Source organism: Gadus macrocephalus, chromosome 12 (genome assembly GCF_031168955.1).
Source record: "Gadus macrocephalus chromosome 12, ASM3116895v1".
NCBI classification, from domain to species: domain Eukaryota; kingdom Metazoa; phylum Chordata; class Actinopteri; order Gadiformes; family Gadidae; genus Gadus; species Gadus macrocephalus.
In genome coordinates, this window is record NC_082393.1 from 16,577,667 (window position 1) to 16,721,223 (window position 143,557).

General features: G+C 43.9%; 6 protein-coding genes and 4 long non-coding RNA genes across 14 annotated transcripts; 5 read left to right on the forward strand and 5 right to left on the reverse strand.

Annotated features, from left to right (window-relative positions):
* Nucleotides 1-28,647: 28,647 nt before the first annotated feature.
* Nucleotides 28,648-29,136, reverse strand: LOC132469062 (uncharacterized). The gene is made up of 2 exons (XR_009528322.1): nt 29,041-29,136; nt 28,648-28,763 (listed from the first exon to the last, which is right to left on the reverse strand). It is a non-coding gene; the product is annotated as an uncharacterized LOC132469062 (long non-coding RNA).
* A 1,623-nt stretch (nt 29,137-30,759) lies between these two features.
* LOC132469064 (uncharacterized) lies at nt 30,760-34,451 on the forward strand. The gene is made up of 3 exons (XR_009528325.1): nt 30,760-32,615; nt 33,481-33,661; nt 33,956-34,451. It is a non-coding gene; the product is annotated as an uncharacterized LOC132469064 (long non-coding RNA).
* Nucleotides 34,452-35,354: 903 nt separating this feature from the next.
* Nucleotides 35,355-39,220, forward strand: LOC132469060 (uncharacterized). 2 transcript variants are annotated; one of them, XR_009528321.1, is made up of 4 exons: nt 35,355-35,521; nt 35,851-35,918; nt 36,976-37,019; nt 38,369-39,219. It is a non-coding gene; the product is annotated as an uncharacterized LOC132469060 (long non-coding RNA). The 2 variants fall into 2 exon arrangements; XR_009528320.1 differs by lacking the exon at nt 35,355-35,521 and having other exon boundaries at nt 35,529-35,918; nt 38,369-39,220.
* A 15,665-nt stretch (nt 39,221-54,885) lies between these two features.
* On the forward strand, nt 54,886-61,524 carry rad54l (RAD54 like). Of its 2 annotated transcripts, none has more exons than XR_009528302.1 (18): nt 54,886-55,161; nt 55,255-55,338; nt 55,427-55,537; nt 55,639-55,699; nt 55,778-55,913; nt 55,996-56,065; nt 56,354-56,642; nt 56,846-56,970; nt 57,063-57,213; nt 57,323-57,449; nt 57,827-57,901; nt 57,982-58,112; nt 58,481-58,591; nt 59,740-59,863; nt 59,954-60,032; nt 60,122-60,263; nt 60,697-60,860; nt 61,192-61,331. XR_009528302.1 is itself a non-coding variant. In XM_060066857.1 (18 exons), the coding sequence occupies exons 1-18, from the start codon at nt 55,159-55,161 to the stop codon at nt 61,391-61,393; spliced, it is 2,223 nt and encodes a 740-aa protein (XP_059922840.1). In that variant the 5' UTR covers nt 54,886-55,158; the 3' UTR covers nt 61,394-61,524. The 2 variants fall into 2 exon arrangements, 1 of the variants encoding a protein (XP_059922840.1); XM_060066857.1 differs by having other exon boundaries at nt 60,122-60,301; nt 61,192-61,524.
* Nucleotides 61,525-62,564: 1,040 nt separating this feature from the next.
* lrrc41 (leucine rich repeat containing 41) lies at nt 62,565-72,381 on the reverse strand. Of its 3 annotated transcripts, none has more exons than XM_060066867.1 (10): nt 71,491-72,376; nt 69,390-69,476; nt 68,886-68,944; nt 68,032-68,803; nt 67,500-67,736; nt 67,091-67,255; nt 65,311-65,409; nt 64,843-64,971; nt 63,819-63,891; nt 62,565-63,284 (listed from the first exon to the last, which is right to left on the reverse strand). In XM_060066867.1, the coding sequence occupies exons 1-10, from the start codon at nt 71,627-71,629 to the stop codon at nt 63,065-63,067; spliced, it is 1,980 nt and encodes a 659-aa protein (XP_059922850.1). In that variant the 5' UTR covers nt 71,630-72,376; the 3' UTR covers nt 62,565-63,064. The 3 variants fall into 3 exon arrangements, with proteins under 3 accessions (XP_059922850.1, XP_059922852.1, XP_059922851.1); XM_060066869.1 differs by having other exon boundaries at nt 68,776-68,803; nt 71,491-72,374; XM_060066868.1 differs by lacking the exon at nt 64,843-64,971 and having other exon boundaries at nt 71,491-72,381.
* Nucleotides 72,382-84,438: 12,057 nt separating this feature from the next.
* On the reverse strand, nt 84,439-87,579 carry ttr (transthyretin (prealbumin, amyloidosis type I)). The gene is made up of 4 exons (XM_060066974.1): nt 87,422-87,579; nt 86,248-86,387; nt 85,427-85,562; nt 84,439-84,668 (listed from the first exon to the last, which is right to left on the reverse strand). The coding sequence occupies exons 1-4, from the start codon at nt 87,485-87,487 to the stop codon at nt 84,564-84,566; spliced, it is 447 nt and encodes a 148-aa protein (XP_059922957.1). The 5' UTR covers nt 87,488-87,579; the 3' UTR covers nt 84,439-84,563.
* Nucleotides 87,580-88,953: 1,374 nt separating this feature from the next.
* LOC132468954 (desmoglein-2.1-like) lies at nt 88,954-116,660 on the reverse strand. Its single transcript, XM_060066800.1, has 15 exons — nt 116,410-116,660; nt 111,734-111,850; nt 111,437-111,592; nt 111,034-111,172; nt 110,716-110,885; nt 110,051-110,185; nt 109,290-109,475; nt 108,495-109,135; nt 105,322-105,464; nt 104,739-104,960; nt 94,044-94,289; nt 93,501-93,634; nt 92,617-92,937; nt 90,338-92,461; nt 88,954-90,301 (listed from the first exon to the last, which is right to left on the reverse strand). Exons 1-15 carry the CDS (start codon nt 116,467-116,469, stop codon nt 89,663-89,665), a joined length of 5,433 nt encoding a protein of 1,810 aa, XP_059922783.1. The 5' UTR covers nt 116,470-116,660; the 3' UTR covers nt 88,954-89,662.
* Nucleotides 116,661-123,442: 6,782 nt separating this feature from the next.
* On the reverse strand, nt 123,443-139,207 carry LOC132468677 (desmoglein-2-like protein). Its single transcript, XM_060066435.1, has 3 exons — nt 138,965-139,207; nt 125,246-125,364; nt 123,443-124,934 (listed from the first exon to the last, which is right to left on the reverse strand). The coding sequence occupies exon 3, from the start codon at nt 124,459-124,461 to the stop codon at nt 123,577-123,579; it is 885 nt and encodes a 294-aa protein (XP_059922418.1). The 5' UTR covers nt 124,462-124,934; nt 125,246-125,364; nt 138,965-139,207; the 3' UTR covers nt 123,443-123,576.
* On the forward strand, nt 133,260-136,055 carry LOC132468538 (uncharacterized). The gene is made up of 3 exons (XM_060066270.1): nt 133,260-135,332; nt 135,441-135,590; nt 135,837-136,055. The coding sequence occupies exons 1-3, from the start codon at nt 134,556-134,558 to the stop codon at nt 136,053-136,055; spliced, it is 1,146 nt and encodes a 381-aa protein (XP_059922253.1). The 5' UTR covers nt 133,260-134,555.
* LOC132468679 (uncharacterized) lies at nt 136,073-137,404 on the forward strand. The gene is made up of 2 exons (XR_009528251.1): nt 136,073-136,176; nt 136,549-137,404. It is a non-coding gene; the product is annotated as an uncharacterized LOC132468679 (long non-coding RNA).
* Nucleotides 139,208-143,557: the final 4,350 nt, after the last annotated feature.

Sequence of the window (143,557 nt, forward strand, 5' to 3'; positions counted from 1 at the left end):
GACCCTGATGCGCCCACTGGGATCAGGTTTATACGGTTTTAGGGTCGATGTAGAGCGGCGACCAATGTTTCTAGTTTTTTTACCCTCCTGAATAGTTGTTCGTTCTACAAGAGTCGCTTCAAGAGACATGGATGTTGATGTAAGGATCCCTGTCGCCATAGTTTCTGAATTTGCCATTGTTATTGCAGTTGCCAGTGTTTCTATATTATTCTCTTTAGACATTTCCATTGTGGTCACCTCTACTTTTGATAGTACTGTTGTCTGTATTACTTCACCCTGAGCGGTCGCTGCTGTACCATTCGTTGTTAGTTTTATTATTAGATTACCCATGACTGTTGTCATTTCTCTAACTGGAGTTACATTAGTGATTACTAATATTGTTGTTTCCTCTCTAATAGAAGTTACATTAGTGACTGAAGGTTGGGCTAAACCTCTGATATCAGAAGTTTCATTAGTTTTACTTGCATCTCGAGTTGAATTTAAACTCTTAGCGATTACCAACAAATTTATCCCATTATCTTTAACCGGCGGTTGATCTACTTTATCGGTGGCAGTGGTTATATTTACTTTATCATTATCTGAAGATTTTAGTGGATTGCTTTGATCAATCTCAACTACCTTACCCGGTTGATTTTTGATTACACAAGGATCTTCTGCTTCTAATGTAAAATTAAACGTTCTGTCTGACACTGCTTTAAAAAATATGAATTCTCTCACGTTCAATTGATAATTTCCGTTGTAGTCCCATGTTCTTCCTGACGTTACTTTTAGACACCATTTCATTTAATCAAATTGGATATGTAATTTACACCGATCTTTCCTATGTGCATGTTCATAATTCTGGCGGAGGGTTAATGCACATAGGTGTTCATCATCCGACATAACAGTATACACAAAGTCATTGATTTGATCTTGCGGTGGTATCTGAGCATACAAGACTATTTTCCCTTTGTTGTCAACCAGTCCTGAATGATTTTGGGCCGGATTATCCTGTGTTCCTCTCGGGCTTTCTTCAGTTGGCCTATCACCCCCTAAATCCTGGCCCTTCCAGGTTTGTGTTTCCCCAATGGTTTCATCCTTCCTCGGGGTCTGTGCTTGTACCAGCTGAATCTGGCACAACCCGTAAAGGATCAGAAACAGGCTCCCCGTTTTCAGCATCACCATGCTGCTGTATCTCTTGGCTCGACTCGATCTGGTCCTGGGGCAGCTGGTCAGCCCCACGTGTGTCTGCGTCTGGCTCCTCCTCCTCACTCCTCACGTGCAGTGGTTGAGATGATACCACGTGGCACTTCCTTCCACTTGGATGGCTGTTGGTGTTGCGTTGGTGACTTTGTATGGTCCTTCTCTCCTGGGTTCGTTTGTTCCACTTTCTCCTGAAGACTCTGAGATACACGTGGTCACCTGGCTCCACCCCCCTTGGTGGCTCCTTCTCCAACTCTGGAACTCTGTCTTTCTCCTGTTAGTAAATAAGCCTGTGTATGCCAGTTAGTTGTCCCATATAGCGTCTTAATTCAGTTTCCAATTGTTCAAATGGAGGTCCTTTGTGAGGCCCTCGAATGACAGGCGAAGGCATGGGTCGACCCGTAAGCATTTCATGCGGGGTTAGATGCGTCGTTCTGTTAGTTTTCATGCGATAACTCATTAGTGTCAGTCGTAGTGCATTAGTCCTTTAAGTTAGTACTCTAATTTAATTTTGTTAATCTTTGTCTTAAGCGTCCGATTCCTCTCTCCACCATACCTTGTGGTTTGAGGAATGTAGACACAGCCTAATCTTTGTTTGACATGCAGATGTTAAATCACTTGTTTGAGTGTTTTCTGAATAAACGCTGCCCTATTGCCTGAGCTAATTTGTGACGGAATTCCAAACCTTGGCATGACTTCTCTAGTCAGAACCTTAATTACCGTAACCGCACTTTGGTCTTCTGATGGGACTGCTTCTACCCATCTGTTGAACACTGTTTTTTCAAATATTTCACACTTATTTAGCTGGATGTTAATCATTGTTTGCAAGTATGGTGAAGAAAAACCTTGTTTTCTAATTCTTCTCAAAACCTCCCCCCTTGCGCAATGGTCAAAACCGTGCGCATTAGTGATGAGTAAATCTAATAACGCCGTTGGTGCAACCAACGTCGAAACGTGTAACCTTAAGCATCAGCAAACTGAAACCAATCTTTTGGGAAGGGAAATCGAAACCTGTATGTTCAAATCCAAAGCCCAATATGGGTGGGTTTACCATCAGCCGCCTGAAACCACGCTGTTCCAAAGTCATGCACTAAACCGAAAAAACGTACATGCATTAGTGGCCTTCTATACCACAAAGGAAAAATTAAATAAAATAAAAACGCGACATGCCCCGTTCCAAGACCACTTCTGCTGCCATAGCTGACATATCTGACTCCTGTTCCCCCTCCACCTTTCATCAGCCGGCTTTTCCTATGATGGTTGCAGTCCGTCACTCCATGATCAAGTGAGCCAGTGCTCACAGTGACTCTGCCAAGTAATCGTGACTGTGCCTGACTTAGGTTGTCCCGGGCTTCAAGGTGGGATCTTACCCGTCGTTGGCTAACCAGCCTTCCATACTGGCTTATTGCAGGATGCCGTACCTGGGATACGATCAATCCCCACCTATATGGTGGTATAGATCGCAAAGTGGAGGGATGGAGACAGAGTCATCAGCCACATCTGCCTTATGCAACCATATGTGTGCGTAATGAATACAAATCAGGGCGACTATAAAACAAAAGATAATTTATCAGAGTTAAAATTATTAAAGTGTTGCAGCAGTATTAGTGGCATTTGAAGGTAAACCCACTACTTCCGAATCCAATTTGACAACATAGCACGTATGACTCCTTCCCAGCAGATGTGGCGTCAACCCACCTACTGTCCTTTACTAGGGAGATGTGAAAGAAAACAAAAATCACAATATTAAAACTCGCATTTTTCAATATTGGGCGACTCACTTTTGTCTTCACAATTCTCTTCATAATCCCACCCGATTGCCCTACACTATCTATTTAAATTGGACGACCTAATTAAACCTTTTATTCTACCTATTGCTTGCATTTAATGTTTTCCATATTTTGATTCACTACTATACCAAACCCAAACCCTCTATGTTGATCTTAACTAGTTTATTTCAACACTGAATTGATACACTGTTTCTATTTACTAATTAACCATATTGTTTTATCTGAAGTGTGCTTGTGTATCCCCTTGTGTACTCCATCACTCGGAGTAGGAGAGGATTCTCCCCTACCTTGGCAGCCCTGACACACACACGAGAACAGACTCACATACGCATCCTTTCTTATTTCATTTTACTTATTTAGTTTGAATGACATGTCATTGTGGATAACCTAAATTAGAAATTTGGATAACGTTTTATCATACTTATTCGGTCTAATTTTTAAGTATTGCCGATTGTTTTTTCTAAATTATAAGATCACTTTTAATAAATTGTCTATTACTTATCATAATCTCGAGGGAAATATTTTATTTGTGTTGTTATCTTGGCACCTAGACCTCGTCAGGTCCAAGCACCAAAATAACATCCACCTATCCACGCAGAGTCCATGGGTTGGGTCTGCTCCTCCTTTGATGAGTCACATTACCCTGGCGCCATTGAACCCATTGACTCCTGTGGAGTGTGGTGTGCAGACAATTTTTAACGCTAATTGCTCATGTTTTGGAGTCTAGATAATTATTCCTAAATCCTGTGATCACCATGTAACTTACTCAGGGACACATCAACACTCAGCTAGGAGAGATGGGGATCGAACCAGCAACCCTTTGGTTACTAGACAACTGCTCTACCTCCTAAGCTAAACGACCCCAGCCACCTCTCCACTGATTTATTACCTCCGGGTCGGTCCGCATCCGCCCTTTTTGCTCTCTATATATTCCACTCCCTTCTCCAAACACCTTCTCCCTCTGATCCAACCTGTTGTCTCACCAGTGCTCTGTGTACCAAGATGTAATGATATATACCACATGATATTCCAATGCGATGGAGAGTCTCCAAGAGCCACAGAATCACCAATCCCAGCGGTGGTTCTAGGTTTTTTCTAAAACAGTGGACATGGGTTACATACAGGAACCAATTACAGAGTACATCCAAACGCATAAATCATGTATTAGGCACAATGCAAATTCAATCTCTTTCTCTCTGTTGTCTCTCTGTCCAGCCCCCACCTGCGGGTTTTTTCATTACTTACGTTCCTTCTCTCTAACTTTCTTTACCTCTCTTTATCTACTTCCTTTGCTTTCACAAATCTCCATAACCATTTTCACTTTCAGTAATCCTTTCCTTTCCTTTCTGGTTTATTCGTTTTTTGGACACTCTCCAAAACTAGATTTATTAATCTTAAAAAAGGCCATCGAAAGATATGAATCTCTCCAAAGAAAATTCCAACCGGAAAGCCTTCTCCAATCTCATCGTCACTTCTCGTTGCCAATCTACACACTCATCCTCTTCTCTGTCTCACTCTTCACAAATCACTTCATCTGTCCCCTCTAACTTAACTCAATGCTAACTCTTTCTCACTCACTCACTCACTCACTCACTCACTCACTCACTCACTCACTCACTCACTCACTCACTCACTCACTCACTCACTCACTCACTCACTCATACAACTTAAAATAGGAATTCACAGATTCTCATCCTTGGAGCTGTCATAGGCATTAACTGCGTGTGTTCCGAGAATCCTAAAGTTTTGGTGAATTTTCCTGCCATGGGGAGGTGAGAGGCATAATTTGGACCTACGCAAGTGTAAGTGGCTCCAGTGTAGTGTGGGCCATCATTGGCGTGCCTCTATAATTTATCAGAACCTGCAGTACTGGTTCCTCATCAGCTTGTTTTGTGATTGCTACAAGCTGACCCTCCCCCTGTGGATTCTCTGGGCACCCCTAGTATCCCTGACCTAAAAAGGGACCCGCCTGTCCCTGGTCGCTGTTACCCTGTCCTTGCTGGGATGGAAGAGGGTTAGTCAAACAATTTCTCTTCATATGTCCTTCCATGTTGCACCCATAACATATTAAAGGACCTCTGCGTTGTCCTTGGGATCCTGGTTGTTGATTGTTTCTAAACTGTCCTCGGGGCCCCTGATTCTGTCTATTTTTATTTGTGGGGTTCCCATAATTATGGATGTGTACATGTGTAACAGGTGGAGTAGGTGACAGTTGGCTCTGAGGCTGTTGTACTGGGAGAGAAAATGCCAATCGTGGATATTGGTTTTGAAGTGCGCCCTGCTGGGCGGCTTGCGAAATTACAGCAGCTGGTTCTAAAACACCTGCCTGTCTCTCCTTATCTCTTTCCTTCCTTGTGAGATCTTCCAGCTGAAGCTGATATAGCTTCCTCTGGACCTCTTTGCTTTGTTCCTGTATTCTTTGTTTATTCTGACGATATTCATCCACTGCATGAACTAAATGGCCATTAAAATTTCTATGGGATCCTGATGTAGACAGTCCAACCACATCCTCTAGTTTGGCTTTGATTTGGCTGGGAAGTGTCTCTATCACAGAGTTTCTAAACATGACAGAGAACACCGGATGGATCTCAGGATCCTCATTCGTCTCCAAGCGCCATCTGTCCACTTGGGCCTGGAGGTAGGATGCAGGATTCTCTGTGTCATTGATGGGGAGGCCCCTCATGTTTTTATGATCGATATGGGTAGGGAACTCCGTTCTGAGTGTGTTCCACATCGCCACTCTGTAGCGATCAAGTGTAGTCCCATCATACATTCCATCCATTATGTCCAACCCTCCATTCCTCAGTACAGACTCCATTTTAGATAACCCCAATACTCTTGCCAACAGAGCTTTCAGGTCACCCACTGCAATTAGCTTTCCCACTGTGAGCTCCTCAAATGTTCTAATCCATTTAGACGCCCCGTTAATTATGTTAGGGAGTTTAGAAATGACTCCCTTTAAGTCCTGTGAACCCCACGGTTGATAATGGGCCTGTTGTCCGTTGACTAGAGTAGGATAATTTCCCGGAGAAGTTTCGGGTGCTTTTCCTTCTCTCTGTGATCTCCTTAGTTTCTCATCTAACTCGAGTGGTGTGGGGCTTACTGATGTACTGCAGCCAGGCTCCTCTGCCCCTTGTGTCCCACTAGACCACTCCTCCTTTCTTTTGTTCCGCTTCTTTAATTTCCTTTTAGCATTCTTAGTAATGTGTTTTACACATGGTTGTGATGACCCTTCACCAACATGTTCAATGTCATCCTCCTCCTCTCCTTCATTCTCGTTTTCACCCTCACTACAACAAATGTCAGCATTGTTACACTCTTCCCTTGTGATTATTTTTCTGGCCACTCGTTGTATTGCGCGCCACCTCTCTCCCTCCTTTTCGAACAAAGCTAGCACTAACCTTTCCCTGTCTTTCTTCGCTAAGGCCGTTTTTCCACTTCTGTTATCTATGTAATTCCTTATTACTACCTCCATGTCTCGATACATTATTGAATCAAAAGTCCCTCCCATGGGCCATATAGTACCTGCTGCTTCTGTCCTTTCTTCCCAGTTCTCAGAGATCTTTTTCATCTCACCTTTGAGCAATAGACGGTCTCTACTCAAAATCTCTACCGCTGTTGGTGCCATTTTTAATTATTACTTTATTACTTTACTTATCTATTTTTTCTGAAATACACTATTTATTAATACAATTTATTTGAGTTTATTCTACTAGTTAGTTTAAATACTTTACTATCTCTAAGCTACAAACGTGAACTCCCCCCAAGCGCTCGTCTCTCTCCCAAAGATTGGAATGTAGCCCCCACCCTTTACTGCTACCAATTACCAACTCTGCCTTGCAGGCTCCTGCTCGACCCCTGTGTGTTTGCTCGTGCACGTGCAGTTAGTCAGCGCGGTGATGTCAAAGAGGATTTACACATTTATTCAGTACTTCAACAAATTAACTATTCTCTATCCGTCTAATTTATTTATGATTATCAACTAATTTAAACAAATTAACTATTCTCTGTCCACCTAATTTATTTATGACAGAATCAACAACAACAAAAAATGAACCGGGTCGTAAAAACCTCCGAGGACTTAATCCTAACACGACTTAAATACAGACAATACGCCGGTTCATACAATTTCTTTATCTTATAAAATGTCCGAATTGTTTGTAATTAATTACAAATAAAAAGTTGACCGAGTGTATAAACTGGCCTTTTGGTTAACACATGACCAGTCGGATGAATTATGAATCAACCAGAATTTCAAACAAGAACCTATCGCCACACAGCACCAAGATCAGAGTTACAGACTGGCCCTTTCTTTAGATTCAACACTGCAGCGTGATTGGAAGATTAGCGGGTCAAACTCATTCAAACGGAACGTCAAGCGACAAGCCCATTCTTTTAAAATAATGGCTGAATACATAACCACTCGAACAGATCAAGAACAAACAAGAAACTTCTCAAAACACCAAGATCAGGATTAGCTAATCACCTGAAGCGGTATCCCAACCAAGAGACTTATCTATTCAAAAAGTGCGAGAAGCCTGTTTCCTCAAAATAGCAAGATCGGAATCAGAAATTCACCATCATTGGTGCAGGATCTGCAGGTCAACTGCACCAAGATGAGCATTTAAAATTCACTAGTCAGCATCCCAAGAAAGCTCCTCAAATAAAAACGACTGAATTCATTCCCAACTGACAACTCAACTCCAAATAGGATACTGTCAGAAAAAATCCTACAGGTCTGTTTCTTTCGACCTGCGAGCCTGCTGGCCCTGTCCTTGTTAGAACTTTCCACTAATTCGTTCCTCCACAAGACGGTCACAGGACTTACAGTAAGCCTATTTAACCAAAACACCAAAACACCAAATAACAACAACTCGTTTACTCGTTTCAAAATAGGGAATCACAATGCGTCTTGGTCATTTAGAACCACAGCGCCTAGGGCATATGTGCGCGCACACGTCAATCTCTTCCGGAGCTCCCGTCTCTCACTCGCTCGTTTATCTATAATTTTAGTTCGTTTGATCAAAGAGACACTTTACCTGCTGCTCGGCGTTCAGACGGGGCAAGAACAGATCAAACGACTCTATCCTATATATGGCAAGACAACTTACCCTTGAGCTCTGGTCGTATGATCCGTTCGCGTCCCGTCCTCTGGCCCGGCAGCTGACGAGTCCCTATTTCCTCCTGGTCGTGACGCCAATATAATGAAGATTAACTGAGATTTAAAACACTTAGACTAATTCAAGAGAGAGAGTGCAAAAGAAATCGAGGGGTCCGGAGCAAGAATTGACAAAAGACTTTATCGTGCAGAAAAACAACAACGATAACAGCCTGAGTAGGTTTGCAAAGTCACTGGCTGGACTTCGGTCCCAGCCCTCCTTTATACACATACAGGAACTTCTTTAATACAATGGAGGTTCCCTTTGTCCCTAATGAGGTTTTCCGCCTTGTCTCTTCGTCTCAGCATGTTATCAACCGTGCCCCGGTCTGAGGTACGCAGGGATTAGCCTGGTCAGTCAAAATGACCCACGCCTGAAAGGTGGAGGTCAACATGACTTGACCCAGCAGTTCCCAGGGCATTTCTGCGTACCTACCATCTGGTGTGAACCCAGACTCAGGCGTCATGTGCTTTCCACTATTTAAAATATTAAGCCTATTAATAATCATGGTTTACTATAGAATATACTCACTAATTTCTACCACAATGGTTGTTCCTTTCTATTCCTTTGTCGGATTGTAATAAAGCACAATAATTACAATCCCAATCCACCGGGTTGTGTGTGTTACTTCCCTTTCCCCCCCTAACGAGTAGGGGTCGTAACATATGTGGGGGCTCGTTAAAGGGGTCCCGGGATTGTGTATTTATTATATTTCCCTTGGCGTAGTGGGTATGATTATTTGATTATTGGTTGCGTGAATGGGGACGGGGTTTGATTTGCCTGGGTTTTTGGCCAACCCGTCGTATGAAAGCTTCAGTAGCTGTAGGATGCATGATCTCGTCCAAATCGCAGCCCATTTCAGCTTGGGGCATTCCCGGCAGATCCTTAAAAGGGATCTTCAATGATTGGTACTTGGCGAGTTACTGGAACGGGAGCTTGTCTTGCTGCCGGCGCCGGCAGTGCCGACTGAGCGGACGGGCGCTCGTGGAGAAAAGGACAGCCGCGAGAGCGTGCAAGGGGTACTGGCAGGGGAGCCACCAAAAACTCCCGTCACGATGCCCAGGTACGATCCTCTCTAGTCAGCGAGCACAGGGTCTATACACGAGGCCAGACTGAAGGTCCGCCTCGCCCGCCTCCGGATTGAGGCCGAGGAAAGAGCTCAGAACTGAGAGGTTCAGCTCAAGCTGGACATTAAGCGGCTGAAAATAGAGGCATAGACGGCTGTGCGCCTCCGCAAGCTGAAACTGGCGTCTCAGAGAGAGACGAAAAGGGGTGTGGTGGTCGATGCAGATCCTTCCGCCTCCTTACCATCGGTATCTTCTCCTGCATTTGATATGAATAAACATTAATATCGACTCGTATTTTTCGGCGTTTGAACCAATCGCCTCGGCTATGCGATGGCCCAGCGGGGTTTGGCCGTTGATGTTGCAGTGCAAAATACATGGCAAAGCTCAAGATGCTTTGGCTGCGCTCCCGGTAGAGGAAAGCCTAAATTATTAGTTTCGTACTTATAGAAAACCGTCGGACCGGGCATATGTTGAGTTCGCCAGGGAAAAGGGAACTTTGTTTGATAAATGGTGTTTGTCGTGTAAGGTGGCCATAGGCGTCGATGACGCCGGGGACGCGTCCCCACCAGATTTCGTCATGAATAATTTTGTACCCACCACTTAAAAAAAAAAAAAAAGAATAAAAATAAAATCGAGTTTAATTATTATGGATTATTACACGGGTCTTCTCAATGCCGTGGAACGCTCCATTCACTTGCATGGGTTCTTCACAACTTCGCGGTGAATGCTAGATATAAATTGACCGCTGTCAAGGAAAACAAAGGACTTTTTGCCTATAATGACGTCTTTGGTATCACTCCTCAAGAGGTCCGGTAACTTTTCAACCCCAGCGTCTTCGGTTGCTAAGCGACGTCAACGTCTTTGGCGGACTATTTCTCTGCTGATAAACAGTACGAATGATGGTAACAAATAAATTGTAACAAGCCACACCATGTGAAGTCATTTTTTCGTTTTGGCAAGTAGCCGTGTAATAAGCGGGATAATATATAGAACGTCGCCGGTCGAATTTAAGCCCCTTCAGTGGGAAGCAATTACCCTCGCTGCACGTTGGTGTCCTGTTCGCCCTGTCGGGGCTTATTTTCCCGATAATGACCGGCATTCTAAACATTATCCCTTACTTATTAAACGGCTCATCTCAATGCTGTAGACTACATTCGTATTCGGTTGCTGAGCGACGTCAACGACTTTGGCGAATTATTTCTCTGCTGATCAACGCTACGAATGATCACAAATACATTGGAAAAAGACACACTGTGTGAAGTTATTTTTTCGATTTGGTTAGTAGCCATTACTAATAATACCAATACTCGTTGGCTGGGATGATGAGGCATCAGACAATCAAGTCATTTTAGCCTGAATATATAGGTAAGAAGCACCAGAGCAGGTTGCTAGTACCATGGACAGTATCAGAACGATAACCTGTTGAACTAAATGGATGTGGTAGGTTACACCACGGGATGCATCTGCAGACCACTGCCACATAAATAAAGGTAAGACGCGATATTTATTTCTTAAGATTTGCTGGTGCTGTGGCGAGGTCTTTTGTGTTTTTTGCACTCAAGTGGTCGGCTGTTTTAACTTGCAATTGATAGTCGGTGGAGGCAGTCTCTTGTTGACACAAAGTGACTTTTGGTCATTCTTGAATTCTGGAATAATTGAGGGGGGGAGTTCATGAGTTTTGGTCAGAATGCCTGATGTAGGCTAGTTTTGATGGAATTCGTGTTGTGAATTGAGAACAGCCAGCTCCTGATGTGATACAGCGTTCAGCTGTGCAACAAATATTTTTTTCTTTTTCAATCTTGACGACTTTTGTAGTGCTGTGTGTAGCCACACCTTTGGCCCTTCTGAACTTAAACACGCAGTTAAATTCCTTTCCTAGCTCCTCTTGTTTATGTTGTTAGTTTAGCCATATCATGTCACGTTGTCAACATTGGATACATGGAGCAGAACATAGTGGGTCATATGTCCGATGCTTTTTGAAAACGTTTTCTTCATAAAACGTGCCAGGCAGATTTTGTATACATTTTATTCCTTAGTAATTAGCTACATGGTTATGCCGTCTTTCAGAACCTTTCATTACCGGCACTAAATAGAGAAAAAGGAGTGCATCCTCATTGTACCCAGCACTTCTAAAAATGCACTTCCAAATGCGTCTCTGTCCCCAGCACATTTCAAACCAAACTGACGCCAATGAAGGTGGCCGACTACAAATCTCTACGAGAGATGGTGTTAGTGGAGGAGTTTAAGAGGTGTCTGCCCGATCGTATTGTGGTCTATTTAAATGAACAAAAGGTTTCTTCTCTCTCCTGAGTATGTGCTCACGCACAAAGCTGCATTTGGCCCCAAAACTGGCAGCGTTTCTGATGGGAGGAAGAGTTCTGTCTCAGGACAGACAAGTAACAACGTCCAGAAGGATGATAGAGTGTTTTTATTGTCACAAAACTGGTCATGTTATAGCAAACTTTTTAACACGTAAAAACAAGGAAAATGTGAGAAACAAACAGTTTGCTCCTCCTAAAGGGATAGGAATAATAAAGGCAGAACAAAATTCCCCTCAAATATTCAGTCACAGCGACACCCTCGACGAGTGTTTCAAACCTTTCACTTTTGATGGTTTGGTGTCCCTGGCTTGTGATCCTGCTGACAAGCGTCCGGTGCATATTCTGCGAGACACAGCTTGTTCGCAGTCTGTAATCCTCTCCTCCGTCCTGCCGTTTTCTGACCAGTCTGCATGTGGTTATGGTTTATGGTGTTGTGGGGGGTGGAAATGGGGTATGTGCTCCGATCCGTCCACAGTGTTTATGTCCAGTCTGAGCTAATCACCGGCTATTTCCCCGTGTCTGTTTGTCCAGAATTGCCTATTGAGGGTATTAGTTTCCTGATGGGTAACGACATAGCGGGAGGAAAGGTGACTCCTTCGCTGGAGGTGTTAAACGCACCCCAGCGTTTAACAGTGACAGTGCTGCGGGGCCTGGGGACCGATGCACCGGTCGGTGACCGTCCGTCTCTCCCAATGCGTCGGGCTCATCTAAGTGAGCCGCAAAAGGCTGACCTGTCATTGAAAAAGTGTTTCTCAAAGATGGTGTGTAACAGCAACACAACTGACGAATGGATAGCCTATTACATGGAGGAGGATCTCCTGATGCGCAAATGGTCCCCCTCTGTAGCCGCTGATGCCGAGTGGAGCGTTGTATGCCAGGTTGTTGTGCCTGCGGAGTATACAACGGTATATGTATTATCGGTGGCGCACGAAAGTGACTGGTCCGGACATTTGGGCATTAACAAAACGTACCAGCTACTGTTAAAAAATTTCTTTTGGCCCGGAATTAAAGGTAATGTTGTGAAATATTGCCGCAGCTGTCACGTGTGCCAACTCGTTGGTAAACAAAACCAGGTTGTGCCACCGGCTCCCCTGCATCCAATCCCGGAGATAGGTGAGCCGTTTGATCGAGCGATAGTGGACTGTGTTGGTCCGTTGCCGCAGACAAAAAGCGGTAACGAATATTTGTTAACGATAATGTGTGCTGTTACCCGGTTTCCCGAAGCCATCCCTATGCGTAAGATTACTGCTAGCTCGGTGGCGAAGGGTCTTACAAAGTTCTTCTCCACATTTGTATCCCTTGCACGGTTCCAACGGACCGGGACTCATTTTCAGTCCAAACTATTTAAACAAGTGCTCCAAACGTTAAACGTGCGGCACGCTGTTTCTAGTGCGTACCACCCGGAGTCGCAGGGCGCCCTAGAACGGTGGCATCAAACTTCAAAATCGATGCTGAGTAAATATTGCATAGAAAGAGAAAAACTGGGATGAAGGAGTCCCGTTCAAATTATTTGCGGCCCGTGAAGCCGTTCAGGAATCTTAAGGATTCAGTCCTGCCCAGCTTGTCTTCGGTCATACACCGCCTGGCCCATTGCAAGTACTGCAGGAGAAGTTTTTGTCCACAGAAACTGGGACAAACGTGTTGGATTACGTCAGTAAATTTCGTGAGCGCCTGCACGGGGCTAACGCCATTGCTCGGAAAATGTTGGCTGCCTCGCAAAGTGCCATGAAACAGAGGTTTGATCTGCACGCCATGCAGCGGGATTTTCATCGCAGAGATAAAGTTCTGGCGTTGTTACCAGTTCCCGGCTCATCGTTGTCTGCCAAATTCTCCGGTCCGTACGTGATCCGAGATCGCATAAGTGACACTGATTATGTTATCAGCACCCCAGAACGGCATAAGAAAATGCGAATGTGTCACGTGAATATGCTAAAAGCTTATTTCACCCATGAACCCGTTACTCCAGGCACAGCATTAATGGTGACCTCCTCAGCTGCACCTGCTCCTAAGGATAATTTTGTTCACCGTTCGGCTGATCCACAAACTGCTCGCCTATCTAATTCCAAGATGCTGCAGGAGCTGCCGTCTCGCTTAGATTATCTCTCCCCCGGCCAACAACAGAAACTACTTTCATTAGTGGCTAGGTTCCCGGAACTTTTTGGTGATGTTCCTTCCCAGACCTCGGTTTTGTCCCACGATGTCAATGTTAAGAACGCACGGCCCATTAAGCAGCATGCGTACCGCGTCAACTCTGTCAAGCGCGCACTAATGAAACAAGAAGCAGAGTATTTATTACGACACCGTTTCGCCCGCCCCAGCTCTAGTCCATGGAGTTCCCAATGACTGGTCGGCACTAAACCAGATGGTTCCCCGCGCTTTATCACCGATTTCCGCAAGGTGAACAATGTCACTGTCCCCGACTCCTATACGTTGCCGCGGATGGAGGATTGTGTTGACATCCTAGGCACCGCCAAATTTGTCAGTAAACTGGACCTGTTAAAAGGATACTGGCAAGTTCCATTAACAGAGAGAGCGTCCAAAATATCCACTTTTGTCAGCCCCGGATCACTTCCTCGGGTACACGGTCATGGCGTTTGGCATGTGTAATGCGCCTGCTACGTTTCAGCGTCTAGTAAATGTTGTGTTATCGGGTGTATCAAACTGTAATGCTTACCTGGATGACCTCAGTGTGTACACTCGCTCATGGGAGGAGCATGTACAGGTCCTCTAACAAGTGTTCACCCGTCTCAGGGGCGCCAAGCTCACCCTCAACCTGGCCAAATGTGACTTTGGTGAGGACACTGTCACTTATCTTGGTCGACGGGTGGGACAAGGTCAGGTGCGGCCTGTCGAAGCCAAGGTCTCGGCCATCTCAGCGTGTCCCGTTCCCACTGACAGGAAGGCCCTGCGTAGTTTCCTCGGCATGGCCGGTTATTACCGCAGCTTTTGCCGAAACTTTTCCTAAGTGATCCATTCGCTAACCAATCTGCTTAGTCCAAAAGTTGAGTTTGTCTGGACAGCAGAGTGTAAAAACGCATTTGAGAGTGTAAAGTCTCTCCTCACTCATGCCCCTGTCTTCACAACACCCTTTAAACTGGAGGTGGATGCCATTGCGGTGGGTGCGGGAGCCGTCCTTCTGCAGGAGGATGCAGGGGGGGTTGACCATCCAGTGAGTTACTTCTCCAAAAAGTTTGACATCCATCAGGCCAACTACTCCACCATTGAGAAGGAAACACTTGCCTTGCTGTTAGCTCTCCAACATTTTGAAGTATACCTCGGGTCTAGTTCGTGACCAATAGTGGTTTATACAGACCATAATCTGCTTGTGTTCCTCACGCGCATGTACAACCAGAACCAGCGCCTCATGCGCTGGGCGCTGGCTATGCAGGATTACAGCCTTGAAATTCGGCACAAAAAGGGGAGTGAAAATGTGGTAGCTGATGCCCTTTCCAGGTTATAGAAAGCAAAAAAAAGAAAAAAGGGTAACGTGGTATTATTTGTAATTTAGAAAATGTATTTTGATAGGCGTTGCCCGCCATTTTAAGTGGGGGAATGTTACGGCCTTGTGCCGACCGCATTGTCTCCCCTCCCTTTGCATGCGCTACCCCTCCTGTTTTCCCCCAAAGCAGCTCAAGTGGGCAGGTCCTTCCGTCCCCGGACAGCCCTGGCGGCTGAGTGGTGCGGGGCCCAGCCAACCAGAGAGCGACAGCGCCGTGGAGGCGTTTAAAATCCCGATGCGCCTTACAAGCGGCGGCAGACACCTGTAGGGAACGAAGGCGTGTAATCGCAGTCTGTTGAGTGCAAGAGTTTGCATTTGTGTGTTCCCAGATTTGGGCCAGGGTAAGAGGAATCTTTTCAATACTGATTTTGTTCCCTTGCACTCCCATTTAGGTTTTCCCTGTTTAGACACACTAGGTTTAGGGGGTGCTAATCATTTGTATTTCTGTTTCGTTATGCTAGAGTAGCCAGTTAGGTTTTGTTTTAGGACTATTCGAAAGCCTTCATCTTTCTTCTTCACAACAACATCATACCATAACTTTTGTAATATGCTATGCCTCACTTGCCATAACCTATCAATTGTAGTTATAGTATTGATTAATTAAATTATTGTATATATTTATAACTCAAGTAAACTTTCCCAATAAAGATTATTTAGCTAATTAGGATGTATTTGCTCTTTGTTTAGTTATCCTCCGTAAGTAGGCCAATACTAAACCATGATTATGTTTGGTTTATATTATACCTCACAAATGTCCATTTAAGGTATTATTAAAGGTATTATTAAAGGTACTTATTTGTTTTTTATGATATCAATGATGATAATATAATCCGATATAGACCTATGTGGGAAATCTGGGAAATTTAAGTGCTGTATGACATACAAAGATTTCCTCTAGTAATTCAAATTCCGAAAGAGATTGTGGGAAAGATATTCTAATTATTATGATATGTCACATGAACGATGCATATAATCACAACATTTATTTATTTATCTTAACCTACGCATAAATCCATAGCCTATCTCTCTAAATTGCACCCAATACCATAGTCCAGTGGTTATCAAACTATGGTACGATGCGCTATCAAGTGGTACGCAGAGGAATTAGAAAAAAAATAATTGTTGGGTTAAAAACAATAGGCTACTATCAAAATACTAGTATGAATGCAGTGGAGGCTTCTCCAGTGAGGAGAGGAAGGAAGATCTTCCTTAACATTGTTGAGCATAAAAAATGTAGATTGCCCAGACTATGAATTAATGCTCTTAAATATGACTACTTTAACTGTACGCTCACACTAAAAGCTGTAAAAGATGCAAAATGGCAGAATAGCTCAAAACGCAAAATATTTACAGCTCCTATCGCTCTTGCGATTTTGCTTTTCCATTTAAAGGAGCCACGCTTTTTGCCTGCACGCTCGTAGTTGAGGAAAGTGCTGCTGCTGATGCCGAGCCACAAAAACACAAGATAGTCATACGTTTGGTCAATAGAAAAATAATAATAAGCATAAATACATGAAACACTGAATAACTAATTAATGGAGCGATTGCTTACATGCTGGATTATAGTTTAGTTGATCGCTATCTTGTCTGTGTGTGTGTGTGTGTGTGTGTGTGTGTGTGTGTGTGTGTGTGTGTGTGTGTGTGTGTGTGTGTGTGTGTGTGTGTGTGTGTGTGTGTGTGTGTGTGTCCATTAAGGCTATTTATGGCCCACAGAGGAAGAACATAACCCCGGTCAGATCAGCAGATGGTACCATCCTGTACAAGGACAAACAAAAGATCCTGGACAGATGGGCTGAGCATTTCAACACCCTGCTGAACACCTCATATCCAACTAGGATGGACACACTTGCCGACCTCCCATGCCTGCCAACCGTCACTGATCTGGACTCCTCCCCCAGCTTTGCTGAGGTACGAAAAGCCATCGCTGGCCTGAAGAACAACAAGAGCCCAGGCCTTGATGGAGTCCCGGCAGAAATCCTGAAGCATGGCGGATACCTCCTCACCCGCGGATTACACCAACTGATCATTAACATTTGGTCATCTGAAGTCATCCCGCAAGATTGGAAGGATGCCAACATCATCACAATCTTTAAGCGCAAAGGAGACAAAGCAGACTGCGGTAATAGCAGAGGCATTTCCCTCTTGTCAGTTGCCGGTAAGGTGCTCGCACGGATCATGCTACTTCGACTAGCATCTCATGCTACCAATAACATCCTACCGGAGACCCAGTGCGGCTTTAGGCAACAGCGAAGTACCGCAGACATGATCTTTGCTGCTAGACAGATACAGGAAAAATGCAGAGAACACTGCAAAGACCTGTACCTAGCTTTCATTGATCTGTCGAAGGCCTTCGACACGGTAAACCGGGAACTGCTGTGGGAAGTGCTGGGGAACCTGGGGGTTCCACCAAAGTTCAGAAACATCTTGCGGCAGTTTCATGATGGGATGCAAGCCTGTGTGAGTGTTGGTGGCCAACAATCTCCATTCTTCATTGTGGATGTGGGGGTCAAGCAAGGGTGTGTCCTAGCCCCAACCATCTTCAACATATTCCTCTCCACAGTCACCCTCCTCTCCCACAAACTCCTGGACCCTTCTGATGGGGTACAGATACAGTACAGACTGGATGGCAACCTCTTCAACATTAGGCGCCTCCAAGCCTTCACCAAAACCACCACCCAACACATCTTAGAGCTACAGTATGCAGATGACTGTGCTCTCCTCGCCCACTCACCAGAATCTCTACAGCGTGCGCTGAATGTGGTCGCATCCATCTACAGCGCCATTGGTCTCCAAATAAACATCAAGAAAACACAAATAGTTGCTCAGGAGTTCACCCCCCAAACGTGTGTGCCCACCTTCACCCTCGATGGTCATCCCCTTGCTATCGTCCCACACTTCACCTACCTAGGCAGTATTCTGTCCCCCTCCTGCAACATCGATGATGACATCCAGGTCCGCATCGGTCTGGCCTCCGCTGCCTTTGGCAGGCTTAGCGCCAGGGTTTTCCATAACAGGAACCTCACCACCTCCACCAAAGCAGCTGTGTACAGGGCAGTCTGTCTTTCCACACTGCTGTATGGTTCGGAAACCTGGACACCCTACCAGAGGCACTTTCGAACCCTAGAGGCCTTCCACATCCGTTGCCTGCAAAGGATCCTGGGTGTGTCCTGGGAAGACAGGGTGCCCTATGCCGAGGTCTTTGACCGGACCCACACACAAAGCATCGCCCTGCTCCTTGCGCAGAAACACCTACGCTGGGTTGGGCATGTGATCCGTATGCCTGCCCACCGCCTGCCCAGGCAAATCCTCTATGGCCAACTTCTGGATGGCCAGAGATCTGCTGGGGGTCCAAAAAGGCGTTATAAGGATCACCTCAAAACCCTCCTGAAGCAGTGCAACATTCCAACTACTGCACTCGAGTCCCTGGCTGCTGATCGCAACACCTGGAGCTCCTCCTGCAACCAGGGAACTACTCACCTTCAGGAGCAAGCCACAGAGAGGAGGATACAGCGACGTGCACTGAGGCATCAGCGTGCTGCAGTGCCCACACCCTCCAGTGCCACATACCCTTGTCTTTCTTGTGGCAAAATCTGCGGATCCCGCATAGGCCTGCACAGCCACTTGGCTATGCATCGCCGCAACACACCCCAATAATTGTCCTTCCTTTCTATTTGGAGCAACGTCATCATCGTAATCGATGGACTGCCATAACGTGTGTGCGCGTGTGTGTGTGTTGTTTATTATGGAAAAGATCCGCTCAACGGGAGCATTTGTGCCACTCCCAAGCAGACACATGGCAAACTGACAAATTAGAAATATTGTTTTGTGCGGTATCTCCCTGCTTCGCACAACTCCACCCACCACTCGTCCGCTGGTCACCATCCCTTTTGCGTAATGCGGATTGCGTATGCCCTCATACATTGTTGAAATCATATTCTGGATTCTTTACTCGTTCTAAGTGTTTTTTAGTTAATGATCAGGCTATAATAAGACCACGTTGACTATGCAATCACGGACAAATACGATGCCCTGCAGTAGCCGCAATTATTCGCTCACGCACCATGATGAAGGAACAAATGTGTGGTAGGAACTGTAGTGTTTGCGACACTGCCGTATATGGTATTTGTCTTGACGTATGTACATGAACGAGTCTGACATGTATTGCTATCCCGGAGATAAGGCATCAGTACTGATAAACGGTTGTCCGCTCGTCTCATTCATATGGTAACCTACAACATCACATTGGCGACGAGGGTAAATATGGAAGCATAAAGTCCGGAAGAGTAGAGGAATATAAAACATCTCGTAGACTGCGGTAGTTTAGCTAGCTTCATAGTTAGCACAGCCAGCATTCCGAGGACTGAGTGGCCAACGCTACACGCGGCACTCGTCATGTCGCTCGCGCACACTTCTGCACTCAATGCATTTGACTCAAACGGATCCAAGCTCGGTGGGACCGCGATGGACCAAATGGGTGCAGAGGTTTGAAAACCTCACTACTACTGTCAACAACACCGGCGATGCTAGGCTAAAGGCACTGCTGCTGCACCTAGCAGGAGAGCGCGTGTATGATATCTACGACACGCTCGCAGAACAGGGAGACAAGTATGCGGACGTAAAGGCAAGGCTCGGAACGTACTTCACCCCCAAGAAGAACACCCAATATCAAGTTTACATGTTCAGAAAGGCAGTGCAACTGCCAGGAGAAAATCTGGACACATACTGCACTAGACTACGCATGCTTGCAAAGAACTGTGAGTTTGCAGACACTGACAAAAAGATCCAAGCACAGCTGATTCAAAGCTGCACTTCAAGCCCAAAAATAATTGCAGGAACTGTGGAGGACAATATCCACATGAAGGAGACTGCCCAGCACGGGGCAAGGACTGCAAAGCATGTGGTAAAATGAATCACTTTGCTCGACAATGCAGATCTAAGCAACAAGGATCAACCAAAGGGCTTGAACCGAAAGACGCAGACAGAGAGAAAGGTAAACAACACAGACGCAAAGTGTACAATGTGACCAGCACAGAGCAAAATGATGATTATAACTCGTCTAGCAGCGATGAGAAATATGTGTTTGTAATAAACAGCAACAGTGACAATATGCAGCCACAGACACGCATCAAGCTCAACAATACCAGGATATCAGCACTCATAGACTCTGGAGCTGCAGTGAATATTATCAGTGAGTCTGTTTTCAACACAATGACTCCGCGCCCGCAGCTCACCACAGTCAGCGTGAAAATATATCCTTATGGCTGCACCAACCCGCCCATAGCTGGAGCATTCAACTGCAAAATAGAGGCAGGGAACAAAAAGACTAAGGGCATGTTCTACGTGCTGGAGGGCGATGGCTGCTCGCTGATGAGCTTGGCCTGATTAAAATAGTCAACAGGGTCTCCTCCACAAACGACCGAACAGTTGCAGACGAGCTGGTGGACAGTTATCCAGAGCTCTTCCAGGGAATAGGCAAACTGAAAGACTTTCAAATCAAGCTACACATCAACAAAGACGTGCAGCCTGCCTGTCAGCCACACAGACGGTTGCCATTTCACATCCGAAAAAAAGTTGAAGACGAACTGATGAAACTCGAGAATGATGACATCATAGACAGTCAGAGGCCCCACGCCATGGGTCTCCCCAATTGTGACGCCTCCCAAACCAAAAGACCCAGATAAAGTGAGGATCTGCGTTGACATGAGACAAGCCAACACCGCCATACAGCGCGAACGCCACATCACACCCACCATGGACGACGTCATCCATGAGCTCAACGGAGCTACAGTCTTCTCCAAGCTGGACCTGACTGCCGGGTATCATCAGTTAGAGCTCCACCCGGCCAGCAGATACATCACGACCTTCACCACACACCAAGGTCCAAGATACAAACGCCCTAACTTTGGAATATCGTCTGCAGCGGAAGTGTTCCAGAACGCAATATGCCAGACATTACAAGGGATCAGCGGTGTCAAAAATCTGAGTGACGACATCATCATCCACGGCAAGACACAGGCTGAACACGAGGACACCCTCAGAGCGGTGTTCCAGAGACTGAGAGAGAGAGGTCTCACACTCAATCGCAAAAAGTATGAGTTCAACAAATCCAGCCTTGAATTCTTCGGGTTCATCTTCTCAGCAGACGGGATCTCAGCAGACCCCAAAAAGATCACCTCCATCAAGCGGGCAAACGACCCACAGGACCCGTCGGAGGTCAGAAGCCTTCTTGGCATTGCAAACTGCTGCGCACGATTCACACCAGACTTTGCCACCGTCTCTGCACCACTACGCAAGCTCACAAAAAAAGACACGCAATGGAGCTGGGGACCGGAGCACACTACTGCGCTACAGACAATCAAGGACAGCCTGACCAGTGACACAGTCATGGCGTACTTTGATCCAGCTAAGGGCACAGAGCTGATCGTGGACGCCAGCCCGGTAGGCCTAGGCGCCATTCTTTATCAAATGGACAAAAAAGGGGTGTGGCACACCATAGCATATGACAGTCGTGCTCTGAGTGACGTGGAAAGACGTTACTCACAGACTGAACGGGAAGCATTGGCCATCGTGTGGAGTTGTGAACATTTCCACTTATATATCTACGGAAACCCCTTCACCTTGGTCACAGACCACAAGGCCCTCGAAGTGATCTGGAATAACCCAAAATAAAAACCCCTGGCTAGAATCGATGGGGACTGAGACTCCAGCCCTACAACTTCCGCGTGGAGTACCGGAAAGGCGCAGAGAACCCCGCCGACTACATGTCACGTCACCCCATCCGGACACCAACGGGAGAATCTACAAGAGCAGGGAAGGTAGCAGAAGAATATGTGAACTTCATCACCCACCATGCTACACCCAAACCAATGACCCTCGCCGAGATCAGAGAAGAAACACTCAAGGACCCGATACTACAGGAGGTCGCTTCCTACATCAGACACAACACGTGGCACAGGATCACTGACAACACACAGCATGCTGCTACTCTGAAGTAGTTCATCCGAGTCAGCGAAGAGCTGAGCATGCTGCCCAGCAACGACATCATCCTCCGAGGCACAAGGATCATCATCCCAGCATCCCTTGAACACAGAGTGTTACAGTTAGCCCATGAAGGATATCAGGGCATTGTTAAAACAAAGACACTTCTCAGGTCAAAGGTATGGTTCCCCGACATCGACCAGAAAGCAGAACAGACTGTGAAGAACTGTTTAGCATGTCAAGCAAACACCCATAGCCCAGTCAGAGCCCCTGAGAATGTCAGATCTACCAGAAGCCCCTTGGCCTAATGTCAGTGCAGATTTCTATGGCCCCCTCCCTACGGGAGAGTATCTCTTAGTTATTATAGACGAGTACTCGCGCTACCCTGTAGTTGAGATAATAAGGTCTACTTCAGCTAACACAGTTATCCCAGTGCTTGACAAAGAGTTTTCCATGTTTGGTATACCCCAAGTGGTCAAAACTGATAATGGTCCACCATTCAACAGTGAACAGTTTTCCAAGTTTGCTGACTGCCTAGGTTTCCATCATCGGAAGATAACACCCCTCTGGCCTCAGGCCAACGCGACAGCAGAGCGTTTCATGCGCACACTCGGGAAAGCCATCCGAGTGTCGGAGACTCTGAACATCCCGTGGAAGCAGACACTCAACACATTCCTCCGTGAGTATCGCTCTACGCCTCACAGCACCACTGAAGTTGTACTACAGTACAAGATGCACACAGGTCCCCACACTGACCTCAACCATCAAAAAGAACATTGACCACACGATCAGAGACAGAGACAACACAGCTAAGGCCAAGATGAAGCGCGCCTCAGACGCACGCCGTCACGCGAAACCACACCCCCTCATTCCTGGCGACACAGTGCTTCACAAACAACCCAAGCACAACAAGCTTACTACACCCTACAACGGTGAGCCACATACTGTTTCAAAAGTGAAGGGCTCAATGGTCACTGCGACCAGAGATGGACATTCCATTACGCGCAATTCATCTTTCTTCAAAAGGGTGAATCCAGAGATACAGGACATTCCATCAGATCCCGACGAAGAGGATGATGGGGACACTGTCACTGGTGCCTCACCAAGGCCACAAAGGTACCCCTCCAGAACCATACGACAGCGCCCTCCGTACCTAAGGGACTATGTGTGAGATGTTTGTCAAAGGCAATATGCCAACATAATTCATATTGTCCTCTCCTGGAACCGTCACCTTATCGTGGTCGAGAGGTTTGCGTGTCCCTGTGAACCTGAGGGCTGTGTTGTCTGGAGCCTTGTGCTCCTGGTAGGGTCTCTCATGGCAGAGTGGTCTCAGGTGAGGGGCCAGACTAAGGATGGTTCAAAAACCTCAATGAATAACGTAAGAAGAGGAGATGTGACCCGGCCCGGAGGAAGCCCGGGACCCCCGTCTGGAGCCAGGCCCAGACGGAGGGCTCGATGGCGAGCGCCTGGTGGCCGGGTTTGCCACGGAGCCCGGTCGGGCCCAGCCCGAACAAACTACGTGGCACCCCCCCCTCTCTTCATCCCATGGGCCCACCACCTGTGGGAAGACCCGTTGGGGTCGGGTGCACAGCCACATGCGTGGCAGCGAAGGTCAGGGGTCTCGACGGACCAGACCCGGGCGGCAGAAGCTGGCTCTGGGGACGTGGAACGTCACCTCGCTGTGGGGAAAGGAACCGGAGCTTGTGAGGGAAGTGGAGCGCTATCAGTTCGATCTGGTGGGGCTTACCTCCACGCACAGTCTCAGCTCTGGTACCGTACTCCTGGATTTGGGACAGCAGTTTAGAGTACTCGGCCTTCTTGGAGACCCTGAATGGAGTCCTGTATGGGGCTCCAGTAGGGGACTCCGTAGTTCTGCTGGGAGACTTCAACGCCCACGTGGGAAACGATGGAGACACCTGGAGAGGCGTGGTGGGGAGGAACGGCCTCCCTGATCTAAACCCGAGCGGTCGTTTGTTATTGGACTTCTGTGCTAGTCATGGATTATCCATAACAAACAACATAAGGGTGCTCATAAGTGTACCTGGTACCAGAGTACCCTAGGCCGAAGATCGATGATCGATTTCGTGATCGTGTCATCTGATCTGAGGCCGCATGTTTTGGACACTCGGGTTAAGAGAGGGGCGGAACTGTCAACCGACCACCATCTGGTGGTGAGTTGGATCAGGGAATGGGGGACATTTTCGGATAGACCTGGTAAGCCCAAACGAGTAGTGCGGGTGAATTGGGAACGTCTGGAGGAGGCCCCCGTCCTAGGTATCTTCAACTCACACCTCCGGCTGAGTTTTTCTGGCATTCCTGTGGAGGTTGGGGGCATTGAGCCGGAGTGGGCGGTGTTCAAAGCCTCCATTGCTGAAACTGCGGTGGCTAGCTGTGGCCTCAGGGTCTTAGGCTCCTCAAGGGACGGTAACCCTCGGACACCATGGTGGACACCGGTGGTCAGGGAAGCCGTCCGATTGAAGAAGGAGGCCTTCCGGGATATGATATCCTGGAGGACTCCTGACTCGGTTGCAGGGTACCGACAGGCTCGAAGGGCTGCAGCTGCTGCCATGTCGGAGGCTAAGCAGCGGGTGTCGGAGAAGTTCGGAGAGGCCATGGAGGACTTTTTCGGTCGGCACCAAAGTGTTTCTGGAAGACTGTCCGGCACCTCAGGAGGGGGAAACAGGGAACCATCCAACCTGTGTACAGTAAGGATGGGACTCTGTTGACCTCAACTGAGGAGGTTGTCGGACGTTGGAAGGAACACTTTGAGGAACTCCTGAATCCGAATAACACGCCCTCTATGTTGGAGGCAGAGCTCGAGGTTGATGGTGTTTCGTCGTCAATTTCCCTGGTGGAGGTCACTGAGATAGTCAAACATCTCCGCAGTGGCAAAGCCCCAGGGATTGATGAGATCCAGCCAGAAATGCTAAAGGCTCTGGGTGTTGAGGGGCTGTCATGGTTGACACTTCTATTCAACATCGCGTGGGAGTCGGGTACAGTGCCAAAGGAGTGGCAAACCGGGGTGGTGGTTCCCCTGTTCAAAAAGGGGGACCAGAGAGTGTGTGCCAATTACCGGGGTATCACACTTCTCAGCCTCCCTGGTAAAGTCTACTCCAAGGTGCTGGAAAGGAGGGTTCGGCCGATCGTCGAACCTCAGATTGAAGAGGAACAATGAGGTTTTCGCCCCGGACGTGGAACTACGGACCAGCTCTTCACTCTCGCAAGGATCCTGGAGGGGGCCTGGGAGTATGCCCATCCGGTCTACATGTGTTTTGCGGATCTGGAGAAAGGCGTATGACCGGGTCCCCCGGGAGAAACTGGGAGGTGCTGCGGGAGTATGGGGTAAGGGGGACTCTCCTCAGGGCCATCCAATCTCTGTAGAGCTGTGTTCGAGAGCTGTGTTCGCGTCCTCTGCAGTTTCGTTCTCAGTGGGTGCTGGTCTCCGCCAGGGCTGCGCCTTGTCACCAATCCTGTTTGTGATATACATGGACAGGATATCGAGGCGTAGTCGTGGTGGGGAGGGGTTGCAGTTCGGTGGTCTGAGGATCTCGTCACTGCTTTTTGCAGATGATGTGGTCCTCATTGGATCATCGGCCTGTGACCTTCAGCACTCACTGGATCGGCTGGCGGCCGAGTGTGAAGCGGCTGGGATGAGGATCAGCACCGCTAAATCTGAGGCCATGACTCTTAGCAGGAAACCGGTGGATTGCTTACTCCGGGTAGGAAATGAGTCCTTAGCCCAAGTGAAGGAGTTACCCAAGTACCTCTGGGTCTTGTTCGCGAGTGAGGGTACTATGGAGCGTTAGATTGGCCGGAGAATCGGAGCAGCGGGGGCGGTATTGCGTTCGCTTTACCGCACCGTTGTTACGAAAAGAGAGCTGAGCCGCAAGGCAAAGCTCTCGATCTACCGGTCGATCTTCGTTCCTATCCTCACCTATGGTCATGAGCGTTGGGTGATGACCGAAAGGACGAGATCGCGGGTACAAGCGGCCGAGATGAGTTTTCTCAGAAGGGTGGCAGGCGTCTCCCTTAGGGATAGGGTGAGAAGCTCAGCCATCCGTGAGGAACTCGGATTAGAGCCGCTGCTCCTTTACTTAGAAAGGAGTCAGCTGAGGTGGTTCGGGCATCTGGCAAGGATGCCCACTGGGCGCCTCCCTTGGGAGGTGTTTCAGGCACGTCCAGTGGGGAGGAGACCTCGGGGAAGACCCAGGACTAGGTGGAGAGATTATATCTCAACACTGGCCTGGGAACGCCTCGGGATCCCCCCGTCAGAGCTGGTCAATGTGGCCCGGGAAAGGGAAGTCTGGGGCCCCCTGCTTGAGCTGCTCCCCCCGCGACCCGACCCCGGATAAGGGGACGAAGATGAGATGATGATGAGTTCATATTGTTGTCAGTAGACATGACGGCTTGTTCTAATGCCTGTTCATACCGAATACACTTGCACTTATAATGCAGATTGTTATGCAAATTACTGGGAATGTTATAGCACTGGTTTAATACAGGTATTTGAATCATGTTGAATACCAGAGTATATGAGATATTTGAAACCAGAAATATGTGTACTGTTTGGTGCTGTTCGAAATGTTATTTTGTTTACTAGAAGCCACAAGTAAATGGTAGCCTCATCTGTTAACAATGCATAAGTTCATGTATGCCCATTCAGAAATGTTGTGACGTTAGGCATCTAAAAAAAAAGGGAGTGATGTAGTGTTTGCGACACTGCCGTATATGGTATTGGTCATGACGTATGTACATGAACGAGTCTGACATGTATTGCTATCCCGGAGATAAAGCATCAGTACTAATCATTGACATATTATAAAATGGACAACGGATTCCAAAATGGCGCCTATTCATTCCTATGTAAAATGCTCAATGGCGCAGGGCAACATCAAGGAGAGATATGCTTCCGCATCATGGGTCTCTAGCCACACCCTACTACATGACGTACGTTTGGCGTCAGTTTGGTTTGAAATGTGGTGGGGACAGAGACGCAATCTGGAATGCATCTTTAGAAGTGCTGGGGATGCACCTTATTTTTCTTTAGCGCAGGTCATGAAAGGTTCTGAAGACGGGATACCTGTGTAGCTTACTAATTAATAAGATTTTTACAAAAAAAATTATGTCTGACACGTTTTATGAAGAAAGCGTTTTCAAAAAGCATTGGACATGAATGACCCACAATGTTCTGCTCCATGATGCACTCAATGTTGACGTGACATGACATGAGCTATACCAAAATAAACAAAGAGGGGCTTATTACCTACGTGTTTAAGTTCAGAAGGGGCAAACGTATACACACAGCACTACAAATGTCAAGATCGAAAAAGCTAAAAATAATTATAGCTGAACGCTTTATATCACATCATGAGCTGGCTGTTCTCAATTCACAACACACATCCATCCAATCTACATGGCATTCTGACCAAAACCCATGCACTCCCTCCCCCACACACACACAATTATTCCATAATTCAAGCAAAGCGAATGACCAAAAGTGACTTTGAGTCAACAAGAGACTGACTCCACCGACTCCACTATCGTAATCTCCACCAGGCTATACCCAACACCGTAAGAACGCTAACACTGGATAATTTAAATTAGGCTACTTGGAGGCTATGGCTAGTAGTACTATTTCAAGTTCAAACAGCTGACCACATGAGGGCAAAAAACACAAAAGATCTCGCCAAAGTACCAGCAAATCTTAAGCAATAAATATCGCATCTTACCTTTATAAATGTGCCAGTGGTCTGCAGATGTATCCCGCTGTGTAGCCTGCGTGCCTGCTGCCTAACCACATCCATTTAGTTCAACAGGTTTTCGCTCTGACACTGTTCATCCATGGTAGGCCTACTAGCGGTCTGGTGCTTTTTACCTATGTATTCAGGCTAAAATTAATTGACTGTCTGATGCCTCATCATTGCATACCAGCCATAGAGTATTAGTATTAATATCTCATTCATTGTCCAAGTCAGGCTGGCACCTCATTCAAAAATAATCCACTACGGTGCCGCAGAGGGGACATCTAGTCACGACTGAAAAAAGGCGAGATAGCGATACAACCAGAGCCCGACATTCTCTGATCCTACCTAGTTAATTATACAGCAAAATGTCAAAAAGGAGTGGACAGGACATCAGAGCTTTTTTTAAAGCCAAGCAATTGAAGCCGACATGCACAGTAAGTGTGCTAGTGTCTTATGAGCTCAGCTAAATTAATATTTATTCTAGAAATATATTGTAATTATTGAGTTTTCTTTAGCTAGCTAGCCTCTACCAGCGCGACACACTGTTGGCTAGCATGCCTGGTGCTACTGGAGTGTTTTGCCCTATGTGCTTTAACGTTTAGCTTTCCTATTTAAATTAATTTTGAATTTACAACAGTACGAATGATTTATTTTATTTTCACTTCAATGACGTTTCGTTAGCAGTTTTCAGACTCCCCACTAGATGGTCGTAAATCATCCATATTATTAACAACCATGGTACCAGGCAACCGCACACTCCAAACCTATATTTTGTCAAAAACCAATTACAATATTGATAACATATACCACAACCAACATACCGTCATAGTGGTCATATCATTACAATAAAGGTTACAAGACTTGTTTGCACACCACATAAATCTCATAAAATAGAGGGCATAATCAATTGAGTTAACACATTTTTATTTATTTATAAGGAACAGGAACCAAGTGCATCAGAGCTTAATGAAAGGCAGGAACTGGTAGATGGCAATGAAGAGGTGAGTTGGCAGAAACAAGTTCCTAAAGGGAGAAAACACTGCATTTTAAAATAAATAAATAAGACAGAGCTAAATCAATTAAGTTATCAATCTTCTGTCTTTGTTTACATTTGATCAGGGAGAGGAACTAAGTCAATCAGAACTTAGTGAAGCTAATGTTGGCTATAGCTTCAACGTCAATGATAGAACTTAGAAACTATCAAGATAAATCGTTCGCTGCCCTCGGTCAAACTACGACAAAGGAGTTTGTACAGATTGTCATCATCATGAATAAATATAGATACGTTACGTTACGTTACCTCCTCCGGACCTCCTCTCCTCAAATGCATGAGGCTGCAACCGCAGCAGATTGTCCATGGAAGTGCGCAGCAAGCTGTCAGGTTCAGATTACACAGAAAGGAGCCGCCTACCGTACCACCCACCCCTCCCCCATTCTAGAACTACTCATCCAAATGTTATAATTGTTGCAAATTGTTGACGGCTGTGTGCCGTATCCAGATGGATTGGTTTGCATCTGTCTTGCATTAGAGAGATGCATTACATTATTTTTTTTTTTCTGGTGGGGACAAAATGAGTCTTTACGGAAACTGGTGGGGACGCGTCCCCGGCGTCCCCGGCGTAATCGACGCCTGTCACGTACCGGATGCCGAAATATTCTTGTTTTTTAGCATTGTTAGCATTGTAGCTTCATAAGCGAGAGGTCTGAGCGATAGCAGTCGCATTGTTTACCGACCAGGGAAGTAATCCCCCGATGATTCTCTATATGTTTAACAATTATTATTTTAGATTAGTTTTCCCCTTTTTGACTTTATAAGAAAAGCACCTTGTATATACCTTTTTGAATGTTAAAACAGAAATAATAATTACCACTCGTTTAATATATTTCTGTTTCTGAAACGAGAATCAAACGCCCAATATATACACAGACCCATCAGCTGGTGTACCCAGGGAACTCACAAGGCAAAGGAGTCTGAAATGACCCCACATGGTATCATGGACCTATTATGTGTGGGTGCAATAAATAAGACAGATATGATGGTGGCGGTGCCAGCTCCATGTCAGCTTTCAAAAACAAGTAATACTGAAACTGAATCTCAAACTTGATCCTGAAATGTATTTAACATGAAATATTGAACAGGGAGAGGGCTGTGGCCGCAATCGATGGAGGCAGTCAGGTGTGCAGGAAGACAACAACAGGAGTATGATGGACAGGGATCTGACATTGACAGGGAATTTTTTTATTTAAACATTCAGAGGAAATCAGGCCTACTGTAGGCCTATGTAAATAAGATTAAAGATGTCTAGGATAGTATAAATGACTTTGCTTTTGATGGAGGCATAATGTTATATTAATAAAAAGCATTTTATAGATGGGCACCTTTCAGGCCACTTAAGCACACCTTACATGCATAATTAATAAAATTAAAAACACTTGGGTGGAGCATGTTTGTCACTTATGTGAAAGAGCTGGAAAGAGCTGGAGTAACGGAATAAGATGCAGCAGGGCAGGGCGCTGAGAGGTGATGCATGAGGCATGATGGTGGCACGGCAGACAAGTACAGGAGCATGATGGACTGGTATCTGATGAGGAAACAAAGATTTTCTAACTTAAGATAAAACATACTCTGAAGTTTCCAGTTTCTGCAAACAGAAGAGAAGGGGTTTAGTTAAGGCTTTGTATCATTAATAAGATAGACTGTGACAAACAATCAATAACAAACAAAAAGATAAAACTAAGTCTTAGTTTAAAGTAGGGCCCGACCGATTTATCGGCCTGCCGATTTAATCGGCCGATTATAGCCTTTTTGAAAATAATCGGCATCGGCCAAAAAGACGCCGATTACAACCGATTTATTTATTTATTTATTTATTTATTTTTTATTATAAATGTTATTGCGATTAGTATCCTGCATATTGCGCTCCTACTCGCCTTGCTAACTAACAACTTTAGCTGGAGTAAAAAAGAGGAGATTGAATTTTACCGTACAACATGAAAGCACGCTCGCTCAGGCCAACACAGTCTCACTCCGAGAACGTCAAATACCGACTGTTGGCAAAGGCCCTTTAGCGTCGGTGACTGACGTGAAAGGGACCCTTTTTATTCGCTCTGTGACGTTAAAGGTACCCTTCGGCGTCTTCTGCATACGGAATGGGGGGTGCCTCACTACGTCTCTAATAGACGATGTGAGCATCTTTCCTATTGGATAGTTTTTTAGGATATTCTTCTGTGAAAATGGCGGACATACTTTTTATCCTGGGTGGAAAATATGATATTTTAGAATAGTTACACCATTAAAAGTGTTTATGTAAACATTTTTACCGAGAAATGTGCCTTTTACTTTCATAATCGTCGTTCGGCGAATGTGAAGGATGTTTGGTTTGATAGATATGACGAAGAATATTTCATCGGGCGATAATGGCCGGCGTACAGGCATCCCGGGCTCACGAAAATAGGTGACACTGTCACGTTATTTAATCTATTGAAACGTGATCAGGTACACGTATTTTCTAAATGTTCGTGTCAAAAAGCACAATTTTCAAACTCATGCATATCAATTGGAAGTATTTGTCGTGATTTGTCACTAAGCACGACTTCCATCTAAGGTTCTGTCCGGGAGCTTTCTCCCTATTGTCCCTTAAGGAGCTCCGTACAGAACATTTATTGTTAAAAATTGTCTGTGATAACTAAGAATATGACAGCTTTTGGCCACCCGTTTCTACTTAAAATTGTCTGTGATAATATGACAGCGTTTGGCCACCCGTTTCTACTTTCACCTTTGATTCTGAGATATGTGATAATTCACGGATATATTAAATGCAGGTGCGCTGCTCTGTAGGCAAACCGCGATGGAAAAAAGGGTAGATGCTTCATCGGAAAATATGGTATTTTAGCATAGTTACGCCATTAAAAGTGTTTATGTAAACATTTTTTTGCGAGAAATGTGCATTTTACGAATGTGCGAATATGAAGGATGTTTTGTTTGATAGTTATGGCGAAGAATATTTCAGTCGTCTCCACATAATGATTACAACATGGTTGCTATGATGGTTGCTACGGACGCTGAAACCAGCAGCTCGCAAGCCGTTTAAATCATGGGTATAAAACCATTGTCTTTGCTGGTTATGTAAGGGATAATGTATAGAACAATTATTGCCTTCAGGCGATAACGGCTTATTTTAGATAATGACCGGCGACGCTCATTACACGGATACTTGCCTAAACGAAATACTAACTTCACATGGTGTGTCTTTTTACTATTAATTTGTTACCAGCATTCGTAGTATCCAAACAAATCCTTCGTTTACCTTGACAGCGGTCAATTATACTTGGCAACGATGAATTATCAAATATAATTCACGCCGGAAGTTGTGAAGGGTGAACCGAGCGTTCCACGGCATTGAAAAGACCCGTGTAATAAGATATTTTATGTAACCTTATAATAATGTTCTCCTATTGAACAACATTATGGCGTCTTCTTTCTTGGGATTTCCTGTGAGCACCTGCTCCGGTCACACATGTATTAACCCGACATCGGCTCTAATAGACGCTATCTGTCCTACTTGATAGTTATAAGAACGATGTTTATGGCTAGACAGATGTTTCAATGACGTCAGGTTGCTAGGGACGGGCTGAAAGACGCCGTGGGCACCTGTCCCATTGGAAGTCAGAGGACCTGTCCCGGTAGTAGTGTAATGTCCGTTTTTAGGTTTTTACCCTAACGATGATTTAAAAAAAATATCTGTGACGCTTCTTGCCCTTAACACAGCATTGTATCCTTGTTAATTACACAAGCCAATGTTACGTACATCTTTTTCCGGATTTTCCGACCGTCGTCCTTGGCGGAAGTTGCAGTTTTCGCGCTACCAACCTCAGGTAAGAACTCGCATTGAATGGTTAAGAGACTAAAAATAAGAAGTAGGACTAAAAACGACGCCACAAAGGTTGATAGTATCAGCCCAAATGAAGTGGATAGCCCGTTTAGAACTGTACAGTAGCAATTTTATTTGACAGATTTATTTAAGACACTACACTGTCATAAATGTGCACAGACGTATTTTAGCCAGCTAGTAGCCTATCCGAGCCCTACAGCCAGCTAGTAGGGCTACAGGATGAAAAAGGCTGCGTCTTTAAATGTAATCTTTATTTTGGTGTACATTTATTTGAAGAGCCTTGCATAAACTATATTGACCGTTGCTATGAACAAGAAACATGTTTCCTAAATGTTTAAATCATGTCACGATGTAATCTTGAATGTGGTGTGTGATGGTTACCTTGCATCAATGACTGAGATGTGCTTTGATTTCCTATGCATCAAAATAGACATTGCATACACAACTGGATTTGTTTTGTTATATTTGCAATTTCATTTTAATAAAATAAAAAGTCCATAGGGTAATCCTGTTTGCCATTTGGCTAATTATATGGTCAGCAATATGTTATGATGGTATTGATACCATTGTTGCCTTTTCCCACTGGCAGCCCTTACAGTAGCCTACATCCAGATGGGATACTTAACCTAATTGCCATTTGTCTTTGAATGTATATTTACAATGTGCATCAATAAATTAAAAACATTTTAACTGGTGAATACTTTATACTATGACAAGTATTGACTGCATATTATAGCTTCTATCACTCCAATTGCAATAGGACCAATATATATGAATGAAACAACGTACCACTTGTAGTATTTTATACTGTAATGAACTGACAGCAAACATTTCACCATCATTTGCAGAATGACAAAGCCAAAAACGAGGCTGTGCCCTTCCTGCCAGACCCCAAATATGCTGAGGAGGAAGACCTGTGCAAATTGTGTCTGCCCTCTTCAGCAGAGTGGCAAAGATTTGCAAAGTTGGGCAAAGTCTGTGAAGGCCAACAAAAACGCACACAGGACCTTGGAGTCGGCCCATGTATCGGTGAGTTTTAATCCCTTCAATGTAACAAGGGGTTTGCCCTCTTAAACATTTACATAATGATAATTCTTTGATCAAAAACTACCTTTAGCGTTGTAACAAATCATGGTTATTTCTTTATCATTGATTCATATGCTACTAAAAATAATGTTCATAATATCTAAATATTTTGTGACTGAATGCATAAAGCTTCGCTGCTAAGAGCTGAGCATGAAGTTGACGCTTTTGTTTTGGTGTTATACTTATTAGTCAAGTCACTGTGTAATTCCATATACTTCTTCATCCTATACCTTGCAGGTGAATAAACTAAATGCTCTTGGGTTCTGCCCTTTGTTATTTGTGGGACGACATGGCCGAAAAGGAGAATTCAACGGGGACATGCTTCACCATATCCCGGTCAATGATGAGGTGGTGCGGGAAATCCTGAAAAAAATGGGCAAGCTTTATGAGCACCTGCTGAAGAGTAAGATCATCTTAGTTCAAAATGATTACATTATACTTTTTTATCCCATAGTGTATTGTTTAATAGGTGCTGTTTCATTACATTCATCTAATATAAATATACTCCAGTACATACTGTCTATACATCTTTATATAGGGATGGGCGCGAGTAATCGATTCGAGGACAAACAAGGAAAAAAATGGTACTCTGTAGACTGTAAAGGTGCAACATGTTTTTTTCCATGTGTATAATACAGCTCAAATGTCTGTCCACTAGCCTCACATGTTGTTTTAATTTAAAAAAAAATACCTGTCTAGACGTTAAGCGTAGTGGTTTTTCCTCGCCTGTCTCACCAACAGAAACACTCTCACTCTTTCCTTTTATATTTTACTTTCTAAAAATTCTATTTGCACTGATCACTTGAGTCTTGGAATACACTAAACGTGCCCATCCCTAAAATATAAGTGTTACATCTAGCCCATTGCAGCATTGAAACCTCATATACCACCTCATCTATTTGAGCTTTTAAGAGTAAATCCGCTGCTGTAGGATGTCTTCAAACTACTTACTATTATTTTTCCTTGGAAGTGATTTATTTATTTATCTAAATATTGTATTGGCAGAGCTGCATCTCCGCCAGGGCACATCAACAGCTGTGCCTGGGCCAATGGCGGACAGTGCTCGGTCTGGAGCAGGGCCAGGACCAGGACCATCCTTCACCCCCTCTCAGCCTCCTCCCCCTCCACCCTTCACCCCCTCTCAGCCTCCTCCCCCTCCAACCTTCACCCCCTCTCAGCCTCCTCCCCCTCCACCCTTCACCCCCTCTCAGCCTCCTCCCCCTCCAACCTTCACCCCCTCTCAGCCTCCTCCCCCTCCAACCTTCACCCCCTCTCAGCCTTCTTTTCCTCCACCCTTCACCCCCTCTCAGCCACCTCCACCCTTCACCCCCTCTCAGCCTCCTCCACCCTTCACCCCCTCTCAGCCTTCTCCCCCTCCACCCTTCACCCCCTCTCAGCCTTCTCCCCCTCCACCCTTCACCCCCTCTCAGCCTCCTCCCCCTCCAACCTTCACCCCCTCTCAGCCTTATTTTCCTCCACCCTTCACCCCCTCTCAGCCACCTCCAGCCTTCACCCCCTCTCAGCCTCCTCCAACCTTCACCCCCTCTCAGCCTCCTCCCCCTCCAACCTTCACCCCCTCTCAGCCTCCTCCCCCTCCAACCTTCACCCCCTCTCAGCCTCCTCCCCCTCCACCCTTCACCCCCTCTCAGCCTCCTCCCCCTCCACCCTTCACCCCCTCTCAGCCTTCTCCCCCTCCACCCTTCAACCCCTCTCAGCCTCCTCCCCCTCTATCCTTCACCCCTTCTCAGCCTTCTCCCCCTCCACCCTTCAACCCCTCTCAGCCTTCTCTCCCACTGGTGAAAGGTTTGATTCACTCTCTTCTTCATGTCTAATAACCTAGCTATAACAAATGCACACACAAAAAAAAAAAATGAAATTGAATATTGTCAAGATGCTTGAAATGTTTTAATATTCATGTATGTATATGATTATGTATGTATATATATATATATATGTATATGTATGTATATATATGTATATGTATATATATATAACATAGTATAGTATTATTTTAAACCGTTTAACCGGTAGAAGTCAACTACCCAAAAATGAAATTGTTAGAGCTGCTGCTTTAGAACTCTTAATACTTGGGTGTCTAATTCGTTTTGTACTTTTTTCTTTTTTTTCTTTAGAATGCCGCAAACACAGGACACAGAAGGTGTTCCTGTATGATAGGATTTTAAGAAAAAGAGTTGCAAATGTAAGTATGTTCTGCTTTCTTCCTCTGGGTGTTCTAGTAAAATACAATGGGAAAACATTTAAGGTTCACAATCGATTTATTTTTCATTCTACAACACAGTGTTATCTGAGGATTATATAAGAAAACGCAAATTGTAGTCCTTTGATGTTTCAAAACACAAAGAATAATTGTGCAGTGAAGGGCTACCCGACTAAGAATTTAACTCGTCGGATCTGATTCGTCATGTCTTTCCTATCGTCAACTGAGTTTCAAATCATGACGATTTTTTTATCACTCAATCAAGGCCTCTACTCATGATCAACGGTAATACTTCTGATAAAGCACTGGCTGTCCAATTGTTTTTATATGGAGAGGGCAGCCTTCAGCAGGCTTTCAGGCTGAAAGGATAATGAGGCAGCCCAACAATCAGTTGATTCTTTCAGTTTCCCCAATATTAATTTTACATTGGGGCTGCCCCTCTGTGATTTTTGCACCCAAGCTGATTGATTGGATTGGTTTGTAAGAGAAAATTGGTTTGTAAGGAGAGGAGCAGTGCAGAGTTCTCTTTTATCTATGTGCGCTGTAGTCGCCTCTACATATTTACACGATCAACACACCTAAAAGGCAAAGATACGACAAAATAGATGAGTCGTCACCAGCACTTGCAACATGTAAGCTACAGCTGTTGATTACACTTCCATTAAATGCTAGTGAACCTCTCTAAAATAAAGTCACTGAAATGGTGAACATAAGCATAAGCAGAGTGCAGGGCTTGTCCTATTGTAGTTTTAGCTCTTAATATTTATCACTAGGCTGGATGGCTTATCTGATGTGTTTTTTTTTACTTGTGCGTGTCGCAGAACACAAACACTCTCATGTTAATCTATGCAGCTGTCTACCAACACCATCGGGCGTGTTTTTTCAGCTTTGCTCTCATAGGTGGTTTTTGGAAATGGATGAATTATAAAATACATTAAGCAATTTCATACTACAGATATATTTGACAAATGCTTCTTTCCCTCATAACTACTGCATGTTATTTCTTAATTATAATTTGTTCTAATGTCATTCCTTTTAGGGAAGAGCAGAAGTGAAAGTGAGGTGGCAATCATGCACAAAATGGTAAGTTCTTCCTAAATTACAACAAACAACTTAAGTTGCATCCATGGCACTGAGCATCACATCACAATGCAGTTATGGACAGCATGCAACATATACAGATAATGACAGGACAAACACAACAAGATAGCATGCAGACGAAGTGAATTATCTGGGTGTTTTGTTAAGGGCTGTTATGGCTGCAGGTACCAGGCTGTTGCCATAGTGAGCCCTCCTGTGGGCGGCTATTGACCGGTGACCATCCGTCAAGTCTCTCAGCCCCGATGGCCCGATTCCATTGCTCTATAATCGTTTCACACAGTGACCATCGGAACACACAAAATGATTGCCTAGTTTGACACCGGCATAATTGCACACAAACACTTGAATTGCTTTTAAGATGCACTATAGCATGATAAACTAACATGCAAAACATGTTTTATAAGCAAATTGGAGACAAAAAGTGTTATGTCTGAATCAAGCTCTTCCGTTAAAGGGGACTAAAGGCGCGTTCACTCTCCTGGTGATAACGAGACGGCTCGCCAGTGATGACGCTCACGCTTACGCGTGTTCCCGACAGCGACAGTTCATGTGCACTTGGGAAACAGCCGGTTGGGAATCTAAAAGTTCTTCACAGAAGGTTTTTTTTATCCGATAAAGAGACAGTCAGAACTGAACAGAACTTAGTAGGATCAGTTTCAAGTTTGCATTTTTATTATTATTATTATTATTATGCTTTGTTTCCTTGATGTCTATCACCTACTATCCTTTTGCTTTTATTTATGAGAAGCACATACAGTATTGCCACTGTATGGAACACCTCCCCTTATCCTAGAGCTGGTTTACCAGTACACAACATTTAAAACTGAGCAAATTCATGCCAACAGACGTTACAACGTCAATCAATAGTAAAGTATTGGATATGAAGGTTGATTCTTTTATATTGAGTAAAACGTTCAAGTTCCGCCATTTTTATGCGCGTCACTTATCAACCATATGTCACCAACTGGGCAACTCTGTTAACAAAACTTGGCCCCAGTGATTTGAACACACCAATATCATACCACCAGGTGTGAGTGTGATTAGCCATTACAATCATTTTTCGAAAATGTGACGCTTCTGACATCACAGGTGGGCGTGTCCACCTAGATGTGTGCTGGATAGATCAGTCTACCAGCCTACCAAGTGGACTGTAGCAAACGTTGCTCATCTATCCGTCACACAGCTAGGTGGACACGCCCACCTGTTATGTCAGAAGACGCAGATTTTCAAAACGGCTTGTAACGGCTAATCACACTCACACCTGGTGGTATGAAATATCCCCTTTAAACTTTCATTCCTGTAAATGTGTTTGCTCTTTCATTTTCTGGCAGTGGCAAGGCCTGGAAGGACACGTGGGAGCCAGCTGAGCAGTATCAACAGAAATAAAGTCCTGTTTAGTTCTCACCTGTATATGTTTCAATATGTTATATGTTAATTCTGCCGTTGGAATAACACACACACACACACACACACACACACACACACACACCAAAATAATGTTCAATAAAATATGTTTTATGGTATGTTTGTTGTCTTTTTAAATAATTTTTGGATTTTTTTCTTTGATAATGGCGGACAGTTTTTATTCTTGGTGGAAAATATGATATTGTAGTGCCAGAGGAAAGGCAGAACGTAGGCAACGTAATAAGAACCGTTTTAATCCAGAAAACAAAGCAGAACAGTGGGTCTGTTCGAAACCACCTACTTGCTTCATACTCTTACTAACTATGACGTCAAATTGAGTAAGTAGAACGTAGTAAGCGAGTTTTAGGTAAGCGAGTAGTATCCGAATGTCTTCTACTTCCGGAAAGATTTTGTGTAAGCATCGCTAGCTTACTAGACGTACTCAACCGCCCCAGAAGGCACTGCGTCTATTCAGAAGAACAATGGAAGCAATGGCGCTAAACGGGGAGCCGCAGCAGCAGAGCCCACAGCTATACATTCTATATTAACTGGCAATCTAGCATTAGGACAAAGAAGAGGAAACGCGGGAAAATCTGACAATAGACAAGAAAAAATAATAATAATTAATCATAATTAATAAATGTTTTTTTTAATAATTGTTTTTAACATATCACCGCAAATCCTTAGGTTGAAGATGTACTGTGACGTGTAAATGTGACGTTTATATATTTATTCATAATATTTATTAACGGCGCCCGGCCGGTAGGTTATTGACACGTCATTTGACACGTCATTTGACACGTCATTTGATTCACGTCATCTGAGGTGGTTAAGTAAGAACGGTCTTCCGAACGTCGATTACTCAAATGGATTACTCAATCATTATTTAAGGATTCGAGTAGTAAGCCAAGTATTGAGTAGATAGTAAGTAGTAATTAGTAAGTCATTTCGAACAGACCCAATCACTCTCGGTACATGGCCAGAAGAACAAGTGCAACCGTATAAACCTTCCCCCTAGACCCCGTGACCAACACATTCTCACTCCGAGCGCGTCGATTTTTGACGAACGGTCAGTGATTTTGGCTTCAGCTTCTTACGCATTGAAAATATCGCAAATACGAATTCGTTCTCAGCCTATGTTTTGCCATTTATTTACCGTGTTAATATGGCAGAATAAAGAAAAAATTCATGCATTATCATTCAACTTGAACATGTGTTTTTACAGTATGGAGTAGTGGAGGGATGACGTGTGTTGGCCAACCCGGAAGTGAGCGTCGCCCGGGGTTCCCTTGACAAAAAGCCAACGGGTTTTTCCATTGGATTTTGGAAGATTGCAGACAATTTTGCATATTTGAAGCACCTCCTCAAAAACTAGAAAATAAATAAATAAATACATAAGAATAACGGTGCTCAAAATATTGAAATGTAAACCAATGCATTCTGAGTGGGAGTGTTTCTCCGATTTTTCCATGCTACACAGAACGAAATGTAAACCCATGCAAATAAAGGCTCCATGGTCATAATAATTTAATTATAATTAATCTCCTGAGTGTGTAAGGTATGTATTCTATTTTTTTCCAATGGGGCTGCGTTCACGTCACTTAATTGTCATGGTTGCTATGGTGGTTGCTCGCCCCCTCCCCCCCTGATTACGTTTTATTGAACATATTGTAATGACCTCGCCGGTGACATAACGATGTCGAGTCATTAGTAATTGAAGGAACTTTTAATGAACCAAAACCAGGTCACTGAAACCCGTAACCAACGGCAGAAATCCCACCCAAAACAAACCCCGGTTACCCCGGCAACCCCCAACACGGTCTCACTCATGTGCAGGCCCCCACCCTCGTGTTCTTCCAAGGCCCTCCCCCAGCTGACCTAATGATTCGCCCCCACACTGATTGACAAGAAGAACATTACAATGAATACATGCACACAGAACAACTGGCATAACGGACAACGAAATACAATGCAACACATAACACACAAACTATTTAACTGTCCCAGGGTCGCTACAATATCGTAAATACGAATTCGTTCTCAGCCTATTTTTGCCATTTATTTACCGTGTTACTATGGCAGAATAAAGAATAAATTAATGCATTATCATTCATCTTGAACATGTGTTTTTACAGTATAGAGTGGTGGAGAGGGATGACGTATGTTGGCAAACCCGGAAGTGAGCGTCGCCCTCGGTTCCCTTGACAAAAAGCCAACGGGTTTTCCATTGGATTTTGGATTATTGCAGAAAAATCCTCAACTCCTCAAAAACGGAAAATAAATAAATAAATAAAAATAACCGTGCTCCAAAGAACGAAGTGTAAACCAATGCATTCTGAATGGGAGTGTTTCTCCGATTTTTCCATGCTACACAACGAAATGTAAACCCATGCAAATAAAGACTTCATGGTCATAATAATTTAAATATCATTAATCTACTACTGAGTGTGTAGGGAGGTAGGCTATTCTATTTTTTTCAACGGGGCTGAATCCAGTCACTTGACCGTCATGGTTGCTATGGTGGTTGCTATCGACACCGCCCCCTCTAATACTCGTGGCTCACGCGGCAAAGGAGCTGCCGTAAATTGGGTTGTTTTTGTCGTAAACTAGGGTCCGATGGTTGAAAAATAGACAGATATTCCAAGGTATCCTTAAAAGGCCGCTTGGATGTATTTATTTTCTGCAGTTTAGACTTTTTCTATAACAAATTTTTGAAAGCAAAACACAAAGCTCATTGATTTAACGAGGGAGGGTTATTTGAAACAATTTATTCAATAAATATTTGTGAGAGGTCATTCCTTCTCCTGATTTTACTTCCTATTTATGTCTAGGGTAAACCCCTACTGTCCACAAGCATCCCCCCCTCCCCATATGGATTTGGAGAATTGTTGCCACGTCCCAGTGGTGGAGGTATCATATATATATGAAAGAGGGCATTCAATTATAGCCTACAATGATCAATTAGGAGGCCGAAGCCTTAAAGGAAGTGATGCAATAGGTGACTGAGTCGACAACATTTAAGTAAGCTGCATATGTATAGGGTCTCTTATATATCAAAGAGGGTCTCAAAGGACGCATACGCTTCAACCTGTGGCTCCAGCACTACAGGAAATTACTCAGCAAGTGCTCCATCTCGTTGCAACTCACCCAGCGGCTCGCTTGCAAGATTTTGGCCTGAAGTTCTTCCCAGACCTACACCCTAGCCATCCAACATGCATATCTGAGAATCAGGCCTCTCTTTAATAATGACAAAAAGTTATGAGAGAAACACACATTAACTTTTTGTTATCTCATAAGCGGCGTGGTGCCGGCTCCTTTTGACCTTTTGACCCCCGACTTCAAAAACGTGGCCACAGGCCAGCTGTGTCTACACACCTTTAGCCACAAATGTACACCTCCATCCCACAAAAAATGGGGACTAGAAACTAACCTCTGTCTTATGTATATTTACTGTACTGTTGGAGGTCACGCCGCTTTGCCGACCTTTTCGAGATAGCTAGGGATGCTAAAATGTTTACACACATTTCCCGGGGCCCCGTGAACGACATATCCGAGATTTGGAGTTCTAGCCCTTAGAGAAAAAAAGTTTTCCCAAATGGAGTATCATTTGGACAAAGCCCCTCAGAAGTGTAGCCTGCAAGACCTAATGGTTCAGAATGTGGTGGAAAAACAGTTTTTGAGATAGGAAGGTCCTACCGCCCTGAAATTTTAATACCTTATTCTAGGGCCTAACTGGGACCTCCGCACCGAAACTTGGCCCGTTCGGACCCCGAGGGCAGGAAGGGGGGGGCCTGCCCTCGGGGTCTGACCGGGCCAAGTTTCGGGCAGGAAAGGCCCCCCCTTCCTGCCCTCGGGGTCCGACCGACCACCAATACCATATTTTCCGATGAAGCATCTACCCTTTTTTCCATCGCGGTTTGCCTACAGAGCAGCGCACCTGCATTTAATATATCCGTGAATTATCACATATCTCAGAATCAAAGGTGAAAGTAGAAACGGGTGGCCAAACGCTGTCATATTATCACAGACAATTTTAAGTAGAAACGGGTGGCCAAAAGCTGTCATATTCTTAGTTATCACAGACAATTTTTAACAATAAATGTTCTGTACGGAGCTCCTTAAGGGACAATAGGGAGAAAGCTCCCGGACAGAACCTTAGATGGAAGTCGTGCTTAGTGACAAATCACGACAAATACTTCCAATTGATATGCATGAGTTTGAAAATTGTGCTTTTTGACACGAACATTTAGAAAATACGTGTACCTGATCACGTTTCAATAGATTAAATAACGTGACAGTGTCACCTATTTTCGTGAGCCCGGGATGCCTGTACGCCGGCCATTATCGCCCGATGAAATATTCTTCGTCATATCTATCAAACCAAACATCCTTCACATTCGCCGAACGACGATTATGAAAGTAAAAGGCACATTTCTCGGTAAAAATGTTTACATAAACACTTTTAATGGTGTAACTATTCTAAAATATCATATTTTCCACCCAGGATAAAAAGTATGTCCGCCATTTTCACAGAAGAATATCCTAAAAAACTATCCAATAGGAAAGATGCTCACATCGTCTATTAGAGACGTAGTGAGGCACCCCCCATTCCGTATGCAGAAGACGCCGAAGGGTACCTTTAACGTCACAGAGCGAATAAAAAGGGTCCCTTTCACGTCAGTCACCGACGCTAAAGGGCCTTTGCCAACAGTCGGTATTTGACGTTCTCGGAGTGAGACTGTGTTGCTCAGGCAGCTGCGCGCTCACCTCACCAATGTACACAAGACGCGTTGTTTGAGCATGTTGTGCCTGTTTTTCTTTAGGTCCCAGGCCATGTTAATGTTATACTGTAGACTCTAACGGTGAGACCATACTGCTCAGCACGCACGTGTTAGTCACTGCTCACGAGCGCAGCACATTGGGAGTTAGTTATTTATTTTACATTTTACTTTACACTCATTTTTGACTGTAAATGTATTCTAAAACACTCAAAGGTTCTGCATTCAATTCACATATTCGTCAAAAGTGTTTAAAGTATATTTAAGGTATCAAAAACTACGTTTTATATATTGTTGTTTTTTTTTTGTTTGTTTTTTTAAATCGGCCGATTAAATCGTAATCGTAATTTTTCTCTGAAAATAATCGGCATCGGCACTCAAAAATCAATATCGGTCGGGCCCTAGTTTAAAGCCCACTCACCACGTCAAGGTGCAGGTCAAGAGTGGGAACATAGAACAAAGACTCACATCACAAACTCAGACAGTCACAACATGAAAAAAACACAAATACATGAAACATGTACAAAACTACGAGACCATAGACCCACATCACAAACTCAGACAGTCACAACATGTAAAAAACATATAAATACATGAAACATTTACATAAATACGAGACCATAAGATATGTTTGGGTTTCTCTTGTTAAAAAAACATTAAGACACAAAACATTAAGAAAAGAAGGGAAGAAAATGAAAGTAATAATAGATAAAGCTAAACTCAGTTAGTGATGGGCATACATTTAAATGTACAAAAATTATAGAGGTCATTGATCGGATGTGCTGTTCAAAAAGAAATGCACTATTAAACTATGCCTTGTGCTCCGTTATGCAAGTGTAGCCGGCGCGGTCTGCATGTCGCCGACTCGACTACTGCGTTGTGTTCCGGTGCACTGAAGACAGGACGCTGACGTTCTTTTATGGCGCTTTATTCTGTACAATTTCAACGGAAAAAAAAGATTCAGGACTCTATCTTCATGACTTGAACAATCCAGTGGAACGCAAACTGAGAACTAATAGTTTTTCAAAACCCGAAAATAAAATACAAGAAAACATTTCAATAAACACATTCGAAACCTGGTATTGGGAGTAGGTTACATACCTGTACAATTTCAACGGCTTGAACAAGCCTAACACAAGAAAAAGGACAACTGAAACATTTGGGCTATACTACACGAAGATAGAGTGGCTAGCGCAAACCACGAGGTTAGCTACGTTAACAATGTAAAGCTCACAAAACATAAATGTTCTCGACAAAACATGAAAAAATTTAAGTGCACTCATCCTAAAATACATATGCAAGTTACCATATGCACTAAAACTAAAGTTAGAACAGGTATATATATAAAGTTTGCATTGCAGTGCTGTCGACACGTAGGCTACCTCTCTCAATCCAGTGGAACGCTAACTTCGAAAGGAACGCAAAAATCCAGCATATAGCCACCACTATCCAATAGAGGGCGCAGTTACACAACAAATAAATCTCCCAATGCCTAAAAACTATCATGAACAATACAAGATTTTGGTGAAATAAAACTCACCTAACCACAACATATAAACTGAAAGGATACAAAAATATTTGTCATTCTTTAATCTGTTACACAAGCTCCAAGTCTACAATTGAACAATGTATTTTTTCAGTTTTGAGTGCTTTGTTCCAACTTGTGTGCATGCGTCATGCATGCTCCAAGTGTCACACTGCTTAAGAAACAGATTCCTTCCAACTAACTATTTACGAAAAATGCAATCAATAACTTATGTACAAATAAATGGTTACATTTCAACCAGCAACGAAGTTGGAGTGGCCTACACACATAAATAATTAATACACTGTGGTGGTTAACATAATTCACCCACGGAACTATGGGTGGGGGGCGTGTTTAGCACGGACCCTTTTAGCGGACGGAACGACCGTCCAGTTCAGTCCGGTTTGACTTTACGAATGTACGTTTTATTGTGTTGTGTTCATTAAAACTTTATGCTACACTGGTGACCCCGACGTAGGTCTCGCTGAAGCTTCAGGGGCCAAGACGAACATGGCGAATAATGCTTTTATTAAGTTGCCGGAGTCCTGGGAGTTTTCACCGACGGCGTGGTTCGTGCAGACGGAGGCGCAGTTCGCCATCCGTGACGTCACGGACGACACCACACGCTACTACCACGTCGTGTCGGCGCTGGGGAGATCCACTGCGACCCGGGCGGCGAATTTCATAGCGAATCCCCCGGACCACGGCAAGTACAGGGACCTCAAAGCCTTCCTCTTGAAGACTTTTGGCTGTCGCAGTCGGAGCGGGCCCAACACTTGTTGGCTATTCGGGGCCTCGGGGACAGCAAACCCTCTGAGCATATGGAGATGATGCTCAACCTGCTGGGTGCGGAAGAACCTAACTTCCTCTTCATGGAGCTGTTCCTCCAACACATGCCACCGCAGGTCCGGACGGCGCTCGCGGGCACGAGGATTACTGAGCCACGCGCGTTGGCGGAGGAAGCTGACCGTTTTTTCCTGGCTGCTCAGAGTTTCGCACACGAAGTTCTAGCCCCACACACCCATCCGCACGTATGGTACAAAGACCGCAGACCTGTGCTTTGGAGGCCAGCGATTCAGGTGGGATTTTGTCACGGCCGACATCTCCTTTCCCCTCCTCGGCGCGGATTTCCTTTGTGCGCACAGTCTGCTTGTAGGCGTGAAAAACAACCGCCTGGTGGACACACAGACGTTCTCCTCGTTTGAATGTGCCCGCGGTCGAGTGGCTTACGGCGGGCTCTCCAGCTCCCTCTCCGAGGGGGACGAATATCAACGCCTGCTCAGGGAGTTCCCCGGTATAACCCGACCTACCTTTTCCGCGGTCACGGCGAAACATGGTGTAGAGCATCATATAGACACCAAGGGCCCACCCGTCTACGCTAGGGCCCGACGACTTAACCCCGACAGGCTGAAAGTCGCTAGGTCGGAGTTCGCCAACATGGAGCGCCTGGGCATCATCCGCCGCTCGGACAGCCCCTGGGCCTCACCACTCCACATCGTTCCCAAGCCAGACGGCGGGTGGCGACCTTGTGGGGATTACCGCCGCCTGAACGACGCTACCACGCCCGACCGCTACCCAATCCCGCACATCCAGGACTTCTCAGCACACCTGGTGGGCAAGCGGGTCTTCTCGAAGGTGGACCTGGTACGCGGTTACCACCAGGTGCCGGTGCATCCCTCGGACATCGCCAAGACAGCGGTGGTGACGCCGTTCGGGTTATTCGAGTTCCTGCGTATGCCGTTCGGGCTCGAGAACGCGGCTCAGACCTTCCAGCGGTTAATGGACTCGGCGCTCAGGGAGATGCCCTTCGTTTTCGTTTATTTGGACGACATCCTGGTCGCCAGCTCCTCCGAAAAGGAGCACCAGGGTCACCTACGCAACCTCTTCATGAGGCTCGACCAGCACGGGCTAATCATCAACCCGGCGAAGTGCCTGTTCGGGTTGTCCTCCATCCACTTCCTGGGGCATCTCATCAACAAAGAGGGGGCCGCCCCTCATCCGTCGAAGGTGGAGGAAATTTCTGCTTTCCCCCGCCCACACACGGCTCGGGCGCTCCGGGAATTCCTGGGGATGGTGACGTTTTACCACCGGTTCATCCGGCAGGCGGCTCACGTCATGCGCCCGCTGTACGGGGCTCTCAAGGACAAGTCCCCTAGCCAGGCTGTCGACTGGACCGCGGAGAGGGAGAAGGCATTCAAGGCCACGAAGGCCGCCTTGGGCAAAGCCGCCATGTTGGCCCATCCGTTGCATGATACCCCCATCGCCATCACCACTGACGCGTCTGACTACGCCGTCGGCGCAGTGCACGAGCAATGGGTCGATGGTGCCTGGCAGCCGCTCGCCTTTTTCAGTCGCCAGTTGACCCCCAGGGAGCGCAAATACAGCGCGTTCGACAGGGAACTCGTGGCTTTCGTGGATCACAAGCCTCTGACATTCTGCATGTCCAAGGTTGCGGAGCCGTGGTCTGCCCGCCAGCAGCGTCAGCTTGCGTACATCTCTGAGTACACCACGGACATCCGACACATTGCTGGCAAGTCTAACGTGGTCGCAGACTGCCTCTCGAGAACGGTCATCGGGGCCATCCAACTGGGTCTGGATTACGTCCGCATGCGCGTGGACCAGGCCTCCGACCATGGGGTCCAGGCCCTGAGGGATTCGGACACGGGATTGCGCCTGGAGGAGGTCGCGGTTGGCGGCTCGGATGTGAGGCTATGGTGTGACGTCTCCACAGGCCAGCCTCGACCGCTGGTCCCGGTGTCCTGGCGCCGGCCCGTTTTTGAGGCGTTGCATGGCCTTTCCCACCCCGGCAGGAAGCCGTCGGTGAAATTGGTTTCCCAGAGGTTTGTTTGGCAGGGGCTTAGAAAGGACGTTATTGCTTGGGTCAGCTCATGCGTTGACTGTCAACGGTCCAAGGTACACCGCCATATTAAGGCCCCCCTTGGAGAGTTTACTGTTCCCGAAAGGAGGTTCAACCACGTCAACGTTGACCTGGTGGGACCGCTTCCCTCCTCTCACGGGTTCACCTACCTCTTCACCATGGTCGACAGGACGACCCGCTGGCCTGAAGCTGTTCCCCTCTCCTCGGCGTCGGCTTCTGACGTGGCGCGCGCGTTCATCGGCACATGGGTCGCGCGCTTTGGGACTCCTTCAGACCTCTCCTCGGACCGGGGCTCGCAGTTCACCTCGGAACTCTGGAACGCGGTGGCTGAGGGGTTGGGGGTCAAGCTGCACCGCACTACCGCCTATCATCCCCAGGCGAACGGCTTGTGCAAACGTTTCTACCGTTCCATGAAGGCAGCCCTACGGGCCAGCTTGAAGGACAGCGACTGGGTAGATAGGCTGCCATGGGTGATGCTCGGCCTCAGGTGCGCCCCTAAGGAGGACCTGCAGTCCTCTTCGGCGGAGCTGGTCTACGGGCAGGCCCCTACGAGTGCCAGGCGATTTTATTCCTGACGCCTCGGTTCCCTGGTCGGCGGCCAGACAATGTTCCTCCCTGCTGGAAACCTGTTCCCACGTCGCAACACGGCACTCCCACTTTCCGCATGCCCCCCGATCTGCGCACGGTGGACTATGTTTTCATTCGCCACGACGCCCACCGTGGTCCCCTACGCCCTCCTTATGATGGCCCGTTCAGGGTTTTGAGCCACGGAGACAAGTGCCTGGTGGTGGACGTCGGGGGTAGGCCTGAGACCGTTTCCTGGGATAGGGTTAAGCCGGCTAACGTGGACATTTCCAGACCGGTGGAGGTGGCGCAACCCCCTCGCCGGGGACGTCCGCCCCGCGCTGGCCGTTGAGACTCCAGCGACCTCGTTGACCCCTGGGACCTCCGGGGTGGTGGACGGCACTGACGTGCCTGCTGCTTCCTCTTCCTCGGCCCCTGTCATCCGCTCGAGACGGGGTCGGGTCGTCGCCCCTTCCCGTCACGAGGACTTTGACTATGGGTGAATTCTGGGGGGGGCTTGTGTGGTGGTTGACATAATTCACCCACGGAACTATGGGTGGGGGGCGTGTTCAGCACGGACCCTTTTGGCGGACGGAACGACCGTCCAGTTCAGTCCGGTTTGACTTTGCGAATGTATGTTTTATTGTGTTGTGTTCATTAAAACTTTGTGCTTGATACTCCGCCTCCGACTCCCGTCTCTCAGCACTACAACACCAACATTGCTTGTTTGGCTACCTGACAGTTAACAAATGAAAAATTAAATACCAACGCTGAAATGTTAGACTATTAACAATAATATAAAATGATACCGTAATGCACCTGTTCTTTGTCTTTGGATCTTTTGAATAAATGGATCAATATATGGTGATTCACAATGATCGCAAGCAGAGGACCGTGAGAGTTATTGAGCAGCAGCTGAACCAGTCTAAAAATCGGACACGTTAACGGAGCACTGAACTAGGCCCTCTCGGATGCTAGGTCCAAACAACATTTGTTTCGCTACGACTCCTTTCAGTTGCACACCTCTCCTTCTCCAGAAAAAAAGAATTAGAGAGAACGGCTAAGAAAACGCTTGAGGTGGCGTTTTGAAAAGAAAAAACATAATTTTTTTAGGACATGGCATAAAGATGAGCCTTTGATTGATACCCAGACATTTTTTGCGGAGACACATTCCTGTTCCCCACTTGTATTGGAGTGAACGGAGATATCTACTTTTGGGTCCCTTGAATCGAGGGACCCGTCCACAGACTGCTTAAACAGCTGCAATACCAGGCTTGGTCGCTGAGCACTGGTCGATTGCGGAAGTATGCACTGTTCCTGGGGGCTTGGTACTGATAAACGGTTGTCCGCTCGTCTCATTCATATGGTAACTAGGAACTAAAGTTCTCGCGTATGTTTACTGGGACCCACGCCGGCGAGGGACATCTACATTCCGATTGGCTGGTGCCGGTCATTTACAGCCGAAACCTACTAGCTCATTTGCATAGAGTTCAGCTTTTTTCAACTCTCATTTAAAGCTTTACAGCTTTAAAGCTATCCTCAAGTGTTTTATCGCTCCTATCGCTTATGTCTAATAGAAAGTGAATGGGCGTTTATCGCTCAAAACGCTTTGCAGCTTTTGGTGTGAACGCACAGTAATATACAAATTTCTTTGTATATGTAATGTTAGGTTCCCTCGGTAAAGGGACAATTGCACCCCCTATCGCCTATTGACAATTACTTCAGGGGGGACGTTCCTCCCTCAGCTCAGCCTCCCTTCATTGACTCCCATTCATTTCCCCTAAAGTGTTGGCGGCCGGTGTATAACATGGGGTTCAATCATGGACCTATGGAGAGAAGAGGAAAGTCCTCCTCTGAGTGGGTTTGACTAGCTAAGGGATCTGGATCCCGCCTACGTCTGTTCATGGCGCATGGCTGCGCTATGAACCAATAAGCAGGAGCCCTGGCTGTGGAGTAGCCTCGAGGGAGGGGTTATCCATCAAGTCTAGGCTACGAGAACCAACAAACCCGCTCAGTCGTATGCCTCGTTTCCACCGAGCGGTGCGTCACTGTTCGTTGCGGCACAGTGCGGCCAGGAGTATAGGGGGGACAGGCACTTCATTATCAACGGGGGGGGGGGGGGCTATTTTAAGTGCAATATTTATTCATAATGTCGAAATATAACACTCTGAATAAGAAAAATAAGTCAAAGCTAGATCAAACTAATAGTGCATTTATTTCAGCTTTCTTTAGACTGTTTCTGTTCGGCCGGAGCGCAAACCAGCCTGTGGGCCTTGTACCTGCCCAGATTCCCCTAGATCTGGCGCCGGTAAAGGCCCATTCACGGTAAAGGTCCCGGAGGTGATTCGTCCGTAAATGGGTCCGTCGCCTCTGAGCTTACGAATCCGGAGTGCTCCGGGAGAACCGGAGCAATACCACCGGAAATCGAGGCGGCAGGATAGAGTCAAAAGTCAGACCATTCGCGAAAACAGATAGAGTAGTATAATATCTGAAATATTGTATTTAACGTTTCATACTTATATTATACTATAAACCTGACCTTTTTATTAAATTTTCCCCCTGCTTTGGCAATGAGTTGTAACTGGTCATTTAACAACATTTTGAGGAGATAATCTGCGGGTTGGTGAGGGTTGTCACATATGCCACCGCACACTTTTTGCACTTTTTTTTGCCGATTTCGGATGACGCAAAGCAAAATCATCTCTACAGATGTCATGTTTGCGATTGTCGATGCCGTTAATTTGTGAAACGACAGTCACTGCCCTCTAGAGGATTTATTGCGTAACATCCATAACAACGCTGAAACCAGACGGAGGTATGAAGGGTAGTTCTGGGGGCAACGTTTGGGGCGACGGACGAATTTCGTCCGGATCCGGAGGTATGGATTGGCCTTAACACTAGCCCTGCAGCTAAGCTCCGGGAGTACAATCCCTTTCTCTGGCGCCGAGCTCACCCCGCCGGAGCTGCCCCCGAAGGGAAGTCGGGAAGAGGAGACACATGGAGTAGGAAGGGATTTTACTCCCGGAGCTGAGCTGCCAGACTGCCGCCGAGCTACCCCAGCCGGAGCTGCTCGTCCGCCAGAGCCGCTAGTCCGCTGGAGCTGCCACCTAGCTTCGGCACCAGTTCAGCTCCCGGAGTAAACCGCCCGAGCTGCCGGACTGCGGCCGGACGGCTTCGACGGCGGCCGGTGTAGCACCCGATTTGGTTCCCCCCCAGTTCCTGTTCCCCCTTACGCTGATTTACTGATGAGCCGTGCGTAGTTGCTATGTTACCGTACGTACTTGAGAAAGAAACGCAAATCGAAAACAGCTGGATGTACGGAAAGTGAAATGGGACAAACCTCACACCAGGCTGTAGGCTACGGCAGTAGTCGTCTACTAGTCTGCTACGTTGATTTTAACGTCACAACACAACTATAACACGTTATTCATGAAGGTATTTGTTAGACCATTCATTGTCAATCTTTGCAAAGGAATACGATTAAAGGACAAAAATAGGGGAAACCATCTCCATCAATAATGTAGCCTATTCATTACGGCTGGACAAAGATTGCAAGTTTTAATCGCATTGTTTGGTGAGACAACTCGCGATTAATCACACTTTTATCCACTCAAAATTAAGTTGAATGAGATATCAAATTGAATGACATATTATCATTTATACCAAATGTACTTATCAATAACTTGGCCAAGTGATCTTGAGGGAGTTTTATTGACTCACCCAGTGTGGTTTGAATATGACATTTACGGAACACCACAGATTTGGGAATTGTAAACAGGCTGTCCCTTACTGCAATTGTAAACCAACAGTAACTACAAGTGGAGGTAAATTCAAATAAGTAGCGCCACAGATTTGGGAATTGTAAACAGGCTGTCACTTACTGCAATTGTTATTGAATGTAGCCTACAGTAAGCGGAATTAAAAACAAAAAAGAATGTTGACATTCTGTGGGCAAAACCTTTTCACAATCAAAGGAGGCCTAAAAAATAAAATAAAAAATAACGCGCTTTAATGCGTCCATTTGTAAAAAAACAAACAAGATTGCGTTAACGCTTAATTAGGCGTCAACTTGCCCAGCCCTGGTACCAGGGCTGGGCAAGTTATAAATAGGCTACGTAGCCTATTTATTGGACGCAGGCATGAAGGCATGCATAACAGGCATAATTGCTCTCCATGGCTGGATTTCCTACACACCCTGTGTGAAACCACCTCAGACAGGCATCACACGCAATCTGAAAAAAAAAGAAGGCAGCATTAGACTGACTTATAAATATGTGCAGGTTCATAGGGGCTGCGCGCCAATATTACAGTAGGCCTATAATGCTACTTACCCAAGTAACGTTTTCCGTTTTATCAAAGGTGTCTTCCTCCCCACAGAAATGACACAAGTCACTCAAGTCATCTACGATAACTTTTTTAAATAATTTGACAGACACGGGAAGGGATGCAAAGTCTACAATAATAGGGTTAGGTTATATTATCCCTAATGCAGCCACTTGGTGTAGCGGTAGCACTCGCGACCAAGACGCTGATGAGACGGGTTCAATCCTCTTATGAGGAATGCGCGTCGATTTAAAGATTTGAAGTGCTTGCCTCGATCGGACAAAACAGACAAGAGCAGAGTCCAACCAAGATTTCAGAGTCATTTCTTTATTAGTTCCAAAGAAATGCATGATTTATAAGATTTATTTATTTATTTTATAAGAAAAAACTAAGCAGCACAGAATGCCTTCATTCATGATTTCACACAAATCAATGATCCGATGATATTCACCGAACACATTCAACAACAAATGCAACAAATGCAATTGACTAATTGACATTAAAAAGAATGACTAACAACACTGAATTAAAGAACAGAAGATCGAAACAATAGGGAAATCGCGTTTTCGCGTTCCATCTCACGCAAATCGTCAATCATTTTGTACCACTTGGCTTTCCGTGGATCCAGTTGGTCTGCCTTGGTCCTGTGGGCGGAGTCATTTAACATGGCGTTTCGAGGGGGAACAGCATTTCCAATGGGGAACCAAATCGGGTGCTACACCTGCAGCTCCGGCGCGGGGAGCTCGGAGACAGTCCGGCAGCTCAACTCCCGGAGTACAATCCTTTTCTTCTCCATGTCGCGGTTCATGGACTTCAGAGAGTCAATGCCAAAGTTCCTTCCCCCCAATTCTTCTCAACCATGGCCGAGATATCCCCTACTTCGAGTCTTTATTTGTGGAAGTACCAGAGACGTCAGACACAGTCTTTATTATTCATAATATCATCCGAGGCGCACATAGCTTTTGGTCGTGATATTAGATAGATTATATAAATACCCGTATATAATATATATAATATAACATAATTATTATATTAGCCCATAATATAGATATAGAGCTCCAGGAGTCAGCAACAACCCCTTCTCCTCCATGCTATGGTTCCGTCTGACAGCTCATTGGTCAATGGGCAGCAGCTAATTTGCATCAATGCTACAGACATCAGAAACAGTGCATTCTGAAGGGACTGAAACAGAGGGGAATAGAGTGGCGAAGTCACGCCCCTTCCGGTAGGGCTCATGGGACCTATGAGATCGAAAAATATGAATGGGTGTCAATGGAGAGAAAATAATTATTTTCTGGTCCCGGTCTTTATATGCCCTGGATTACACATATGTTGTTTGTGGATTTAAAGGATACTTTTTCATGCAAAGAGTTCGACCGTTTATTGTGCAATTGTTCAGATAAAGGCTGTAGAGAAAACACAACGAGAAAGACTACACGGCTCGTATGTGACGTCACGCTCCCTGCGACTGGCGTGGAGAAGACCAACAATATTTCCATTGGCATAACTGAAACTCTGCACGTGCCCCGACTTATAATGGTTTTCACCTCTTTCGATGCTTTTATCCTCCCCTTGGAAAAAGCGGTGAAGTGGGGCAGAGAGATCGCCATCTCTGTGCCGAGTTCCAAGGGCGGGTGTGGTGACGTATATCATATGCGTCGAGAGCAGCGAAGAGCTGTAGTTCACAAAGCGGCCTCACATAAAACCTAAAATTATCAAACTTCTTCACGAACATTTTTAGTTTTCTTTGCATGAAAAATTATCATTTAAATCCACAAACAACATATGTGTAATCCAGGGCATATAAAGACTGGGACCAGAAAATAATTATTTTCTCTCCATTGACACCCATTCATATTTTTCAATCTCATAGGTCCCATGAGACACTCTATAGCGGTAGACAATATTATTTTTCCTAAAAGCTATTTCCAGCAAACAGCTTCAAGAACACGTTTTCTGGAATTCAAATACTATGTTTACTTGTTGGGAAAACACCATAATATGTCTCCTTAAAACCACCAACGGACAATACATTTATCATGAGATGATGTTCTCACTTGCTGTGTGTGTATGTGTTTCCGTGTCTCTCTTCTTGTGCTACCACTTTGTACAGCTGACAACAGCCAACAATAAATAATATTATTTTTAAGATTAAATGTGTCTCCTGCATGAGATGTGCGTAACCGAATGGGGCCGTAGGCCTACGCTACTGTATGTTGTTACATTTTATGACATCTGTCATAATGGTTGTACTTGGGGAGACAAATATTTTCTGTGGTGGTACGCGAACCACTGCCATAGTCCATAGATAATTAGAGTAATTAATAAACTTTTAGCCACGGGTATGGGAAAAGAAAAGCGAAAGATCGCCGTTGTCCTTCAAGGCTTTCCGTAGAGATGTGCAAACACTGCGCGCGATTTGTGAATTGTCCGTGGCGTTTCCTAGTAGTTGTGGTTATTACGGTAGTAAGTTAAAAAGGTAGTTTAGTTCAGATGTAAACGTTAGCATTCAATTGAATCCCAACATAAGGGTAGCCAACAAGCCATGACAACAATGTCTGTTACCAGGAATATAGACAGTAGATTGGAGATGCTAACAAATGCAGTGTTGTTTTAGTCCTCATTGAGTTACTGAAAGACGAAACAAAAATGGTGAGGAAGCGGGTGACAATTTAGCTCTATTTGTATGTCAATGGTCACGTTGACGACGATAAATAATCGACCTTTTAAAATATCTGCTCCCAGAGAAGGAGTCGTGCTCCCAGCCAGGTGGCCAAACGGAAACAAGCTGATGATTCATCCGAGGAGGAAGAGTGGAGCCCTTCCCAGGTGGGATTGGACAAGTATATGACGATTATAACAACATCAATTATCGTTTTATATTTTAATGATGTAATTGTGTTTTGGTTTTCCGCAGGACAAACAAACGAAAGGGGATAGCAATTCCAGAGAGAGTTATGTCGCCCCTTTCAGAAAGCCTCTAGCGCAGCTGACCAACCCTCCTCTGTGTGTAGACAGCAACCAGCATGTGAGGATTGGTGTCTCTCTATCACGTCCTGTTCTACAGTTCAGTGATTGCTGACCTATAATCATCAGACAACTTAACTGACTTTCATAATATTTGTTTAGGAAGCGTTCATCCGAAGTATCCTTTCCAAACCATTTAAGATCCCCATTCAAAACTACACAGGTAAGGATCCTTAAACTCTCATTTTATGCTCTATATTGTACTTCTATCATAGCTACTTATGCTGGCTTGTACCTGTAGGTCCACTGGGAATCAGGGCACTCGGTTTGAAGCGTGCTGGAGTGAGGCGTGCACTTCATGACCCATTTGCAGAGGGTGCGTTGGTTCTGTATGAGCCCCCTACGCTGAATACTCAGGACATGCTTAAAGCAGACAAGTGAGTGAAATACACAGCTGATTACAGGTACTTAATGTAATCTACACCATAACCTTATATTAATTGTGTCTTTAACCTCTAGGGAGAAAATGCCAGTGCATGTAGTTGTGGATCCAGTCTTGGGAATTGTACTCAGACCTCACCAGAGAGAGGTAAAGCCATTCGTACACTGTCACAACGATATAATAATGTATATGTCATGTATAATAATATAATGATGGTTATTTTAACAATTTTAAACCAATAATCTGTCACATAATCAAATGGTGCTTACTGAAGGCCAATAGGAGAAATATGTTTTTCTTTATATTTCACTGTACCGTACATCCCTTTGTCCGGTTGTTTGCTCTTTAAATAATTTGAGATGAATTTGACAAAAAATGTCACTGCCAAGTCTAAGTATTTTCATTGTAAAAGTATGGAATCTAAACTGTGTTCAGGGGGTGAAGTTTCTGTGGGATTGCGTGACGGGGAGACGCATCCCGGACTCTTATGGCTGTATCATGGCTGATGAGATGGGGCTGGGCAAGACGCTGCAGTGCATCGCCCTCCTGTGGACACTGCTCCGCCAGAGCCCTGATTGCAAGCCAGAAATAGACAAGGCCATTGTGGTCTCCCCTTCCAGCCTGGTCCGCAACTGGTGCAACGAGGTGGGCAAGTGGCTGGGGGGGCGGGTCACTCCAGTGGCCATTGATGGAGGTTCAAAGGAAGAAATAGACCGAAAGCTAGGTAAGCATTTCTCATGCGTCATATAAATGTAGGCCAAATATATTATGCACTCAGTATTTAAGACAAATCATAAATGTGCTGTGAAAAGGCTTTTGTCAAAAGCAAATAATATATATACAGTTAGCATGGACATGGATGCGGTGTCAGTACAAGTACCTGTGATGTTCCTCTTTTCACACTGGTTTGATGTTTGTGGTTTCAAGTGAGCTTCATGTGCCAGCATGGCCTGAGAGTGCCGACACCAATACTCATAATTTCATATGAAACCTTCCGACTTCACGCTGAGGTCCTACACAAGGGAAAGGTTGGACTGATCATTTGCGATGAGGTAACTTGTTCAGCGCCTTCTTCAAATATCCACAGTAACGGCTCGAATGATTCCGTTGTTTAGGAGATTATCTTTGCCATTGCAAACTATAGGGTCATCGGCTTAAAAACTCTGACAACCAGACGTACCAGGCTCTCAATGCTATGAGCTCCCAGCGTAGAGTGCTAATATCAGGCACCCCTATCCAGAACGACCTGCTCGAATACTTCAGTCTGGTGCACTTTGTCAGTGCTGGCATCCTTGGTAAGTGGCATCGTGCACTTGATTGAAATGCATACCAGGGTATTTTAATTTTTTCCTGATATCTGTCAATTCCATATTTTTTGTCTTTACCTTGCCCTCCCTCATACAGGTACAGCCCAAGAGTTTAAAAAGCGGTTTGAGCTTCCCATTTTGAAGGGTAGAGATGCTGATGCCAGTGATAAAGACAGACAAGCTGGAGAGGAGAAACTCAAAGAGTTGATCAGCGTAGTCAACAGGTGAGCTTAAAAAGTTAAATCACATGAAACCACAAAGCCCATTTTAGCAACCTTTCGCAATGACTTTACAGTTCAATTTTCATTTTTTTGGCAATGAACTGATCCAGCTACTAATAGTGGAATATATGAAATGATTCATTATTTAATCATCCTGCTATTGTATCATTAGTTGTCAGGTTTAAAAAGCAGGAATTAGATGGTTGACCAGCACTCTGACATGTCCATCTGCTTCCACTGGACTTCCCTTGCAAATATAACAATCTGCAATTATACTTGTTTGAGGGGAGACACTGACGTTTTTTTTTATCTTATCAACCCTTGTAGAATTGGTTATACAGCAAATACATCTGTTAACTACAATACTTTTTTCACAACAGATGCCTGATAAGGAGAACGTCAGATATTCTCTCCAAGTATCTCCCTGTGAAGATCGAGCAAGTTGTTTGCTGCAGGTATTGTGTGTGTTTTTGTGCGGGGGCGTGTGCGTGTGTGTGTCTGTGTTGTAACCAGTCTCTATTTTGGTTTATTCCAGGCTGACCCCACTTCAGTCAGAGCTTTACAAGCGTTTTCTGATGCAGGCCAAGCCAGTCGAAACTCTCCAGGAAGGCAAAATAAGTGTGTCCTCATTGTCTTCCATCACAACACTCAAGAAACTGTGCAATCGTAAGTTTTTGCAATTTATCATAGTAACACTACCGTTTGTATTCTCTATTACACCAGTGTCAGATATATGACACATGGAATACATGTTACTATTCCATTCAAAAGTCTGCCTAATCAACATTTATGTCCATGAGATACATATACACCATAGGCATTTATATATTGGATCAATACATAGAATATTGCATAGCTTACCCTTTTGACAAAGTAAAACTGGACAAAGCTGTAACTGCCACCAAAACCTACCAAGCAACCTTCTTCTGATGGCCTTTCATTCCTTTACTCATCTAAATACAAAATAGAAGGTTCCATTAAGATGACAAATATAAAGGAGGAACAAGGTAAGAAGCGTTTTTTTTTTGTTCCAGACCCGGCTTTAATCTACGAGAAGTGCATGGAGGGTGCGGAGGGCTTTGAAGGAGCGTTGGATATCTTCCCTGCCGGATACAGTTTGAAATCTGTGGAACCTCAACTTTCTGGTAAGAATTATTAGCACCACGATGCTGTTCTAATTAGTTGTCTGAAGTTTGGTGTTCACTTTATTTGGTGATAGATGTTCATATTTTTATCCCTAACCCCTTTAATAGCCAATTTGGCATGTCCTATTATAGTGTTAACTGTGGGGAATGTGGGGATATGTGAATACATATTCAATTTTAGTTACAAAAAAAGCCAATGAAGGAGAAAAAGTAACGGGTGTTATTCATATGGTCTAATGTGCACTAGGGATGGGCAAAATGATTCTTTTCCGGGAACTAGTTCTTTCAGTTCAGTTCACTATAACGATTCGTTTATTTGATTCGGTCGTTTTGATTCGTTCGTTACGTCAGATTACATCTTAAAAAAATAAAAAATAAAAAAACATTTTTATAATTTTTTATTTTTTTATTAATTGGTCATGGGTCCGGATAGGACCGTTAAGACCGCAGTCCGCCGTTTGGAGATGCCTGCTATATAGTATATCAAACGTCCCACCAATATTTATACCACTTGCTTACTCTCTATATTTCATTCATGGTTTTACATTTATAAATTTATTTTACTTTACATTAAATTCTTCATTGTTCAGGCATTACAGAACTTGCATGGTCATAAATAAAAAATACGAACTGCAGTTTAATTTCTTTGTTTGTTCTTAAATTGACGTAGAATGGAGCAAAGACTCCTGGGATTGGGAAATGCGTTTATCCAATAAACAGATGGAGGTCAAGTCTATTGTCGAATGGTATGACCCAAGATACGTCAGACAGAGAAAGCGCGCATATTCGACGGTACCGCCTTGTCATTGGTTTACCCAGGTGCCATTCCAACACCATTGCTACCTCTCATTGGCTGAATCTTTGAGCACGTTGTAGACTCAATCAATATAAGTCGCGGGGAGACGGAGCTCTGTTCATTTGTATATTTTATTTTCGTGACCATATGTTTGGTTTATGTTAAAAAAAAAAGAATCAAAGAACCAGTTCTTCTTGTTTTGGGGAACCAGTTCTTGTCGTTCACGTTCGGGATTCGTTCGTTGTAACGAATCAGTCGCGACCGACACATCCCCAATGTGCACACAGCTGATGAGGATTGGACATCATCAGCCTTGATGATGTGTTCATAACATTTCAATGCCTTATTTCAGGTAAAATGTTGGTCCTTGACTACATTCTGGCAATGACGAGGTCCACAACAAGCGACAAAGTGGTGCTAGTCTCCAACTACACTCAAACCCTGGATCTGTTTGAAAAGCTGTGCAGATGTCGTAGGTAACCCAAACCCATGAAGATGCCTTTTTAATAGTTATATGAAGTAAATGTCAAGGTTAATACTTGTGTTTCATTTGTTATTGTTTGTAGTTATCTTTATGTTCGACTAGACGGCACAATGTCCATTAAGAAAAGGGCCAAAATTGTGGAACGATTCAACACTCCATCCGTGAGTTACACCCATACATGCTCTAGCTTCATTCACAATAAATCTCTGTAATTAAGTGTGACTCCCGTAACTCCTCTCCTCGTCATTAGAACCCAGAGTTTATTTTCATGCTGAGCAGCAAGGCTGGCGGATGTGGCCTGAATCTGATTGGTGCCAACCGCTTAGTGATGTTCGATCCCGACTGGAATCCAGCCAATGATGAGCAGGCTATGGCACGTGTGTGGAGAGACGGTCAGTTGAAGACCTGCTACATCTACAGACTGCTATCTGTGAGAAGAACCACGTACACACACAAACACACTTTTATATTGTCGGGTCTCGTGACCTGACAGTATGTAGCAAAATTGACCTTTTCCAAATGTAGCAAAATTGCTGTTCTTCTTCATCTGCTCAAACCAGCACCTATTTTACATACCGTCCGAGAAAGAGGTCCTATAATGTGTCCCTTTTCAGCATGTTTTCGTATTTCCACTTGGTTTCATTGGGAATTATAAAGTGTCCTTTATATGAGCAGCACACACACAAATACTTGACACCGATTTTTTTTTTTATAAAGTAAAATAAAAAGATACTTGAAAAAAATCTGAAACAAAATTTAAGGAAATGAAACTGAATCGATGGTGTGTTGTTGCTATAATCTCATTTGACTGTATGTGCGTGCCAGACGGGAACAATAGAGGAGAAGATTCTGCAGAGGCAAGCCCATAAAAAGGCCCTGAGCAGCTGTGTGGTGGATGAGGAGCAGGACGTAGAGCGCCACTTCTCCCTGGGCGAGCTGCGTGAACTGTTCTTGCTCAATGAGGAGACGACCAGCGATACCCATGACAAGTAAAACACTGATACTCTATTCCTAATTAAAATGATAAATTTTATTTATAAGATAAATGCACATGGATTCCAAAAGGCCAAAGTGCTCTGTTGCTACTGTTTACATTTGAAGCGGGTCGCTCACGCTAAATGCTCTTCGGCAGAATCAGTAGAAGTAGTTGATTTTGACAAATTATATTGCTTATGGATGATTTAGTGAAGCAAGGCGAGACCATCAACCAGACCAGCGTTGTCTTTTTTTAAATGGGTGTTTGTGTACGGTGTGATACATGTTCCGTAAAGACCTGTAACAGTGTAATATCATCTCCCCTTCCTTTCTCCCTCTCGCCAGGTTCAAGTGTCGGCGCTGCGTCAACGGCAGGCAGGTTCGGGCGCCCCCAGAGGACTCGGACTGCACCGGCGACCTGTCCCAGTGGCACCACTGCTCCGACAAGAGGGGGCTCCGGGACCGGGTGCTGCAGGCCTCCTGGGACGCTGCCGTGTCCTTCGTCTTCCATCAGCGCTCTCACGACGACCAGAAAGGGTTGGTGTGAGGGCAGACTGCTCCTAGGTTTTCTTTTACAGAGTTGGACACTTTAGGATGCAAAAGCTAAGATCGAATCTTTGCCTAGTTATTTTATCTAAAACCTTGAAGAAAATGCCCAAATAAAAGCGAGGCATCATGTTTGTCATTTTATGTAAATATTGAAAAAAGAAATTCTGTGACGGATTTGTTGCCCTTGTCTATAGTATATCTTAATAAAAAAAACGTATAGATCCTCATTTTACATGTTGTGACATATGACAATCTAATAATATGCGAAGGTTCAGCATGGAAAATAACAATTGACCTCAAACTTGACTGATCTATTTACATTTTCAAAATTATATCAGATAAATATATATCATTGTTGGCTACTTTGCATACATGTAGTCTATACATTGCCTACCACAACTGATATTTTGCCCAAAAGATTGTAAACGTAGGTTAAATTATGTCGTATTTGAAATTGGCCTCACCACACTTCAATGTATTTATTACAAACGCACTGTATAAAATTAACTAGGCGTGTGGAAATTTAGAGAAAAAAAGATAGCGGAAGGGGAGTTCTACGATTCCGATAAGTTACATTGCAACTAATCTGGGATCCAGCAGTCCTGTTAGAACAGAACCGCTGGGGGCAGATGGCATGGAGCCGGGGCTGGAAACCAGAAACGGCAAGAGGCGGAGTTATGCCTTGCTTCCTGTTTCGCTACTGAGATATTTTACAGGGGAAAGCCAGTCTACACGTTGTTGGTTTAAAACTGGACGAACACCTTTTCTGCTGGCCGAGATTGTGCTGCGCAATATGTGCCTACAGATCCCAGGCCATTGATCAAAACAACTATGGAGAGAAATAAAGTCTAATGCCACATTCTTTCAGATTTGTGTTGGTCTGCTATGAGATCCGAGTTATTAATCTTGTCTGATTTGTGAAAGTACAATGCAACTGAAACCCTATTTACTGGAATGATTCCAAAAATCATCCCAACATCTAGTTTAATTCTACAATTGTAACCGTTCAAATTGTATTTTTCAATTCTGTTACAAATGTGTGCCATCAGCAAAGACCTTAGGCACATTGACACTGCATTTGTCTTAAGGCTGTGACCTCAACAAATTCATTAAAATTAACTTATTAAACATTCATATAACAGATTAATGCTAAGGTTCCATGTCGTCAATATGTCAACATTCATGTTTTATTGCTGAGTACCATTCCATTACAGAAAAACGAGTGAGCAATTAATTGCATTTTTACCCCTTGTGTGGTGTGATTAGCCGTTACAAGCAGTTTAGGAAATCTGCCCCTTATGACATCACAGGTGGGCGTGTCCACCTAGATGTGTGCTTGATAGATCAGTCTACCAGCCTACCCAGTGGACTGTAGCAAACGTTGCTCATCTATCTGTCACATCTAGGTGGACACGCCCACCTGTGATGTCATAAGGGGCAGCTTTCCAAAACGACTTGTAACGGCTAATCACACCACACCTGGTGGCATGTCATGGGACACTTTAAGAAAAGGGGCAAGGGGTGGATGTGAGAGCTACAGATTCTTAGCTCCTCACATTCTCATTGAAATATCTCCAAAAAAACTGAAACCATTTTGATTGGTCTTTCTACAAAACAGGTCTTTCCAAAAAGTTTTTTGGGGAGTACATATTTGGCCACCAGTTTTGTTTCACATATTGCTTATGTGGTCAGCCATTGTGTTTCTGGATTTCCATCCATCAGTCTGAAAGTCACAGAGTGGGCGAAGTGTCTGCAGTGCATCATGCCAGGTCTCTCGGTCACGGTCCCAAGGGTTCTTCCTGAGGTCAAGGGTCAGTCGCTGCTGTGGGGGATGCATCTGCAGCCGCTGTCCCAACTCCAACAGCTCAGCTGGCTGTATAAAGTTCGAGCTGTCCAGGGTCAAAAGACAAGTTAAGGAAGAAAATGGCTGGTTACAATCAGGTTCTAGCGTGAAGACGAACTTGGAACATGCAAATGAGCTCCACCCCTGAATTTCACTGGAAGTAGGCTGCTACCATCCTATCCTAGCCTCGTGTTTGAGTTTGCATTACACAATGGGCAGCAATTGATTCCCAAATATGGGCATTACTTTGTTCAAAAAACTCCAGCCAATCGGGTTAAAATAATTAAGTGATGCTCTTGAACTCTTCAAAAAATCTGGTTGGACTCTGAGTAAAGCAAAAATATATTCTCTAAAAAAGCCCTTGTTTATCCGTTCACTATAAGGCTTCCCTTACTTGAAAACTAAACATATCCTATCGCCACATGCCACAGCTCCTTGAGCTTCCACTTTTGTGGTTTCGATTGTACCAGTCATGAAATCTCTATCAAGGCTACAGACTCTCAGTCCCTGCTCAGCAGTCTTGAACATGGAATTATTATTTTATAAAGCCTTTCTAAAGGATCATAATTCCAACACTTGCCTTATGTCCAGCCTTTTCACCGCACTGGCAGGCGATCCCGTGAAGAGCTCTGCAAGCGTTGGGGCGCTCTTTGCTGTCGGTGCAAGCAGACATGAGGATTGTTTAATTTACCAGGCCCTTAAAGAATTACATTGGGATCTGTCCCCCATCATGTTCAATCTAATTGACAAATGCAGACAGTATTGAGCAAGAGCGCTTCAGCCATTGCAGCTGCAAGCGGGCAGCAATGTAACGCTATGGGGCAGCAGCAACCTGTCAATGCACCTCCTCTAAAATCGCTTGTTTTTGCCAGTGATCGGCTCAGATTGTTGTGACAACTTTGTGAAAGGTACCCCTTCCATCAAAATAACATCTTTCCTTTCGCTTGATCTGGTTTGTTTGTTATTCTGTCTAACCTTGCTCAGGGAGAAGTCTCTCTGAAATCTCGCAAAAGTTAAGTTGTTGCAAGAAGAGAACGGTGGAAAGGAGAGTTAGTGGGGGAGGCCTGGCAAGAGATGTTGTGTTGGACTACAGAAAGAAGCGCTTAGTGTTATCAAAAATATAGATTTAGGGTAGAAGGGTTGAGTGTGTGACAGGGAAATGTCCTGCAACAACTTAACTTAAATTTCCTTCAACAGGCTGTTTCAAGCCTGAGGTAAAGAAAGGTTAAATTAGGCAGTAAGGATCCTTTCGGAATGTTGTCAGACACATTAATGATCTGAGCCTGTCAGTGGCAAAAACCAGCACTTTAAGAGGACATGCATTGAAATAGCGCTATTAACCCGTTGGGTTCTAGGCTGAAACGGTTGAAGCGCCATCAGTTCTTGCTGGATTTTCATAAAATTGTCATTGTCACATTATTTAATAAGACTCCAAATGAATGCAAAATAGGGTCAAGGTTGAAAAACACTGAAGTAATCCTTTAACAAGATGTATAGGGATTCATGCAGGGAAGGAAAGTAATATTTGTATTGGTAGGTTGTTGCAGATGCCCTTGTATTATTAAAGAAATCAACAAAAAAAAAAAAATTCAAATTGTGATTACCGAGGCGATTCTGCGACAGGTCGAGGGACCGAAGGGAACGCACTTGCTTCAGGGAATCTATAAATTGTTGTAAATAGGACTCTCTGTCACTGCACCTTTCGAGCAGCCTGCAATCCTTCAACGACAGCTCTGGATTGAAGAGGGAACAGGCTGATGTCAATGTATTGTATCCTTCTTACTTTGTTGTTTAGTTTGAGTTTGTCATGGATACCGTGCAAAAGCCTTTAGTCTCAACAAGAGGAAGTTCGTTGTACCTGATAATATCATCTTGCTAATTTCATCACATATCTGGTGAACCCCGATCAGGGATCAAGATTCAGAAAGAGTTAAGGATAATTGACTGGTAATCACTGGACTGCTGTACCTTCAGTATAATTGAAAACCTTTTTTGAAGCAACCTCTAGATTTAAACGTGATTGTACAAATGCATATCAATAATGTATCTTCTTGAAGTGAGCGATCCATTACCTTCCAACATGCAGTTTCGCAGAAGATTCAAGATGTCTTGGTGGCAATCAGCTAGGTTAAGGTCCTCCAAGTGGAGAGTTCGCAGGCGATGGTTGGACTCTAAAAACAGATAGACACAGCAGTATTGCATTGTTGACCTTGTCAAAGACGTTGGATACTTTAATCAATGCATCTTGGAAAGCGATGGATTCTGCTGTTGTAGGTTCTTTGGAAATAGAGAAATATTGGCTAAAATAAAGAGAGCAACATCGCTTTTGAGATTGAAAGGTAAAGGTCCCATGATTGGTTAAAGGTCCCATCCCATGTATTCTTTAATATAGGTATTAGTGGGCAACTAACACAGTATTCAAAGTCGTTCCCGAAATTCAGCCGTGGTCCAGAGTTACAGCCACTCCGAGCCAGTCGCACATAAAGCTTCCCCCAAATGCGCTGTTTTGGTGTCTGTAGCTATAATTCAAATGAGGAGGAGCGAGGCGGGTCAAGGAGGAGGGTGGGGGTGTGGCCCTGAGCAGCTTGCAGCCACGGTACCATGCGCTCTGTTTACAGTGGATATATCGCAACGGCGAGGCGCCGTTGCGAGGAGAAAGGGATTGTTGCCGGGCAGCGCTCGGCAGCGGGAAGCGGGGCTCAAGCGGGAGACATTCGCCGCCAACAATCCCTTTCTCCTCCATGTCGTGGTTCATGTTCTTGAGGGAGTCAAAGCCAAAGTTCCTTCCCCCAAATTCATTCTCAACCTTGGCTGAGATAGCCCCCACTAAGAGTCTCGTTGTAGAAATACCAGAGACGAGAGTCCGACGTGTTATGCGCAATAACACCAAAAGCAGAACGGTTATCCAAATAACAAGGAAGTGTACAACACTTGCGTTACAGTCCTGGAGCTCTATATCTAAAAAATAATATCATATAATACATAGATATCTATATCATATAATACATATTATCACGGCCAAAAGCTGTGTGCGCCTCCAGACGATATTATGAATCACAAACAACTTTGTCTGGTTCTGCGACGTCTCTGGTTCTTCCACTTTCACATCAATCTGAAGTAGACTGAACCGCGCGCTACCTGCTGCCCGCTGCCGGGCGGTGGTGCTTCGCGGCGATGGTGCCTCGCGGCAACCGGCGGCATGTCGCAGTTCATGTACTTCAGCGAGTCAAAGCCAAAGTTCCTTTCCCCCAATTCCTTCTCAACCATGGCTGAGATAACCCCCACTACAGTCTCGTTGTGGAAATACAAGAGACATCAAAGAACCGACAAGAAACACTTGCGTTGCAGTGTGTGTTCACACACACATGTGGCGCTCGCACGGTCGTGTCTCATTGGCGGGCCAACGTCTCTGGGCGGGCCAGGCAGAGTAAGGGGAGGAGCTTAGATGCTTTGTGACGACATACCTAAAGACATTCCAAATCAGCGCGCTTGAGCCTCCATTTTTTCAAAGGCGAGCAGAACAGCTAGTGCTCGTTTTACACCAAACGCAAGTTTTAGCCACTGGGGGACCATAGGCAGGCTAGGGGAACTCATATTTATGTTAGAAAACCTCATAAATTGAGATTTTCATGTCATGGGACCTTTAAGCCTTCTGAAAAAGGTCCCTGACAACGGTTCACAAGGAAGCAACTTCAGACTAAACAATTGAGGTTGATTGTCTGGCTACTGTTTTTCTTTTTAAGGATTAAACCAGATTTCCCTTTCACAAAGATGTATCGGGGGGGTACAGTGTTCCGCATAATGAACAACAAATGCATAAATGCAGTCACCCTACACAAGGTCAAACAATACCTGAGATGCTAGTTAGGAGATCCCGGTGGGAAGAGGAATTGGGCAGCCTGATCCCGGAGATGTGAAGCGACGTGAGATGGGGAGAGTGCTTCAACACTGCTGTAATGCTGTGTATGTCTGCCATCACTTGGGGGACTTTCACAGACAGTTTCCTTAGAGACAACTCTGTTCAAATGGTTCGAAAAATGTCAGTTAGTTTTACTTGATAGGACAGGCTAATTCCTTTTCCTATGTTGACCAAAAATCATAGGCTGAATTTGATAAACAGTGACACCCCAATAATAAGGTTCTCTGTTTTCGGTTCATCATAAAAGCTAAGCAAAGACTGCTATTTTATTTTCTCAAACATTTTACCTGAACTTCCTGCCTGGGATCCACTAAATAAATATCTTGTTTATACTCTGATCACCTTTGGGGTAAGTGGGCTCATGGGTCATCCCAGATCCATGTGGTCCGGGATCCACATCCAGCGGATGGATCTCCAGGGACAGTGAATGCAGGCCAGGGCAGGCGTCCAGCAGCAGCGCCATGAGGGCGCTCTGGGGCAGGACAGCCATGCCCAGATCCACCAGGGAGCTCCTGGATGTCTGCCACAGCTGTTTGAGAGATTTGGCCAACGACTTCACCTCAGACACCCTGAAGATCCCTGTGCATGAACATAAAAGCAGCATACATAATTTTTTTTTCTTCATGAATTACATTCATCTCATATACATGAGAATTATAATAGCAGTTAAATTAGGGTTCAGAAGTGTTCAGATGTTCCCTGACCATACTTCCACTGTTCAAGTAGAAGTTTAAACTAACAGTTGGATTCACTCTTGGTATCAACTGATAGATTGTGTCCACATTGTAGCCTAACGACAGCATAGTAAGAGACGAGTTTTATCTGTGCATTCAGTCCAGTCCACACAAACAATATTTATTTCCTGTGTACTTACAGCAGCTTTGTATAGTCAGAGAACGGAGGCAGAGCCATGTGGGTAGAAAAGGAACAAGCACACCGAGTGTGCTCCTTCCACACTCCCGTATCTGCAATGAACAGATCTGTCCACGGGGACACGAGCCGGTCAGACAGCTGCCGTAGAGAGCGAAGGCTTGACAAAGCAGCTCTGGCTCCACAGGGGACTGCAGTGTTTCCGCCCCCCGTTCCCGGAATGTGTCATCCAACTTTGGGCGTTTGCACGGCGAAACGTCTTCCTCGTTTTCCAGATCAACATATGTGCATGTTGCAATATTGTCAGCTGCTGCTGTTGGGTTTGCAACTAAGCTTGACCTGGGAACAGAGGTCAGCTGCTGATCTGCATGCCGAGATCCCCTGTCCTGAAGAATCCAGTTAAGCATGGCTGGATCTAGGCCATATATGATAAGCTCTTTGGCCTGCCCGTGGTCGAGGAGCCTATGCAGCACATATAATGCAAACTGCGATTCAGTTTTCAACAAATCTTTGTGGTGTTTAACATCTACAATGTCTACACTACCCTCTAAAATGGTCAACAGAGCTCTCTGCTCTTTGGCAAATGTTTGAAGGAATTGGGAGGGTCTAAGGTAGAATCGTTTGATGTACTTGGCCATGACCAAGAACAAGGTGGTGATATTGACATTAAAAATTTGTTTGGCAACCCCTTTGTATTTGAAGCCATAAAACATTAACTGAAAACATGTATCCATTGCTTCCTGCTTACTTCCATCTTCTGAATGCAAGTCTAGAACCTGGAAAGCAAAAGATGACAGATTAAGATAAATGTAGGATTGGCTAGGTCCTACTTTATATTTTTTAATGATTTAGACTTACACGGTGGGCACCTTTAATGTCTTGTAGTATCAGAACCCAGGCTGATTGAGTAGATATTCCTACAATTCACACAAATTCAGAACACTTTACAGATACGGACAGTTATTTAGTCAGTAAACACAAATGCATTGGGCCTTATAAAAAATTACAATGGAATTAAAATATTAGTCACATACATATTTATATTATAATATACTTAGTATACATTTGTACACGATTTAATGCAAATAGTATATTAATCTGCCATGTAGAATCTCCTTTAAATTAGATCTTGCAGTTACACAGGTAGGTTAAAGACGACTGTTTTTAATTAAAAGAAAAAGTGTAATGTAAAAAACATTTTAATCAGGAACATCGGTTATCTCAATCTACATGAAGATCCACGCGTAAGAGACTTTCCGGTGATCTGTGAGACGAGACTTCAGGGCATGTCTGGGACTAGTGTTGAGGTAAGGTTGTGCCAATGTGTGTAACAGCCAGATCAAGCTCATCAGAAGCACGTACCTCTTTGATTCAGGGCTGGCTGGAGCCTTATGAGGTCATATATACTCAGCTGAGGCAGAAGGTCCTTTATCAGAGACACAGGGAGCCCTGTGATGGACGAGTCGATCCCCCATCAATTTGGTAGAGACAATTTTATACTTTTTGTTATTAAACTATTGATTTCAGCAGGGTTTGTATCTTCGCACATCATGGCATGTAAATAGAAATTGACCACTGATTGTACATGACTAATGCAATCCCGGCTCAAAATCTACTGTCAGCTCTGCCCATCCTGCTTTTTGATCCCAAATTACTTAATCAACAAAGTATCCTTCAATATGAAAATAAACATTAATATCATAATTGAGTAAGATGCGCAGCTACTTCTTGTATTATGGGTGTATTATCTGATGTAAACATTGCAGAAATTCAAATTTTATTTCCATTATTCTCTCATAAGGTTATGCAATTCATATACAAGTCATTTTTAAAAGGTCCAATTTGTCCACAATTTCACTTAATGAGGTTTTCTAACATTAATATTAGTTCCCCTAGCCTGCATACGGTCCCCCAGTGGCTAGAAAAGACATTAGGTGTAAAATGCGCACTAGGTATCCTGCTCTGCCTTTGAAAAATTAAAGCTCAGACGCTCCGATTTCAAATTTGGCCCCAACTGTCTTCATAAGGTGCCAAGTTGCCTCCCCTTTCTCTGCCTTGCCCGCCCAGTTCTGCTGTTGGTGTAATGGCGCATAACACGCATTTGGTGAAAAGACTAGACTGCGGTTCTCTTACGTCTCTTGTCGTTGTGGGGGTTACCTCGGCCATGGTTGAGAAGGAATTGGGTGTAAGGAACATTGGCTTTAATTCCCTGAAGTCCAGATTGAACCGTGACATGGAGGAGAAAGGAATCGTTGCTCGCGTTTGTCTCCCACCTGAGCCCCACTGCCGGGGCTCCCTTTCTCCTCAATGTCGGCCGCCGAGATAACCCCCACCAAGAGGCTCGTTTTAGAACACGGCCAAAAGCTGTGTGCACCTCCGGATGATATTATGAATCCGAGCCATTGCGATACATCCACTAGCGCATGGTATCGCGGCCGCAAGCTACTCAGGGCCACATCCCCACCCTCCACCTTGACCCGCCATGGCACGTTTGTGGAACTCATTGTGGGACTGGCTCGTAGTGGCTGTAATTCTGAACTGTTTTTCGTATCCGTGCTTCCGTAAATTTACGGAAGGAGTCGCTAGTGTTTTACGTACGGACATGAATTTATTTACGGACAAAAGATGGGGGAGCGTATGATAATGGCCGTTTTTAGGAGACCGGTACTTTGGAACATGAGGATCGACATATACAGAGATAAAAACAAAACCAACCAGGCTTGGAAAGAGATCGGCGAGGAGTTTGGCCTGCCAGGTACTTGCATGTTTTGTGAAAAACATAAAAACTTGCATACGGTATCTCCGTAAAACGACGGCGAAAGTTACATTTTTTGAACGTATATTACGGACATACCGGACAGAAATTTTACGGAGGGGCGGAGTCTCGGAGGAAAAACAGACATTACGGAGAATCACATAGGAATGAATGGACTTTCGGTCCTTTCGGAGACGGTTGGATCGCATACGAGAATGTACGTATGTGGAAACGAGGCGGGAATTTCTTGAACGTATTCAAGTACTGTATTAGGGGCCCACTAACTCCCATATAAAAGCATCCATAAATTAGCATGCCATGGGACCTTTAACGTCCCATGTTTGCAGTGGAACACTGTTACCGTAATACCTGTTAAAAAGGAACGCCAAACAATTTGAGAGTTAGCGTGTCTATTGTTTACTGTCTGGCTGGCACCGGTAAAATCCCAAGACTCATTAGAGTTGTCATTAACCACGACCACCCCATTCAATGTGTTCCGGAGACACCACTTCAGTGTATTTGTATCGTAGCGTCTTTTAAAAACGAGTAATCGACTTCCACTCCGTCTAGCTCTGTGTTGACGTTTACTGGTATGATCACCACCAGGACCTCGTGTTTCAAAAATTCGTCCCAGTGCTCATCTGTACACGGATTAATGATGCAAAGGAATGATATCGACGATGACAGAGTCAGTGACAAATAGCCTACCTATGAGAGCGTCCACGTCAATGTCAGCTACATGTCGACTAGCCACACGGATGCAGATCAGCTTCAGACTGGAGAGAGGTCTCGGGGGCTCAGTCTTCGCTGCTAACTGCAGGACTTCTTCGGCATAGGCTTCATGCATTCTTCACAAAGGCATCACAATCATCAGTAACGGTGTCCTTCGTGGATGCGTGATTATGATGCTACTGACGCTTGGCAATTATGCTCCCTTCAAGTGCAATCGGAAGTATCGTATAAATACTATTTCATAATTTCTCAGTAGTCTGCGTTGTATTCAATTCACAGATCAGATATCTATTAGATTATAAGTTAACTTAGCAAACAAAAAAACAATGTTTGCTACCCCAAATTATTTCAAACGACCAACCTAGAGATAAACGTTTTGGTACAACCATGGGACTGGTGCGTTCAGGTACAAATGGAAGGTCTGCACTAGAAGCTGTATAATTCCATGTTGGGGTGCAATACTGATTGTATAATATTGAAGAAATACATGTGCAGGCTTCCACTCATAACATGGCTGCCAGGAACATGAGATGTTTCTCAATTCGCGTTATTTTCTGTACTTGTGTATTTGCTTTCTTGTGAAACGCCATCAGTAGCCCAAGTAGGCCTACTGTACCAATTCAAAGTACGCATCAAGTCAAGTACTGTCGTAAAACCCGGAAGTGTTCTCGACGCGTTCTTCAATTGGCCGTTTCATCCATAGATATATATATATATCTATGGTTTCATCATTCTTTGATAGGTCCATGGTTTCATCGAGGATGCATCGGATGGTTTTGTTTTCTTCGAGTAGGTATTGTAACAGTCAGGTCTATAACATATAGTGCCACTAGGTGGCGCCTTCCTTTTGTTTGTTGTGCAATTTTAACATTGAACCTGAAAAACTGCGCGTGCTCCTCCGCTCTGCTACGAGTAACGATAGTTATGTTATTATAACTCTAGTTCTATGATGGTAGGCGTAGCCGTCTAGGCTTCGCCTTATGGGCTTGTCCCGTGCACGCGCCTGCGCGCGCTGAAAATTCAAACTATGCACCTATCAGCGTGGGCACCGCCCACATTTCCCACGGTATCGTGTCTATATAACGCGGTGTATACCGTCGCTCATCCTCCACGCTTTTCTTTCAGCATTTGGAGGGTACAGCAGCAGGTGGGAAACTAGACGGCTACGCCTACAATCATAGAACTAGAGTTATAATAACATAACTATCGTTCTATTTCATGTAGGCTACGCCGTCTAGGCTTCGCCTTATGGGCTAAGGTGAAGCTGCGAGCGGAGCCCGATCATTGTACTCCTGCTGGACCCCAGTCAAAACGACCTAAGTCACCAGAGCACATTAATGCCGCGTTTCCACTGCAGGGTGCGGAACGGATCGGATCGCAAAGGTGCGGTAGGGAGGGGGCGGTATAGCCCAGCTCAGTTCCGAGGTCGCGTTTCCACTGCCGATGTAATGGGTATAAATATGTGTTGTAGTAAAAAGGTTTAAAATGTTTAATGCAGTAGATGAGTGCTTCAAAATGCAAAAACTGACTTTTCTCACTATTTTTATCTATTACCCATTTGCTCTGCCCTTTAAAGTTATAAAGTGATGCTGGTAAAATATGTTGTTTATTTCCATGTTTATCTAAAAAATGCATTATTCTTTATTTGCTACAAAATTATTCTAAAGAGCTAAATTAGGAAAGTTGTTGCAGAGTTTCTTTATTCCACCTCATTTTGTGTTCAATCTTTCGATGGTCGGTGTTCGATTGCTTTTGTTTTGCCTGGGTCAGCCTGTAGGGGGAATAGCGTGCTTGCCGTTTTTGCGGCCATTACAACTTTGGACTTGACCAGAACACTGCGTCCTCGTTGTTCATTCTATACCCCCCTCACAGGTAGGAACGGTGGTTGTGTAATTGCTTTTATATTTATATTTTAATGCTAGGGAACATGCCGAGAGGATTATAGCCAGGCATGGATTGTTTGAAGGGGTAGTTGGGTTAAACACGGGCGAGTCGCTCTGCCGTAGCGTGCTTGTTAGCATCCCACGGGCAGGCGCGTGGTAGGAAAGTGTCCGCCATTCCCTGACAATGCGTGTTGGCGCTGTGTTAATTTAATGTGTAAAATATAATATAAGTGTGAATAAGCTGGCACAGTATTCAGGTTAAGTGTCGTTAGACATTATTGTTAGTGTGTTTTAGCTGAAATAATACTTATTGAAGAAGGTGTTAAAGTTAAAAATACTTTTGAGAGGTTTATCATTTTTTTTAGTGAATAGCTATGGAAAGATGTCTTATGGTGGAAAGCTTTAAATGTAGTACTTAGTACTCAAACAATGCACACTTTAATATGCTGTTTATTTGAATGTTGTTTTGAAAGTGGTTTGGTTTTGCATGCTGTGAAAATGCCATTTTATGAATACTTTACAGATATATCTGGTATTTGGAATTGCATAAGATATGTACTGTTTGTTGAGAACACCATTACAACTTTGGACTTGACCACAACACTGCGTCCTCGTTGTTCATTCTATACCCCCCTCACAGGGGCGTAACACCGACAGTACCCTTTGTGGTAGGCCGGATGTCGATCGCCGCGGCAGCTACATAAACATCGTAAAAAACGTCTTCCTCCCCAAGAATGCAGACGAACGTCTCCACCTCCTTGTTCGCCCAAGCAAGCGTTTTACGCGACAAGTTAATTGTAAAGAATAATACCTCGAGGCTACTGTTCGTTTGTTTTTATCCCCGCGTCACCCGGAAGTGACGATTCTGTCGACCAATCAACAGAGGGGGGGTGTAGCTAGAATTTCACGGGACCCTTTCAGGCGTCTCGTCTCGTTTGCGGTACCCCAACGGAGCAGTCCCGAGAACGGGGCCGGAACGGGTACGGCAAAGTCCGGGTCACGCCCACTTTTGGCGGTGGAAACGTGACCCGACCCGCACCTTTGCGATCCGATCCGTTCCGCACCCTGCAGTGGAAACGCGCCATAAGACTCAAAAAGCCAAGGAAGTGTAAAACACAACAGCTTGATAAAAAACGAATTCCTCCTAGATCAAGCAAGGCAATGATCAAGGGAGAAAAAAGTGAGTCTGTAAAGACTCCGGCTCTAATCCGTGCTTAAGACTTGCCCCAACTCTGAGCACCTTTAAAACAAGACTGAAGACTTTTATGTTTGCTATAGCTTTCTGCTAAATCTTAAATACATTTAACTTTGCCTTTATTTTCTATTTTAATACTAAAATGCCTTTTTCTATTTTATGTTTGCTTTAGCTTTCAGCTAAATATCTATTATTTTATTTTATTGTATGACAATGTTTATATGTGAAGCACTTTGAGTCTGCCTTGTGTATGAAAAGTGCTATATAAATAAAGTTGCCTTGCCTTGCCTTGCCTTCATGGAACCCATGAAAAGGAAAAGAAAAACCAGAGCAACACGGTTTCCATTAGGTCCGCTACCACCGGGGGCTACCACCGGGGGCGGAGCTACGGAATCCGGCTCTCCAATAATGGGACTCTCTTGGCCGTTTCTCGGCGGGAGTGCCACACTGGTAAACAAAACCACCAGACAATTGGCGAGCCAATAGAAAACCCCCTAGCCTGTTTTTAATTTGAAAAAAGGTGGAAGAGTAAGACTGGTAATCAAGTCCAACTCGCCAGCCGGCGAGAGGAAATCCAACCACGCCGCTTTAAAGAACATGTCTATATTCCTAAGCCGTAAAAGGGGTCCCGGACTCCAGCACAGAGTTGCCGAGTGAGCCCCTGGACATGTCTAACATGTAAAAACTGACAAAGGGGCCGGGGGAAGACCATGACGCAGCCGCGCAGATGTCTTCCACCGAAACGCCCTTGAGTAGAGCCGTTGAAGCGGCCACGCTCAGTGTGGAGTGAGCTTTAACGCCCAACGGTGGCGCCAAGCCCTGCCGAGAGTAGGCTAAGCAAACACCCTCACATACCCAGCGAGAAAACCGCTGCTTAGAGAGAGCGCGGCCCCTGCTAGCGTCGCTATAACACACAAACAACTGTTGTGTGGAGCGGAACGCGGCAGAGCGATTCACGTACATAGCCAACGCCCGAACCGGGCACAGGAGATGCGCCTCCGCCTCACTAGAATGAGGCGGGAGGTTAAAAGCCTTAAGCACAATATCCCTCGACCGAAAAAAAACTATTAATGTTCTTCGGGAGGAACGCAGGATTAGGTCTGAGCAACGCGAAGGAGCTGTCCTCGTTTAGCAACAAGCAACTCGGGCTGACAGACAGAGCGGTTAGCTCACCGGCCCGCTTGGCAGAAACCAAGGCCAACAAGAGCGCCGTCTTAAATGACAGGTCATCCAAAGGGGCCTGAGAAAGAGGCTCGAAAGGATCCCTGGACAATCCGCGCAACACGGTGGGGAGATCCCAGCGTGGTGTAAGCACGCGTGAAACAGGCCTAACCCGTCTAGCCCCACGCAAGAATCTCTTGACCAGTGGATGGCTGAAGATCGGTCCACCATCACAGCCTGCATGGCCAGCCGAAACGGCTGCCGCATAGACCGTGATAGTGGAGAAGGCCAAACCTTTTTCCAATAAGTTTTGCAGAAAACGAAAGCACGCTTCCCACCTCGCATTGAGATGGGACAGCGTGGTTCGTCTCACACCAATTAGAGAAGGCGCACCACTTCGCCGCATAGAGAGAAGAAGTAGAAGGCGCACGAGCACTCTGAATAGTGTTGATAACCGTCTCAGGCAAACCTTTGCCCTGCAGGATCAACCTCTCAGGAGCCAAACCAACAGCCGTCCCGAGACATCGGGCGGGTGGTGCACCGTCCCGTGGGCCTGTGAAAGCGCATCCGGCCTGAACGGTACTGGCCAAGGCGCCGACCGCGAGAGCGCGGCCAGCTCTGGAAACGTCTGTGCCAACGCATCTACCCCCAACGGGGGAAGATCCCGAGGGCTGAGGGAGAACCACCACCTGCAGTGCGTGTTCTCCCTGGACGCGAAGAGGTCCACCTGCGCTGTCCCGAACCTCTGCCAGATCAGTCTGACAATGTCGGGATGTAACCGCCACTCGTCTCGGCGGGGACCGCCTTGAGACATGAGGTCCGCCCCAAAGTTCTGGGCGCCCGCGATATGCAGGGCTCTCAGACTGAGGAGATACTGATGAGCCCAAAGCCAGAGCTCGACCGCCTTTCGGTGGAGAGCAGGGGAGCGGACTCCCCCCTGTCTGTTGATGTACGCCGCCGCCGACACGCTGTCTGTCCTGATCAGAATGTGGCGGCTGCGCACCAGGTGAAAGAAATGCAACAGCACTTTCCTCACAGCGTTGAGCTCCAACACATTTATGTGTGCTGTAGGGGGCGTGCGACACTTGTCTCCGATCGAGTGAGAGAGGCACGTTCCTCCCCAACCCGTCAACGAGGCGTCCGTGAAGACCACTACGTAGGACGCCACCCTGCCCAGGGGAACACCCCTGAGAAGGGCGGAGGGTCCTTTCCAATATTCCAGGTCTGGCGACACCGAACGGGGAACGAGGAGCACCCTGAGCTTGTGTCGCCTGGGGTCCAACCGTTGGCGAGCAAACCACCGCTGGAGTCTGCGCATAAAAAGCAGACCCAGGGGGACCACGGGGTGGGCAGCTGCCATCAGCCCTAACAGGCGCATGGTGGACAGTGCGGTCACGTTTCTGCGAACGTGAAAACGGGAGAGCGCCGACAGGATGGCGTCTCGCCGAGGAGGCGAAAGCATCGCAGTCATGGTGGCCGAACAGGGACGTGGAAGTAAGCATCCTTGAGATCCAGGGATGTGAACCAATCGCCCTCTCTCACACACCGGAACAACGCTCCGACAGTGAGCATTCTGAACTTCCTTGTGGCAACGAATCTGTTGAACACGCGAAGATCCAGAATAGGTCTCTTTTCCCCTGACTTCTTGGAAACCAGGAAGTAGAGGGAATAAAACCCTAGGTGAGACTCGTAGGGGGGAACGACAGTGATGGCCCCCTTTACCAAGAGACATGCCACCTCTGCTGCTAGAGCCGTGCTCGCAGCCGGGTCCCGTAGCGTGGTCTCCACCAACCCCATAAAGGGTGGGGGACGACGCTTGAACTGTATGGGATGGCCCCATCTCAACGTGGTGTCCAACCACGATGGCAGAACGCACCGCTCTTGCCAACACGCATAGCGGTCGGAGAGAGGGCGAGCCGACAGCTGAGGAAGACCGTCCAGGAATAACCCGTATTCCTCTGCCCCTACCGTCTCCACACTGCGTGAGAACCAAGGGGGGCTTCCCATGAAGGGGAGGAGGCTCAGCGAGCGTAGGAGACGTAACAGAACTAGCCGCTGTAAAAACAACGAGCTGTCTAGACGTCGCGCTCGTGCCCGCTGAACAGGGAGCGAGCCGTCCAGCCGCAGCACCTGTGCGCATGCGCTGTCCGCAGGCTGTAGCCACAGCGCGCGGACCAGTCTCCTCACCTATAATGTGGGGAACCAGGAGACCGGTACAAGCGGCCGTATCCACGGGCTCGTGCAACGAGTCTCTGATCCGTCCACGAGGCTCCAAGGGACGCCGCTTCTTAGAAGCAGGTGAACCAGAGGCCATGTGAACACGCCGTCCGACCGCCACCCTACAGCCACCGGGCTGAGGGGGGGAAAGAGGCAACATGGAGGAGCGCACCACAAGCGTAGGACGCAGGTGGCCTGAGGAATATCGCTCTTTAGGTACCATGTACTGCCGTTCGGCCGAACGGTCTTTACTTTTTTCTTTAAAGGTCCCATGACATGAAAATCTCACTTTATGAGGTTTTCTAACATAAATATGAGTTCCCCTAGCCTGCCTATGGTCCCCCAATGGCTAAAACTTGCGTTTGGTGTAAAACGAGCACTAGCTGTTCTGCTCGCCTTTGAAAAAACGGAGGCTCAAGTCCGCTGATTTGGAATGTCTGTATTCATGACGTCATCAGGAATCTCAGCTCCTCCCCTTACTCTGCCTGGCCCGCCCAGAGACGTTGGCCCGCCAATGAGACTCGACCGTGCGAGCGCCACATGTGTGTGTGTGTGTGTGTGTGTGTGTGTGTGTGAATACACACACTGTAACGCAAGTGTTTCTTGTCGGTTCTTTGACGTGTCTTGTATTTCCACAACGAGACTGTTGTGGGGGTTATCTGAGCCATGGTTGAGAAGGAATTGGGGGAAAGGAACTTTGGCTTTGACTGGCTGAAGTACATGAACTGCGACATGCCGCCGGTTGCCGCGAGGCACCATCGCCCGGCAGCGGGCAGCCGGCAGCAGGCAGCGCCCGGTTCAGTCGACTTCAGGTTGATGTGAAAGTGGAAGAACCAGAGACGTTGCAGAACCCGACAAAGTCGTTTGTGATTCATAATATCGTCTGGAGGCGCACACAGCTTTTGGCCGTGATAATATGTATTAAATGATATAGATTTCTATGTATTATATGATATTATTTAGATATAGAGCTCCAGGACTGTAACGCAAGTGTTGTACACTTCCTTATTATTTGGATAACCGTTCTGCTTTTGGCGTTATGGCGCATAACACGTCGGACTCTCGTCTCTGGTATTTCTACAACGAGACTCGTATTGGGGGTTATCTCAGCCATGGTTGAGAAGGAATTGGGGGAAAGGAACTTTGGCTTTGACTGGCTGAAGTACATGAACTGCGTCATGCCGCCGGTTGTCGCAAGGCACCATCGCCCGGCAGCGGGCAGCCGGCAGCAGGCAGCGCGCGGTTCAGTCGACTTCAGGTTGATGTGAAAGTGGAAGAACCAGAGACGTCGCAGAACCCGACAAAGTCGTTTGTGATTCATTATATCGTCTGGAGGCGCACACAGCTTTTGGCCGTGATAATATGTATTAAATTATATAGATTTCTATGTATTATATGATATTATTTAGATACAGAGCTCCAGGACTGTAACGCAAGTGTTGTACACTTCCTTGTTATTTGGATAACCGTTCTGTCGGACTCTCGTCTCTGGTATTTCTACAACGAGACTCGTATTGGGGGTTATCTCAGCCAAGGTTGAGAATGAATTGGGGGGAAGTAACTTTGGCTTTGACTCCCTCAAGAACTTGAACCACGACATGGAGGAGAAAGGGATTGTTGGCGGCGAATGTCTCCAGCTTGAGACCCGCTGAGGGACCACCGCCGGAGGCGGAGGTGCCTGAGCGCTGCCCGGCAACGATCCCTTTCTCCTCCTTGTCGCGGTTCAGTCTACTTCACATTGATGAGGACGTTGAAGAACCAGGAACGTCGGAGAACCCAACGCGGTCGTTTGAGATTCATAATATCGGCTCACACAGCTTTTGGCCGTTATAATATATATTATATGATATAGATATCTATGTAGGCTATATGATAATATTTAGATATAGAGCTCCAGGACTCCCGTGTGTTCTAGAATATTTACAGAACACGGCTAAAGGCTGTGTGCGCCTCGCCATTGTGATACATCCACTGTAAACAGAGCGCATGGTACCGTGGCTGCAAGCTGCTCAGGGCCACACCCCCACCCTCCTCCTTGACCCGCCTCGCTCCTCCTCATTTGCATTATAGCTACAGACACCAAAACAGCGCATTTGGGGGAAGCTCAATGTGCGACTGGCTCGGAGTGGCTGTAACTCTGCACCACGGCTGAATTTCGGGAACGTCTTTGAATACTGTGTTAGTTGCCCACTAATACCTATTTTAAAGAATACATAAAATAGCATGTCATGGGACCTTTAATAGGGAAAGAAAAAGTGGCCGCCGCCTCACCCATGATCTCCCGGAAGAGATCGGTCATCCGGCGCGGACCCTCGTGTTGTATGACGGTGGCGGTTGTAACCCGAGAGCGGGAAAAACCGGACGCTGAGTCGCCGAAGACGTCGTCCAGGGAGGCGTCGATGATGCCATCGTCGACGAAAGGGCCGGCCCTGAACAGGTCGATGGCGTCAGCCAGTTCCACCGCAGGGGAAAAGAAGAGATGCCTGGAGAGGATCCCCTCTTCAGGCAGCTCCCGGCAGGCGACACAGGAGACGGGGGCCGCCATAGCAGCCGCGGCGTGGTCGGCGCCGAGGCACCGAAAGCACGCCAAGTGCCCGTCACCCGGTGCCAGGGAGGCGGGACAGGAGGCGCATAGGAGTCCTGAAAAGGACCTAGCTCCAGGAGCGCTCTCAGGTGGTCCTGAAAAGGGCTGTTTGTCCGCGGCCTCGCCCGAGCCGCTGCCACCGGCTTGGGAGATCCGTGTTGAAGTTCTCATTTTCTTAATAGTAGTTCTCAATTTCTCGCTGATAAGCACAAGTGCTGAAAGAAAAGGGAGGATGAGCGACGGTATACACCGCGTTATATAGACACGATACCGTGGGAAATGTGGGCGGTGCCCACGCTGATAGGTGCATAGTTTGAATTTTCTGCGCGCGCTCCCGCGCACGGGACAAGCCCATAAGGCGAAGCCTAGACGGCGTAGCCTACATGAAATTGAACTGCCGGTGTTACACCGAATTCTGCGACCCACCGAAATGTGTGACCCCAGGGGGCGCTGTTGCAAACTTTCTGAAACATGCAAGTGTGTATTATAACAAAAACATAAATAAAACATAAGATCTCCGGTGGGTCTTTCTTTTCTTGATGCTAACATTAATTCTAAACAGCATTTTACACAGCAGCCTATAATAGGAAATGCTCATCAGCGTAATGTAACACTGACTGTAGCTTTTTATGGGTAAAGAAGCAACGGTGAAGGACCATACTAAACGCCCTTTCCATTGTTGTATGGGTCTGTAAAATGCTAACCAAATCAATCAATTGTGTTTATTTAGCACCTTTAATAAAATGGCAAATGGTTTGGGGGAGATCTTATGTTTAATGTATGTTTTTGTCATGCCTGTCTACGCTTCAAACGCATGCATATTGCAGAAAATATGCAACAGCGCCCCCTGGGGTCACACTTTTCAGTGGGTCGCAGAATTCGGTGTAACACCGCCGTCTGCCAGTGAAGTCTCCCCTTTTCATATCTATTTAGTTTGTAATGAGTTGGTGTAGGCAGGGATCTCGGAACTATGTATTTGAACGCATGTATGCTTGAATATAATTGGTGCCGTTGAGACCTGGCTTGATATGGTCAATGTATATAATAAAAGTACCGTGAGGATAATCCTACCTGTTGCCAGAGAATGTCTAATATGAGGAGAATGGGCACTCGCGGGTTAGTTCCGGTTTTCTGGACTGGTTGCAGTAATAATCTCTGACCACGCGGGGCGCTCGTAGGCGAGTCCAGAATGAATGGGAGCCAACGGGGTTTTATCCTCAGAATCCACTTTTCTCACGATGTAATTTTTTGTCAAGTAATTTGAAAGTTGCTATCAAACGGTGGGGCTAAGATAATAAACTCAGCTGGATATTGCATTTTTTAAGGTCACGTATCTGTTCTAAAAAGGTGTTAAAAACATGCGATGACGTCACACATTGTCATACTGTCAGAGGTACTGCTTTACGGCAGTTTCTAAAGCACTTCCCTTTTCCCGCAACGATAACACCAGCTGTTGGAGGTAAGGCTTTTTTATGCTTAATACCCTAGTTACAGAGTTTTAGTGAGCTAATGTAAAAAAAAGAAATGCGCGAATGTTTTACATATGTATGTTACTTACAGAGAGTGTTTTTTCTAATCCTCACTAGTGCCGATGATAAAGCTTTTATTTTTAGTAACGATTAGGCCTATGAGCCATTTCTTTCTCCTAAAATAGAAACCTGGATTAGAATCATAATTTTAAGACTGCATCAATTTAGTTTACATCAGTAAACAATCTGCTAGAGAGCAGTGTTCTGTTGTACTCCTCATGCCTCTTCCTTTCTTGATCTCTACAGTTGGACCTTGATGCTGTGACAACGGACAAGTCTTCTTCCTCTGTCCTTTTCCCCTGCCTCTGTTCAGTGTTGTTAAATCATTTCTCTTTTTTTTTTATTAGTTACTGTTCTTATTGTGTTCTTGTTAGTGTGATGTTTGAATAAACTTGCCTGTTGCAATGTTGGTATAATGTTTGTATAATTACTGTTATATAACTGTTACTGTTTCAATGTGACCCAGACCATATTTTTCATTTAACAAACATGTGTAGCTTATAATGTGTTGCAGGGCAGAGCAATTATATTCAATGGCTTAAAACAAACCCATCTGTAAAGATCAGTGAATGCATAGAAATCAATGACAAGTGGTGTAGTTGGTTTTCCCTCTGTGCAAGGTCATTAGCCCAAGTCCTACAAAAAAATAACGACTGTAATAGCAGATGTTGAAGTGGTTAAATAGTTGACTAACCATTTGTATGGAACAATCGGTTAAGGTAAGTTAAGTGCTTGAGTCTCGACACTTTAGAGAATGTCTAGCGCGCAACTTGAATAAGCCATGTGCGATATTACCCGGGCTCCAGCGCAACTTTCCTTACCAGGTGAAGCCTCGGGTAGCCTAGGACCATTCATACAGGAGCAAGCAAGAACGTTACCTTTTTCTGTTCTTGGGAAACGAAAAGACGGACAATCCGTTTCCACTGCAGTTTGTCATTGCACATTTACGAGGCATTTCTTTTTTAAACTATCTTTATTTTCGAAAAATAGACAATGACAGATGAAATGATATTGAGCGGGACATTGACTGTATTATTTAAGGTGGTCATACCGTACCTACCATGTATATAACACTGAACATTGAACACAAGAAATGGAAGAAATTCCATTTATGCCCATGTATACTTTCACCATACATACTATCTAAAAAATAAAAGGGCCTGCAGGAAAATATAAATACAGTACGCAAAAATTGAGTTCGACGGAAAGTCGAAGTTAACACGTTTCTGATTGCTCTTCAGCTTCAGATAATAATAATAATAATAATATCTTTATTTTATATTGCGCTTTTCAGATACCCAAAGTCGCAAATTACAAAGTCATAGAGGGGGGGGGGGGGGGTATTACAGACAGGGGGACAGTACAAGCAGGACACATTTACATTTACAGGCAAAGAAGGGGGGGGGGGTATTACAGACAGGGGGGGACAACACAAGCATACACAGCACAGGCAGAAAAAACAGATGCCGTCAAGAGGGGTCTCTGGTCGTAATCAGTCGCAAGTCCGTCCCTGACCAATCAGCATTCATTGGCAGAATGCTAGCGTGTATGGCCAACAACGGCCCAAACTAAGAAATCGAAAGGACTTAGGTACTCACTCATTTGACTTTTGAACCATAATCTATATTGAACTTGCGGAATCTACAATAAAATTTGCGTTATTTCAACGACAAGCAGGTGAAAGAGGCATAATTATCCGTCTAGCCCCATAGACTCCCATTCAATCTGGACTCGCCCGCGATCACCCCCAGTGGATGTCTCATGGAACTACAACCAAAATCGGTACAATGGGGCGTATAGGGAGTGCCCAGGCTCTTCGTAGACGGGCTCTGCTGTTGCCTACCGTGACTTCATGCTGACCAGAGCTATTGTTAAACGACCATAACCTTAACCTGCACCATCCCACGGTACAACCTAAATATATATAATATCGAGGTAGCTCATTGAACCTATTTGAACTCTCTTACCTTGCTGGAGTAGCCATCGTTGTTTGTTTTAATTCAGCCCTGGTGCATTTCAATAAGCATTTCATTATTTAACCAATGCATGTTTGATTTGATTATAGTTCTTATGTGTTAACTTTTATAACTGGAATGAATCTATTCCACATTTTAGTTTAGCGCGGTACATTACCAACACAGAAAGACTATTCTATTGTAGGACAATCACAATTTATTGGCTATTTATTTTAAAATGGAATTTGTTTACATTATTACTTATTTACAAGTAGAAGGCAATGTATAATGTTTCTGTAAACTGACATTGATATTTGATTTGTAGCTTAATAACAAATTAAGTTAAGTCATTGTAATCAACAATGTATATCTTTGAGAATTCATTTCAAATGATTGCTGCTTAATTTTGGCTTGTGAAGTTTTATTTAGACAATCAACACACTTTACAGCTTTCATTTCAAGCTCCATAAAGGTGTCCCAAACCGCTTTCAAACATTACTAGCACTCATTTTTTTCTGTAAGTGATCATTGATGTGTGCTGACGACGGCAGTGGTCGTGAAGGAGTATGGACTCAGTAGCAGGGCCAAAGTGTAGTGGAGATGACCCTCCCCATGGGCCTCAAAAACCACCTAAACACAGAGAAACAAAGACAGATAAAAAAAGCCCAATACTTGTCAGTTAGGGAACATGAACCCATCAATTAAATCTGTAGTTCAGAGTCCTATGAATCCAGCAAGTGACTTTTGGCCTGCTGTTCTGAGAACTTTTTTCCCATTCTGCTGGGGGACAACGGTTAGTATTGTCAACAAAGTTGTACTGCAAACATGTTTCTTCTGATAGTTCACTGACCTCCAGCCTGCCTTATTTATGCATCAATTGTGTAATCTATAGATTGCCCTCTCTCAATTTCCATTACCTTTAACAAAGCTTTCGTCACATCACATTTTCGATCACTCGCACTAGAACAGTTAGATTATCTGTGCAGATACTTTTGTTTTCCCAAATTTCCAATGCATGTGGGTATGAGAGTATTCTTTGTTGTGAATTGATGCATAAATCACAAGTCTGTCATCCCAATTATTCTTTGAACCTTTCCAGTTCGGCTTTCCCCCTTCAGTAAAAAATGCTCAGGGTAATAAACTCCAGGCCAGTGAACAAACAGGCTCTGGTCAAAGACCAAAAGATCAAGCCAGATGCAGTTTGTAAAAATTCAGTGAGCATGTGAGTCTTCAGTGAGTGCAACTGGTTTATTGAGCAATATGTTGCAAACGTATACAATAAATTAGAATATTTGCCATATGAGGGGAATTTAAAGATTTGTTCATTGATACAGATTTTTTTTTATATTGTTGAATATCCTGTTAAATCCTTAAATAGTCATACTCACTTCTGCCATTTCATGAAAGGGCGTTGAGCCCTGCGACTTCCAGTAGGCTTTGGTGTCAAAGTCAACACGATAAACACCGGCAGGGAACTGCTGATCCGTGATGAGATTATGAACCTCCCCGGTTTCATCTGTCACTCTTCAAAAACATGTCTCGATCAAAATCTTGTATTTTAAAACCTTGCATATGATTGTTCATTATTTTTCTTCCATACTTAGCAAGAATCTATCAGGGGGAAAAAAACTCAATGTTTGCTATCATCTACAAGTTAATAATAATCAAGGCACTTAATCATCAATGTTAATTGTGGACGGCAAATCTGTGAATCATACTTTATACATAAAAGCTACATTAATTACTTTCTAATGACTATAAGCCAAATAAATGCAATCTAAACTAAATAAACTCTTAAAATGTACTTTTAACCTCCATTCAATTAAAACGTGGAATTAAAATACAAAATGACCACACGGCTCTAAACAAAAAAATAAAACAGAACAGCAGATGACAACATTGAACTCAATAAAGAGATCGACATGACACCTGTTACACGCACACAACTATGTATTAAGTGCAGTGCATATATTTTTAAGTGGGATATTCGAGTGGATATGGACTTTTATCCTCATCTCCTGTATAAATTGTAAATTTAGGTTTAAAAAACAAAATACTAATGGTGGCCTTTATTGTTTCATTGATGCAAATGTAGTTCTTCCTCTCACATATTCTTACAGTACATATAAATCTGCCTAAATGTATAAAGCCATTCTGTGTAACCGACAGCAACAGACTAAAGTGGGACAATCAGTATTTTAAAGCCTACCCATTGGCAACATGTGTCCACTCGCCATCTGTGCCTTTCTTTGACAACTTAAGTGCCACAGAGGCCGCTGGAAGGCCTTTGACTGCATCCAGAATCTTCACCATGAGAGGGCAATTGGTATCTGACTCTCCATGCTTCTCCTGGTGCACCGAACAAAACAACTCATACAGTACCTTTGGAAAGCATTTACACCCATTTATCTTCTTTTTTTAACTAAACATAACATAATTGCATTGCCCATTGACAATCCATTGATCACAATTTGGTTAAGCACACAATTCTTTACTGCAGTGGTTCTCAAACTTGTACACAATGTGCTATTTAGTGGTACACAAAACATTTTAGGAACCGATCCAACTTTATGTGGAAAGCCTTTTATTATTGTAATCTGAGAGATCGTTAAATCTATTTATTGAATAATTTATTATTGACAGATTATTTGTGTTGGATGCGTCATGTGATGTGCAATAACAAGCAAAAGCCTTCAGGCTTGTGCTAAAATCAAAACGAGTTCCTCAGCAATGATCGAAACCACAAAAACGGTGAGTAGCAATGCTCTCAATAAGGGTTAAGGACTCTGTGATACCAGGGTTACATTTATTAAGACATGTTAAGCCAACCTTTTTACCTGTTGCCCTGATCTAAATTCATTGTCTGGAAGAAGATACATGATACATATTAAAGAGAATTAAAGATATATGCTCAAAATAACTGACACTTAACATCAACATTAAACCTTCAAGTGCATAGATCTTGACTGCCTCACATTATATGATGTTGCACTCATCAAGAAGACGCATTCTACACCGCTTTTTTTTTAATGTTGGTATGTCAACACCAACTGCATGTTTGTGTTGAACAACGGGCTATGATTCCAAAACACTTCCTATCTTGCTTGAGAGTGGATCAGGTCAACATTTTGATAGATACACACCATCAGATGATATTATATTATACGTTTTACATGGTTTATACGTATTTAGTCCACTGTGATGACCGACTTTGTTTGAATCATGTTGGAAAATGACTGAAATACAAAATGGTAGTAAATTAAACAAAAATAAACATGTGTAATACCGCACAAAGCATATATATTAGAGTATATTATAATAATACAATTTGTTTTAATTATAGTAATGAACCCTTTTTTCTAACAAAAAATACACACTCTTACCACAGGGGCCGTGTCACAGGGAAGGGAAATAGAGGCTAGAAGCAGCCAGAGCAGTGGCCTCATCATCTCACAGCTTCTGAAGTCCACAGATGAAAACCCACACGCTCCAACACCACCGCTTTCTAACTAGGTACCCAATCTCTACCCCCGCCTACCCAGTTACCCAGTAACTGTAGAAATCAGTGAGAAATACCCTACCCAGATACCCACACAGGGATTACACAGACTAGTAGGTCTCTTTATAAATCTCCTCTTGTATATTTTAGGGTTTACATTTTAGAACATAAATATATAAATATAGGGGGCTCATCATTGCTTAGCATATACCATTAGCACATTATATTGGATACTTAAACTAATACAAAGAAAAGCAAGTAAGCATATAAATGACAAGCAGTCTAGAGCTAAATCTTATAATATAACGTCATATATTTAACAATCTGCATTTATCATTACCTAAATATGTTATTGATTGTTTGAAATTTGCTTTATTTTATTGAACAACAAAATTTAACAGCATTTTAGTGTCTGTGTATTATCATATAAAAGCGTAATAATGCTTTGGTTATGGGGGGACTAGCTGGCAATAGACCCACTGGGCACTACACACCTACCTCAACCGGTGCCCTTGACCTCCATTCCTCACCAATTTATCACTTATCCTGCAGTGTTTATTTCAGTATTTGACATCATACATCATAAAAAATTAAGCCGAGGCTGTCTGTCGTGTTTTAATGGTTGTGTTCCAGCTACTTCCAGTGCCTTGCTAACAAACGATTTATGGCCTTGGTTTGACAAGGGTATAGTTACCCATTAAGAAACTGCAGCTGCTACATTATGAATGATGACCGCAATGATTTTTTTACGATAAGTTGTGTTTCATCGATTGTTACTTCGGGTTAAAAAGTGTTTTTGTGTGACCTAGATTGCGGTACAATTCAGTTGAAGTCAGCAATGATTTACTTAAGCCTGGACCTTTCCATTTGGTTCATGCATGCGAGTTATGAAATATGGGAAAGGTATGAAATTTGAGAAGGTTGCACATGTCTATTGCCATATAATTGACTGAAAGCTATACAGTTAAGTTACTACTGTTGTGAGTTTATTATTACTATAAAAGGTATAGACAAAAAAAATGAAAATAATATAAATAAATATGTCTACTTGTAACTGGTTTTCTTTAACATTTCTTTGCAACTTTTAAAATTAATTCATTGGTTTTATCCACTGACTGAAGAAGTTACCACAAAAGCAGACACTGCTACTGCCAAATTAACTTATGCATGCATTATTGTGATGGTTGGGTGACGTCTGGATGTCTCTACCACGCCGAAAAACCAGTTCTGAAGACAGAATCCTTTGTTTTTCACCACTCCCCTTGGCGTACTTTGAACTTTGTTGGAGCAGGTAGTTATGCGTAACAGATCTGAACCTAAGATAACAACATGTCACAGCCCTCAGGGAAAAACGATCTTCAGTGGCTGTGAGGATAGCTAGAGGTGTTGTCAACACAATGAAAAAAGCACAGGCACTTTGTGATTTACTTTGAGTCGTTTAGTCTTTAATAAATTTTGCACTGACGAGAACACAAATAGTTAAATGCATAATAACCAGAATCTCGATGCAGTAAAGATTTGCACAGAGGTGTGACAAAGTTATGTTTTATTAAAAGCACTTGTTTCAAAACAAAGTTAAAATTCTTCACAAAAGAAACATCAAGCACACATATGTTTACCAAATGATATACAAAAACAAAGATGGAAAAAATCCCTTAAAGTACATCTGAATAAATTTGAAATTACTGAAAAAAAATATGCTCTGGCACTCAATACACTTCACACTTGACCAGCAAATAATTGATTATATGAATGCAGAATAAAGTCAATACACCCACACCACCTTCTCCAACTCCACATTGTAATTGCCTTGTATATTGCAAGAGAAAGGGAAAGTACTAAATAGTTGATTATACATTTTGTCCATCCTTAAAGCTAATCAACTAAGTCAAAGTCTAAATCTGTCCTCGTGTCTGTTGGCAATCTTTCGAAATGTCAGCAATGTGTCAACTATAGCTGGCCTTTGGATTATTTCGCAAATTATCTCTTGTCCCTCAGAATAATTTGCAGATACCAAACCATGATTGGGTTCACCTCTTTCTGCTTCATCTTCCAAACATCTGACGTCCTCACCTCCTACCTGATTCAAATTCATCAATGCCTGACAACCTGGTGATTGAGATAATTATTTTGGTAATTCCTGGTATTCAACGGCATCACTATCAAGTTTTTCTGCCAGCATGTTGTACTCTTCTACCGGAACATTAATTTTAGTGTCATTCTCTATGATATCTGAGCATGTTTGGGGAACTGGGGAGTCAAGCTTCGATGTCAGACTGCCTTCTTTCACCTCATCAATTGATAAGTGCATGTCGGGTTTCATTGCCACATTTTGTGCTATATTCAACTCTAAACTAGTCTTCTCTGAGCAACTACCAGTAATGTCCACAGTGTGCTGATATTGTTCTAACATTGTCATGTCATTGAGGGATCCCTTCACTTCTTCCTCAATGCTTTCATCAGCTATTAATTGAGCTGATTCTAACATGCAATCACTCTCACAATCTTCTCTTTGATCATCTGAGACAGTATTCAACTGAGTCCGATTTTGCAGTGATGTTGCCTTTGCATTTACCTCATCAAAATACTCTATTGCATGACCTTTGCACATATTGTCTTCTAAACGTTGATCCAACTGCAATTCAGGCATTGCTTTCTCCTCACTGTCGCTAGCCTCCTGTGAATCCTTTTCGGTATCTGTGTCTATCTGGTTTAAGGGAGGCGCAATGATTGCTTTGTCTTCAATGTTTACCCCCTCATCTGTGTAAAGAACAGGTTCCTGTTTGTCATTTGTTGTAAGAGCTGAAGCTTGGATTTCGTTAATATTCTCAACAATTTGTCTGCTCTTCGGGTCATTCTCAAATCCTTCTGATTCATCATCTGCACATTCAATGGCACATCTAAAGGCTGTGGAATCATTTGAATTTGGAGGGATGCAAGGTTTACTCTGCACTTTCTCAAGTATAAGCTCATTAGCTTCACTAGTTACTACATGTTCATCAGCTTCTTGATACTGCAATATTTCTTGGTACTTTACAGGCAAACCTAATTCATCTTCTGGAGTAAGCAATAATGTGCTATCTGCCATATCAGCCAAATCCGAGGAACCTTCTATTGGGGACACTTCTGCAACAATCGGTGCATCTTCTGAGAGACTCGGAGAGGGTAATAAGAGCTCTGGTTCTTCTTTGGGGATCCCCATCAACGCTTCTTCGGTAATTGGACTTTGTATAATTGTTAATTGATCACATGGCTCCTCCTCTGAAGACTCAAAAGTTTGCGCTGATTCTTCTGTATCCACTGGCCTGGGAGTGAGCTCATTTTGGGAAGAAATTAACGTTTCTGGTACTGAATGGCTAATGTCAGCTGGACAAACTTCAGCCTCTGCAATCTGCAACTCCCGAGCCCAAAAATTCCCTTCCCCTGACTGCTTAGCACAAGGCACAACTTCCCTACATGACTCCAACATTATCTCTCCTGTATTCCCAACCAAATCAACCCCTACATTATTTTTAACATTAACTTGCCCCGCTGTACTAATGGTATGTTCTGGCAGAATGCCATTTACACCGACCTTGGCTGCTTTGCTTAATGCCCACTGAGGGGGAGCAGCCTCTTTTACCAAGTTGCCACCTCCTGGCAAATTACCCTGAGATGACACTTGAGATGAACCTGGTGCAATCAGATTCAAGCTTGGACTGCCCTGCATCAGCGTTGTAGGGCTGACAAATTCACCTCTGGTTAAAGTACCCTGGGCTGACACAAGGCTTAACCCTTGTGCCTCACTTGAACTGAGCTTAGTCTCCACAAGTGTATAGGCCCCACCAGCCCCTGGTGCCATTAGATTCAAGCTTGGGCTGCCCTGCATCAGAATTGTAGGGCTGACTAATTCACCTCTGGGTAAAGTACCCTGGGATGACACAGAGCTTAACCCTTGTGCCTCCCTTGAACTGAGCTTAGTCTCTACAAGTGTATAGGCCCCACCAGCCCCTGGTGCCATTAGATTCCAGTTTGGATTGCCCTGCATCACCATTGTAGGGCCAACTAATTCACCACTGGGTAAAGTACCATGAGCTGACACAGGGCTTAACCCTTGTGCCCCACTTGAACTGATCTTAGCCTCCACAAATGTATAGGCCCCACCAGCCCCTGGTGCGATCATATTCCAGCTTGGACTTCCAGGGCTCCCTGGTAGTCCAAACACTGTGGGGCTGACTGCACTTGATGAGACTACTGAAGAGCCTGCAGAGCCTTTGACATCATTCATCACCATTCCAGGGAGTGGGTTCTGAGATCCATTGACTACAAATACACTCTGTGCCCCAACGGACCCTGTAGCGGACCCAGCAAATAGCATATTCTGAAGCTGGGGTTGGCCCATAGGAATGTATTGCAAAGGCTGCATCATAGGCATGGTCGCATAGTATATAGGTTGCTGTTGGTACATAACCATCTGACCGGGAGGGGAAAGGGTGGCAGACTGAATGTTTTTAACGTTGGTGACTTGAGAGCTAGTGCTAATTGAGGGTGATTGCTTTTGGGACTGCCGGGAAGTATTTAAGGTGTTCCTTGATGATTTGGAAATATTAACATTACTGGCGGAGGAGATTTTGTTTACTGTAGTCATTTTTACATCGATGGTCTTGTTCCCATGCTCTATTTTTGGCTTTACAATAGGTGTCTCAATGGTACGATTAACCGTTTGTTTGAAAACATGTTCAACTTTGGATGCAGGTGGCTCGGGCATTTTAGGAATGCAGATTTCAGAAAGGGTCTTGAATTTTGCTCCAAGGTCATCAAGGAATTGCAGGTCATCATCAGATTCCACAAGGCTGCCACTGCCCACAGACCCGGCAGGGGATCCCTGGCCCTCATAGTCAAATACCAACAGACTGTCCTTCATTGGGAGAGCACATTGCGCTTTCTGTAATGGAACAAAAGGAAAATATGGTGAGGTTAATCCTTTTTTCAATATCACTCTCACTATGCTGAGCTCTATTATGTAGCAATATAAAATGTGCCTCTTTTTTTATAACAATATTACAATATCTCCATTGTATGAACAACAATTGTAAGTACCTGGGAGTAGTAGTCATCAAGGAAAATGTCAGGAAGGGCTATTTCCTCATACATGTCTGAGGCATGCATTTGTGACCTTGTCATTGTGTGTCCGCTGAATGATGCACTGGCATATCGAAGGTCGAATGGATCACTTGAGGTACCAAAAGCATTGTCCACGTCCATCAAACTCTGGTTTGCATTGTGAGTTCTTGATTCGTTGTAATTTGTTTCATGAGATGCCGTTATTGTTGAGGAGACCATATTGAATTCTTTTGCCTGTATGGCTCCTTTGGTCTTCTGTGACCCCATCATGATTGGGATACTTTGAAGGGGAACCTCCTGTAGATATCATAACAGACCGGTGTCAGTAGATAGATAGGTATAAAGTCAAATCAGAGGGAAATTGAGGGAAACAATTTATTCTCAGAAATCTAACAGATTGATAATGATTGGGTGCCTGGTAACCTAACAATCTCAAACCCATTCCACAGATTAATTTAAGGTTGTATATTATTAATCTAAGTACTATTATGCTGCCATATATATTTGTTATCAATTAACAGGAAGAGATATAATGAATTAAAAAATGCTTCTTCCTTCTGCCGAATTGTCTGGAATTTCAAGCTGTCATAAAGCAACTAGTGTAAACTATATTTATGTATTTACATGCATTTACCCGTGGCTGAGTTGTGAAACTATTTTCTATACAGGATAAGGTTCAGTTTAACCGGGTTTCGCTCTGGGTAGAAACCGGGTTACCACACTTCTGTGTTTACAAGTCAGATAAGAAACCTGTTTAGGCCAGTAATGGGTTTTCATGTCCTTTCCTGTATGCATTGAAATGCACTGTATGTATTTAAAGTATTCCTTGGCCGGATCGTACAATCAAAGTACATGCTCACCTTGTCATCGCCTTTTCCCTCTGTATGATATGATATGAGGTGCTCTTTTGCGTCAAATGGTAGGTCGGCAAATTGTTCGGGGAAGATATAGTTTGCGCCACCACACTGGCAGAACAGGAGCAATAAAGGGATGACTGCAAAGAAGACAATTTAATGAGATAATGTTCCAGCAATGAAATTAATTTTAGTTATCTCCAGCTATAAGGACTGTTTTTTTCTAAAGAGCTAACTTTTTAAAGCGCTAACTCTAATAAATATTAATGTTTTTAATGTCTAATAAATCTGTATAAATTTAACTTATGTGGTTTCGGTTTGAGAGAATCATTCAAGAGAAGCTCTCGCTCTCTCTCTCTCGCTCTCTCTCGCTCTCTAAGGTTCGCTTGAATTGTGAAAAAGATATCCCCTCCCTACAGCACACTATTGTCTTTCATCGATCAATGTTCCATTTTTCCAGCGGATGTTAAAACAAGCCTCAAATCTCTTTCTGTGTATTGAAAGTTATTCTCCCATGATAAATAGGACAAATGCACTTGGTTCACTCACACAGAAGCAGACACATAACAGAAAGAAGTAGTCCGAGTGCTGGGGCAGAGAGCTGTGTGGATGTGGTCTGGCCAATTCTTTCTGCTGTTTTTGGCACACAATGCTGTGATGGTCCACAGGTGCAGACCTCCAGCTCAAATTCCTCATTGTCAGGGCAGGATAGGCCCTGCTCATCTGCTACCTCCACCTCTAGCTTGTAGACCCCGGGCCAAAGCCACTCATGGGAGTGGAGTGCTGCGGTGGTCTCTGCAGAGAAGGAGAGAACCGACATGAACGATTCAGTAAAGAGCAAAGAGAGTGTAGGCGCCTAAATGCCTATTCGCTTTATTTAAGTTCATATTTTACAATGACAGTTGGATTTTCATAAGTGAAATAATAGTAAATATAATAATAGTTAATTGTGTTAATTTCGAATGCATAGCATTTTATTTTGTAATTCACTTGCAATGTTTTCGGTGTACGCGCACATTTAATCACTTTATTTTGAAGTGTGACAGTTGGTGTGTGTGTGACAGTTGGTTTTTAACTACCGGTCTTACGGTCAGGATAATAAGCTTGGAGCCACACAGTTTTTTGACCTCTCAATTTCTCTCTCGTTCTCGTACCTTTAATTAGAACCTCATTGTGGAAAAGGATTGTTTTATGTATTTTGCGTTGGACAAGTAAACCCTTTAAAACATCACGTCGTGGTCCGGTGGATTATTATCGTGGATATTGGATGAGGTATGCGTCGAAGGGAAAACGGAGCGTCAAGCTGAAGCTTCACATTAGAAATATTATTGATTTTACATTAGTCAAAAAACTAGCTCTTCATACGGAATAATGGATCTTGGAACGGCCTGACTGAGAAAGGATATTGGACAAAGGAAACGCGGCGCTGAGAGCTCGGTGTTTTACGGAAGAAAATAAAATCCAAGAAGATCCCTTTCGAAGGTCCAACCGTCAAAAACCAACTGTAAGTTTTTGCTCCTTTAATTAAGATAGCGCACGATGACGGCACGGACGCTCCCCACGCGCGCGTGTGTATGAGCTCGCCCCGACATCAGTCTGCGGACGTCCAAATAAGGAACAGCTTTTAATGCAAGGCTTATTCAGAGGCGCTTGAACATTATCAGCCTACTACTTGTAAAAAATAATAATACCGACACTCGCAATGGATGAACAGGAACTTAAAAAACGACCTGTAAATAGGACTGAGAAGGCTTTGGAAGAAAATAAAGTTAAAGCAGTAAATGCACGAAGGCACAAGCTGTCACAGCTCACTAGCATGAAGAATCAAATCCGGCAATTAATGGAAGATGATGCAAATGTCGACACTGTTAAAAATAAATTGCGCGTTGATTTTAATCATCTGCATCAAGATTTTTGCAACCAAAATTCTTATTTGAAACAACTCATGGCTGAGGATGAGTTTCTGGATGATCAAAAGACTTGGTTTGATCCTAAAAATGAAGCTAATAACACCTTCTTCTGGGAAAGTGAGGAATGGATGAAGGACGTTATGAAACGCTCTGAGCAGGCTGTAGAGTGTGTCATGGAAGAGATGCAATCTGATATTAGATCTAGATCATCAAACCGCTCGACCACTAAACGCAGACAAATTGGAACTGGATCCCAATGTGGAAGCGTCTCATCCTCATCTTCCACAATCAGGATAAAGGCCGAAATGGAACGTGCATCATTGTTGGCAAAGGCTGCAGCTTTAACAGACCAGTTGGCATTAGAAAAGGAAGAAGCGGTTTGGCGTGCGGAAAAAAGATGCAGGGAAGCAGAAGAAAAGTGTCGAGAGGCTGAGTTTGAGGCTGCTATGAAGGCTAGAAAGGAAATGCATGAAATGCAGACAGCGCTCGCTGAATCAGATGCAAAAATCGAAGTTTTGCAAAAATATGAAAACACACAAGTGGAAATGAGCAGCGCTGAAATTGAACAAAAAGGAGAAACTAATGTGAAAACCAGCTTTCAACCACCATTGCAGTTGGTCTCATCACCACCCAAGGTTAAGCACAACATTCTGCCTGCACCACTGGAAAATGCCCCGCCTTCGCCGAACATGGATTGCAACAACGAACGTGTTTTCGATGGCTTCTGCAAAGCCATGTCTCAGCAAGCCAATGTCACAGAATACCTTGTGAAGAATCACAAAGCAGCTTTACTCCCCGATCTCACCATTTCAACATTCCAGGGTGACCCGCTTGAGTATAACACCTTCATCAGATCTATTGAACATGGAATTGAAAGCCGCACTGATGACAACCGTGATCGGCTACAATTTCTGCTGCAGTACACAAGTGGACCACCACATGAGTTGGTTAAGAGCTGCATTCACATGGAACCATCAGCAGGTTATGATAGAGCCAAGAAAATGCTAAAAGAGTTTTTTGGTGACGACTACAAGATAGCTGAGGCCTACATAAATCAAGCTTTGGATTGGCAGACAATCAAGCCAGAGGATGGCAATGCACTACAGTCCTTCGCGTTATTCCTCACAGGCTGCTCCAACACAATGGCAGATATTAGCTACATGGAAGACTTGGACAACACAGCTAACATAAAAGCACTGGCCAACAAGCTTCCATACAGGCTCAAGGAAGCATGGAGAAAGTCTGCCTGCGACCTACAAGAAAAAACAAAGAAACGAGTCAAGTTTAAGGATTTTGTAGACTTTGTCAACAAGCAGGTTAGATATATATTACACCCGCTTTACGGAAACATTCAAGACCCCAACGCAGGCACGAGAAACCCAGTGCGACAGAAGCCAAACCCACAATATACAGAGACACTCAAACCAAGGAAGGTGTTTACAACAACAGTTGTTTCCCCAGAAACCCGAAGAGAAGAGATGGAGAACGACAAACAAGCGACACCAAATGCCCAAATCGTTTCAGTGAACTCCTATGGCAAGCCTTGTCTTTATTGCAAAGAAGAGCAACACAGTCTAACAGTCTGCAGAAAATTAAAGAGCAAGCCACACAAGGAGAAGATTGACTTTTTGAGAAGCAAAGGTTTGTGTTTTGCGTGTTTGAAACATGGTCACATGAGCAGCGGCTGTAAGGAGAAGGCTCAATGCCGAGAATGCTCCCGACCGCATCCTACCCTGCTGCACATGAACGCTAAATCCTCCAGAGACGAAACAACGAAGGAAAGCTGCGATCAACAATCCATATCAAGCGCCCTTGTACAGATGACGGAAACTTTTGGTGTCACAGGGGCCGGTAAGGAAGATTGCTTTCTCTCAATCATTCCGGTGTACGTTAAGGCACAAAAGGGATCCAAGGCAGTGGCGACCTACGCGTTTATGGATCCAGGTAGCTCAGCGACCTTTGCTACAGAGTCACTGATTAACCAACTGAACATGAGTGGACGCAATACAAGCATCTCATTGAGAACAATGGGTAACGAATCTATCGTCAACACCCGCATCGTAACCGGACTGGAAATCAGTAGCCTGGATTGCAACCAGTTTATTGAGCTTGCTGAGGTCTTCTCACAAAAAAACATCCCTGTAACCAAGGATAATATTCCCCGCCAAGAGGACGTTAACTGTTGGCCCTACCTTAAAGAGGTGAATCTCCCAACTATTCAAGCAGAGGTTGGGTTACTCATCGGAGCTAACGTTCCCAAGGCAATGGAGCCGTTACAGGTGATCAGCAGTGTGGATGATGGACCATACGCCGTCAGGACAGTATTAGGCTGGACGGTAAACGGACCACTCAGAGGTGGAAGTGATGACACAGAAGCAAACAAAGTGACAGAAATCACAGCAAATCGCATCTCCGTAGCTAAGCTAGAACAGCTTTGGCAGCTGCAGTTCAAGCAGGACTTTCCTGATGCAGGACAAGACGAAGACATCGAAATGTCCAAGGACGATCACCAGTTTATCAACATGGTGTCAGAATCTTCAAAACTTGTGGATGGTCATTACAGCGTCTGTCTTCCAGTGAGGAGCAAGTCCCTGTGCATGCCCAACAACAGAGCGGTCGCGGAGCAACGGGCTTTGAACCTAAAGAAAAGATTCTCTCGAGATGTCAAGTTTTATAAGGAATATGTTGCATTCATGGATGACATTCTCAAGAGGGGCTATGCAGTGAAACTCAACGGTGCCGAGCATAAGCCAACGGAAGGAAGAACCTGGTACCTGCCTCATCACGGAGTCAGACATCCAGTCAAACAAAAGCTACGTGTTGTCTTCGACTGCGGTGCAAGCTTTCAGGGAACATCGCTGAACCAGCAACTCCTGCAGGGACCAGACCTAACGAGCTCGCTACTGGGGGTCCTTACGAGGTTTCGACAAGAGAGTGTGGCTGTTATGGCTGATGTGGAGGCCATGTTCCACCAGATCAGAGTCAGCAATGAAGACACGGATCTCTTCAGGTTCCTCTGGTGGCCCGATGGGAACTACGAGCAAGAGCTGGTTGAACACAAGATGTTGGTCCACATCTTCGGTGCAACATCGTCGCCAAGTGTTGCTAACTTCGCACTGCAGAAATGTGCTACAGATTTTGAGGATGACTTCGGTCACGAAACTGCCAAAACAGTCAAGAGAAATTTCTACGTAGACGACTGTCTTAAGTCAACAACTGATGAAGATACGGCAATTAAGCTTTGTGCCGACCTGAGGAGCATGCTGGCAAGAGGTGGATTTCGACTGACGAAATGGTCGAGCAACAGCCGTAAGTTTCTCAGTTCAATTCCCGAAGAAGAAAAGGCAAAGGGTTTTCAGGATCTGGACTTTGATGAAGATAACCTTCCAATGGAGAGAGCATTGGGAATCCAGTGGTGTGCCGAATCAGATCAGTTCAAGTTCAAGATAAACCTCAAAGATCGACCACACACTAGGAGAGGCCTGCTTTCCCTCGTCAGTTCCATCTTTGATCCGCTTGGCTTTGTCGCTCCAGTGATACTGCCCGCCAAGAAGATCCTTCAGGAATTATGCAGGCAGAAGTTTGGCTGGGATGAAGATCTGCCAGACGAAGTCATCAAGAGCTGTAAAAGATGGATCTCAAGTTTGCAACAGCTCGAGAATTTTGGAGTTGACAGATGCATTAAAACTAAGCAGCTTGGTCCACCTGTCTTCGCACAGCTGCATCACTTCGCGGATGCAAGTGAGGATGCTTATGGAACAACAAGCTATCTCCTACTGCGTACTGCATCTGGAGAAGCTCAATCCACCCTGATGATGGCAAAGGCCAGGGTCGCACCTTTAAAGTCTCCAACCATACCAAGAATGGAGCTAACTGCAGCTACAGTTGCAGTCAAGATGGACAAGATTCTGAAAAAAGAGCTTGAACTGGAACTTCATGAATCAATCTTTTGGACAGATAGCACGGCCGTGCTTAAATACTTGAACAGCGAGCGTACAAGATTCAAGACCTTCGTTGCAAACAGAATATCAGAAATCCTGGAGCACTCACAGACTTCACAGTGGAGATACGTCAATACCACTCTGAATCCCGCTGACCATGTCTCAAGAGGACAGACTGCTGAAGCATTTTTGAAGTTGGGATGCTGGCTTTCAGGACCAGATTTCTTGCTCCATACAGAAGATCAGTGGCCAAATAATCCAGATCCTGGAATGGTTGATATCGACGACTCTGAGGTCAAAAGAGTAGCTCAAGTGCACGTCATTCAGGTGCAAGACTCAACAGATCCAGTGGACCAGTTGATGAGCCACTTCTCATCCTGGACAAAGCTCAAACGTGCTGTTGCCTGGCTTCTGAAGCTGAAAGGGTTGCTTAAAGAGCTGAAAGCAAAGAGAAAGGAACCTAACACATTATGTGGAGAAAGCAAAGTGGAGCAGTTCAAGAAGGCTTACAAAGGAACAAACCTTACATGTGACGATTTGTTAGAAGCTGAAACAGAAATCCTTAAGTACTGTCAGAAGCAAAGATTTGAGGACGACTTGACAATGCTGAAGGAACATCACAGAGTGAAGAAAGGTAGCTCACTTTATAAGCTGAATCCAGTTCTTCAAGAAGGAGTCATGAGGGTTGGAGGAAGGTTGAGCAGAGCGGCGATGCCAGATCATTCAAAACAGCCAGCCATCCTGCCAAAGCATTCACACATCACAAGGCTTGTGTTGAGACACATTCATGACATTACAGCTCACGCCGGAAGGAACCACATGTTGGCCCAACTACGTCAACGGTTCTGGATACCTGGAGCTAATGGAGCCATCAGAACTTTCCTGTCCAAGTGCGTAATCTGTAAGAAGTTACATGGATCAGCTGGAAAACAACTCATGGCAGATCTACCAACATGCAGAGTTCTGCCTGATGAGCCTCCATTCACACGAGTTGGCGTTGATTATTTCGGCCCGTTCCTGGTGAAGAGAGGTAGGGTGCAAGTAAAGAAGTACGGTGTCATCTTTACCTGTCTCGCCATACGAGCTGTGCATCTAGAAGTTGCCACTTCTCTTGACACTGATGCATGCCTCAACGCAATTAGGAGGTTCATTGCCAGAAGCAGGCCCGGTTCCAGAACAGAATGCCTTGGGGTGCATTTGAGATTATAGGGGGTGCACCGGTACTATACTAAAACCAGCTACCCAGCTTCAGTTCAGACTTCGCTTCTTTACATACAGGCCTTTCCTACCATAGACAAGCACTTCTGCGTAATTCTACTGACATGTTGGGACATGTAACAAACAAATACTGTGCTTAAAAGATGGTACTATATCATGTCTTGTGATGTGGAGAACATTTCAGCTGCAACATTAGCTTATTGATATCTTAGATAGCTTTGAATATGAGATAGGTTTTTGATATGTGTGATGTGTGAGGTGTAAAAAAGAACAGAATTCTACACTCAAAAAAAAACATGTGACTGCAATTCAAAATTAAGGTTTATTTTTTATAAATTGTGGCAGGATATTTGACGTAACAAATAATTGTACATTGCCACTTAAAAATAAAACAGATTTTAGCTGAACAAGGAACGAACACTTTCAGACTTTGAACTTTGAACAAAAAGTAATCAGTATAATAAATACAATAAAAAGAAATATGGGTTCTTATGAACATAATACATTTAATACATGTATTGGATATCCAACGGATATATAACTTGCTGCCGAAGAAGTTCAACGTCACTACCGTGCGCAGTGCGCACCATAGATATACTGATATGGGTGCGTGCATTTTGCACGCGACGCCGGCATGACGCACGATGCCGGCCGGCGGCCAATCACAGCAGCGCTGATATAGAGCGACAACATTGCGACCTCGAGTGTGATATTGCTTTATACAACAGTTATACTAGTAAAATGTACTGTTAATAATAATAATCGAAGATAGATTGTGATTTGTTTGTTTATTTAATCATATAAACGAATGAAATTGCTTCCGGCAACAAAAATAGATCCCCACTGAGCGGACTGTTGCCAAGCAACATATAAACAAAACACCATGCATAAATGCGGAGTGATTTTGTCAGTTTGGTGAACAGTCAGAGTGATGTTGGATGCTCATATCTCAACGGTTATTATATTTATCATATTTATAAAAAAAAAAAAAATTGAATTTTTTTTTTTTTCAATTGAGGGTGCAAGCATTTTTTTTGGGGGTGCAATGCATGCTTATGCACCCCCGTAGAACCGGGCCTGGCCAGAAGAGGACAAGTCAGAGAGATGTACTCGGATAACGGAACCAACTTTCGGTCGGCTGACAGTGAGTTGAAGAAATCAATCAAAGAATGGAATACCAGCCAGATCGTAAACAAAATGCAACACCAAGGTGTTCAGTGGCACTTCAATCCTCCAGCAGGGTCGCACCATGGAGGAAGCTGGGAGCGGTTGATCCGTTCAGTGAGAAAGATTCTGAACGTCACCGTGAAGGAACAACTTTTGGATGAAGAAGGTCTCCATACGTTGCTGTGTGAGGCTGAGGCTGTCATAAACAGCAGGCCCATCACAAAGCCATCTTCAGACCTCAACGATTTAGAGGCCTTAACACCCAATCACCTGTTGTTACTCAAGGTCAAGCCCGAGTTACCTCCAGGAGTATTCAACAAGGACGATCAATATGCTAACCGCAGATGGAGACAGGTCCAGTATCTTTCGGACGTCTTCTGGAAACGTTGGTGCAAGGAGTACCTGACACAGCTTCAAGAACGCCAACGGTGGTCCACTCCTGGAAGAAACTTCTGCGTCGGCGATGTGGTGCTGATCAGTGTTGTTTTCGTCAGGCAAGACGAAAACGAAAATGACGTCGTCAGACCCCTTTTTTCCATGACGAAAATGAGACTAAGACGAACGTCACCAAAGCCATATAAAGACTAAAATGTGACGAAAAATGTAGACATTTTCGTCAGACGAGAACTAGACGAGACTAAATTGTTAGTGAGTGGACGAACAAAGTTTCAAAACATGCTTTTTTCCCGCCAACTATAATATGCGGAAAAGAAATGGAGAAATGGAGCCAGCTGCTTGTCCTAACAGTCACGCCCCCATCACACACTAAAAGCCTCGCTCGCGCGCAGCTGCGCCTGCACGCACACGGCACACACGAGTGTGCCGTGTGCGACGAGTGCGACAGTCCGACGAGTTTTCGTCGGACTAAAACTAGACTAAAACCTTTTGAGTTTTCGTCAGACTAAAACTAGACTAAAACTTTCAAAGATAGAAATGACTAAAATGGGACTAAAACTAAGAAGCATTTCGTCAAAAAGACTAAGACTAAAACTAAATCTAAAATGCCTGCCAAAAACAACACTGGTGCTGATTGTGGACGACACATCTCCCAGAAATTCATGGCCTCTTGGGAGGATCCTGGAGACTTGTCAGGTTAAAGTCAAGACCAAGACCAATGAGCTTTGTCGCCCGATAACAAAGCTATGTTTGCTCCAAGAGTCGGATGACAATAATGGACTGTTCTAAAGACTGTTCTGAAGTCAAGTCCTCATGCCATGGAGTGAAGAACAAGATGATATCCTTTGATGTTCGTGTTCAATATAATATGTATCATACCATGCAGGCTCCTTTAATTTAATCTGAGTTATTTGGGTAATTGTTTCAAAGAGATTGATAACAATTAGGGGCCGGTAATGTAGGCGCCTAAATGCCTATTCGCTTTATTTAAGTTCATATTTTACAATGACAGTTGGATTTTCATAAGTGAAATAATAGTAAATATAATAATAGTTAATTGTGTTAATTTCGAATGCATAGCATTTTATTTTGTAATTCACTTGCAATGTTTTCGGTGTACGCGCACATTTAATCACTTTATTTTGAAGTGTGACAGTTGGTGTGTGTGTGACAGTTGGTTTTTAACTACCGGTCTTACGGTCAGGATAATAAGCTTGGAGCCACACAGTTTTTTGACCTCTCAATTTCTCTCTCGTTCTCGTACCTTTAATTAGAACCTCATTGTGGAAAAGGATTGTTTTATGTATTTTGCATTGGACAAGTAAACCCTTTAAAACATCACGTCGTGGTCCGGTGGATTATTATCGTGGATATTGGATGAGGTATGCGTCGAAGGGAAAACGGAGCGTCAAGCTGAAGCTTCACATTAGAAATATTATTGATTTTACAGAGAGGTTTGGGCGTCTTACCTCTTGCGGAAATATCGATCCCAAGAAGGCCCTTTCAATTAGCCTTGTGCCTAGAGATAGTTTTTCTTCTCTTTCCAACTTAAAGGCGTTACGTTAGTAAACATTTGCATTGCCACTGTAACCTCAAATTTAAGCAGCCTTGAACTATTTAATTTTGTTGATTCTTGTCTGGCTGGTTTTCTGGCATATTTGCAGAAATGTCCTCTTCCCCTATGGAAGCTAATCCTTAACTATCCATGATGGTCACTTCCCTCACCTTTTTGTAGCTAGAATAAAATCCAACCTCAAATCCTTTGCTGTTACTGCTCCCAAAGGGAATGTTTTTTTCTAATCCTCCTCATTGTCTATTTGAAGATGCTTGGCCAATGGTCCCAGTGTGTCCTCCCACGATCATGCACTATTAAACACTTTGCCGTCAAGAAGGGTCCTACAATATATTATGATTCATGATTACTCATGACTACAGCTGTACTGTGCACTTTGGAAATCAGACCCTTAACATTTGTCTTGTAGTCAAACATCTTAGCCAGTGCCTCTAAAGTACTGTATCCTTCCCCCTATAGTAAGAACACACATGATCTATTTGTGCTTATTTACGTCATATCTTTTGAAATGTCCATGCATGCTGTGTATTGACATAGCATGTCAGAGACTAATTAAACATTTTTTTGCTCTAGGCCAATGTGATATTTAACCGATCTATAAACATTGTCAATGTGAGACAGCCACGCAATCAACTAGTCTTATCTATAAGCCTGATTTCCCACGATAAATTGGTAACATACTGAGACCTGTCCGAACATGTTTTGGCGCCATTCCATTTTCACTTAAAGCATACACTTAAGTGTAGGCTCTGATACCTATGCTGGGTTTCTAGTATAGGTCTTGGTCAGGCTTCTGAGTCACAAATGATTTCATTTACTAATCATATTCAACCATAAGTTGAATATCCAACCATCAGTGTCTAACTTTATGGAAACTATACAAATATGGTTTTGTAGTATAACATGCAGGGCAAGGGAGTTTTTCTTTGCTCTTCGGAGGAACATGATTAGGGGAGTGCATTGTAAAGCCAATTGAGACCACAACCATGGTTAAAGTGGCAGGACATCATTTACTTGACTTGACTTGAAGTGTACTTACCGTTGATTATTTCAATGTCCCAATCGCCACGTGTTCCTTCAGGGACAATTCTAAAGCTCAGAGGAGCCCCATTGGGCTTCACGTCCTCATCAAAGCCGGTGATGTATACCGTCTTTTCATCAGAGCACACAGAATCTTTTCTGGTTGTCAGCGTAGGGCAGTGGTCATTTGAATCGAACACATGAATAGCTATCGTTCCGGTTGATGTCTTAGATGGGTTGTCTGTAGAATCACAGTTATTATAGTTAATAGTTTTTATGCATTACTTTTAATATGACATACAACATTTTTGCACAATTGATTTTAATCCTAAATCCAAGTTTATGTAACACTGAAAGTACAACTGGTTGAATCTAACAGTCTTTTTGATGTTAGAGGTAGTTAACTATTTTGGCAAGTAAACACCATCTGACCTCTAATATAATGAGTTGTCTATATATATGTTAGTTTGCAGGAAATGTTCACACATTTACTGCAACTATTATAAATCTTGGTATTTGAAACATGATAGTGATACGAGAAATATCATAGAATTAGTTTAGCCTAGCAAATCTTTATTTGAATTAGATGGAAAACACGTTACCTTGGGTCATGCAGAGTATCTTGGCAACGTAGCTTCCATTGACTATAAACTTTGACTCTCTGTCTGGGACTTTGTTGAGTCTGATCTCAGCAGTTTCTCCATCAATTGACACCCAATTGTCTGGATCATAGATTTTGGCATATCTAAAGGAAAGAGTTTTACAGTTGAGCAATAAAGGACATTTATTTATTTTTTGTATGTTATGTTTTGTCATTTTCTGTATTTTCTTCAAATTTCTAGTGCTGTCATTCCAAATTGCCATGAGCATCTGTTTGAAATACATTGCTCTTGCAACAATCTGCCAATTAGACTACATCCTTTTTAACATACAGATAGACATAATTCCTTTTGCACATTTATCCATTCCATGTGTACCCCTAGAGATTGGCTTGTGTATTCCAGGGTGAATGCCAAGAGATTTCAAAGATATCAAAGCAAAGGTGAGAATGTAGTTGACTATTAATGGTTACGTTAGAAAGCCTTGAACTTTATCTCTGAGTCTCTGTATGACTGTCACTCTGTCTTTAGATTTTCTATACAATCTTTCATCCGATTGACTTCACACTTGGCGGGTGTGTGGCTGAGGGGACCCAAGAAAGAGCATTGTCAAGCGTGACGTTTCGATGAGCTGTCCTCGAGAAAGCTGACAGCAGCAATACAGGAGGCCATGCAACAGGCCTGTTCCGAACAGGCATGTTTTGAACAGGCATATTTTGAATGGGCATGGCGATAGTTAATAATGTATCGGGGCTTGGGTCAGGGGGGAGTCATAAATATTTGGCCTGTTAAGCCCTTTGAGACTGTAATGGTGGTTAAGGGCTATACAAATTTAATTTAATTCAATTCAATGTTGGGTTTGGAACCACTGCCTTATTGTTATTACGCAGGTATCTTTGTTTGAGTAAAATAAAATAGTGTCCATTACTTCAGTTACTATATATATATATTGTGGCGACTCCTACGGGGCCGTACAGGGGATTCTGGGTATCCAGGTTGCATGTTGACCAAAGGGGCTTTGTCTGCCTTTTGGTAGTTGTTTGGATAAGTGGGGGTAACTTGCCCCCCGTCAACAACTCAGCGCAAGGCCGGTAAGGTCTCTCCCCCCCCCCGTCAACTTTAAGAGACCCCCACAGAGATGAAATCATAACTCGAACCCTGCCTATCCTACTTCATCCTGCCGGATGAATGGGCAGGATCTAGACCAAGCTCTCCTAATCGGGTCAGCAATAGCCGTGTGTCAATGCCTAGCCTCTGCGTTTGAATCATAATGAATGAATGGAACATTGCATTTTTAATGTCTACAAATATTTTAGACTACAGAGCCAATCAATGAAACCTTATGCGGAATCAGATAAAGTCGGCTTTGCTGCGCAAAGTATGTTTCGGAAATCAGCACATTAAGATAAATGTAGTTGTCACGCAAGCTATTTTGGATTTTTGTAACATGGAATAATTAATGTATGCACAGTGCGTTCAGGATTAGGACTGATATAGCATATGTCGGCCTAGGCCTAATCAATTGTGTTTTAATATCTTTAGCATTCATATTATTGCAGTCTATTCTTTTCGTAGGCTACTCTGCTGTTGGCCTTGATGGGGAGATAATTTAACCCTTTTTAACCCCATTTTCCTGCGATATTCCTGCGTCTCCCCCTGCGTCATAGCCCGTTTCAGCACTGTGTCAGTGGACAGGTACAATCCTACGAACGTCGTGAGTGCAGCGAATGCGCGTTCATGTTAAGAGGACACAAGATCCATTGTGAGAATGATCGTACAAGCGAAGATCCATCGATATCGGGAAACAAGGCCCAGGCTCGAACAGTGACACATAAACACACACACACTTTTAAGGAGTTTTTCACCCCATATCCTTGCTTGCCCCAACAAGTTTGTGCGGCGTGCTTGTTGTTTTATTTCCGGTGTAGCTAGATCCATTATGGTGTTGTCGTTTTTCTAAGGTGACTAGTTGTTGCTAGACAGCAGGTGAAAAAACTACAACGTTTGCCAAGCCAAGAGCGTCAATCAATCGATAAAAAAATTAACGCCGTTAAAAAAGGTTTGTGAAAATGCCGTTAATAACGTGTTACACTGACAGCAGTAATATATATATATATATATATATTAAAGCTGTCAGTTAAACGCGTTATTAACGGCGTTAACGCAAACCAATTTTAACGGCGTTAAAAAAATTATCGCGCGATTAACGCAAATATTTTATTTACAAAAAAAAAAAAAAATGTTTTTCTTTGGCTCAAAACAAAGAAGCAGTAGCCTGACTGCTATGTTCAAATTACATTTGTTCAAAGCAGTCGTTTAAATGCACTATAGGCTCTTTTTTTGTATCGTCCTGTTTTGATCAGTATATGCCAATGTTGTTATCAATAAAAAATCATTTGCACAAGACAAGCCGATGCACTTCACCATGTTGATAAGAGAATTAAAATGAGAAGAATTATGGGACAAAAAAATCAAGGGATATTTAGCATAGAAAAATAATTTGAGATTAATCGCGATTAATCGTGAGTTAACTATGAAATTAATGCGATTAATCACGATTAAATATTTTAATCGCTTGACAGCTCTAATATATATATATATATATATATATTAGTGCTGTCAAGCAATTCAAATATTTAATCGCTTATAATAATGCCGTAGTTAACTCGCAAAAAATATTCTATGCTAAATATCCCTTGATTTCTTTGTCCCATACATTTTTCTCATTTGAATGCTCTTATCAACATGGAGAAGTGCATCGGCTTGCCGTGTGCAAATGTTTTTTTATTGATAACAACATTGGCATATACTGATCAAACCAGGACGATACAAAAAAATAGCCCATTGTGCAATTAAACGATGAACGTACAAACATACTGCCTTGAAGATAGCAGTCAGGCTACTGTTTCTTTTTATTTTTGAGCCAAAGAATTTTTTTTTTAATAATGTATAAATTGTGTTAATCGCGCGTCAAAAAAATTAACAGCGTTAAAATTGGTTTGCGTTAACGCCGTTAATAACGCGTTTAACTGAAAGCACTAATATATATATATATATATGCATATATTTCTTGCAACAACAAAAAGAAAAGTAAATAAATGGGGGAAAAGTGATTGGCAATGACTGGTAGATGGATAAATTGATTGAAGGAAGTTGCATGCATGAATTTAAATTACCTGACATTTTCAGCATTTTTCCCTGTGTCTGGATCAGTGGCAGGGTATGCTACAATCACTCCGTCCTCTGTCATCAAATTGGGGTCCTCTGACACAGGAACTAGCTTTGTGCTGGGTTTGAAAACGGGGGTCTCAGGCATATTGTTGACGGAGATCTTAACTGGATAGCTCTTTGGTTTTTTCTTTTTGGGCCTAGGTTTTCCCCCAGGTTTGAGCCCTATCCCAACTCCAAGCCCTGGTCCTGGTCCTGGTCCTAGTCCTAGTCCAAGCCCTGGTCCTGGTCCCAGTCCAAGTCCCAAATCAGGTTTGAGCCCTAATCCAGCATCTAGCCCTGCATCCAGTCCAATATCTAGTCCTATATCCACACCCAAATCTAAATCTGCACCCAAACTCACTCCAGCCCCAGCCCCGGCCCCGGCCCCGGCCCCGGCCCCGGCCCCGGCCCCAGCACCAGCACCAGCCCCAGCACCAGCCCCAGCACCAGCCCCAGCACCAGCCCCAGCACCAGCAGCAACTGGTCCGCCAGCCCCAATCTCAACTGGCACCTCCATAGATACGGCATGAATGCCACTGATGAAAGGGTTCACATTCGAAATATTCAATCCCAGCTCCAGCTTCTGGAGTTCTTCAAAGTCCACAGCCTGTACAATAAAAAGGCATAAGAGACAAGCCAATTGAAAACAGTGTATCAAAACAAGGCAAAATCTACTAGTTAACAAGCACTCATACACTAATACTAGCAATGTGTTGAAACTTAAACTGATTAGATTTGAATTGCTGCATGGTTAGGAATACCTTTATCAGTTTAAGGATACCCTCGTTCGTTTTGTTATCTGTTTCAATTGAGAAGAGGCCATCTTCGTTTCCCTGGATGATATCAAATACCGCCAGCCAGTTGCCTGTGTGCTCCAAATCTTTATCTATGGCTTTGATTCTCATCACAACAACATCAGCAACATTCTCGTCCACTGTACCATCATACTGTGGAGAAAAATACGTCATATAGTTACAACATGACAAACAAAATCAAGCATTAGCAGCTAAAGAAATAACGATACCTTAATAATAATAATAATAATACATTTAATTTAGAGGCGCCTTTCAAGACACCCAAGGTCACCTTACAGAGCATAAGCCTTACACTAATGTTACATCTAAAATATAATGCTAAAACCAATATAGTAATTGCTATTGTAATAGTAATAAACAGTCTAATTTACTTGAAGGTAATTGAATGTCCTCTTGTAAATAGAAAATTGTTGATTTGCGATTACTTAAAGTGTAGATCAGCTGCCTCAGGGATTTGTGAGGGTGTCAGTGTGTCTGTGTATATATGTATATATCTATCTATATATATATATGTGTGTGTATGTATATTTATGTATATTTTTGTATGGATATATATTTATATGTGAATATATATTTATATATATATATATATATATATATATATATATGTGTGTGTGTATATATATATATATATATATATATATATATATATATATATATACATATGTGTGTATATATGATACAATGCATATATCAGTGCCTCTGACCTCCTCTTGCTCCAATTCGGGCACATTGTCATTGATGTCCAACACCTTGATCTTTACGGCTCCTGTCCCTTTATTCCCATCTTTAGCCCCACCCATATCAGTTGCCTCTATAGTGAGTGTATAGAAGTCAATCGTCTGGCAGGGGAAGAGGCACAAGATTAATTATACCAAAATATCTACTTCTCTGTATCATCTCAAAATACCTGTTTCATCAAAGACCAAATAGTTGATTCTGTAGTTACTTTGCACGAGAGATTACAGATGAAAATTGTGTTATTATAGTAGCCTACTAGAAGCTATCGAACATGCTCGTGGCAAAATATTCCCTGGATACATCTGTAGGAAATGCTGATTGATAGGGGTAACAATAATTTTATCAGTAAAACCACATCTGATAAATTGTAGAAATATGTATAAGAATCTCCTAAAACCCCACCCTCTCACGCCACTGAGTCATCAGAGCTACGTTACTTCACCTCTCAAGCTGTGCTGCAGTTAGATTGGACAGAACAATGTTATTGAGTTCTTAACTTCTGTAAGTCTCCTGCACTTACTGGGAGGGGCTCAATTTTAGACATTGCAACTTTTAATAGAGCCCATGATTGCAGCAAAAAATGTAATGTTTTTTTTTACGGCATCGTCAGTCTGATACATCTGCCACTTACCTCTCTGTCCAAAGTAGGCTCTTTGACGTATAATTTGCCTGTATGCCTGTCTATAGTGAACATATCCCCATGGCCTTTGGGTTCTTGGTTTATTATTGCATAGGCCATTTTAGCATTAACAGTTCCCTCTTCGTCAGCATCTTCACCTTCCACTTGCATGATAAATGTTCCTACAATGAATGGAGGGATGTGTTTGTAAATTCTATTATCTGCAGGACACTTGTCAAGTATATATAAAGATATTCAATTTTTTTGTCATAAGTGAAACTTCAGCTAGCTTTCTTAATGATGAATGATTGAAGTAGAGTTCAGCTGTACCTTTTTCACTGGATTCTGTGGTGTTGCCTTCATGCAACCTTATAGTTGGCTCATTGTCGTTCACATCCCCAACAATGACCCTCAGTGGGATGTGATCTTCGGCCTCGCTCCCGTTTCTGTACTTGGCTATTCCTAAAAGCTGTAAAATGGCAAGTTTTTAAATGGAACAATGTAAGCCTGAAGGTAGAGATTAGAAATATGAGGCTTGTTTCTCATGGAAAAATTGATTTAGGCATTGATTGAGCTTCTGTGTGGTTTCTGGTTTCTGGCAAAAAATAATAATAATAATTTACTTTTAAAACTAAGTTATTTGTCCAGTTATTTGCCTTGAATCAGATTTCAGTTAATATTCATATATATTTAAATAATCACAATGTTATACTTTGATCCCAGTTGAACTTACATTGTAGCACGCTCTTTCCTCTCGGTCCAAGATATCATGGATGCGTACAAAGCCGGTGGCTGCGTCTACAGTGAACCGGTTATAGGGTGGCTTATCAGCTCCTTCTCCAGTAAGAGAGTATTCCACTTTGTCTCTTACGTCCATGTCTGAGCGGATCTGGTTGACCAAATATTAGCTTTTAGTATATAACAGTATGAACAAGCGGGGGGGGGGGGGGTAATTCATATTGCTGAAAAAGTAAGTGATCTAAAGTCAGTGGGGAGATTCAGCCAAAGCTGAGCATGTCCATGTATTTACCTTGGCAATATATTCTCTGTTAGTGTAGTCCTTTCCTTCCATAAGCATAGCAGGAGGAAGGATCCACTCCCTCTTCCTCCTTCTTTTTTTACTTGCCTCGGCATCAGTTCCTAGAATCTGGAAGATAATAATACACCACTTTGGATTTACAAGAGTAGTTTAGAATGGGGCGTTTCTAGGTTTCATTATCATCCGGGGCTTAACCCAGAGGGAAAATGAAAATGCGCGACACATTTTTTGTATGCTATATTGTGCATGCAATTTTTTTAACAAAATACCAAGTTTATGATAGCTTAAATAGCTACCTGACTATTGTGTTGCTTATCCCCTAACATCTAAAGTTCCATTCAAGTTATATCAGAGTCAGTGTTCACGTTAGCCGGCTATAGCAGGACATGGCCGATTGCACGCACGAATGGCCGGTATAATAAATTGTAAACGGCCCACATGTCCGAGAAAAACAAGAAAGAAGATCGCATTTATGTATGAATTAAACAGTATCAAATGAAAACCAGTAGCGGTTCCTGGCCGAGCTCACCAGGGAGGCAAACACGAACGTGCATTCATGAACGCGCACAGTGCACCCGCACATGCATACACATGTCACTCAGTGGCCACGCTATTGAACGCTGTTTGGCTGTCATCACGCGAAATTCGCGTCAAAGTTGAAATATTTCAACTCGTGCAAATTTGTCGCGGCACAAATCCTCGTGAACGAGCGGTCGTGTGCACGGCAAAAGTGTGGCGCGACAAATCAATACTTGTTGCCAGTTTTCTCCTGCGAAAAATTCGCCTGATACGCGTCTCTACATTCACTTTGTATGGGATCTTGTCGCCCCGTCGCGTTTGGTGTGAACGCACAAATCTTTCCCGACTGGGCAAAGCTGGCCAAAATCGCCAGTACAATCCCCATGTCCTGTGTTCCTGCGGAACGAGGCTTTTCTCTCCAAAACAGGATTAAAACATCTATCGGAAACCGCCTAGCTGAGGAAAAGGTGACGAGGCTGATGCGCATATCGAGCCTTGGGCCGGGGTTGAAAGACTTCAACTTTTCGCGAGCAGCGGAGCACTTCCATGCCATGAAGTTGCGCCGAAAGTTACCTGCAAGAATTGCAATTATCGAATTAATTATTTTTTACCCGTTTACCATTTTTGCCGAGAATGACTTATGTTTTTTACCTAGGCTAATTTAATAAATGGCATTTATTGAAGCAACTTAGTTTGTGTCGTTTGTCGTTTAAATGTGGACTTTTGGTGATTATTTAATTATTAGTGAATAACGTCCGGAAGATATTCCAAATGTCCGATATTCTGGAATACCCTATATAATTTTTTTATATAATAAAAAAAGTGCATGTGAATGCAAGTGAGACAGACCATACATATATCTATATCTATATCTATATATATATATATATATATATATATATATATATGGATCTGACTGGGGATAGGATAGGTTAATTCCCTTGAGGTGGTAAACAGTCTGGTTATGATTTTAAACATAACCAGACTGGCCAGAGTTTATTCTCTTGCCAGAAGGAAGGACTAGGCTACTTTATTTTGAGATGTCCCTGGAATCCCCATGTTTCTTTCTAAATTACCAACTACCATTAGTGACTGGAATCATTTCATCATGATTGAATGAATTGAATTAATGCATTCCATAGTTACTGTCAGGGTGTGTGTGTTTCCCTGTGTTTCCCTCCTGTGTTGATTACTGTTCCCTCCCCTAATGTGTCTCAGCTGTTCCTCGTTGTGTTTGTTATTTAAGCCCTCGTCTTTCCTTTGTTCCTTGTGCTGTCATTGTGGTTGTCCGTTGTGGTTGTCCGTGGTTGTTTGTGGTTGTTAGTCCTGTCGTCTCCCGAGTTCCGAGTTGTCTCCCGAGTTCCCTGATTCCTGTGCCTTAGCCTTTAGGCCTGAATAAAGTGCCGTTTCCTGAAACCGTCTGCGTTTGGGTCCTACCTGCCTGCCTGCACCCTCAGCTCCTTAACAGAATGACAGCAACAACATTGGACCCAGCGGACGATCCAGTTAGCCGTGAGTGGGAGGATTTATTAGTCTTCTTAAATAAGGCAATAGATCGCTGGGAGGGTTTGGGGTACCACCCGGTTCCTCCTGGCACTCCAGCTCCCGCACTGACTTCGGTCCCCGAGCCCTGTCCGGTTCCTGAGCCCACTCCTAGCCTTCCAGAGGGGGACCGGCCTCTTCGCCTGCTTGAGGTGGTCCGCCCTCTGCTCCTGCCTGAGGGGGCCCTCCCCCTGCTCCTTCCAGAGGGGGACCGGCCTCTGCTCCTGCCTGAGGGGGCCCGCCCCCTGCTCCTTCCAGAGGGGGACCGGTCTCTGCTCCTGCCTGAGGGGGCCCGCCCCCTGCTCCTTCCAGAGGGGGACCGGCCTCTGCTCCTGCCTGAGGGGGCCCGCCCCCTGCTCCTTCCAGAGGGGGACCGGTCTCTGCTCCTGCCGGAGGGGGTCCGCCCTCCAGACCGTCCAGGGGAGGCACGCCCTCTGCTCCTGCCTGTGGGGGCCCTCCTCCACACCTTCCCGAGAGGGGTTCCCCTTCAAGGCCTTCCACCAGAGGGGACCCGCCCTCTGCCTGGCCTTCCACCAGAGGGGACCCGCCCCCTACCTGGCCTTCCACCAGAGGGGACCCGCCCTCTACCTGGCCTTCCACCAGAGGGGACCCGCCCTCTACCTGGCCTTCCACCAGAGGGGACCCGCCCTCTACCTCTCCTTCCTCCAGAGGGGACCCGCCCTCCAACTCGCCTTCCTCCTGAGGGACTGAGCTCTCATCGTCCTTGCCGCAGGCCTCCTGAAGGGGTCCGCCTTCCCTCTGCCTCTGCTTGCCCCCCAGGCCGTCCGCCTGAGGCTCCCTGCCTTACCCTGGGGCAGTTTTCTGGCCGCCCACCTGACGTCCCTCGGCTCTGCCCCAGTCCTTTTTTTTTTTTTTGATTCCCCCCTCCTGGCGCCCCTCCACCCACCCGTTTTGGGTTTGACTTTCTTCTTTGTTTTGCTTGTCGTGGGTCGCCTGGGAGTCGACCCTTAAGGGGGGGGTACTGTCAGGGTGTGTGTGTTTCCCTGTGTTTCCCTCCTGTGTTGATTGCTGTTCCCTCCCCTAATGTGTCTCAGCTGTTCCTCGTTGTGTTTGTTATTTAAGCCCTCGTCTTTCCTTTGTTCCTTGTGCTGTCATTGTGGTTGTCCGTTGTGGTTGTTTGTGGTTGTTAGTCCTGTCGTCTCCCGAGTTCCGAGTTGTCTCCCGAGTTCCCTGATTCCTGTGCCTTAGCCTTTAGGCCTGAATAAAGTGCCGTTTCCTGAAACCGTCTGCGTTTGGGTCCTACCTGCCTGCACCCTCAGCTCCCTAACAGTTACCAGGATTTATTTTTTTTTACCCAAAGATTATATTCAGGGCTAATTAAATAATATCCGGGGCTTTAGCCCCGAATAAAACAGCCTAATGACGCCACTGCTCAAATGCAACAAAAACCATGGAACTTCCGTAACACTTGTTGTGCTCCTTCTGCATTAATTCCTCAGCTTCCTTCTCCTTTTATTTATGATAGATTATTTTAGGCAATGGTTTATCTTAAAAGAACTATCCTTCGGGTTAAGATAATTATATATCATACATGAAATGCACATCATGATGTGATTAATGGGTTAAGATGGCTTTTTTCATGGGTTTACCATGGTTTACAATGCTGGTAAATTTGATAAACACAATTTTCAATTAAATTGCATGACGGGAAAATGTAATGCCAAAATTCTGAGGCTGAAAGGCACAGAATTATGGACTCTCTTCCTTGCCGACAGTGAATCAAGCATAGAGACGGAGGAAAACTACTCGGGCAATATTCTGCCTTGGGGTTTCAGACTTTGACAGGTGTTGAAAATTTTAGAACACAGTGTACAACTTTCGCAAACATTCATGAAGCTTTGTATGGCCACTCCACATAGTTCCATTTAGCCTGTACAGCCCAATGATTTATAATAAAACACATAAACACAGCAAAAAGACTTTTTCGGAAGGTTTTACTGCAATGTCATAGGTTTATTTGTACTCCTAAAAATCAAGGAGTTAACTTTAGTCTTTGTTTTTGGGTTTAGATAAGTTTGATAAAGACAACTCGTATGCAAAGGTTATTAGCTGACTGAGAAAATACTTTTTTCCCAGTCGGGAATTCATCAGTGGGGTTATACCTTTACCCTTTAATGTGAGACTAGAAGTCTGTGACATTATAATATGTAAATCTATGATGGTTCAACTAGTTACTTCAACAACAACTGAAGCAGTATCAGGAAAATGCTTGATATTTTTTTCAATGCAGACAAAAAGTCATGTTCCCTCATCTAGTGGAATTGCCATTTTTTTGTCTGTTCGTTCAAAATCTATATTTTTCAAATTAAATCACAAACACATTTACTAGTAATCCTTTTCTTAACACAATAGCATCATGGCCATTGACACTTTGTGTGTAACTCTTACACCCATGCAATCCCTAATCTCTACCATTATCCTTTAACACCATTGACAATACACAACATTTGCTCTTTCACTGGCTTCATTCCATGTTAAGACGTTTAAGTCTGTGCGTGTGTGTATGTGTGTGTGTGCACATGCGTGTCCGTGTGGGCGTGCATGTCTGCATCTTTGTGCTTGTTTGTGCGTGTATGTGTACTTACCACGGCTAGGAATAACAGAAGCAGCAAGCCAAACACTCCACACGCCATCGTCCTGTGCATAACAACTTAACATCCACCACTCCAGTCCTTCTCTCCGCTGCTTTTAGGTGCAGCGGCTCTGCAGAATCCTGTTTGTGTGTTCTGGGGGATGGTCGATCAATAGCACAAAGAGTGGCATCTAAACCCTTAAATAAATGTCACCTTAAGTTAAGACACACCTATGTAAACCTTGGCCTCCTCCTTTGAGAGGCTACAACCACTCCTAACGTACAGCCCCCTAAAGTATTAACCCACCCCGTTCAATCCCCCATCCCCCCCTTCCCTTCATCGTTCCATGGAACACCCCTGCATGCTTCGAGAAGGTGTGTCGCTGGTGTAACAGGTGCAACGCGATGGCCTCGAGCCATGACACTTTGAGGTTTGGCTCTTTCGATCATCTGCATGATTCAAAATGATATGCCAACAACAAAAAAAATATGTGCAAATCATGGTTTAGAAATCATCTATTATTTATCTGTTATTATTATGATGTATTTTTGTATTTGCCTTGAAGACAGATGCCTGGATGCACTCTTTTAAAGGTGGACCATTTATGCTTATTTTCATGCAGGCTATCAGACTTTTGCCCTGCAGCTTCATCTATACACAGAGTGAATGAAGTTTAGATCATTTGATACTTTTGTATAATATTTACAATTCAATATTTTTGACGTTGTAGTTAAGGCGGCAGGCGTGTGTTGCTTAGGCGGCCGCCTAAGCTGTACCGTGCTGTGGGAAACCCTAGAGGAATCCAATGTATGCCGTGGGAACTTGCCTCACGCAGCTCATAAAACCACCACCATTATGTATAGGATGTCTGAATTTCGAAAGGCAGTCTTCTTTTCTTAACTCGGCCCAGCGTTCAAGTTCCAACAAGTTGTGCATACTTGTATAGGTTAAACAGTTTACTGCAGAGGTCAACACGTCTATCAGCTTCTTTTATTTTTTTTGATGGACCACTGCAAAAAATCTTGGAAAGATATTTTTAAACCTGCGTTTACAATACAAACAATACAAAGCTAGTTCCCCAGCACATTCAAAGCTTTTAACTCACGCAAAAACGACTTGACACCAGACAACTCATTGTGTTTGGTTTGGACTCAGAGTGTTGGGTTTTAGCAAAGAATAGGTAGACATAGACATAGAAATAGCAAGGCGATAGATATTAGTATGAATAGATTTCTAAACATTTTTCTCTTCTAAACATTAAAAGTCATACCCAACACCATAGTGTTATTATTCTTGTTTTATTAAGTTTAGTTGTACAGAATAGCAGTAAGAATATTAATCCTATGCTGATCTTTTTTTGTTTATTATTTATTGTAATTCATTGTATGATCATACAAAATCCACCATAAGAAAGTGCTATTACAAAAGAATGCATTTCAAGTTAAAACAGGACAAGCTTCCCTGTGGCATCTCGGTCGCTTTACTTTACTCATCCATAAAACGTCTTCTTTACATAACAGCAGTTATGGGAGGAGTAAGCTTGTTTTCATAAAATCTTATCAAGAGTCAGCTCTGGAGAAAGTTGTTTGGAGATGTTACCTTTCAGGCATACCCAAAGTGGTGTTGTAGTACCCCCTGGGTCTGAGAAAATGAATTTCAAACGGAACCTTAGTGTTCACTTTTTTAATGTGATTAATGTTAATGATTGTAAATACACAAATGTCAAGTACAACTAATACACCACATAAAATAATACTGAATCTATTTTGAAAAATATTGAATAAAAATCAAATTTTGCCGTTACAATTAAAAATCGTCATTGTATTCTTTTCTATGCAATTACATATCCTAATGGCTATATCATACGGATTTTGACGCAAATATTTTCCGAAAGAAATCCATTCAAAAGGTTCCTTTTATAAATACCTTTGACCCGGATATCTCCAGGTTAAACCCGCTGGGCATGTATGTGTTAACACAACTGTCATAGTGTAAAGTCTGGAGAATCGGTGTGTTGCTGACGTGTTGAAGGTGTTTCTATCATGCAACCGGGAGCACAGAGTGTAGTTGCATTGCTCCTTTCTCTTCTTGCCTGTATTAAACTTTCTAAACTATTTCTGCTTTCCACTCTTCTGTTGATATTGTTGATCCGTCTAAATATATGCAGTATTGATAGTTCCGGAGCTAATCCGGAGTTCATGTGTGAAAGGCTTATTATTGTATGTTTTGGCACATAATGACCTCGGAGTGAGAGAGAGAGCTCTGGTCTCTTTTATATGAATCAGGGGATTTAGGTTTAATACACTTTTTAGATTACATAGTATAAATCTATCCCTACAGGAAATTAGTAGGGGACCTACTTATTACAGAACCTGGACCACAAGGACACTTGGGAGTGTCCGTGAGCCCTAGGTCATAACTTTGAGCCGGGCGTGTTGCTGACTATTGATGGAGTTTCTATCTAAGTAAAGCTCCTCTTTTACCAATGCCACCATCCTCCCACACCCTACCCCACCTGTTTTCCCCACTTTATCCCTCTCTCCTCCGAAGATGAACAGACTAGTTACGTCTAACCACGCCACCACCTACCCCCTTGACCTAATCCCCTCCTCACTCCTCCAGGCCGTCTCGAGCGACATCCTGCTATTTCCCACCGCCCTTATCAACTCCCCCCTCACTTCAGGCCTTGTTCCGGCGTCCTTCAAGACTGCCAGAATATAGCCACTCCTCAAGTAACCGACCCTTGACACCGCCGACATCCAGAACTACATAACGGTATCTCTTCTTTCTTTCCGTTCTAAAACACTGGAACATGCCGTCTCTAGCCAACTGTCCTCCTATCTCTCACAAAACAATCTGCTTGACCCTCATCAGTCAGGCTTCTAGACTGCACACTCCAGTGAGACAGCTCTCCTTGTGGTGACTGAATCACTCCGTGCTGCCAGAGCCTCATCCCTCTCATCGGTTCTCATTCTTCTCGACCTGTCCGAGGCGTTCAACACGTGAACCACCAGATCATCCTACCTATCAGGTCAAGTGGAATGGCTCCTTGTCCAAACCCTGCACTCTTGACACTGGTGTCCCTCAAGGCTCTGTACTGGGACCTTTTCTGTTCTCCAAATATACCAGATCCATGGGCTCTGTAATTCCTATCATTACTACGCTGATGGCACTCAGCAATTCCTCTCTTTCACCTCCTCTGACAACACCCTGATTGCAACACGCATCTCAGAATGTCTGGCAGACATTCTGAGATGCACTTGGCCGACTGCCCATCACAGCACTTGGCCGAATGCCCATCACCTGAAGCTTAAGCTCAACAAGACTGAGCTCCTCTTAATGCCAGGGAAAGAGTTCCCTCACATGGACCACTGTCGAGAACATCGCTGTATCTCCAACACCAACTGCCAGAAACCTCTGTGTGGTACTGGACAATCAGTACCACATCCTGCAGATTTACCCTCTGCAACATCCGCAGTATCCGGCCATTCCTCACGAGGGAAGCAGCTCAACTCCTGTTCTAAGCGCTCGTCATCTCGCTCCTCGACTACTGCAAGCCACTCCTGGCTGGACTCCCTGCCTGCGCGATTAAACCTTTGCAGCGTATCCAGAACGCTGCAGTGCGCCTTGTGTTCAACCTACCTAAATTCTCCCATGTGACCCCCCTCTTCCGGGACCTCCATTGGCTCCCTGTTGTAGCTCGTATCAGATTCAAGATGATGGTACTGGCATACAAGGTGGTCAATGCAGTGGTGAAACGAGCTCCCTGCTGATGTAAGAACTGTAGCTGCCCACTTGGAATTACCACACAGGATGCAGAGAGCTTCGACTGGTGTTCCGACTTTAATTCCCTCCTCCTTTCACCACTGGCATTTTAACACCTTCTGACACCATGAAAACTATGAAAATGGACAGAAATACAAATGCCATAGTACCAGATTTCAGTAAATAATACATAGGAATCATGTTCACATTTTAAACTTAAACAAATACATTTGTAGTAAACTTAAGCAATGAATTTTACCGTTTTTAAACCGCTATGAGTTGCAGCTCTTATTCAAATAAAAATAATGATAGTTTCTCTCAGTTTTAAATAAATGGACCAATCTTTTTACAATGAATACACCATTAGTCTCCTACTAACGACGCTGAAGTTGGCATCCGATTCGCAGCATCCGATTTGGCAATTGCTGGTCCACCTTAAAACGGTTGTGATTGAAAACCACCTAGAATCTTCAAAACGGTCCTGATTGAAAACCACAGAATAAAGAAAGATGTCGGCCGTATGCTTCTGTCCAAGCTCACTACTCTCTGCCAGTGACGTCGGGTCAAGCTCAACGCTGATTGGGCAACACGGCTAATCGTCATGCGTATGAGCGTAAAAAGTTAAATTTTTTGAACTCTTGAAATGTACGCGATATACGCGCGTATAGCGCGTAAATATACGCGCCTCATACGCGCAATACGCGCGTAAAATGTTGCTTATACTCGTAATACGCGCGTAAACCAATGGTTCCCTATGGAAAAAATGGCGATTTCATACGCGAAGTACGCGAGATACGCGTCTGGTGTGGCCGCACCTTTACCCGAGAAATACAATGACGCAAAAAACGTGGAGCGAACCACAGTAAAATAACCTTTGACAAGTGTTATGTGAACTATGTTAATAGTTCGTTGGCATGTTTACCAAATCTGTAGCATCGTGAGCATGTGGTTTTTGCCGAGACAGGAGCAGGAAGTCTAGCGTCTTCGATAACAGGAAGTAACAAAAATAAGAGTGGTGCTCGTCAAATAAAAGTACAACAATTAAAGAGGCATAACTTATAGACGAAATTAACTGCCATTTACAAGAACTGCAGAGTCGCTCACAAGCTACCGCAGAACAGTCAAGACTCACCTCTTCAGAGTTCACCTAGAAGACTCTACATAGCCATCCCGTCCCACCCCTCCTTCTTGTTGTATGTTGTACGCCCTGACACTTAATGTATGCAATTACTGTGTTTCGAATTTAGTTATAGTACTGTTATGGAGCATCTTATCCTAGCTATCTTTGTTGCATATAGGGAATGGGTTAACCTAGCGATTATTGGTGCTTTTGCTATGAACATCCTTACTGCACCGACAGTGATATATTTTTTCACCCTCTTATGACAAATGTACTTAAGTCGTTTTGGATAAAAGCGTCTGCTAAATGCCCTAAATATAAATGTAAATGTGTGGCTGCTTCGTTCTTTTCTCTTCTTGCCTGCATTGTTCTTTCCAACGTCTTCCTGCTTTCCACTCATCTGTTGAGTCTAAATAAAGTATTATTCATTCTGTAACCCCGGGAATGGTGTTTGCATCATTTCCTGTAGGTCTACAACCCCCATGCTCATAATTTCAGTCTTTTGAAAAGAAAATTGGTCTTCCTTTTACTTTATTGATTCAATGTCATGTCATGATTATCTTGTATCACAAAATGATGTATCAAATTGATATGGCGGAAGCAAAGCAGACATAAACTTCCGGTTTGGCCCACAAAGCCAGCCTAGTCCGTCGCATCATTATCGAAACAAAGAAAAATCGAACAGTGGTATTACTTGTCCTGATTATCCTGTTAAACAAAATGTATGCATAAAATTAACATTTGCAATAGATTTTTCTGCGGAAGCAATGCGAACATAAACTTCTGTTGTGCCCAACAAAAATACGATGTCCTAGTCCATCCGAAAGAACAGGAGAAGTCAACCTTTTTTTAGAAAATCGAAAAGAACACATCACATATAGCAGCTCAGGCAGTGGTGGACATTAACAAAGTACAAGTAATTTGTTACTGTACTTAAGTTACTTTTTAGCGTATCTGTACTTTACTTGAGTATCATTATTTTGTCAGACTTTATACTTTTACTCAACTATATTTCGTAGGGGAAAATCTAACTTTTTACTCCACTACATTTCAGAAACCTGTCGTTCCTTTCCTTTCAACGTTCCTTTCCACGAAATGCAGGCATGACCATAGACACAGCTAACCATTGCAGACGTCGCAGAGCCTAAACAACGTCAATATTGAACCAAGAAACATCATGTCAAGCCTAAACGGTTACGTTATAGGTTAAAATTATTAATCGATTGGAAATATCATTGTTATACATCGGGCGTTTGTCTGTGGGGACCCCCGTTTATATGGCTAGAGGCTAGGTGCTTTCTACAGGTGTACTCCCGGTAGAAGCTAAATGCTAAAAACAAAAGCCGCGTATACATGGACACATCTGATTAGATTAGAAGTGGAAGAACTGCTCAATCGGAATAGAAAAGGATCATATATATGCCTCAATCGGAATACATACTGATCAACACTACGAATGGTAATTGTAAAAAGACACACTGTGTGAAGATGTTGTTTCGTTTTGATAAGGAGCCGTGTAATAAGTGGAATAATGTATAGGACGTCGCCGGTCTATACATTATAATAGACCGGTGAAAATAATACCCTTCAGGGCAAAGCAAGACACCTCCGCTTCGCATCAGGGTCCGGTTCACCCTGTTGGGGCTTATTTTCCCGATAATGACCGGCGTTCTGTACAACATTATCCCTTACATATATCATATAAGTCCAGACCAACATTACAGTTGTGCGTGAGATACATATATGACTTACGCTTACCACTTTTGTACATGCCATATATACAGTACATTCGGATGCATGATAGGAAAAGATCTATCCCAATTAGAAATCTAATCGGATCAGAAGAGTCCATGTAAATGCCGCTAATGTCCAATAGTAATTAGGGACGAGGGAGGGCAATTAGATTCATTCAAACCACTGCACCAGTCATTCACACCTCATTCACACCAGTCATTCACAGTCGTAAGGAGATTTGATTCATGATGTTTAGTCGAGCTGGCGTTGACTGTAAGGTTGATGTTCTTTAAGTTCTTTTAAGATTATTTGAAGTTGAAGTTCTACATAAATGTAAGATCATTTTCTGCATGACTATTTTGAGGGTTGTTTTATTTGAGCTCATGTACCAAACATACATTTTCTGTGGCTGTGTCCCTGCACACACACACAATTTAACATTTCTTAACATCTATGTGGCTTTACTAAAACATATTTTCAACTCACCGCATTTTCTTCAGGAAATGCATTTTCTAGTTTCGATCACGTTTTTACAGTAAAGGAAAATAAAATATCAATATCTAACACCCATACAATGAGTTGCCGGCAATTGACATGGAAGATGCCATGCACTGATACCCATGATCTACATCTACTACAAGCCTGATATCCTCATGCCTTTGGCTGCTAGATCTGTTTTCCTTGCTGTTGCTCTGGGCAAAGTCAATACCCCCCGCTGCCTGTCTTCCACCTGAGATATACTCCATGTGTTGATGGTTACTGTTGAATAGTGCTACACTTGGCAAGCTTCCATCAGTTGGCCCTTTTGCCAGCAGGGCATTGCACTGGATCTGTGGTTGAATGAAGCAGGCCACAGGTATCGAAGTGGTGGAGTAGAAGATGGGCTGCTGTTGCACCATGACTAGCTGATTGGCGGAAGGGAGCACAGCCATGCTAACAGCGGCCCGAGGGCCTGGTGGTGTAGCAGTGTTACTAGTGCTTTTGAGAGTGGACGATGCGTAGGACGGATAAACGGCTGATGAAGTGCTGTTGCTGTTGATGTGTTTGACAGCGGATGATGTGATGTTGCAGTCGGCGCTCTTGACAGTGGATGATGTGGTGATGTAGCATGTATTGTCGGTTGACGATTGTGTAAAGTTAGTGCTGTTGGTGATGATGTCATTGTTTGTGTTAACTGTTTTTAACTCTTTGACTTCAGGCCTAGCTGCCCTATGCTGAACCTGCCTAGATTCAGCCTTGAGCTGCCCTGTTATGTGTGTGAGAACAGTTTTATGGGGATTTGGAGGATGCAGGGGTTCTGGTAAGCACATTCCAGCCAAAGTCTTGAACTTCCAATCCAGGTCGTCTAGGAACTTCAGGTCATTGTCATATTCCGGGAGGCTGAAGCAGCAGCCTACAGAGCCAACTGAAGAGCCTTTTCCTTCATAGTCGTAGACCAACGGCATGTCACTTGCAAAATGGCTATCAGGCGAATGGCTAGCCCTCTGTGAAAAGACGGCAACAAAATGTTACATACCTGTTACTATGTATAATGTATAAATGTATAAATCCATGTGGTATGTTTCTGTATTTTTACCAACGTTTACCTTTTACCTATTATCAAAATGGGTGGCTGGGCTATAGCAATCCCTCACCTGTGAGTAGTATTCATATACATACGTATTTGAGAGGGCAATGGCTTCAGAACAGGACTCACATCTTCCTTTGTAAATGAAGTCATATCCCACCGATGGGTCTCTTTGTTACCTCTGTCTATTTTCAAATTGCCTAAAGACTTTGACTTAGATTTCATGCTATTGGCCAGTTGGTAGTTGCCAGTCGTCGTATTCAACGTTATATTGGATGTAAAGTTTCTGGCCATGTGGGCAAAAGGCCTGGCATCTGTTTTCAGGCTCAGAGAGCTCAATGGAGGGACATCCTGTAAATCAAGACAAGAAAAGTTCTGTTTGTTAAAGAGAAAATAGATAAAACCACTGTTTACCTCGATAAACTCATCTGGCTAATAATGTTGGTAAAAATACTTATTTGAGTGAATCAAATCTAAGACTTGAAATGTTTATCTCTGGTCACATGACAATCTAGTTATGTTGTTTCTGTTCAACCGACAGTACCATGTTCATATCTGAAATTTAGTTATTGTTAACTTAACAAATAATACAGATGATAAACAGAATTTTGACTTGAAAAAAAAAGGAAAAGAAAAAGTCTCAATAGTCCACTTGTATTGACCTTGTCCTCTCCTTGGCCCTCTGTGTGGTAGGCAATCAGATGTTCTCTGGTGTCATAAGGAAGTTCAGTGAAGGTCGCAGGCACACCACACAAACAGGTGATCAGTGTCACACCTACAACTGCAACAAAATGGCCACCAAACATAGAAAAACCTTAGTACATACTACAATACCAAAAACAATGTACTGCAGAGTGAGCAAAAAATGCCAGTGCTACACTGTAAAAAATGATCTGATCAATAAGTTATGGTAACTTATTTATTTCAACAACTCTAACTTAAAATAATGTTTTATGACATTTCAATTCAAATGTATGAGTTTTCAATCTTCCAATTTAGGTTCATAAGTTACTTCAATGAATCACAAATTCCTGGTGCTTGAATGAACTTGCCATTTTAAATTGAGTGGGGTGCAACTGGCGTGTGCGTAGGACAGCTCTTTGCGCATGTGCGAGTCCAGCCTCGAGACGTTGAGATTGAATTTGAAGTTGGCGCCAGCCACCTGCAAGCAGTCGAGACGGCTTTTGGTAAGTGTTCGTGTTTATTTTGTCAGGGTGTGTGTGTTTCCCTGTGTTTCCCTCCTGTGTTGATTACTGTTCCCTCCCCTAATGTGTCTCAGCTGTTCCTCGTTGTGTTTGTTATTTAAGCCCTCGTCTTTCCTTTGTTCCTTGTGCTGTCATTGTGGTTTGCTGTGGTTAGTTGTGGTTGTTAGTCCTGCGTGTTCCGTGTTCCCTGTCGTCTCCCGAGTTCCTTGTTCCCTCTCGAGTTCCCTGTTGTCTCCCGAGTTCCCTGATTCCTGTGCCTTAGCCTTTAATAAAGTGCTGTTTCCTGAAATACCGTCTGCGTTTGGGTCCTACCTGCCTGCACCCGCCACCCCCTAACAGAATGACAGCACCAACATTGGACCCAGCGGACGATCAAGTTAGCCGTGAGTGGGAGGATTTATTAGTCTTCTTAGATAAGGCAATAGATCGCTGGAAGGGTTTGGGGTACCACCCGGTTCCTCCTGGTACTCCAGCTCCCGCATTGACTCCGGTCCCCGAGCCCTGTCCGGTTCCTGAGCCCACTCCTAGCCTTCCAGAGGTGGACCGGCCTCTCCGCCTGCTTGAGGTGGTCCGCCCTCCGCTCCTGCCTGAGGGGGCCCGCCCCCTGCTCCTTCCAGAGGGGGACCGGCCTCTGCTCCTGCCGGAGGGGGTCCGCCCTCCAGACCGTCCAGGGGAGGCACGCCCGCTCCTGCCTGTGGGGGCCCTCCTCCACTCCTTCCCGAGGGGGGTTCCCCTTCAAGGCCTTCCACCGGAGGGGACCCGCCCTCTGCCTGGCCTTCCACCAGAGGGGACCCGCCCTCTACCTGGCCTTCCACCAGAGGGGACCCGCCCCCTACCTGGCCTTCCTGAGGGGACCCGCCCTCTACCTGGCCTGCCTCCTGAGGGGACCCGCCCTCGACCTGGCCTTCCTCTAGAGGGGATCCGCCCTCTACCTCTCCTTCCTCCTGAGGGACTGAGCCCTCATCGTCCTTGCCGCCGGCCTCCTGAAGGGTTCCGCCGTCACTCTGCCTCTGCTTGCCCCCCAGGCCGTCCGCCTGAGGCTCCCTGCCATGCCCTGGGGCAGTTTTCTGGCCGCCCGCCTGACGTCCCTCGGCTCTGCACCAGTCCATTTTTTTTTTTTTGATTCCCCCCTCCTGGCGCCCCTCCACCCACCCGTTTTGGGTTTGACTTTCTTTGTTGTTTCTCTCCTGTGTTGATTACTGTTCCCTCCCCTAATGTGTCTCAGCTGTTCCTCGTTGTGTTTGTTATTTAAGCCCTCGTCTTTCCTTTGTTCCTTGTGCTGTCATTGTGGTTTGCTGTGGTTAGTTGTGGTTGTTAGTCCTGCGTGTTCCGTGTTCCCTGTTGTCTCCCGAGTTCCCTGATTCCTGTGCCTTAGCCTTTAGGCTTGAATAAAGTGCCGTTTCCTGAAATACCGTCTGCGTTTGGGTCCTACCTGCCTGCCTGCACCCGCCACCCCCTAACATATTTTTTGATATTTAGAATGTGCGTCGATGAAGCAAATAACTTGATTAACGTTAGCTATCGTTCGATATGCGCAATACTTGTGATATCATTTTAGCAAGGCACATTCCGAGTTGGCTGGCTAATGTTACCTTGTTAGCTAACGCTAGCAAGGCAGACATGTGCACTTGCCCTTCTACTGTCTATGCACTTGCCCTTCGGCCCTGAGTAATGTTAGCTGCCTGTCGATCATGGCGGCGTGGCCGCTAGCTAACGTTAGCAGTCCATTGTTCGTAGCTTGGTTGTGCAAGTTCATTACTGTTTGTTTTACTGAACATCGATCACATTAGCTACACGGATAGCCAGATAGACCCACTTGTCGTGTGTGATTGTTTTAAAATGAATGAATTCATGAAATGAGAACTGAATTATTTTAGATTGTCTAAACAAGATAAACTACTTTAAAGACATTCTTTGATGAAAATAACTGCTGAAACCACTAACAAGGACTGGTGAATAGTACTGCGGCCACTATCGACTAATCTAAACGCCTAATTATAGTGTATATCTACGTATATATAGTATATTTTTTAATACGTAATATAACGCAGGTGCGCAAGGCAGCCACATGAGACGCCAACATTGTTTTCAACCGCTCGGTACCGTGCCGTATTAATTCCCAAGTTTTGAAAATAAGTATTTTAAGCGAATAAGCGATGCGGTTTTTGATTTGTTTATTTGGTTTTGAACGAATAGTTTTGGATGCATGCATCGGCTTTGAGTTGGTTTGTTACTTTGAAATCGCATACGCTCGCCACACACGCACGCGCGTCATATCAAAGCAGTGAAGGCGGGGGGAGGGGGAAGAAAGAGGATAGCCGATTAACCAGAAGGGTGCGCAGAGGCACATATTTGTGTGGAGGTGAATTACAGTGAGCCGTTTGAGACGGGAGAACAAAAATAAATAGGCGGTCAATAGTAAAAACGACTCGTTGACAAAAAAAATTGCCGTCAACTAATCGCGGCAGCACTAGTGAACAGAACACATGTTAATAAGTTCACTGTATTTTGAACTTGCATAGCAATGAATCATGTCATGGTGACACTACATTACAAAGAACAATCCAAAGCTTAATTAGTCAAAATAATGAAGTGAAGCAATTCATAAATCCAATTTGTTAGTTAGACTTAACTAGAAATGTGCTCTTGTTCACTTTTGCAATTCACATCACTTAAAGCGTTTCTTCTGTTTTGTGTATTTCAGGTGCTTTGTGAATTACCAGGCTTAGCTACACGTTAGATGAAGTGGACTTGTAAGTTTTGCAATTTTGCCTCATACAAGCAAAAGGCTATAGTAAATCATTACAAGGACAAGCATAGACGTGGAATAACAGTAATAATAGTTGTATTTACCCTAATTGTTTTACTGTCTTTCAATCCCATGTGGAACTTGTACAACATTTGAAGTGCCACAAACAAGGAACGAGTCCCATTGCTAAACTTCGATGTGAACTTTGTAGTTTTTCAGCGCCAAGCAACATCAAACATTATTTTCTTCATTTAAAGAGACATTTGATAAATAGAGAGACTGTGAATTGCCCGTTTGTGGGGTGCTCTTTTAAATCTAGAGTAGCCTCAACTTTTACTGCTCACAGAAGCCGGCATCATCAGGCTTCTACATTCAATCATTTCAAACCTGAACTTATTCTTCATTGTCTCAGTCAAGATTCTGTCAATGATGAAGAGGATAACTTTGATTTAGAGTCACCAGATGTTTCAGTGACTGAACCTGACTCTCAGCCTACACAGAAGTCAGTTGACCGCCGAATTGCATCCCTTTTCCTTCGACTGCAAGCCGTCCTTCATGTGTCAAAGTCTGCGATTCAAGAACTTGTGGATGATTTGTTTGATATCGGAGAACGTGCTGGAAAAATAACTAGGGAGTCAATTGAGAATGTTTTGAAGGAGCATAATTACTCATCTGAGGAATGTTTGACATCGTTGACTGAAGCATTTCAAAGTGCTAACCCACTTAATTTGCTTTCAAGGGAAGGATCTTTAGGCACCGACTACAAAAGACAGTCATATTACAAAAAGAACTTTAGTGTCATTGAGCATGTCGAATATCTTTTGAACAGACAAGAAAAGTCTCATACTGTTATCTATATCCCTATTCTAAAGTTACTTTCCAATCTTCTTAAAAGAGAAGAGGTACTGCAAGCATTAGCGAAAAACAAACCAGTTGAACAGTCTGGCCACTACAAGTCTTTTCTGGATGGTGACTTCTATAAATCGAATGGAATTCTCTCAGGTCAAGAACTAAGTGTAGCTATTACTTTGTATATTGACGACTTTGAAATCTGCAATCCGTTGGGCACATCAAAAAAGAAACATAAAGTCTGTGGTGTGTATTGGGCTATTGGGAATTTACCCTCTAGGTACAAGTCAGCATTGTCATCAATCTACCTTGCTTTACTGTGCAAGGTTGAGCATGTCAGGATTTATGGTTATGATAGTGTTTTGAAGCCACTGATTGACGATATTAAATGTCTTGAAACAGTTGGTGTGTTTGTAGACAAACGTGGGTGTAATGTTAAAGGCACCATCTTGTTTGTTGCTGCTGACAACTTAGCTGCACATTCCTTAGGTGGTTTCCAAGAGTCGTTTAATGTTGAGAAGTTTTGTAGGTTTTGTCTAGTTAGTCGTAAAGACATACAGACGTGTGATGTTAGAACTGGGAACTTTGTCATTTGATGAAGCTGTAAATGTGTTGAAGCAGAGTGACGTTGCATCCAGGGCCGGATTAACAAATCATAGGCCCCTCGGCACAAATGTCTGAAGGCCCCCAAAATTCTATATATATTTTTTATTATTATTTTAACACACAGACATAATGACACAGAGTATTTCCAACTCAAACGGGAAAGCACTGCTCATTGCAACAAATACCTATAACTTCACTAAGAACTTTAATACAACTTTAATACATGACATGTTATTCAATGGAAAAATAAAACAATCAGAGCTGTTTTTTAAATGAAAATAATGTAATATAAGCTCTCCTCTCCTGTCTGCCCCCACCCCATCATCTTAGAAAGGCTTTTTACAGGCCCTCCTGTTCGCAAACTCAGTCACAATCTCATCAAAGTCCAAGTCCCTGACAAGCTCAGACTCGATGGCCATGAGGGACAATGCGCAGAGGCGTCCCTGTGTCTGTGTTGTGCGGAGTTCATTTTTAATTCGTGCCAACTGCGAAAACGACCTCTCTCCTTCACAATTTGTCACGGGCAGCGTCAAAAAAATACGGAGAGCTACGAAAACGTTGGGGAAAGTGGACTGAAGACTACATTTCAACAGTACTTGCAAAAGATTTTGAGGAGACTTATCTTGCTCACTCTGCATGAAGCATCTGAACTGAATCATTTCGTCAGTGAAGTTCTCATCTAAATCTGACTGGTATGAAGTGCGAAGTTCATCCGCCTGTTCACGAACACTGCTCAAATCTTCGGTTCCTAAGTTCAATAACACCCTAAATTTGTCACAAATGCTGCGATATGCGTCCATTCTGTGACCCAAACAGCTGATCAACTTGTCAACAATGACATTGAATGTCGATACCTTAAATCGCTCCCGTCCTTTAAGTGTAATTTCGTGCTCTGTGCATTCGTCTGAAAATGCGTTGCGCTTCTTACTACGCTGCAGCTCATCTTGGTATGACTGACACACACCGGGGATACTCTTAGCAAAACTTTCAAAATGGTCAAACTTCTCTCGAAGAGATATAACCCATGATCGCAAAGACTCGAGAAGGCGAATAGCTGTCATCAGATCAATGTCAGGCCTTTGTAATGACACACTTGTAATTTTGAATCTGCTTAAAACACAGTTCCAAAACTGTGCCATCAATGCCATGTCAAGACTACCCAACTTAGAACACAACGCTTTTGCCTCATCGCGTGTGTCACGTTTCTCATCCATATCAGACGACATGTTCCTAAGAATATCCCTGATCTGTGCATAATTCCCACAAAGTGCCTTGGATGCATCTGCACGGCAACTCCAACGAGTAGATGATAGGGATTTCAGTGTCATGTCAATTTTGATATCTTCATCATTAAAAAATGTACTCCATCTATGAGTAGAACCTGCGCAAAAGGCATATAGGGACTGCATTAGTTTAAAGAAACTACGGGCGTCTTCACAGCTGTCATCTATAGTATTAGCACCAACCAAATTGAGGGAATGTGCTGCACAGGGTATATAATGGATTAACGGCTTTCTTTCTTTCAGGTGAGCCTGCAGCCCATTATAACGCCCCGACATATTGCTAGCGTTGTCGTAGCTCTGGCCTCGACAATTGGCAATATCTATGTTTAGACTATCGAGCATCGCTAGAACAGTGCCAGCCAGACTTTCCCCCGTGTGACTTTTAATAGGCTCAAAGCCAATGAATCGTTCGGTTGTTTTACCTTCTTCACTAACAAACCTAAAAACAAACGTAAGTTGGTCGATATGTGAGAGATCAGGAGTTGAGTCCACAATCAGAGAGAAATACTTCGCCTGCTGTATCTCTGCAGCTATGCTTTCACTTTTTCACCCATTTGCTGAATCAATTCCTCGCACGTAGTGGATGAGAGGTAAGATGTAGTGCCCTTACCCTTCTGCCCATACTTGCTAACATGCTCAGCAAAAAAAGGATCAAAATGAGTAATGACCTCTAGAATGCCAAGATAGTTGCCATTATGTGGAGAACCAAGTAACTCATCATCACCACGGAAAGGCAGCCCTCGTTCACAGAGAAATTTTATCACAACAATCACACGTTTTAAAACTTCTCGCCAGTAGCGTTTCTCACCCTCTAGCTCCTGCACTAACCTAGCATTTATAGTTCCCCTACCAGTGACAGAGGAGCGCTGACACAATGCTAACATATTAGTCATATGCGGCAAGCTTTTCTCGTGGTCACGCACACGTTCTGGGTGTTTCCAATCTGAAAATCCAGTAACGAATTGATTTTTCTTTGAGGAAAAGAGCATGCACGCAAAACAAAACACATTCCCTGTAGAGGGCGAGTACAGTAACCATTCCCTTGCAAGTTTATCACGATTGGGGAGATGACAAGTGAACAAGTCATTGGTGAGAGAGCGGGCTTTACCTCCTAACCCCCCATCGCGGAGGGACGCAGGGTATGTGTTCCTTCGGTTTTGGAAAGCAGTAGATCCTCTTTCGGTGAGAACAGAGCAAGCCTTTTCGTTGAACGCGCCCCATAAAGCCGGATCACACTCTTTATGCATCCAATCTTCTACCTGAGATTCAGAAAAAGTACAGCAGCTACTAGCCGCAGACTGCGGCCAGCTACTACAGCAACCAGCCTCAGGAGGCAGCGGTGGTGGGCTGCTAGCATTTTCAGCTCCCAAGTCGTTGACAGTTTGCATTTCAAGTTGCTGTTGCGGTAAATCATCTTGCTCAACAATACCGGTGTTGGTGGTAGAGTTGTGTTTGACGAAAAATTTGTCAATAGATGGCACACTTTTTAAAAGTAAAGCCTCCCTTCCTTCTTTTTCTCTCTTCCTTTTACGTTTGCTACATCCACTTTCATTCATTTTGGCTAATGGCTAATAACTGACTGGCAGCAGTGTGGTAAAAAAATTTGCGGGTACAACTTCAAAATATCATCGTGACGCAAGCTAATGGTTACGTTCATTATATTTAGGTATAGTGCTGCAGGGCAGTCAAGGCAACATAATGTAGTAGAGAAATATTGTCGGGTAGTTACTTTATTTGTTAACCAATAAATCACATAATTTTGTTGAAATGTAAAATAAATAAATACATTCTTTTTTTTTTTTTAAACGATCTGCAAGGCGGGCCCCCTCTATGGACGGGCCCCTGGGCCCGTGCCCAGAAAACCCATTGGCTAATCCGGCCCTGGTTGCATCTGTTGATGGTGTGAAACGAGACTGCCCTCTCAACAGCCTGACAGGATTTCACCCATGCACAGGCTTTCCACCAGATTTCTTGCATGATGTGTTGGAAGGGATTGTACCTGTAGAACTAAGTCTGTGCCTTGTAGATTTGATTTCAAAGAAGTATTTCACATTAGAAGAGCTCAATAGTGAAATACAGAGCTTTCCTTTTAAATTCTCTGATAAGACAAACTGTCCCCAGAAAATTCCTTCAACTTTTCGAAAGACTGGAACTGTAGGTGGTAATGGCCACGAAAATTAGAGTCTTGTGCGTTACCTTCCCCTTATCATCGGCCACCGTGTTCCAGAAGGAGATCAAACATGGGAAATAGTCCTTGAACTGAAAGACTTGGTTGAGCTCTTGGCAACTCCATCTTACATTTTAGACTCACTTTGTTATTTGCAGTCCAAAATATCGGATCATAGACAGTTACTACTGACAGTTTTCCCAGATTACAAGTTATGCCCCAAACATCACTTCATTGAGCATTATCCATGCCTAATTCAAAGGTTTGGACCCTTAATAGAGTGTTGGACAATCAGGTTTGAGGCTAAACATTCTTTCTTTAAAAAGGTAGTGCGTGATGCCAATAACTTTAAAAACATTCTGCTTACCCTGGCCTCAAGACACCAATTTATGCTTGCATATTATCTTGAAATGCCTAGCAATTTCAAGCCTGAGACTGAGACGGCAAAAGTGACTGATGTCTGCCTGGAAGTCTTAGATGGTGGTGTTAGACTAGCAATCTTGAATAGATTCAGTGATGTTGACACAGTTGGACTGACCCCTAGTATCTTCTTAAATGGAACGCAGTATTCAAAGGGAATGATACTCTCTGTTGGAAGTACAAGTGGACTACCAGACTTCGGAAGGATTTTGGAAATATGCATTGTGCTGGCTGGTCATGTTTGTTTCATCATTGAGCGTTTTACGACTTTCTACGTGGAGCATTTGAGGAGTTACCATCTCGTGAAAAAAAGCCCTGCTGAGTGTCTCTTGGTGAAACCAGAGGATCTCAATGACTACATGCCACTTGTGTCATACTTCATCCAGGGGCGCCACTCCCAGAACTTTCTTGCTTTCTTGAATTAAGGTTGCGGTAAGTTTGAGTGTGCGGGTATCTGTTGTCCGACAAGTCGTCACTGTTATCCTGCATAATTAACCCTCTTGCAATGTTTCCAAATCTCTCTAGCAGCAATCCAGGTGTTGGATGTCCTGCAAAATAACATCTAACAGCCTGATCCAAAATAATTAACCCTCTTGTGTTTTACAAATCTTTCTAGGAGTAACCATTATTTTTGTATGTATACAGGGGATGAAACCTTTTTCCTTCTCCAATTTCAGGTTGAAGTGATCCACGATGCTGCTGCGAGTTGTCCTCTGTGAAACGGATATCAGACGCCTTTCCATCGAAAACACCCCCCAGAGTGTTGAGGAACTGTGCGAGGTGTTGCGTGCAAACCTTTACCTGAGAGGTGGATTTATTTTACAATTTGAGGACCCTGCGTTCAAGGATCAGCTGACCAACCTGACCGACATCCGAGACCTTCCTGAGGAACGAGCAACATTGAAAGTGTTGTTCACAGCTGATGCAGCTCTCTCAGTTTCCACATTGTATACAGCCAGCCTTCCATCTCTCAGTAGTGGGGAATCTGACTCCCAGCAATGGCCTGAGCCCTTCCCGATTCCACAGTTCTCACATGACGTTGAACTCACGCTGCAAGAAGCAAATAGAAGATATGCAAAAGATGGATCTGTGATGGTGATTCCTAAAGGTATGAAAACCGATATCCTGGACACACTTGCAGACAGCATGTCAAAGATTAGTCCTTATCCTGAGAGGCAACACTACGAGAATGTTGCAAACGCGCTTGTGGAGAAGCATCAAAGTCTCAAAGAGCCAGGTTCTGGAAAGGGTTGGTACGGCTGGTTCCACAGCCTGAAGTTTAAGCTCGGAAACTATCGGCAGAAGTTAAGTGCAGCTGGATGCCCAGAGGTGAGAGTCAACAAAAGAATAGGAGAAGATGCCAAGGGATCACGTGTGAAGAAGTCAAAGAAGGGCGAGGTCCACTACTGTCCAGATCCCCCTGAAGGACTGAGTGCTGAAGACATGGAAGGGAAGCAGAGGATGATTGAGGTACATCATATACACGCATACACATCATACCTACACGTTGGTTTTGTGTTTGTGAAGCCTACTATTTTGTCTTAGTATGTGTCCTTGTGCTTGTGCAATCCAATCCAGGTGGAAATGCTGAAAAAGGACCTGGATCATCAACAGATAGAGGAGCTGATGTCTGCCACATTCTCCAAGCGCAGAAAGGAGATCGTAGGGGATCAACCTCTCATCGGGGATGTCATGACCAGATGGCCAGCCATGTTCTGTGAGAGACAGGTATCACAATAAACAACTCAGCCTGAGATTAGTCACTTAATCCAAATATGTTTGACCGGAAATCAATGTGTGAGCTTCCCTCCAGGAAGAGCTGGATTACATTTTTGCATTGAGTCTTGCAGTTAATATAACTGAGTGGATGAAAGCCTTTGACAAGACAACCTTAGCTTACCAAATGGTGATTCTATGCTTTGTATATCTGTTCTCAAAGCTCTTAACCTTTTTGTCTTTTTTTTGTCTCCTCAGGTTCGGGCGGAGTTCAAAAGAATCGTAAGCACAGACCTTCTTGAGTCATTCCTCAATGGACTTGATGACCTGGTACCAAGACTGCTTGAAGTGTACGAAGCTGTGACCAAGTCGGGGAAGAAGCCTGCACTGAAAGCCATTTTAGACTGTGTGAAGAAAGATTTGAGTAGACGAACTGAGAATTCTAAAATTGGGCACCAGGTGTTATGTTTGCAATAAAATCTCATCACTGCTTTTATTTGTCTTGTAGAACACAAACGAAAGGAAAAGGACTGCTGCTCTACTGGGTCTGCCACACTACCTATCCGAAGACCCATCCGACATCATTAGGATGTGTGATGTAAGATCTTTTTCTGTCATGCATAATAGCACACATACACACAATCTTTAACACAGATTGTATTAGATCCACTCATGGGGGGTGATAAAGTCCTGTGGCAGCCAAATAGTGGTGATGTGGGGAAGAGTGAGGGGCAGAATGGTAGTGATGGGGAGGAGGAGGAGGGATGGGTAGAATAGTGGTGATTAGAAGATTAGCAGTAACCTCTCAGCATTGCACATAGAATGCACTTGCACACTTACAACGGAAATCCCAAGGAGACTCTTATTAGCCCGAAAGCATGTCAAGGTTTATGATGACAGACTTAAGTAGCTTTGCAGCGCATGTACTTCTAGACCCAAACATTACCACAATTTTTTTCTGTTTTTCAAGGCCCATGGTGAGAGTCTGGCTGCAGCCATGAAGGGGATGCAACTTGGCCTACTGATAGGCTATGAAGGTGACAACCAGGATGCCTTTCCAGAGGTCTTCGATGTGGCAGTTGTGGTTGAAGAAAACATTGTGCTACACAACTTCAAGGATGTGCCATCCAGCTTCACCATGCTTCTGGGGATCATCTACTGCGTTATCCACGAGCCATGAAGTATTCCTTTGAGTTCCTGCAGAGGGTAGTGATGAAGATCAAACCAGATGAGGCCTCTGCCAGAGTCCACGGTGTCCGAAACAAGCTCCTGAGGTATAAACTGTAAAGCATGCCCCACTCGGGAATGGAATGGTAATGCAAAAGAAATGACGTGATTTTGTGTTTTTGTTGTTTTACTGTTGTAGTGTACGTTCATGCACGCCAACACCCAGAGTGGGAAACTACTGTTGTAGTGTACGTTCATGCACGCCAACACCCAGAGTGGGAAACTACTGTTGTAGTGTACGTTCATGCACGCAAATGCCCAGAGTTGTAAACTACTGTTGTAGTGTACGTTCATGCACGCCAACACCCAGAGTGGGAAACTACTGTTGTAGTGTACGTTCATGCACGCAAATGCCCAGAGTGGGAAACTACTGTTGTAGTGTACGTTCATGCACGCAAATGCCCAGAGTGGGAAACTACTGTTGTAGTGTACGTTCATGCACGCAAATGCCCAGAGTGGGAAACTACTGTTATAGTGTACGTTCATGCACGCCAACACCCAGAGTGGGAAACTACTGTTGTAGTGTACGTTCATGCACGCCAACACCCAGAGTGGGAAACTACTGTTGTAGTGTACGTTCATGCACGCAAATGCCCAGAGTGGGAAACTACTGTTGTACTGTACATTCACAAGCTTGTGTAGCTTTTATTGGCTTAACATTGGTTTTAATAAAAAAAAAGTTTTTGTACTCAAATTTGTGTTTTTGTAGCTAATTGTTAAGTGAAAACAAGACATTATTTTAGATAATCTTAACTTGATAAGCTGATTCAAAGAAATTACTTAATTGAAATTACAAGGTTGAACCCACTAAAGAGGATAAGCGTACTGAATGCATATTGATGAATAAAACACATTCTTAAATTTAAATTACAAGTTGAAGCCACTAATGGGGTTAAGTAAACAGAATACACATAAGTTAGTTCACTTTATTTTGAACTTGCATAGCAAAGTTGAAACAACAATAACTGTTCAGTCATGTTGACTCACAGAAGGTAATTCAAAGCTTAACTAGACTCAAAATAATGAGTTGTTTTTACTTGAAATTTTAAGGCAGCTGGGAAACTTATAATTTTAAGTAGAACCAAGTAGATATTTTTTACAGTGTAGTTACTCCATGTTGAACCATGTTGCCGACACTTATTCATCTCACTTTCTGAATCTACTAAAATAACAGATGACTTTTACGGACGGGGTCTATGTCGCAGGGGGGCATAGTGTTTTGTTGGCCCAAGAGGACAGCTAGGAGCCTACGGGGTGAGGTACCATGGGAAGTAGGAGAGGAGTTTGCGGGTGTGTTGTTCCCTATTAATAGGTGAATAGGATGGGAATGAAGTGAAGAGCGATTGGAAATAATGGAAGTAGACTGTGGGAGGAGCCTGAGTTCACAGTGTGTGGCCAGGAGCAAATGCACTCTAGACCAGCCAGAATCGGGAGGGCCGCCTTCCTCAGTCCAGCAGGTTGATGACTTTAAGGGTTCGGCCAAACTTTGATTTCTGGGTTCTGATTCCTGCTTATGTATGTTTTAGATTTAGATTTAATGTAGATTTTTATCTGTCCAGCATTTTCTACTTCATTGGCAGAAATAACTCTGCACAATCGTTGGTGTTGTTTGCAGGATTCCCGCAGACACACACACACACACACACACACACACACACACACACACACACACACACACACACACACACACACACACACACACACACACACACACACACACACACACACACACACACACACACACACTATGGCCCTAATCTTTCAGCCAGTGGCAGTGTCAAGTTATTAACCTGGACAACAGTAAACCAAATTAAGTCCTCTACATGTGCGGCAAGATGCAACCGGGCGCGAACGCAACCAAACATCTAAAACTACTTTAGGTTAATTGTAATGGAGTTCAATAGGGTTAGCTGCCTGGGAAGTCAGTATTAGCGAGAAAAGAGAGAAACACTATAATACACCTTCATTCTACACCAGCATGCTCTGTTTTGCGGAAACATTTAGCATTCATTTGCGTTTGGGGAAAAGTCTCTTACATTGGACTGAGCTGTATGAGTTTTATAGGTTACACAAAAAAAATGTCCAGCTTCCAACATCTCGTCTCAACTCTAGAATTTTTTTTTTCATTGCCACTGATTTTATTTGACTGCTATACTCACAAAGTAGAAGCAGAACTCCGAGGAACAGGACCATTATTCCGGAGAGCCCAAACTTAAACGATGAAGGTTTAGCTTTGATGGCAGCACTTCGACCAACACATATTTTTTCCTCAACACAAGAACACACATTCAGATCCAGGATTTGGGTATCGGGGCATGACATCCCCTGCTTGTCACGGATCGTGAGCCCTACAGTGTAGCGGCCGGGCCAGATGGATTCAGAGGGCGTCAGGGTAGCGCTAGTATCTGTGATAAGAAAAAAGCTTCTTGGGTCGATGTTGGCAAAACGCCAGAAATTTTGCAACATGAATAAACATTAAAATCATGAAAAGACATGTGATGCGTCAATAAATCAATAAACGACAATTAAATTAACCAGTAAACCAATATTTTGGGATTATTAAAATGATTAAGTAGCTGAGTGTAATACTTCCCCTTAATGGCTGGTTCAGACTACACAATTTCAGCCCGATTTTGCCCCGATTTGTTCGTCGCAAACAAATTTGCGAGTCGTAGAGGATTTTGAAAAGTCAGCGACGAGACAAGGTCTTGTAATGTGACATGCTTGCGATATGCGATTTTTTAGCCTGCAACGTTCGAAAATGCCACGACGAAAGTTTGGCATGCCAGAAATTTGGGGGTATCGCATGACCTATAGCCTACATTGTTGACATGGAGGGAATCCCGAGAACAGCTGGAGCTTACAGGCAGTGTTTACTAACTAGTAAAGAACTAACTAGTAAAGTAAAGACTAGTAGAGATGCGCAGTTGGCGGACACGTGAATAATCCACGGGTTGGGTGGATTGCGTGAAAAAGTAATACTTGGAGGAATTGCGGCGATTCGCGGTTGAAATAAATAAATAATAAGTAGGTTAACATATTGACTAGACAAACGGCAAACTGACAAATTTGACATATTTTTCTATAATCTCCCTGCTTCGGAAATCTCCGCCCAGCGCTCGTCCGTTTTCCATAAGCATTCTACTGTGCGATCAGCCCTGCTGCGTATGTTCTCACACATTGTTGAAATCATATGCTGGATGCTTTATTCTTTCTATGTGGCTTTTAGTTAATGATCAGGCTTTAATAAAACTACATTGGCTAAGTTCGCTGACAGGCTTTTGTTGGGACGCGGAACATGCAACTCAAAATCGGGATGACATTACAGCTCATCTGCGCATCTTTATTAATAATAATTCATAATATTTATGTAGCGCTTTTCAATGACCCAAAGACGCTTACAGTGAAGGGGGGGACCTAACTCACCACCAGTGTGTAGCACCTACTTGGGTGATGCACGCCAGCCAATCTGCGCCAGAACACTCACCACACACCAGCTTGAGAGTGAGAGAATTAATGAGTCAGCCAAATGTACAGGAGGATTATTATGGCCGTATTACTAACTGAGCCGCGTATCTACTTGCTAAACTTTACTGCACTACGCAGTGGACCGCCATCATAATGCCTATAGGAACTCGGGATCCATTGTTATCTACACTTTGTTGCTGTGTGTATCGTGAACGATACAAAGAAAACTCGCCTTTGTACTTTTTGCTTGAGCCATATTTTTGCTTGTGAGTGAAAATGATTAGCCATCTGATCAACTGCAACTATCACAGCTGATCACGCTTGTAATATAAACAGAGAGGCATGGCGGGAGTCACGTAACCATGACAACCACTGGTATCAAAATCATTTCAGTGTGGAATGTGGATGCAAAACATTCCGAAAACTATATGAAAACGATAGTTTAATTTCATTGCGAATGTGCGTTTTTATATTTACCCGGGTTAGTGTGGAAAGGGCCTTACAGATTCTAGAGCATCGCACCCTCGAATCTTGTAGTTTGGCCAGTCTTCCGCCGAGACAAGGCCCAATTTCCTGGCTCTGTGATCACATAGTGTGACAGGTTAAATCGTGAAGGAATATCTGAGAATCATGTAGTCTGAACCAGCCATAATTGCTTAGAGGATTGGCCGCTCTTTTAAGACCCCTGGTTCATTGTTGATGTTGTCTATGTCGAGCTGCTAATCAGCCATGATTCTTTCCACCTCATCCCCTCTCGCACATGTTCTGAAATTGGGCAGTTAGTGAGCCATTGACATCCATTCTATTCAAACAAGTGTTTAGCAGCTCTTTATGGCTGTATATTAATTTCATCTAACACAGGTAAGTGCATAGAAAACTTCCCAGACTATATGTTGTTTCTAATAATAGCACCAAAGAACGGAATAATCTAAAAGTGTTGATTCTATGTTTACATGCCACTGCGCATGCTCAGACATACGGACACAGCAAATCGATTTGCTTGAACAGTCTAGATAATACATGTATGCATGTGATATTGAAATGCTAGGTGTATATCATTAGGAATCTTTATGATTCGATTCAAAATTAGATTCTTAATTCAAAACAATTTCTTATTAAAAATCGATACTCAATTCAGTATATTGGTGTGCATATACACTGTGTCGAAAGTAGAGTCGTGTTCAAATAAAAAAACATATTTTCTTTAATCTTTTTTTTTCTTTTCTTTATTTTAAATCCCCGAAAATAAGTTTTGGGGATTTTTGGAAGTTGGAAATTCATAGAAGATAAGTATTGTTTGTCTTACCTGGGCTCTGCATATTTTTTTTCCCCTACCCCTAATCTTCAATCAGAATTCAAACTGTGTGTCTTCTAGATCTAAGTCTGTGAGCATGGGCAATTAAACACATGATCAAAACATCTGCATTTGTTTGTGGGGTCTATTGCATAAAACGACCTATCCAGGGGCCCGTTTCAGAAAGCAGGTTCAACAAACTCTAAGTTAAAACCTTAACTCTAGGTTGACCAACTCTGAGCTGTAAAACTCTGAATTTTCGGTTTCAGAACAGGTGATAACGCTTAGTTCAATCAACTCTGAGTCAAGGTAACGCTGAGTGAAGCTCGTGCATGAGGATATAAAAAGCCCTCATCAATGGAACACAGATAACATGATTCACCATGGCAACAAGTACTAACAAGCCTCGATCCTCCTACTTCTCCCCAGCGGAGTTGCAAATCTTAATGACTGCATATGCAGAAAGCGAGCATATCTTTTTACTAAAAAGCAATACTATGGCAGCAGCCAAAAAGCGGGAGCTCGCGTGGAAAAAAAATAGCTGACCGAGTCAGAGTATTTGAGAAAAAGAAAATGTTTTCTCTTGAACGTTCCACTTATTCAACAATTATATTCCATATGTGTGTTTGTGCACACAGGTGCAACCCAACAGGCCCCAAACGGACTTGGCTGCAACTAAAAATGAAATATAAAAATGTAGTTCAAACAGATAAGGTATAATTTAAGTACAAGCAATTGTGATGTTGTTTAGCCTGCCCTCATTAAACAGCATTTAGTGGCTGCATTCAACATGTGATAGATATATTTAAGTAATTAGGGAAATCTGCTAAACAAAGAAAAATCCCAACACTGCCAGTATTTAAAATTGTCTATATGAAAGCAACACCTAAATGCCTTTTATACATACAAGTCTCCAAATTTGTGTTTTCTGGTTATCTTAAAATTTGACCTCCATTATAGCCAACAGAAAAAAGGCAGAGTCAGTTAGAAATGATTGAAGCATATCATGTCTCTAACAGCTCTTCCATCTCGTGCATCAGGATTATTATCTGGATCATTGGGGGAAAGAGTAGGACCTTGTTCTCCTCTAATAGTGGCAATGTTGTGGAGAACCAAACATGCCACTATAATGTCACAAGCCCTTTCCGGGGTGACCCTGAGCCTACGAAGGCACTGGAACCGGGCCTTGAGTATGCCGATGGTCATCTCCACTCTGGCTCGTGTCCTGCAGTGAGCCAAGTTGTAGTGTTGCTGTGGGCAAGGGTCAGGGTCAGGGTAAGGGGTCAGCAGATAGCGCTGGCAGGGGTACCCTCTGTCTCCGAGTAGATAACCATCAAACTCTCCTATGATAATACAAGATACACTTTATTGTTTCAGTTGTAATAGGAGGAAACAAAATATTGATCATAGGATATAACTATATACTGGATATATAAACTATATATATATAAACTCACCACGGGCAAATCTGGCACTCAGTGTAGACTCACGAAACATTCGTGAGTCATACACAGACCCAGGTAATTAGCTGTATAGTGAAGCATATTTCATTTGGAATGTTAAAGGCTACTATTTAGGCCTACCTGTACATTAATGCTGTGGACAGATTTCCTATTCACATAATCTCCTTCATTTATTGAAGGAGCTATGATAGGAATGCGAGTGCCATCTATGCAGCCAATCACACCTGGAAACCCTAAAATATATCAAATTGACTGATTAGTGCTTCAAGTCTCAAAGCTTTATGACATAAATGAATTACTGCTTAGACTGATACCTGCAATTCTGTGGAACTCTTCTTTGAGAAGTCTGGTGGGTCTGTGACTTGGGAACACTACAAACGTGCATAGTAGCCGTTTCAGTGCAAGTGTCACATTTCGGACAGCCCGACAGACAGTTTCCTTGGACACATGCTCTGCATCACCGACGTTATACAAAAAACTGCCGTTGGCAAAAAAACGAAGTGCAATACAAAGAATTTGCTTGGAAC

Bases quoted from the DNA above. Each gene is read 5' to 3' on its own strand.
- rad54l (XM_060066857.1), top strand. The intron at 56,971-57,062 runs GTAACTTGTTCA...TGCAAACTATAG, and splicing joins GACTGATCATTTGCGATGAG to GGTCATCGGCTTAAAAACTC. The intron at 58,592-59,739 runs GTAAGAATTATT...GCCTTATTTCAG, and splicing joins TGTGGAACCTCAACTTTCTG to GTAAAATGTTGGTCCTTGAC.
- lrrc41 (XM_060066867.1), bottom strand. From the start codon at position 71,629: ATGCATGAAGCCTATGCCGAAGAAGTCCTGCAGTTAGCAGCGAAGACT. The intron at 67,737-68,031 runs GTAAGTACACAG...GTTCATGCACAG, and splicing joins TCTGACTATACAAAGCTGCT to GGATCTTCAGGGTGTCTGAG. The intron at 63,892-64,842 runs GTAATCACAATT...TTGCACCGACAG, and splicing joins CCTGTCGCAGAATCGCCTCG to CAAAGAGCGCCCCAACGCTT.
- ttr (XM_060066974.1), bottom strand. From the start codon at position 87,487: ATGATGAGGCCACTGCTCTGGCTGCTTCTAGCCTCTATTTCCCTTCCC. The intron at 86,388-87,421 runs GTAAGAGTGTGT...TCGGTGCACCAG, and splicing joins CCTGTGACACGGCCCCTGTG to GAGAAGCATGGAGAGTCAGA. The intron at 84,669-85,426 runs GTGAGTATGACT...CTCTGTGTTTAG, and splicing joins CCTTTCATGAAATGGCAGAA to GTGGTTTTTGAGGCCCATGG.
- LOC132468954 (XM_060066800.1), bottom strand. From the start codon at position 116,469: ATGCACAGGACGATGGCGTGTGGAGTGTTTGGCTTGCTGCTTCTGTTA. The intron at 109,136-109,289 runs GTATTCCTAACC...TTTATTGTACAG, and splicing joins GTATCCTTAAACTGATAAAG to GCTGTGGACTTTGAAGAACT. The intron at 94,290-104,738 runs GTAAGTACACTT...CCTTCTCTGCAG, and splicing joins GGACATTGAAATAATCAACG to AGACCACCGCAGCACTCCAC.
- LOC132468677 (XM_060066435.1), bottom strand. From the start codon at position 124,461: ATGCCGTTGGTCTACGACTATGAAGGAAAAGGCTCTTCAGTTGGCTCT.
- LOC132468538 (XM_060066270.1), top strand. From the start codon at position 134,556: ATGCTGCTGCGAGTTGTCCTCTGTGAAACGGATATCAGACGCCTTTCC. The intron at 135,333-135,440 runs GTACATCATATA...AATCCAATCCAG, and splicing joins GGAAGCAGAGGATGATTGAG to GTGGAAATGCTGAAAAAGGA. The intron at 135,591-135,836 runs GTATCACAATAA...TTGTCTCCTCAG, and splicing joins CCATGTTCTGTGAGAGACAG to GTTCGGGCGGAGTTCAAAAG.